The sequence below is a fragment of the Gobius niger genome (assembly GCF_951799975.1).
Source record: "Gobius niger genome assembly, chromosome: 17".
Lineage (NCBI taxonomy): Eukaryota > Metazoa > Chordata > Actinopteri > Gobiiformes > Gobiidae > Gobius > Gobius niger.
The window spans coordinates 24,214,585-24,336,480 of record NC_136868.1 but is presented as its reverse complement, the minus strand read 5'-3'; the positions used below and the strand labels follow the sequence as shown (position 1 = coordinate 24,336,480).

Here is a 121,896-nt window from a genome sequence, read left to right as displayed (position 1 = left end):
TTGCACAGTCTTTTAGCTGATGAATTTGTCTTGCAGAGAGGAAATGGGTTTAAAATGGGTTCTTTTGACAAAGCTACATATAATTCAAATTTTCTCATGGCTAATGATAAAAATGATTAAATGACTGGATTATGAAGATACATAAGCACTGTGTGATCATTATATTTGACCTAGTTTGTGAAATATTTATTTTAATTGTCGTGATGAAAAACAAATAAAATGTATAAAAATAATGTCCAGGCAGAGTAGAAAAAAAAACCCCAAATGAAATATACAGTTCATAGCATTCTCTAGACAAATTATAATAATCTATACAATTATGATTTATATTGTTTTCTTTTGGATTTGAGGCGTGTTGCCACAAGCAGTTTGGCTGTGGCACTGCTGAAGCTCAATCTTTTTAGTACAGTAAAGTAAACAAACAGTTACAGTTAGCTGTGGATCTAAAGGTCTTTGAACTGCATTTGAGACTTACAAATCCACAGATTTCCTCTTTTGAAACACTGAAGAGGCACCAAGAGCCCCCCACACCTGCAGCACAGCGGAGGCGTCACAAGAGACACTACAGGAAACAAAAAAGGAGCGAAGGAGGAAAATGAAAGATGAGAAGCAGTAGAAAGTAGGTGGCATGGTGGGAGCAGAGGGAGCTTCGCAGGACCAGCTGACCAGTGCAGGACACCACGCTCTGAAACAGGGATAAACCCAGGAGATGCTGCACCGTTTCAAAGGAGCACTGAAGGCAGCCAGCCAGGTTACCTCCAGGTTCCTCCGGTTTTGCCTACCTCCAAAAACATGCTGCTCAGGTTGGGTCACAGTGGCGGTGAACAGAACAACCCCACATCTGAACTACAAAACTGTGTTGTACAATTATATAATGACGAATAAAGCACTTACTCTACTGCAATAAACCACTGAACTTGGAGATGTTTGTAAAAGCTCCTGTTGTACTGGAGTTCACCAACATTGAAAGGTTTTCCTGCACGGTGGTACAGCGGTTCAAGCGCTCGTGCTTCACAGCTAGACGGTCCTGGTTTTGATCCCCGTTCTCCCTGTGTCTGCGTAGGTTTCCTCCGGGTACTCCGGTTTCCCCTACCAATAAAAACATGTACAATAGGCCAGAATGAATGTAGTGTGTGAGTGGTTGGCGATGGCACAGACTGGTTGCCTCGCTTCCGTCAGTCTATCTCTACTGTGCGTACAATAGTTGCTTACCAATAATGAATAATAACTATAGTAATACAGACTTATGAAGCGCAATAAAAGTGTAAGGCATTATTATTGTTATTATAACCAGTAATCTGTGCTTGGATTGTTCAAGATTGGAGACAGTGTAACGCACCCCGACTCAGAGCCTTAGGCCACTGAAAACTGCAAGGTGGACCCCCAGGCAGAGCCATCAGACCATTAGCCAAAGTGAGAGAAGATGCTAGAATGAACTACAAAGTGCTGGGGAGGCTTCTTGGATGAGAGCTGAAACGTCATTTCTACCACTAGTCTTGAAATGAAAGACAAATAAATATTGATTCTGTCAAATACACAAGAAAGATGCAGACATGAAACCATCACATCCTTTAATTATCCTCCATTTTACGTGAGGTTCTGTGTGGAGGATAGAGACGCAAAATGTAACTGAGCTACTTTAAATTATTCTCATTTTCTACATTTATTATTCTCTATTCGCAGCTAAAACAACTCTTTATAAATAGGCATAATCTTTGTATGAGGAAAAAATATATATTTACATGTCTCTCCAAATAGTCAGTAGTGCTACAATCTGTCCTATTGTGTTAGATGCAAAATACAATACGGTTAGTAAAAGTAATATAAAAATACATTTGTGCACTTCTTGTCATCACAGCAGCATAATCCTCCTCCCAGAGCTGTCAGAACAGCTGTGGTTATCTCTCCGTCTCTGTGCCCAAAAGGATGCGTCTCCTGAAGGTCAGCGAGGTTCCCATGGTGACAGCAGCACGAGCGCCGAGGCGACCAAGGTCAAAGGTACGCGCGGGGCGGCCGGCGGACGGGCACCCCCTCGGACAGCCACCTGACCGCGACAGAAGGAGCATGAAAGAGTAGAAGGCGCTCGAAGGCGAAGTGCTGGTGTCCTACCTGCGGAGGGGACGGCTGATGAGGAGGGCGGGCCCCGCGAGGGGGAGGGGCCACGTCAATTGTCCCGGGACTGAGGCCGCTGTATGGGTCACCTGCAAGGAAAAGAGAACACGCAAGGAGCTGAAAGGCTGCAGCTCGGATCTAGTATTCAGACTACGTGCAAATCAATGTCCTTTCTTTATTAGCTTTCATCAAAAAATAGCATACATTTGTAAATTCTCTCAATATATTTATGTTTTTCGGGCAGTGGGCGGAAGCCGTGGGCATTTACAAAAGAAACCATCCCCAACATAATGAGTTTGAGTCACTTGTGCTGAATGTTTCCCAGCTTTTCCACCCATCTCACGCTGCTCGTTGTACAAAGAAATCTATCTGATTCAAAGAGAAATAAAGCCGGCGGCCTTAAAAGAAAAGAAATAACAAGCAATGCAAAGCTGTACATTTGAAAATGACATATTTAAGTCCATAACAGGAGCAGAAGAATAATCACCAGTGAATTCTTGGTAGTAATCCCAAACCTGAATTAACCACAGCTTCCAGAACATCGAGTATAAGAACACACAAAAAATAATTAGAATTCCTACATCCTAAAATGTTAAAAGGAAGAGAAGAGGATCAGGATGTCCAGTGTCTAACCTATTATACTAATATGCGCCAAAATGTTGTTTGATCATCAACTTCTAACAACAAATTGATTCTACACAAACACATCCTCCACACAAGGCTTTTCCCTGCCAACAGCTTGCTTGCATAAACCAATTAAACAGTTAAAGCTAGTTAAATTACATTCCTCTCACACGCATGAGTAAACCGCTGCGTGCAACGCTACGCAGAACTTGTGGAAGTGATTTTAGCTCAGTTTTTAGTCTTTCGCCACTTTGTGCATTATTTACGACCGCTACGTTGTTGTTCGGATCTGAAAGATTTATAGTCGCGGCCCCGCCCGTGCGCCGCTTTCCACTGTCGCACCGAACAACAACAAAAAAAAACACGTATGAATATGAAACAGCAGCTGGTGTAGGTTTGCCACGGTGTTTGGGCTTTAAAGATACCCCCGCCATCACCACATCTGTGAGCTGGCAGGGCTCCAATCTCCTTGTCGGACGTCCCAGGCAAATGCATGGATTACCACCTGCATGTTCACCTTCAGCTTTGTAGGGGCCCTGTGCAAAAAAAATGCAGTTTGGGGACCGTACTTGCATAACTACAATGGATAGATTTTTAATGCCTCCTTAGACAGTTCGCAGGCATGCCTCTGTGCTTTGGACACAGCGGGGATTTTGGCTGTAAAAGTTAGGAATGACATTTGTTTCTGGAGAAAACAAAACAGAAAACTCTACTTTGTTGCTTACAAATAGGTTTAAACAAAACAATAGCAGAGGGTGGTGGTTTCTACTGCAAACACAGTGGAAAGCAAACTAAAAAAAAACATAAGATGCTAAATTAGTAATGTGGCAAAGTTATGTATAACTGTTTGGTTATGTGCTGTTATGATCAAAACAAGTTGGTGTCTGGACTTGACGGAGCATGACGGAGGTTCTTGGATAGACTAAAATCGAAACAAAACCCCACCGCCATATTGTTTTTGATAAGGGGAAAAAGTTATAAACACAGTTAAAAGCTTCAAAAACGTAACTTAAAATATAGACAATGTAAAGTTCAGGCAAAGCAAGTATCCAGGCAAACATAAAGTCCTAATAAGTGTCAGCAGGGGGTGACTGGGTGTCCCTCATCCTTATATTCTCCGGTACAGTGAGAAAAAAAACTCAAAAACCCGGCGGGAGAAAAGAGAAACCTCAGGGAGAGTATTTACACGATCCAAGTATAGCTACACAAAGTTAAAGATGTGGATTTTCTAAGTGGTTAAAAAGGGGAACTATATTGTACGGCGTAATAACACTATAGGAGCACTTCGACGCAAGCACAGTAATATATGTATTTTGTTTCATGTTTACTTTGCGCGGACGTCGAAGTGCTCCTAAGGTGGTATTATATAGTTCCCCTTTTTATCCACTTAGAAAATCCACATGTTAAATTTTGTGTAACTATACTTTGATCGTGTAACTACTCACGTAACCGTATTTAAATAAATAAAAACATGGAAGAACTTGGTCGCTTCTAACTTCACCCCCGTTTGGCTATGAGAGGCTAAATGCTAACAACATCTTTGGTCTTTTGACTGAGCGCACGTGTAAAGATCATCAACTCGTCGAAGCTCAGGTAAGAACATATCTAAGTATGGAAAAACAGTGGCCTGTTCCTTTAAAAGAGTTCTTTTTTTTTTACTGTAGAGCTTGACAATACGCTAACATTATCCAGGGAGATGACCTGCTCAGATATACTCTCTCAGGTTTTCAGGGCCTAGTATAATAACCTCGGTTTTATCAGGGTTAAGGAGGTAATTCACAGACATTCAGGCCTTCATGGCTTTTATGCAGGAACGAAGCCTATCTAATGTATCCGTCTGACCTGGTTTCATTTGGTTCAGCTGTGGGCCCCTGCTTGTGGATGCGGGGCCCTCCGCGAGTGCACAGTTTGCTCAGACTTAGGAGCGGCTCTGATGTTCGCACACAGTAACAGGCGCACACACACCTGGGCAGGCAGAAATTTGATTCTGTCTCCTACAATAGATATAATAGACATTGTCCCCAAGCACAATAGACAAAGAGCGTCTTTCAGCAGCTGAGGAATGAGGTGAGTTTGGCCTCATGATTCAGAAAGTAGAAAGAACAGTGAGCGACTGTATACCCAGACGATAATGTTTATTTATGTATGAGGACTTCAAGCACATTGTCGGATAATCTCCTGTCAAGGAAGAAAAGAAGGTATTTTTGGTGTTTTGGCTGTGTTGCCTCAAACTCCAAGAAGGACTGAAAGGAAAAAAAAAAAGTATGCACCTCTGCTGTGTTGAGTTTTGACAAATAGCTGTGACACTGGAGAGACAGGGTGCATTTTTGTGTTTTGTGTGCGGCAAGTTTCAAATTGAACGGAAGACTGGTATTGTATCTGCTAAGGAGTGGTTATAATAGGAATGAATGTACCTCCTAAATTGAAAAATATGACCAGAATATTTTAAATCTATTGTCAAGTTCCTAGCACAGTTTTGATGCAAAACAACGTATTTCTGTGCTGAACATGCTTGGAGTGAAAAGTATGTTGTCAAAAGTTGGTGAACATGTAGCAATCTAAATATAGAGCATCAGGGCCCAACCAATATTTGGGAATTTTGCAATATCGTAGAATCATCGCGGTGAAAACCGGTCAAGTTTGTACACCTACTGTATTTTATATATTTAATGTTTTCTGGTACGTATAATTTCAGAACCATAAGAGATAGAGACTTGCTCCCTCCCTCTAAAGTTCCTAATAAACATGAATGTCCTGAATAAATCAGCCATATGCCCTTCATACAGCGCCCCCTGCCGTCACAGTTGAAAACTGACACCTTTGGAAGCATCATACACAGGATATAGACGAGACATTAAAAAAAAAAAAATGGTAAAAAAAATTGCCCAAAAATATCAGCAGTGCATGTCGGCCTTAGAAAAACCCACATCGATCGACCTCTATTAGAAATATTGCTAAATGTTTCTATGATTGAAACCTTTAAAATAATAATAAATGTTTAACTATAGGCTATTTGAAAGATAAAAAAAAAACATAAAATTAAATCACTTAAAAAAGTATATAAGCCATATATAGCATATATACCGGCTAACAGCCATGCCAACCCCTTCATATCGGTATCGGACCCCAAAAATCCATATTGGTCGGGGCCTAGTTAGAATCAAAGTTCCCAAGACCTGGCAGTATCATTTAGCAGGCCTGCTGTGTGACAATGGAAAGCTGTGTCTTTGCGCGCCCTAAAATCTGGGTGGACAGTAAACCTGCGTCTCTCTCTTGCCCTGAGGCGAGTATGTCTCTAAGCAACAGCCCGGAACATGTCACATATGGCAGATTGTTTGGAAATATGAGCAGACACACGCGGAGCCCGGCGTGAGTGATGAGAGGTGTCACCGGTCCCGCTCATGGGGGGCCCTAACCTTTCTGTGCAGAGGGATGAGACCGCGGGTGCGTTAATAAGAATACAGGAGTGACATTTGAAGAATCCTGCCGGTGATCGTATCTCTCCAGATTGGCGCTCAGGGCACCTCAGCCAAATCCTTCTACCTTAGTCCGGCATGGGAACGTATGACACAGTAATAGCTCAGTTTGTGCCAAGACTAGCTAAACTGACATAGGGACGCGCTGCTGAAAACAGACAAGCCAGGCATGCATCATCCACTTCCCCCCCAAAAAATAAATGTGGAGCCGTCCCTATCCAATAGCAATATGAATGTTCCTGTAAAATAATAAGGAAAAATGAAATGTAACCCAATGGAAATGTTCACCCAAGGGTGACACTAAGCTCCCTGAGCAGGTGGGCCAGGGCTATAAATCAGAGCCAGAGTGAGTCTCGGGAAACAGAGAAGCTGCCAAGTCTGCCACATCTGTTTCCTCACACCAACATGAACACTGCAGAAACAGTTGGGAATGTTTAGCTGCTAAATTTCCAAAAAACATAACACACAATAAAGGAGACAAATTTCTTATTTTTTCACTTCAGTAAAAGACATAATAACTCTAGGCATAAAAGGATTTTGAAAACCAGACTTGGCAAAGAGGGACATAACACATTATTCACAAAGGTACTATTGATATTGAGGTGACAGTGGCGATAATCCACTTATCGTCCAATAACTGAAAGACAAACAATGTATTTTTAGGCTCAATATTTAATGAAGAATTAAGTAGCTTTTTTACATTAATAAATCCTTTTCGTAGTCTCTCTGGGGGTAATACAAGTGTTGATGGGATGATTGGGGTGTCTTTTATCTCCCCCTGGTGTCTCTGTCCAGAAAACCACCCCTGCAACTTTCCCTACACCGACCCGGAGGCGCAATACACACAAATGGAATCACGAAGAAGAAGCTGGCTAACGGCAATTGGATGTACAATATCCCTCTCTCCCTTTGTCTTTTCTGTCAGCGTAGTATTTACTCTCACGGACACGTAATGAGTAAAAAAAACACATGCTACGACACCTGCACTCTCGGGGCATGAGTTACTTAGTTCTGCTTTAAGGTCAGTACATTTACTAAAAATTGTCTTTATTTTTTATCCTATTTTTGTTACAATTGAACAATTTAACCCGCGTAACTTTGTGTTTCATTGAGTTTTGTATTAATTGCAAATCGTTTTGTCAGTGGCATCAAGTGGTCCTTGATAATATTGTGTATCGCAATATCCAGCCTCAATATATCGAACTTCAAATTTTGCTACCGTGACAGGGCTGAAGGTTGGTGTTTAAATCCTCCTTTCCAAAGTACGAAAAAGTTTGTGTATATTAGGTTAAACCTATTCTCAAAGCTCACTGGTTGTTAAAAGAATACTGGCCTACAATGTCTTGCAGTGAATATCTGCATCAAAAACACTGACAAATATTGAAACGTGCTTCCAAACGACTTCCAAGGAGGATGTTTCACCCCATGTCTTTCTCTGTTGCTGCTTGTGAATGAAAGCAACAATGAATGGCTGTCTGAGTGTGCGTCAGCGCATGACTGTCTGACCCCGCCTAAAGCCCAAAGTTGTTGTTCGGATCAGCTCATGCCACCCACAGCCTCGAACAGGAAAACACAGACGACGATAAAAGAATGTTTTGCCATTACGAATCTGCAAAGCCATAATTCACACCTGTCTCTACCTGCTGTAAAACTCTTTGATCCCCCCCCCCCCCCCCAAAAAAAAAAGAAAAAGAAAAATCCGGGCAATCCCTGTCAAGCATTCCCCTTAGTCTTCACCACAAAACCCCATCGACAACGCACAACATGTCTCCCAAAACATTAGCATAACCACATACAGGACTGAACCACACGAGCTATGCTTTGATCCAACAGACCTTCATGCGACGATCATTTGTGGCGTCTTGCATATAAATGAGCGTACACACCACATTTGTTGTACGCCATTATGTCCGCCTTTGCTGCTTACGGGATGCCAGGATGCGTGCCCTGGAAGTTTGGTGAAGCGCCTTAATGGTGGTATCTTTTATCGGATGCCACTCGACGACCGTGCGCAACTGTCAATTTGGCGCCCAATTATACCACATCTTGTAAGAGCCCCTTTTCAAATTGGTATGTGCCCAGCAGACGTTTAGAGTCCGGTGCACGGAGAGGCGCACATGACAAGGGGTGACCTTGAAGAGTGTCTCGCAGTGGTGGAGTGTGTAGGTGTGTGTAAATGTATCCCCAGTATTTCCAGCTGAATCAGTAATGAGCATTTCATTACTTGAGCCGCAGTTCCCCCTGGGAGGAAACACAGACGCACAGACACACGGGGGGGGGAGAGAGACGGCGAGGCAGGAAGGAGGTGTGCTGTTCACAATATGATTTCAGTCAAATTAAAAGCAGCAATAACTGGAAATGAAAACGTGAGTGATTAAAGATAGAGGTGCTATTTGGACATGGTTTTTGGCAGAACCATAGGGGAAAACTATTTTGGGGGAAAAAAATATGTAATTGCTATCTTTAGGCAACTATTTTCTGCCAAATAGCTTTGCAATTTATGTTTTAAAATCAAGATTAAAGCTAAGCATACTCTCACCGTATCCAGCAGTAATATTTGAACTGTTCTGTTGAACTATTTCAAAACCACTTTACTCAACGCTTTTGTACAGAACCCCATGTCAACACATTGATATTTGGTTTTCTGCAGGCATTTCTATTTCTCAGACTTAATCATTGTGATTGTTGAAATAATCTCTCGTAGCACTGCAAAAGGCTTCTGAGTAACCATTAAGCTATGAAACTGAGGCAGGTACAACTACCGTTACACGATACCAGAAATGTATTGGGACAAAAGTCTAGGTACTGCTGGTATCGAAAAAATAGAAAAGCAGGTACCTAAAAAATGTCAAATTTTTTCAAGGCAAAGTTTTGATGCCAAGTATAAGGTCCAGGGATCTTATACTAAAAAATGTATTTTGTGGAATTACTTAGCATTATTGTTAAACAAATATATGGGTAGCGCTAAAAGGTATTGTTCAGGTACCGGTATTATAAACCAAGTATCGTTTTAAAACCGGTATCTACATTTTTTTATACAATACCCAGTCCAAGTTACACCACACCAGAGTAAACAAAATGGAAGATTTACTTAAAACTCTAATTGTTACATCTTTTGGCCAATTTCCCAGGTTGTGTTCGATATTCATACGGAGGCAGGAGCGTGAACTGTTTGCCACAACTAAGAACTATTGTTAAAACTGTTTTTTCTTTGTTTTTTTCTCGTGTAAGATACTGTAAATACTGCATATTTAGGACCGTTTTGTTTCCGCTGCTCTGTACTGACCTGCGCTGTGTAGGTGGATGTGATTGATGACCGGAGCTTATTCATATCAGTCTTATGGGACCGCCAATTATGGAACAGCACCCTGAACAATTTAAGTTATGAGACTGAAAATATAATAACCATTGTCATTCTATACTCACTACCTCTAATGTTTAAACTAGCGAAAATCATAGAACAAGTCCTCAAAAGAAAGCACTGCTAATGAATTTCCCTATGGGGACAATAGAGTACACCTTAACCATAACCTAGTTTCTGTGCCTCGACAAATGTATTGGAGTGAACCAACAAAACACCGTTAACAGATTTGTTCTGCCTTCAGTAAACAGTTTATCAATTCAATAAATGTTTGGAAGTTGTTGTTTCGCGCCTCGAAGCTCCAGTACTGTATATGGCACTGTAGCGCACCATTGTGTAGCGCCTTAAGCTGTTTTCGGATGGCCATAAAAGCTATTAATACTTGCACATTGGATGGAGAAGCACCTTTTACAAGGACGTGCTCCGTGAGGTTAAACATAGCCTAGAGATCCAGAAGAAGGAAACGCGCTGAAGGCTGCAGAGTGAATAGTCCAGGGAGTGCCTTAGATTAGAGCAGCTTGAATGCATAAACACAGGCGAGAGCTTAGGTGAGCATTTACTCATTTAAATAAAATCAGTTTTCGGCAGCAGGAGGCTTAGCCAAAGCAGCAAAAGAGAAACAGGAAAGGTCATGGGTAAGAATAACAACTTAGTACTGAGAGCCAACACTTTCACAGGTGAGGTTTTTCCAGATTGGCATCGACAAACCATGAGGGGTCAGACAAGCCGAGTGTGGATTTACAGACAGGCACCTGATGGGCACTCCTGTATGTGCAGCACATTGAGTCAAGAATTATGTAAAGACAAGAAGAAGACAGACATTGTGTAGTACTAGTCAAAACCGGTAACATTTCTAGGATTCTTCTGGAGAGAGCGGGCAGGTGTGGCGATGTGAAGGCGGTCAGTCAGTTGAGTTGATGAAGCGGGCGGCGGAGTTTTGAACCAGCAGGAAGTCCGTTAGGGAGGAGGGTGGCAGTGTGGAGCTGGGTTGGCTGGAGATGTAGAGCTGGATATCATCTGTGTAGCAGTAAAAGTGAATGTGATGTTTTCTTAAAAATGTGCCCAAGAGGGAGAAGACCATGAACAGCAAGGGGTCAAGGACTGAACCCTGAGGAACACTCGAAGTGATGGGGAAACGCAGTGGCGTGCCCGTGGGATTTCAGTCAAGGCCTTCTGTAGCAAACTAGGTTCACTCACTAAAACGCATGTAAATAGAAAGGCGTATGGATGAAACAGGTTTTTATGTGGCATTTGTACACCACATGATATATCAACAAAGCAAATCAAAGCAGCAGTGCCTCCAGACCCAAACTAAACCTTCGGGAAAGCTAATGATATACAAGACGCAACACATGACAGGCGGAGACGAGTGCATTATAACGTGGAAACAGGCGGCTGTTTTTATGAGATGTCTTAAATTAATAAATCCATTTTGCCTCGTTTGAGACCTTTGTTTATCCGGTTTAGTTGAGCTGGCACTTCTGATTGGCTGGAGCTGGAACATGGATCTTGTTCATGTGCAGGTACATTAGCGCGTTTTCCAGGCAAGGACAACAGTCACCTTATTCCGGAAGTTCGCGTGGGCGCCACCATGAATTGTGCCCGCCCCTTTTCTCCTATCAGTTAACATGGGACCAGAGACGTCCAGATAAAATAAATTACTACACGAAAGCAAAGTCGTTTTTGTCGGCGCTGAGAAACAGTGCAGTGTTGACTAGTTGGTGTAAATCAGGGGTCCTCAAACTATGGCCCGCGGGCCAAATCCGGCCAGCGAGGTGATTTAATCCAGTCCCCGACTTGTAGAGCACAAATCCCTGAGTATGTCAAAAAAAAAAAGTAAGTCTCTAGCCCATTCCTGTGCGAAGTTAGGATATTTTAACTAAATAACCAGTTTACTCATTCCAGCCAGTAGGGGGCAATTTGAATAAACAAAAAAATGTCCAGCAGAGGGCACTTACATAAGAGATCAGAATATAAACAGATTATAGCCACGTGGTAAATGAAGCTTAACACCACAGAGTGTGAAGAGAATGAATAATGACAACAGTACTTTGAGAAACTTGTGACACAGGCTTGTAAAGCACAATACAAGTGAAATAAGTTATTACTTTGGTCACATTACATACTGATGTTTTATTTGAAAATAAAAATAAATGGAAATTAAAACAAAGTGTGAAGACTTGATTACTATTTTTGCAAACCACTACAGTGAAAAAAATATTTGCCTGAATCAAGTGTTGATCTTGTGGACATAGTAGTGGGGACGACTGTGCCAGGCGAGTAGTCTCTACTTCACAATGAGGCATTTTGGTTTAAGTCATGCAATCCTATGTTATAGCCAACCAGGTCCGGCCCCCCATCAAAGTCAGGAACAATAATGTGGCCCCCAGAGAAAAAAGTCTGAGGAACCCTGGTGTAAATGAACATTGGACATTTTACACAAATCAAACGACTAAACATCAGATTTTAGCTCTCCGTTTAAATGAACGGGCTTCGCACTCGACCGGAAGTGTCAATACAACGGAAGTGCCGAGACAAGGCAAAAAGAGGAAAAAGGGGCGGGGCATAATACAGTAAGTCAAATTTTGATTGGCTGATAATTCTGTCAGTCACGCTGGCTGTCAATCATGTGTGTGATCTGACAACACAGGAGCAGCTGAATCTGTAGCAGGATCAAAGGTGGAGCAGTAGAAGGTAATTTCCTACTCAAAAATGTCCTTAAACACCTCAATAATACCAATATAAGCAACTCATCTGTACATTATATAATTATCAAATATACTTTGAAGACATTTTACCCTTTTTTTAAATTAATTTGGTCAGGGCTAGCAGAGAAGGCCATGCTGGCCCCGATGGCCCACCACAGGGGAAACGGTGTGAAGTGAAAGGCTTCAGTAATGTAATGTTAGTCTATGGGCAGTGTTTGATAATCCCCTCTAAAATGGTGGATATTTATATTGACGTTCATGTTATAACATTTAATCCCAATGTCTCTTAATTACATTTTATATAGCATTCATTGGCAGGAAACATTTGTTTTCGGTAACCATTACAAATGGTATAGTAGGTCTGGCTATATCATAAAGAGTCTGTGGATATCAATGTACAGCATTTACAGCCAGCTCGACTCCTGAACCTGGCTGTGAAAGTGATGAACTGAACACAGTGTGAGAGAGATTCCTTAATAAGGCACTTCCAGAGTGCAGGGATGTGTCATTTTGAAAACCAATCCTTATTAACTACCACTCACCGCTGTGTGCTCAGCTCAAACCCACTACGTCGTCCACTTAACAAACCTATAGTCAACTCAGAGCACAGTGAAGTAGATTTACAGAGCAGTGGGAATCTAGGGCAGTGAGGCTTCATTTGCTCTCATACTCTGATGACACACAATCTATACATGAAGCAGCTAAAACTGCCTTAATGGAAACTACTGGGGTTTAAAATGTCGTGCAACTCAAACATAGCACACAATCAAGACAAGTCAAGTTCCAGAAAAGTTTGTTCATAAACTCCAATAACATTATTCCCAAAATGAATAGTGCATAAAAGTATGTTAGACTTTTGAGAAAGGAAATAACAAACAGACAACACAGAAAGGAAAAAAAAATCAATACATCTATTAGGGTTGTATCCATCCCACACCCTTTTTCTTTACATCCCTCATTATGTTCTCACAAGAGCAACAGCCTCCTGCCATCGCCCTTCTGTCCACACAGCCATAAATACTGTATATGGGAGAGACTCAGCATGTGTGCGCCATCACTTATACATTCTCTTTGGTTCTCTCACCCACTGTTACCTCCTACTGTCTTCTTCTTCACCTTGTGAGTAGGCCCTGGGACTGATACGGGCATCATCAATGCGCCCAGAGAGGTGTGAACGCTACACAGGTCATAAATAAACCACAGAAACAAGGACAGCGCGGGAGCTGCTATAGGATCGCTCAGCGGTGTTCATCGATGCAGGTTAGACGCAGAGTCATAGCGGGTATCGAAAGCAAAAAAAGAGTAAACGCTTCTTGGGCACAGTGAGCTCAAGCTGGCTCTTATTTCTCAGTGTGCTTGCCAGTTTATAAAGACAACAAAAACAAAAAAACAATATGGTTGCTGCGTCCATGTGCACGCTTGCGTCATAGCTTCATCAACAATTCAAATCCCTCTGGCCTTGTCTTATAGCGATCGTGAAGTGATATACATACAATCAGCTTTCAACAAACGTAGAGCCTAGAGTAAAAAAAAAAAAAAAAAGGCTTGAGTAGAGACAGAGTAGAAGGACCTGCTAATGAATGCTTGGATTAGTATCTCGGGATCGCCACTGCGCTTTTAAGTGCACACCTATTATGTAAATACGCTCACATAAACACACTGCCCTCCAGCAAACCAGGCTACAGTAAAAAAAAAAAAAAGGCGCCAACTGGGAAAACATAGCAGCGTTGAGAATAGCCCGACTGTGGTGTACATCCACTACACGAGCGGCACAAGGAAAAAGCAGTTGAATTTCATTGCACCGTTCAGTCTCATCCTATAAGAAGTTTTATGGCGGCCGCAGATCAGAAGCCCGGTCTGACTTTTTTATTGTTCTTCTGGCTCCCTTTAACAACGGCGGATGCTTACGAATGCAGATCAAACTGTCCTGAGGCGTGAGGGGTAGCGCACTCTGGGAAGCGCTGGCCTTTCCCTTTAAGACGGAATAACTTCGAAAGGCTTTGCGGATCTGGCCCTTGGGGAGGTGGTGGGGCGGGAGAGGCGGGGAGGGGGTGATGGAGCGGAGATACACAGAAGCGAGTAATAAATGTTCCTACACAGTTTACTGTCATGCTGTGGGTCAGATATTTATAGCGGACAGTGGCGTAGTAATGTTCGAAATTCTATTTAGTTAAAAAAAGTGTTCCCAAACATCCCGCTGTGTGAAGAAGAGTCACTGCAATAAGACACTCGCTGACAATGCCCTAGCAACAACTTAGGACATGTGGCTTTAGGTCAATTGAACTGACACACTGAAAACTTCCATCCACTATTAATATTACATTCATTTCACAAATTGTATTCATTGAACATTGATCATGGCCACATAGTTTCAGTTTTATGCCTACTGTAAAATAAAGGTGAAATATAGAGTAAAAATACAGTAGCCTTCTGAATAATGTATCTTCCAAAAGCCATGCAGATTCAAAATGCAAAAAATAACCAGCTTCACCGAGCACAATGTGTAACCTAAGCCATCCGTTACATAAATGTAAAAAAAAACATTTGCAAAATGATGCCCCAGAGAGATGACACCGCACCTCATCTGTTTTGTTCTCTCTATCTCTCACACTGAGTCCCAGGGGACAATGGACCACCTGGTTACCATGGATACAGGGACAGAATGCCCCAGCATAGCCACATTCTCTCACACACAGTCAAATGACCTTTAGCGCAGAATATAAGTATGACCAAATGTATATCTACAGAGGAGAGTGTGCATAACGAGTTATTATGACTCATGAAAGAATGACGGTGATAAAAGGATTTGCTATATGATACAGAGAGACCAGGAGGAGACCGGGAGGAGAACAGAAGAGGTGTGTTTACATTTACATTATTGACGTTACCGGACCTGGATATGTCTGGGGAGACACAGAGAGAGAGAGAGGGACCAAGGCTGATAGAAAAGAAAAAAAAAGGAAGGATTGTGCTGGTTCCACAAGAGCAAATCAATCAGTTTAATCTTGGTGAGTTGGAGAGAGGAGCGAGGAGAGAAATGACAGAGTGAAAAGACAAAGGAGCAGAAGATGAGAGGCATTAATACTGAACCTCCTGCAGATTAATAATTTGGTAGCACATGCAGTTGTTGCAGCTGGACATAGATTGAACTTTATAGGCAGACTCAGCAGCAAAAAGGCTTCAGGTTCAATCCCCTGGCATTCTCCCCAGGTGTACTGTCCAACACACTTTCTATACGTTTTTTTAGCTTTTAATATCAATCAATCTTTCAGTGATTGGAATACTGTATTTCAATTATTTGATGGCTTTCAGTAACAGCCATTTCTGCCACAACAGCATCAGATCTTATGGCTTGGGACGGACACTGGGAGCACGTTGGCTGTGACAAACATTATTCCAATTCCTTTCCACCAGCTGTCTTTCTCTTTGTTCAATACGACCTAATTATACAGCGCAAATATATCTTATTTGTGTCTTGTCTCAAAACGCGTCGTTATAAATGGTTCAATGACAAATTGAATTGTCTGAACAAACGGAATACAGCAATCAATTAGCATTAATCTAATGTGCCATACTGGATTCAAAGCATTGTCTCTAATGTCTAAAAATGGCATAGAGCTAACTTAAGCTTGCATAATGAGATGCTAAACCTTTCCTTTGCTCTGACGTCTGAATGAACTTCCTTTTATGTGTCTGAAGTCATAGACACTGCGCCCATGACAGAAATCTTTACTATCGGTTGATTTACCTATATATTTAAAAGGTGGCTTGAAGTTATTCCGTTTCTGGCAGATGTGGCCCCCTCCAACCTCTCATTTTTGATCCGTTTCACTTTTCGTGGTTCGATAAAAACAGAAATGCCATGAGAGTTACTTAGAAGAAAATGTCTCTTTGACGACAGTGAACTAGGTGTGCTAAAAATGAGCAGCCAATGAGTTCCTTTACAGACTTGAAGCAGCTGTATTTCCACTTTGGTGATGAGTTGTTTCATGGTTGTTTCACAGCGACAAAACACCCCGGACTTCTTGGTAATGCAGGAAATGATCAAAATGCTCAAATACATACCGTAAACTACACCATATATTACACTGTATGTGAAAATGCTGCTGATTTGGCAACAAAACAAAGCTATATCATTATTTATTAACCTGCGGGTGTTTTATTCACCGGCTACAGCGAGCAAACTAATGAAGCCGAGGCACCAAAAGTCCAAATCACTCAAAAGTAAATGGCCTGTTCGTCTTCTCGGGGTCTGATTTGTGAGGCTGGTACCGCTTCGCCTTTTCAGCTTCAATGCATCAGGGCCTTGTTGATATGCATAAGGGCGGCCAGCGACATGGAGAAAATCCCCTTTGTCACTCTTTATTCTGATCTCTGCTTCAGAAATTCATTGCCGGCTCAAAAGACGGCGCGCGCCACCGGATCGCTAAATCATAACTAGCTATTTTCTCTGCAAATGGCCAACGTGCCAGTTTGCAGCCCAGCGGGAGGTGCTTGTTTCACAGATCTGGCATATCAAGGTTAGAAGAAAGGCCGTGACGAATGCTCCTACGGCTCCCTTACTTTTCACACTGGTTCATGGTCTGTATAGGTAGATAAAGACAGAAAAAAAAAAACTGTGCACCACAATTTAAAACGATGCAGAATGATCAGCAAGGACCTAAGTTAAACAAGTGGGCGTTGCATTGTCACATATAAATCAATAGTCATAAGGTTAAAGCAATACTTAGCAACTTGTTAACCATAAAAATCCTTTCCGTAGTCCCTCTGGGGGTAATACAAGTGTTAATGGGATGATTGGGGTGTCTTTCATCTCCCCCTAGTGTCTCTGGCCAGAAAACCATGCTTGTAACTTGACTGCCACCGGGTCGGAGGCCCCAATACACACTAATAGAATCACGAAGAAGAAGTTAACATGCTAACGGGCAAAGCTAGCTGCGTGCTAGCGCCACTTAAACAGTATTTACAGCTAAGTTTGAGTGAAAAAAATGATCTCCATTGTGTAATTGGATGTACAATATCCCTCGCTCCCTTTGTCTTTTCTGTCAACGTAGTATTTACTCTCATGGACAATTAATAAGTAAAAAAAAATGCAACATGCTACAACACCTGTGGCGCCTATGGCCTCTAGGGCGCACGAGTTACTTAGTACTGCTTTAATTGGTGTCAGAATGTTTTTTATTCCAAACCACCAAAGTGGCCCATTGAAGAACCACAGCTGTTGAGCCACGTTCTATAATGAATACGCCGCTGTCTGCAAATGGAGAGGAGTCACGTTAAAAGCTACAATTTCAGGCGTGCCCTTGCTCCACAGCGTCCCGTCCCGAGGGATTTGAACTGCTGTCCTTTGATCGTCATCGGTCACATGACCTCTGCCAGTGAAGCTTTGATGCAGAAGAAACAGCAGCGCCTGACTAAAAATACCACCCCACTAAAGTAAGAACAACTCAGACGACAAAACTTCTACCCGGTTTTCCGTTTCCATTCGGCTAAACTAACAGGAAGATGGGACGAGGCAGTCATCAGTCAGGCGCCCCGATGTATTGACGTGACCGTGGGGTTAGCGTTGCCATGACACTTATTGACTTGTTTTCAGTGACATCACTTGAAGGGAACAGCGATGATGAAGCAACATAAACACATTCATGGCCTGAGCACACATAAAGAAACACACACACAAAAATAACAAAAAGCTCATTGTAAAAAGAGATGGGGATGAATACAGTTTGCAACTGCTAGCCTATACATTTAAAGTAATTTATGTATATGTGTATTGACACAAATCAGAGCAGGGACAGCTCTTTTTTAATATATAAAACAAATAAAATAAAAGTAAACATGTTTTTTTAGTAAGTCAGTTCACTCTGTGTCAGATGTGCAATGCTTCAGACATTGTAGACAAGAACCTCCATGACGTGACACGAAATCTATCTATATTCACAAAGCACGGGGTGTCATGGAAAACACCACCCTAGTAGACACCTATAGAGGACCTTTTATTGCACGTGGCATCCATTAATTGTCATGAGTTATTGCAGCTAAACATAGACAGGACAGTGGAGAGTTTCTAGCTGTGGGATATAGGGCACATCTATGCTTTCCATATCATCAACAATGGGGGGAACATGAGCAGCTCTCATGACATCCAGAGGTCAAAAATCACAAGACTATTATAGATATGCTGGACAAATTAGACTGACAATTTAGAAACAGGGGTCCTATCCAGCAATATGCTAGTACATTAATCACCTTTTAAAATACAGGAAAAAGCCCGGGCAGACGGAGGTGGATAGCCCCGGGGCTGTGGTGGTCCCTGCATCTCAGTGACACCCATTTATTATGCATAAAGATTATGAATAAGTCAGGAGATGAATAAATGATTCGAGTTTCCTTCTTTTTGGGGTGACCTGGTAGATTTGAAGTAACAGTCTGAAATACCGAGGTCAGCAGATAAAGAAGAAAAGAGAGGAATGAAAGGTTGATCTTATCGTCCTTCCCATTAATCTGCTTTAACTTTATACCACCAATAATATACATAGTAAAAGACAGATAGATTAAAAACTCCAAATACTAGTTACATAACTATCTGCCTTTTCACTCTAACTGTGAACATGATCTCATTTGAGAATATTCACATTTTGGGTATATACTATTCTTATGTGCTTCTCAGGAGGGTGTCAGAGGGTGTTTGTGTTGCTTCTGATGCAGGTGTGTTGGTCTGACTCACCACTGTCCTGTGCTCCAGATCCTTCACAGCCATCCTCATCATCACAGTCTCCGCTGCCTCCCTCCCCTCTCTCTGCATGCTCGGTGGGTGTACTGCCTTCTTCAGATTCTTCCTCCCTCCTGCTGGTCTTCATGGTCCAGCCGAGCCCTGCTATCAGCTCCTAGACGCAACAAAAAAACCCGTAAAATATGGAAAATTAGTACCAATAGCAACTAGAAATGCAATGGCTGCGCCATTGCGATTGACTGCGGAATTGCGGGAAGCGAATGCAGAAATTGCATAAACTGTTTAAATTGCATAAATTGCTTAATTTGCATAATCCAATTTGCATAAACTGTATAAACTGCATAAAGTGGTCAAATGCATGAATGGGTTAATTTGCATAAATTATGTAAATCTTTAAAATTCATAAATCCTAAATGGCATAAACTCTTAAGTTGCATAAACGGTTTAAAATGCATAAAGTGGTTAATTTGCATTAATTGTTAATATTGCATAAACTTTTATATTCCATAAACTGGTCAAACTGTTGAAATGGCCTCAGTGCTTGATTGGCAGAAGCACAAACGGCTGAAAGGCCTGGAGTCTCCCCCATTGGCTGGATTCCCCCATACACACCAATGCAAAAATGTCAAACTCTCGTATAAAAAAACTGGAAAACTGCAGAAGGCCAATTTTTTCTCAAAACCCACAAGTTGCATAAACTGAACATGCACAAAGTGCAGAAATTGCATAAAATGCAGAAAAAAGTGCAGAAAAGCATGGATTTGCGGCAGCCCCATTATAAGTCAATGGGAAAAATCTCCAACATTTTTGCCGATTGCGGAAAAACCGTAAATAGCAGAAGTCCCAAAAGTAATAGCACCCTTCTCCTCAACATGCGGAACGTTTTGATGCATAACTTGCATAAATTGCACAAAGCATGAAGGTGCTGAAAGCTCTAGAAAATCGGGAAAAAGATGGAAGAGGAATAATAATAAAGAACATGAAAACCAATAATTGACTGCGGAAGAATTCCGCAGTCAATCAATTAGTTATTGGTTTAGTCAAATAGTAATCAATAATTCATTCTTATTCATTTCTGTGCATGTCTTAAATGGGAAATACAAGCATTCATTTATATAACAGCAGGCCAACAAATCAATGGTGCCATGATAAATGCTAGAACAGATCTGATGATGGTCTATGGACTTTAAGAACTCAAAATACACTTCCAAGTTCTATCTATTACATAACAAAAGTCAGGAGACAGATAAGTGTCAAAGTACAGCCGTAGATCAAGAAACAATCAAATGATTACGTGCAATAAAATGTGCACTTAAGAAGAGAGATGGCTATCACAGAAGAAAGAGTAAAAACTTATAACCAATACAGCCCTGAGATCTGCATTTACAAAGCAGTTTGTCACAGAAAGTACTTTACAGCTGATTGGACACACATAACAGTCATGAGTTATTGCAGCTAAAGATAGACATGGATGTAGCTACTTTCACAGCTGCTGAGGAAATGGCATTCCAATAAAGAAATGTTTGCAGGTCGATGTTTATTTTTGTATAACTGTGGTATGTTGAAGATGAGAGAACAATGTAACAATAAATAACTTTAAAAACATGGATGTAACACTTAAGCTGGCCTAAATAAAGGACCCATCTAGGCCAGGAATGAAATAAAATTGGATCAGCCTATTTGTCATTATCACTAATTTCCCCAGTGACTAGCCACAGTAACACACTGGCCCATTGTACACAACATAACACTGGACAGGCTTCTATATCTGGTGTTCTTAATAAGTATATTAGGTATTCAATTATGTACATCTAGTCTAGAATGTCCCATACTGTACATAAAGTATTTACTGCAAGATTTCCCCACTTTTATATCCAAATCCCTTAGTTATTGTTTAGTTACAATTAAAAACACATCTTCTGAACATACTGTATTATCATCAGTGCCATTGTTTTGTGCACAAACGAACATATGACAATAATATATATATATATCTATATATAGATATATAGATATATATAGATATTATATAATAAGAGAGAGCCTGCACAGGTCACAGTGCAGGCAAAGGCTAATTGAGGTCGCTCTATTTATGTTGAATCCATATCATATACTGCTCACTTAACTCACAGTGTGGTTGTAGGGGCATGTAACTTAATGCAGACCCAGTGGTTTGACACACAGGATTATACACAATCTGCAGGTACTTTTTGTTTCCGTTAATGAAGTGATATTCTCTGGGCGCGATAAAAACAAACTGTTGGGTTTCCACAGTGACAGGGACTTATAATTGGTACATCGTATGATAAATGTGCACCTGGGATGGTTAGATACCGTGGGTAATATAAAGTCCTGCCGAGAATATAGATAAGGTACAAAGTCTAAAATAAGAAAGAAAATGTACAGATACTAAATTTCATTCCGTTTCTCGAAAGATTACATGAAAGAAATAGAACTAAGCTTATGCTATAACAGTGATTTATGGCTGACTAAAAATGAGCATTAGCACACAAAACAAGCCTCTTTTTCCCAAAGGAATTTTAATGGTTACATAGAATTGTTGTTATCAATAATGTGTGTTCTTCTGCAGCTGTACCATATGGCTGGGGTGAGGTATACAATTCAATACCCATTTGTTTAAACATTGTATTTTTTCGCAAATCAAAAGCCTGTGCAATATATAAGCTCATTTGCAGCTTTCCCCTGGCACCATCCTCTACTATAAAGTTTTCAGTATAACGAAGGATATAGGAAATCCCTTCATACTTTGGGCACAATTCGTACAGCAAAATCAGAGCTCAGATAACCCGGCGACTGTGACAATGTGTCCAAAGGGACTAGAAACAGAACAGACTGTAGTGATTCACACATGACACTGGATAAACCCCAGTGAAGAATCCCTCCACAATCTCATATAGAAACAGATTATTATTATTATAATATTTTTTTTATGACAATTAGTTCGAGCTCGAAAGTAGCAGAGGTGAGACTTTCACAAATGGATTTTCGAAAGCGAAGAGGAATGACCTCATTAATAACAGGCAAAATTAGAAAGTTTGAAAGTTACAAATGAACAACCCCAGTAAACAAACCATTAATAACATTGGACAGGAAAGAGTAAGGGGTGTTCCAGTCACTTACATGGACCAACATTAATTAAACCTAAATGGATCTAATTGACAATCGTCTTCTCGGATTATTATGGGAGGAAATAAACAATCCTCTTTGAAAAAAAAAAAAAAAAAATCACATCTTCACTTGTGGACAATGCAGTGAAGCAGTTGTAGATCACCTTTATATTACAGGTTGTTGATTAGCATCGTGTTCTACCCACTTTAAACGGCTGTTGTGCCCTTGGAGGAGAAAGCCGACTTACTACAATAAAATGCTGTGACCAATACTTCCCGTTTTGAATATGATCAGTATATGGTATTGTAATTTTCACTCTGGAGCTTAACATTATCTGACAGTCTCCTTGTTAATTTGAGCCCACTCCAGCTCCTATATGTGGTGTGGTGGTTTCCTAATTAAGTCCTTGGGCATGCTGTCACCTGCCTCCCCCGTAAAATCCCGATGATAAGTGTTGGGACTACTGACCTTTTCTATTACAGGGCACACCACGGCGGGCTGATTAGAGCGCCCCGTGATTGGTTGACCATGTACATACAGATCTTAATTGCCAGGATATGCAAGTGGCAGCGCTGATACAAAGCCATTAGAGAACAGTGCGCGTCTTTGGTCTAACCGCAGCATCATCAAACAGAATCGAAGAGTGAAGGATAAGAGAGCGTATATGATTAGATCGGGAGGTTCACGGACCCCTACAAAATGGCTGATGAGTTGTTTAAAATTCTAAGGATGTCCCTGTGTTTTTTTTTTTTAATATACAGTATGTAGCCTCGCCTTTAATCTGTGCTGGGGAGGAAATGGGGCATCTGACAGCCACGAATGATAATTAATAAATGGGGCACATTAATGTGTTTGATGCAGATGAATGGCTCTACAATGAAAAACCGGGCCCATGACCTGGCAATATTGTGTATCATATAAACTCTAATGTGAATAAATGTTGGTTGGTTAAGTAACCGAGAAGAAAAAATCTCTCAGGTTATATTTTAGTGCAGGAAATTTAGCATGGCGCTCATGTTCGCAGGTGTTAGTGTCAAAAAGACCATTTGTAAGAACTCGTATCATTCACAGGCCGTGACCAAAGCCTGGCATTTCCACCTAATCTTCCACTTTTAACACATTTTTAGGGTTTTTCCATCTTTCCATCCTCAGTGTCTCAATATGTCACTACAGAGCATTACACAGTTACAGCAAAGTGTATCTCTGTTTGTTTGGGAAAGAAATATAATAATGCATTTACATTGGCAGATATAACAGCCTTAAAAAAAGTAGCTGTCTGAATATTATTAGTCAAACGTCATGCCAAAATGGTCAGCCATTTTGTTGGTAAGTGACAACAACAGTATTTATTTATAGAAAGTGATGCCACAGCTAGGCCACTGTTGGAAATTTGGTCCCTCATTTGGAAAAGAATTTGGTATATTAGGCTTTTTGCATGTAATGTTTGGTAGTCTCAAACACATTTTTATCACCTTCTTAACCTTTGCTGGTTAGAAAATGCAATATGGATATGAAACAGCTGCAACAAAAATATCCAGTAGTGGCACTTCCTGATGTTCAAGCAATCTCCTCATTAGCCCCTCCCAAACACCCTCCTCTTGCTCCCCTTTGCTGCACAGCTGTTTCAATAAAGACAAGAAAACAGGCCCGTGTGGCTGTGGTGAAAGGATTAAGTTTAGCAAGAGATGGAGAGGTGAGGAAAGCCTTCCCTTGATACATAGGACCTGAGGAGGAGCTTTTTAAAGAGCCTCCATGGTGCTGTGAATAGCCTCTGGAGAAGATTCAGTGATTACTCAAAAAGATGCAAGTGGATCCTAAGTAATACAGTTCTGTCTGGGTAGGTTTTTGATGAGAGAACATGGTGAAATCCGCTAAAAGAATTTGATGTGGTTATAACAACACGGGCCCTGTTAATTTGTGTGCATTTGTGTTAGCCCCGTGTTTGTGCTAGCATTGTACCTTATTAGCATCTGTTTGTGTGCATGTTATCAAGACCGGACACGGGCTACACTGTTCATTAAATCAAGGACTAATGCATAGGTTACACAGAATTAATGGGCCTGAGAAAGTAAATCTCATACATAAACGATTTACATGGCCGCTGCGTGCTGCTGGGTGGGAGCGCTTGTGGATATGATGTGGGGAATGCTGAACGGGCATTTCCTTCATCTAAACATGATTAATGGACACGCCACCAAAATTAGACAGAGCGCAAAACAAGCTGCTACAGCAGAAAGCAAAGCATGTCTGCTCTTAAGCCTGTTTTTGTTCATGCAATTGTTTACATACTAATCATACTACTTATTGTGATGCAATTAATCTGTATAATAAACATGTGAAATGGTATTGCACAAAGGACAGTGCTTTGCAAAGACAGGGAACAAACTACTTTTCATAAAAGTACAAATGGACTTAGAGAAACCTGGCCGCCTATTGTCAATCAATCAATCAATCAATCAATCAATCAATCAATCAATCAATCAATCAATCAATCAATCAATCAATCAATCAATCAATCAATCAATCAACCAACCAACCAACCAACCAACCAACCAACCAACCAACCAACCAACCAACCAACCAACCAACCAACCAACCAATCAATCAATCAATCAATCAATCAATCAATCAATCAATCAATCAATCAATCAATCAATCAATCAATCAATCAATCAATCAAGGTTTATTTCTATAGCACTTTACAACTGCACTTGGCAGACCAAAGTGCTTTTCAGAAACAGAATAGAATAACATCAACAGTAAATGACGTAAAATGCTACTACTAATTACTAAGTATTTTAAAAAATTGCACTTTGATTAAACTTCCTATTATTCCATAAGCTTTCCGAAAACCGCCATTAGAACTTTAAACAGTTCTAACAAAAAGACATGCACAACTAAAACACCAATCAAATTAAGTCATCAAAAAAGTGTATTAATTCGGGCAATGCCTATAAGTCAACATGTCAGCTGAGAACATCAAAGTAAATGTATTAGCTAAAAAGCTAAATCCATCCACTGACAGGTAAGGACATAAAACAGAGGAGGGAACCACATACAATATATTCGCATAGGGACCACAGGTTGAAATACAATGGATACAATGGCACTGACAGAAAAGTCACACGGCAAAGAAAGAAGATGCTAAGGCTACCTTTGAAATTGATAGGACAAAGAATAGGCAAATTAGAAAAGCACTTAATGTTTAAGTCAGAAATGTAACTGCTGTAGCTCTGAAGCCATCCATTTAACATAATGCACAATCTACATGTTATTCAACCAGACGCAATCATGTACTTTCAGTTTAAAAAAATAATTGTCTGGGCGCCAAATGTTGGATTGTAATCTTGCAGTTTGTTGACAGTATTATCAAGAACATATGAGCTTTGCCGAGCAGAAACGCCATATGCCTCGCTGCAGTCTTCTTCTCCTGTTTGTTAGCTGTCTCCCGCACAGTATGCATTTCTCCTCTGGCTTCCTGTTTGCCTAGTGGCCTGTCTGACTGTTCAGCTGACAGCTCTCACTGCATTCTAAGCAACACCCACAGCATGGTCGTCATCACAAATAATGACTCAGATCTAGCAATGAGCTTGATTTATAATATTCTCTTAGAGAATTATCATAGTGTTCCGAAACATGCACCCATGATTATATTTTACAATGCATTTAACTCCAGCGTAAATCCCGGTTTATGTTGAATGCATACATTCTTATTGCACGCGATTGATTATCAGCGCCTGTTCGGAGTGCTGACATTTTCGTTTATTGGATGGAGCACTTCACACACTGAGTGATAGCAGATGATGGGAAGCTGCAAAGAGGAGAGAGCACTAGACTCCCAGAAACGCAAAGTGACAGCACAATTCCCAACATCTTGCTGTCAACACAAAAAATAATCTAACAATACAATGAAATAGATGATGTCAGAATGTGTAAGCATACATTTTTATACTGTGTTTGTACCTATGAGCAAAACAATAGTAACCTGTGATGTATGGAGTCCATGAAGGATCCAAAGTGTCATGGAGTGTCCAAAAAATATAATGTAAATAAAACAAGCTTTGTTATAAGATGTGTAAAATTGGAATAGAGTACAACAGTGTAAGTTAACTTAAAGGCACACTGTGTAATATTTTGGACTATACTGTTGTCATCAGTACAAACCCTGCTCCTAATGACCAGCTCAACACAGAAAATGCTATTAGTACAGTGGGTTATCAAAGAATGGATTTGGATGAGAACCTAACCCTTTCAAAGCTGAAATTTTACTGACTTTAGTCACATCTCCATGGAGACGAGCTGGAGACGCACCCACTCCTGGTAAAGTTACAGTCATGAGCTGATTTTCAACTTTAAAAAAAAATAAACTTAATTCCCTCTCAAAAGTACTGGTCATCACGACTTGCATTAATATCTGTTTGTGAATTCATTCAATTAGGAATGTTTTTTTTTACATTTGGCCAGCTGGCTGCTTCCTCATACCTGTGTCAGCTGCTCCAGTCTGTGTTTGGCCCCCTTCAGGACAGAGTCAGAGTTGCGGACAGTCATCTCCGGGTTCTCCCTCTGGGCTTTTACGCTGCTGCCAACCACTCGACCTGCGTAGCTGCACAAAGACACAACAAGACACATATAGTTCAGTACTCGGTGTCCCAGATAGGCGCGTAGTGCTCTCCTGCCCTACTTTACCCACAGCTACTACACGGAGTAATAACCTTACAAAATCACTCTACATATCAAGATGCCGTTTCAATTAACCTTCTTAAGGAACATGATTATCCAATAAAAGAATGTGCATGGGTCATCTTTTAGCTTGAAGACATTCTTTTAACAAAAAAAGTTGTTCAATGGAGCCTGTATTTCCTCCCTTGGGTGTTCAGGCTTCTGTGAATTGGTGGCTTTAAATTTGCCAAAAGAGAATCATGGTGAGAGTTTACAGAACTGGTTTTGCAATGGAAGTAATGACCGTGATGACATGTTTTGACACAAGGTCTGTGAAAACACACGGCATGCAAATAAAGTGCAAGGGTGGATCTTTAATAAGACGGGCATGGACAAAAAAAAAAAAAAACACTGCGTCATTTTGAACAACTTTCCAAACCAAACCAGTAAGCTCAACAGTCATCGCTGCAACTGACGTACCGCCCTGTCCCCACCCTGTTCTACAACGACCAACAAAAACAAGTCTACTGCAGCAGCATGTAGACTGGGGGAGAAGACTGTGGGAGTCAGTGATGCGTGGTGGATGCGAACCAAACCACCAAAAACCTACTTTAGTGATGCCAAGTGATGATGCAGCAAAGCGCGAGGGCTGGAGCCATGACAGTCTGCAGTGAGATCCCGGCAGTAACTCTCTGATGTAAAAGTCGAGCAATAAATCCTGTCTAATGCGCGTTTTGTTCCCGCTCAGATTAACTCTTAATGCAGGGGGGAAAGTAATAAAAGTTAGTAAAGGTTTATAAAATATTCATCAAATATTCTAGCCTGAGGATGAGGTTCTGTCGGCTCTACACTTACATCATGTTCCAGTGTCTCTGAAAAATGTGTGTCTCTGTTTACCAATGGACGGAGAGGCTCATTTCATATTAAATAGAATTATACATTGTACATGTTTGTGTCTGGATAAAAATAATAATTTGTTAAACAGCGGACTTTGCTTGTAGTTCATTTGTGGGTGTGGTTTATCATGCATGTTCCCAAATCATAACAAAAAGAAAGAGTGATCTTTAAGGAGGGAAAGCTCAAGCTGAATTGAAAGTTATCTTATCAAAAAGTAATCCAAATCCTAGGTTTATTTGATGGTGAGAGATTTCCGTAAATGTGCCAGTATTATTGTCTTTTTTAAAATGTCTAATCCTTTTCATTTCACTTTTTTTTAATGGACCAAGAGTCCAGAATAAAATGTTGTTGAATTGAATTAGCTATGGAGGTAGTTTTCAAGCGTTGTCCTGGGCGAGGTTTTATAGCAACAGCAATTAGAAAAGTTCATACTTGAATGTTTGTACTGAGTTTGAGCCAAGGCTGTGTCAAAATACATCTCCATGGAAACTAGGATTGCAGTAAAAAGACTGTAAAGTATGGATGAGTGTAGAAAATTGAAAATGAGTGGAGTAAAATTTCCCAAAAGACAAAAATAAAATGAGAAAAGTGAGGTTGTCTGCCCTGGATTTTCACAGCTCGGTTTGCGATGTGGATTGTCGTTTGCCTAGCGGTCCTGTCGGTTGGCGATATCAAAGATCTTTACTTATTTGGCCTCTTGCTAAGATAAGATAAGATAAGATAAGATAAGATACGATAAGATAAGATAAGATAAGATAAGATAAGATAAGATAAGATAAGATAAGATAAGATAAACCTTCATTGATCTCACAAAGGAGAAATTCACTTGTTACAGTCGGCGTTCAAGAAGATTTAATAAGAGATTTAATAAGAAGAGTTAATAAAGTGCAGCTGATACAGAGATTATTGCACATGTTATTTTACAGTCTTATTGTACAGTCTGACAGCAGTGGGGATGAAGGCTTTGCGGTAGCGCTCCGTCCTGCACTGAGGGTGTCTCAGTCTGCCACTGAAAGAGCTGCTCAGCTCCTCTACAGTCCCGTGCAGTGGGTGGGAGGTGTTGTCCATGATGGAGGTGAGCTTGGCTAACACCCTCCTGTCCCTCACCTCCTCCACAGAGTCCAGTGGGCAGCCCAGGACGGAGCTGGCCCTCCAGACCAGCTTGTTTAGTCTGTTCTTGTCCCGCTCTGTGCTGCTCGGGGCCCAGCACACGGCAGCGTAGTGGAGAGCAGAGGCCACCACAGAGTCATAAAAGGTCCTGAGCAGAGGCCTGCTCACTCCGAACGACCTCAGTCTCCTCAGAAGGTGGAGGCGACTTTGGCCCTTCTTGTACAGGGAGTTGGTGTTGTGGGACCAGTCCAGTTTATTGTTGAGGTGAACACCCAGGTACTTGAAACTGTCCACCTCCTCAATGTCCTCCCCAACAGGGTAACAGGGTACCTGCTTATTGGATTAGACGCTGTCCTGGATAATCGGAAATTTGGAAAGACAGCCGATTGCGATTTGACCCCGCTGCTGTCCGTTGAAATTAACAAGCACTTTGGAGCAGGGAGTGACTGAGTGGTGGAATGACACCGGAAAGTAAAGCACAACAAAGATGGACTGTTGTATTCAACCTGGCAGCTCACTGTGGAGACGGACAATAGGTGGACTATATTTGGGGAGGAAAAGGGATGAACTGTGATGGAACCTCTTATCTCTCCCTTGCAGTCAACACTTTCCTTTCAAGACCAAGCCACAGGGCTAAACCAGATACGGACTGAGCTCTCTGGGTCATATTTTGCATAACACTGACTTTCAGGATTGTAAACAACTGCACCCCCCCCCCCCCCCCCCCCCCCCCCCCCCCTAACCACGCCCCCGTCGTTCTGCGTCTGCCTCAGCACGTTTCCTCAGCCCCATCCGCCAGTCAATGGCCGGTCGTCCTTCCTGTCCCTAAGAAAAAAATCCAACACCTGCCCTGGTGTGCTGTGTATTTCCCATGTCTTGATATTTTTATGTATGTGCTTTGCTTTAACTTAACCTGTTTGTAATTTCGCATATCTTCTTTTGTATGGCGCATTGAGTTGCCTTGTGTACAAAATGCACGGTAAATAAAGTTGCCTTGCCTTGCCATTTCCTTATTGGACACCGACAGGAAGTGACATAGCAGAAGGTGAACATTTTAAAACTGTTGCCGTGCAGGGAAATGGGTCAAACTGCTATGGAACTTTACCTTTACATACAGACAGCATCTCGTCATAGAAGGGGGCGTGGCCTCGCCAAGGGGCGAAAATAGAATCTTTTGGGAAACATCATTTTTCACTCTTTTTAGCCATTTTTTGGTGGAATATGAACTTATTTATCACATACAAATAAAGTCCAGTGTAAATCAGGTCCATATGGATGTTTATTCACAGCAGATTGTTCAGTAGAGGCAAAAAAACAGCAGTTATAGCTAGCGCTATCTAGCGTTAGCATTAGCACGATGCTAACATGTAGCATTCTCCGTTGTTTATGTATTTATGGGCTGTTGAACCACTTTGCTCCTCCTCATGTCTTTATATCTTTATTTAGTAGAAAACTATATTCATAATTCAGCGTTTGTTAAAATAGTTTTTGAATAATTAGAGAAAGTTTAGATTTTTCTCCCCCTTAACTTTTTTCAAACATGGTCAAATCTGTATCTATCTTGTCACTTTCCGTCAGCAGCTTAATAATTCAATTAAAGGGGCTGGATGCAAGTTGGCCATTTTATACTCACTACTGCCACCTCAGGCCATATGTGTAACTGCACCTTCTATATTAAGCTCGTGCATGACGGCAATTCGGGCCGAAGTAACACCTTTCTGAGTGACAGTGCAGGATTTTAGAGGCAGTTGTGGCAGGTCTGGGCTCATTCTACACATTAGGACATGGCTGGAACATGTAGGGGGAGGAAAATACTTAATTTTAACATTTTTAAACTCCCTATAGTCCCTTTAAAAATAACTTTTCTGCCCAACATTTCTTTAATATTCTTAAAATGGCTGCTTCACTGAAATACAATGATAATTATGCAACTGATGAGCTTGCATGAGCTTATGTTATCCATCTCAATAAGTCATATTTTCAAAAACATTAAAGCCTGCCTTATGCACTTTAAAGCATAAAATTCAGCCTGGAAATCCTCCTGTCAGCCCACAGCACTTGTTCTCTCTAATCACCCGCTATGTAGTGCACTCCCTCTGCCCCTTTGCACGCAAACCCATCTCCACCGCAGCAGCAGAACCAGCCGCCTCAGTCTCAACACATCCTTCACCGCATCTCTACCTGTGCAAACTGAAGCGCCAAAGATTTTGCTATTCATGAGCAAACAAACAAAAACAGAATGCCACTATTACAAATCAACATTTTGGAACATGAGTTTTAGTAGAATACAGGAAGGCACAGATAGAGAGAGGGGAGAATAATAAAAACAAAAATTTGCTCAATTAAAAACCACAGTCTGAGCCTCAGGGGGAAATCCCTGGATTCCTTCGACTCCAGCGCAGATTTCAAGGATCAGTGACAGCGGTAAGAAAAACACTGCCGTCACAGATCTGGCAACACATCACACTCGCATAGTCTGGCAAACGGGCTGCTTTCTTTGCCATCATTACGGTTGGGAATTTTCTCCGAGAGACAATAACCCAATTGTAGCTTTCGGTAACTCCTCAAAGACGCCAACTTCCACCACACGACAATGTTGACGGTTACATCTGACTAAGACACATTTTGACGGTTTCAGATTGCAATACATTTATTAGTGTAGTTAATCATAGAACTGATGGAAAATTTATGAGAGCAGTCATGAGAGAAGATTATAGCAATTATGGTTGCATTTTGTTGTTTTAAGAGTTATGAGTAACAGGGTGACAGAGGGGGTAAGGACACATAAAAGCATCGTAGCTCGCAATGCTCGACGAAATGTGAAAATAAGATTTACTTTGTAGACCTTATTTAATATTGATTGATTGATTAAGATTAAGGTGTGCCGTATCTATTCTGATGAGGAAATTTGTTTTCAACTAATGAGTGGCGAGACCATTTTCACTACATTTTTGGATCATTTTTTTATAGTCAACCTTATAATCAATGCTTGAATCAGCAGAACCGTAAAATGGAACACTGATCTTTTAGGTTAATTACACTAAAACATGGCCAAAATGAAAACAGTTCTTATCATAAGCCTAAATTAACATTTTTATTAGGGTCACCGCTGGGGTCCAGAAGCTTGAAAAAGATCAGCACTGTTTTAATTTATTTATAGTCTTAGTCTTTGGATGAAAATGTCACTTGTAATAGAGATTTAGTGAAATGATTTAGTCTAGTTTTTAGATGACTAAAACTAAAAGGTATTAAGTTGGCATATTTAAACACAAAACATTCATGGACTTTCTCCTTCACGGGCTGTATGCTTTTAGTTCCTGCTTTCTTTTTTCAGTTTTTATTAGTAAATGGAAATATCTGGAGGTTTAGTCCCAGTTTTAGTCAACATTTACTTTTTTTCTTTTCTTTTTTAAACAATAACTGATCCCAAGCTCCATACTGCTACTGCTAATCATAACACAAGAAGAAGCTTTATCAGGTCATGTCTGTTTGAGCTTGTGTCACTGTATTGGAAGGAACATAGAAGCAGACTGGCAGCCAGGATTTAGTGAATAAACAATGCACCGAATTGTACAGCAAGACTAGACTAGAAAAGCAATATAATACTGAAACATTGGAGTGACAACTAGGCTATTACTCACCCACCTATTAAATAAGCTTTAGCTAAAATAAATAAGATATTAAAGAATAATCAGCATGAATGAGTCATAATCATGCCATATCCAGACAGATATTGCTGGCAGCATGGATTAATAATTAGTCAAACAGCATTGTCACCACCGTTGTTTTATTCCTCTATAATCCTGTTGTGCGAGAGCAGAATGTGCTCGTCATATGTGCTATTGGAACCCTTACACTAAATGCAGAGTGTTGTATTGTGGACACATACATCTGCATAAGAATGAGATCTCGCCGAGCGTGGGTGAAATTCAAACGGCATACTTCTCTTCGTGCAGTTGGTCGAACAAAACAACATCTAAATAACTTTTTTCCACCTTAGTCAACAAACGCAACACTTGGAGGCTTTTAGAATTTGCAAACCAGCAGAGTGAGACTAATAAGCACACAAGGGCAATGACAAATTGAAAGTAGAAGTGGCCATTGGGAGTCAGATGTGAAAATGAAATACTGGAGAATATTTCTAATTTGCAGCTGGTTTTGCTGTATGTCTTTCTTTCAATAGTTTACACCAGATGCCATTCCTGCCTAGTGTATAAGCTACCCCTCAATAGATTCAAGCTTATTGGTTAGTGAACGTGGCTACATAGACATAAATAAGCATATATGGCCAAATATGTCTCAGTGGTTAGGGCATCTGTTGTTCAATGGTTCAAATCCTGGCTCTGACAGGTGCACATTATTGTCCTGGGGCCAGGCGCCTCATCCACTCTGAAGTTGCCAATGAATGAATGTGGTGTGAGAGTCAGTGATTTGTGGAGGTGGTGGTGGTGGTGATGGCTATTCTTCCATCGATCTACCCCAGGGCAGCTTTGGCTAGTATGGAGCTAACCAACCACAAGAGAACAATGCATAAGATTGTAAAGCAACGACTGGAAATACGAATAATGTACGATGTAGATGCACTCTGTCACTGCATCGAACAGATCAGTTTGTGGATGTAACTTTCTCCAACTAAACTTAAACAAAACTGAGATCATTGTGTTTTGGCCCACAGACACAAAGAGATGTGTTTTCAGTCACCTTGAGTCTCTCTCTCTAAACCAAAAAATCAGGTTAGAAATCTAGGAGTAATCATGGTCTCAGGCCTGAGCTTAAACAGCCACATCAAAGCAATAACATCAGCAGCTTAAACCATCTGAAAAACACAGGAATGGTGTCAAAACCAGACCTATCCATGCACTTGTCTCCAGCAGGTTAGACCACTATAACGGCTGCTCACTTGAGACAGCTGCAGAACATCCAAAACGTCCTGACACGGAGCAGGAAATACGACCATATTAGTCCAGTGCTCTGGTCTCTGCACTGGCTTCCTGTCACTCAGAGCATAGAATTTAAAACAGCTCTGCCTGTGTACAAGTCTTTTCATCTTAGCACCGAAGTACATCTCTGACATGTTAGAGCCGTATGAACCATTTAAGGCCTTGAGAACTTCCCAGAGTCAATAATAAACACGGTGAGGCAACGTTGGAGAGTGCTTATCTCATTCGCAAACACCCTTCCTCCACATATCCAAAAGTATTCTGTGTTTGAGTTTTATCAAAATGCTTTACACATCCGTTTTCACTTCAAGGATTTTTGAGGTCACCCTAAATCATTTCTGTTGAGTTGCCTGTCAAATCTTCTCATCTGAGCTATAAATCACAATGTGCCAAGTCGGTGCATGGAAGGCCTTAACCTGTGCATCCATCCCAGTGTGTACGAGCTGTCAGCCCCGCAGAGGAGCTATGGGTCAGGTGACAGCGCGCGGTATCATCAAAGCAACAACATGACACTCGAAAAGGTGCGACTGCGAGCGGCGGGCTTCTAAAGACGGAAAACGATCGTGGAGGTAAATCAGACTTGTTGCCGCGGTCGTCCTTGGTTACGGACGGATAATGTGATTTTTGTCTCGTCGCCCGCAGCAAGCGTCGAAGGCATCTGTTACCGATTCACACCTTTACACAGTCACGGTGAATGCAATGACTCTACATAGATAGCAATCAGATCTGAGGGGCGCTTGTAATTATGAGAGTCACAACCTCAATCGTAAAGGGAGCTCCATTTCTGTCAGCTTATCTGCGCTGCTCAGCAGACTAGACCCGGGGCAACCACACTGGCTCCTGACACGCCGCGGTTTAGGTTTACATATTGTTCCCTCCACTTAGACAATATGAACACAGAAGAAAAGTTGAAGATGTCTTGTAATCATATTTGTCACATTGGAAATTGGGTTCTTTCTTTCTTTCTATTTTTAAAGCTTTGTTATAAAATAGAAGTGTGTCTGACCACTATATGCAGCAGCTTCATTTCCCCTTTAGACTAACATAATTATTTTAAGTATAATCAAATCATGTTAGGTTGTCAAAGTGAAGAAAATATTCCAGCCATGGATTTCACAGCATTTGGGGAATAGTTTATTATTGTGTGCAGCCAGACATCATTAGATCATCATCATCATCATCATCAGTATGTTTGGTTGGTGAGCTTATGTGAGAAATGGTAAGGTGCTGCTCTCTACTGGAGGACGCCTGCAATTGCAAAACTCAGAGGGAAGATGGGACAGAAGTTCTGAAGATTTCGATTGTGGGACTTGATTTTTAGCTCTATATTAAAGGAGCCTGACATTTTTTTTATTTTTGTAGGGTAAAATTATTTTTGCCCTATAAAAGTATGTTGAAAAGGTAATGAATTGTGAAAAAATTATCCTGATACATAAAGTTTGTTGATGTTTGTATAGTCAAACCAAATAGTCAATATGTGACTAAAAGGGGATTACCTTTTCCATCAAATAATGACTCCGACTGTGTAAATACCAATTTTGTCACATTTTGACTAAAAGAGGTTGAAAATCAGGTATAGTCCATTTAATAACATAAAAATCTAAATATCATCTATAACAGAGCACAGTGCAGTCTATGTCAAACTTGGTGGTTATAAAATATCTTAAAGACTAAACTAAATGTACTCCTTTCAGCACATGGAAAGAAACTGAGGCGAGCTACTGTATATTGGTGGGTCTTTGTGTGTGCTGTTATTTAGGGATACTGATCATCTTTTAAGACAGTTTCCTCATTGCTTTCCCATTGGTTTTGCGAAACTATTTCTCACTCATTCTGTTCTCCGGTCCCATTATGTACCAACTTGTGATCTATCGCTTAAAGAGTGCGCTAAACTATCTCTTCATCGCGGTGTTTTTACGGCCTCGTCCTCTTTTGTCCCGCGCGCTCGGGCATTACGAAGTGAAGTGGGTCAGAGGGCGGTGGTTCAGACAGGAGGGTGGACGAACTGGGCGAGGGAAGATGTAAAGAGGTCAGAGAGGCACACACTGGCTACGCTCCAGCTCTGCGCAAAACGAATTCCGAATGCACTACATCCAACAGGGAAACGTTTTGACGCCTGGATGGTCTACAGATTAAGGAAGCTTTCAGACATTTTTATAATTTTAGTATATAATAGTTTTTTTCAGTCTGATGCAAAAATAATAAATGATGGGGCCTGTTGCATGTTGCTAATGAACCTTCTCCATCTCTTTTACTTTCACTTTGATGGACAGATCAGCTCATGATTGTAACTACTTGTGCAGACCGACAGGTATGACATCTCTTCTCGGCGTCAGTTTGTGTTTGGGTGCAGGAAAGTTTCTGTTTGCCCATTTGCTTGTTGCCACTTAAAGCTGCCAGTGAAATCACCATAATAAAGACGTTGGAAATGAACCCTCTAACCTTCAGAACCCTGCCCCCAGTCCTCCATGCGCTGGGATTCACACAGCGCGCACACACAATCTCATTCCATTGCCATTGCGTAACAAACTTTTGTCCGAAAACCTTCGACTGGATTTGTTTTATGTATCTTACCTTTCAACAACATCTTGGCCACTCCAGCAAGTGTGCTGCTCCACCTCCATCTCACTTTCACAGAGCATCTCTGGGAGCTCCGAAAAGAACCATTGGTAGCGCTGAATGGAGCTCTCAAACTCCCTGAAGGAAGGGAGAAAGGAATGGAAGAATAATAAGGAACAGCTAATAGCACTGATTCACTAATATTACAGTTTTACTAAAGGTGCATGGAAAACACTTTATTTTGCACTATCCTTAATAAATTGTTCCTGTCAAATTTAATACAATGTAATGTGCGCTGTGACAATGTGTAATAACTCGTACCTTTGGGTTACATACAGATGGAAAAATATGTATTTGTAATTTTGTTAAGTTATGTAGTTATGTAGTACATACACATTATTCCATTGTGTATGTACTACATAGGTACAGGTTATTACTCAAGCAGATTAGATTGTACTAAATTTAGTTTGGTACAACGTATCAAGGTGCAAAAAAAAAGTGCAAGTTTGGGAGATATTACTTGATGATTTATGCAAGAATTTATTTCAGTGGTTGAGCAAAATTCCCTATAGAGCTTGCCCTGCAGACGTACAGTTGTAATTGAAAGTTTACGTACCCTGTTAGAATTTTTGATTTTTTTGACTATTTTTCAGAGAACATGAAAGATAATACAATGTGTTTGTTATTTTTAAATCATAATGAAAAAAGAAAGCACCAAAAATGTTTCACCATAAATGGCTCCACACAACCACTAACTATGAATGAAAAAAAAAAAGTTTGTGTTATCCTCCATATTCTTTGAAAAATGGTCAAAAAAATCGTGAAAGATTCTGCCAGGGTATGTAAACTTTCAAGCACAACAGTACATTATGATATAAAAGAAACGTTATAGGCAAAATCCTGCATGTTACCGATTGAAATGCATTTGTCAAACAACATAGTGCCATGGAACAACTCTGTTAAAGCTGCACCGCCTAAATTATCCCGTTTTCAAACCATGAAAGTCAGAGGGAGTTGAGTAAAATCTCTTGAGCTGCTGCCCAAACTCATTTCTAGCTCTCACTGACCTGCTCACCCATTACAATTGAACTGAGCGGACCGGACCGGTATACGATATTGACACTAATCATTTTATAAAAGCTGCATTTACAACATTTATTTCACCTACTAAGAGAATAAATGTATTACACGGGCCGCAACTACTGTGGAACTGATGTCAACCTCTCACACACTACAGGTACATCATAATTGTCTCAGCCTTCTGCATTTTAAACTCTGTATTGGTTTACAATTATACCTACAGGGTTATGCCTCGTGGTATGATTCTCAGTAACTGTTATAGTGACAAGCATTTAGAGCTGAGGCTCCACTTAGACCCGACACCGGCATGAAATGTATTCTCAGTGACGGGGACACAGATGGCTGCTTTTATTGCCAAGGATAAAACATGTTGAAAAACAGTCTACCTGCTTTTCTTGCATCAAATCCAGTGTGCATACCTACAGACTACATGAAATGTGCATCGACGTAAATATGTTAGTAAGGCCAATGTTACAAGCTGGCTATTTGGGATCTGTAGAAGATAATAAAAACCTGGAGCGCAAAAGAAGATAAAACAAACCTGGAGAGTTTCTTCAGACTGCGACTTTTGTCCCCTTTAGAGCCTTTGAGAGGAAGTGACCTGTCAGGACAAAGTCAAACAAACGCTGAGTTCAAGTCATTGACCTGCTGAGGAGACCTATTAATATTTTATGGCAACCATAACAATTTGCACTGCATTTTGAAGCATGGCTGAGAGGGCGTATTGGAATAGCTGCATGTTATTCTTAGCAGTAATGCACACACCTGCGGCTGAGCGGCTGAGGACGATAATGTGTGCTGTCAAGTGGAGAGAGGAGTAAGGAAGATGTTTCTGAGGTTTCTGGTTTCACCGGGGTCACAGGGGTTGCTGTGTGGACATCTGAGCGACTTGTTCTTGTCACTACTGGGGCAGCTGCATGCGGACCACACACCTTTTCTACCTGAGAAACAAGACAAAGGAGATCCAGTACTTATCTAGCTCAAAATCATTAGGCCACATAGGCTGTAGCATTGTTTTGATACGTTTCTGCTCTGTCACAAGATTTATTTCCATCTGGTGTTGCGTTCATATTTCACCAAGATGTTGTATAAATGATGGAATATTTGGACCACTGTGCAAAGCCTTTTCCAGCAAACACAGGTGTTGAGGTCTGGATTTTGTGTCAGCCAACCCTCGTGTCTCAAGCAGGTTTCTGAAAAAAAGTCTTTCATAATTTGAGTGCAACAAATCCAAGCGAATGGCGATATCATCATAGCTAGATTTACCTGGTCAATCAGAGTATTCAGGGAGTCTGCTGACCTCACTCTTTGGCCACATAATGTTGCTGGACATAGACCTGGCAATTCAGTGTATATCCTATAATAGTTTTGAGCATGTTCTGACCAAGCAAAAATCAGAAATCTATCATAATAATACATCACCAAGGCATTGCAATGTAAACCATGCACATTCTGCTCTTTGTTATTCACTTCTAAAGTAAATAGTAATATAATGCCATAGTTGGCCGTGAACTGCAAAAGGTTTCTCATTATCATTTGAGATCGCGTTTAACCATTGTGTGTGATGAATAAGACAAGAGCAAATAAAATCAATGAAGTGGCGTTTCCTTATGAAGCACAATTAGCAGTGTGCATTTGTTTACCTCTTAGGAATCTACTCCACTAAGTCCACACAGTGTCCTCCTAAAATTGGAGCCCTTCTGTGTTTCTTCCTCCAGTAGTGTGTGCCTGCGTCTATGTGTTTGTGTGCTATCTGTTTGTTCAGAGATTAGCCACAGAAAGTTTCTCATCACTCCGAACCAAGCTGCATTCTGGGTATTGGTTGTCCCGCCAACCACCGCCTTTGTCTGGCAGCAGATCTGTATTCAGGCTCACATACACACTCATGCGGACTAAATAGACTGAATGGGAAACCCAGGATTCTCTGAAAAATCGGGCTGGTCCTTCAGGGAATATAAAATTTGAGTGAGACCTGAGTGTCATGCCAAGTGTGGCCATTAGAATCCTATGTTGCCACTGGGGGGAAAAACAGCATTTTGATTTTTTTTTTAATTACTTTATTTAAAATAATGTAGTAGTTTATTGTCCCTGTCATATAAATAACAATGAAATTAGAGCTGTAGTTCCCAAAGATGGGTCCAGGTCCCCTGGGGGGATCTTAGAGGCACTGTAGAGGGGCCCTGAAGCTTGATTAAACAAAAACACAGAGAGGGGGAAAAAAATATTGAGATGACCGTTTGTTGTATTTATTTATTACTTTAAATCAGTGTGTAGTCTATAATATTTGTTCTTGTAAATGTAGTACATCAAAAGTACTTGAAAAAAAAAAGTGAAAAGATATTAAATACTGTTTTGAATAAAGTGAATTACTATTATTGGGAGGCATTTCTGTTATTCAAATTAAACTGTGAAACTTATAAAGACTCATCACATGCAAAGTGAGATATGCCTTTATTTGATATAATTTAGATTATTATGGCTCAGCTTGTAAAAACCCCAAATTAAAAATCTCATAATATTACAATGTTTTGAAAATGGACTGTAAGCCATAAATGGAGATAAGTATTTATGTTTATCTCAGGTTCAGGAGCAGGACCACACCTCCCTACGCCCCTTCCGGCCACCGGCCTATTTAAGCCCCCCATATGCTAACCTCGTCCTCTCGTTCATGGTTTCCGGCCCCATCCTCCCTCCCTTTTACTAATGTTCTTCTTTTCCTTCAGGTATGGGGACGCGAGCCCGGGAGCCTACCTCACCCGAAGCCCCAGAACGTCATTTATCACGTGTTTATCAATAAACGTTTGTGTACAGCGTATCTGAGCTAGTGGTCCTTATGAGTGAATCATCAAAATTATAACAAACAAAGGCTTGACATACATGTGTCAATTTGCATGTAATGAGTCTATATTATATATTAGTTTTACATTTTAAGTTGAATTACAGAAATAAATGAACTTTTGAACGATATTCTTTTCACCTGGGGCAAAAACTACCACTGCATCTGTGTGCACCGCCCTCTTGTTTCTATATATACAGTAAGATACCTGTTTCTTGGTCAACAAAAATATAAAATAGAAAGTTGTAATAGGCCAAACTTTTTCATAGGTTCTTATTGTTACTTGTTACTTCAGTACATAAGTTATTCATGGAGGAGTTTGCGTTATTCCCCAACAGTGAATAATATAGTACTGGTGTATTGTAAGTGAGTGTGCTTACCGTCGCTGTAATGTGTGGTCCATGTAACTGTGCGTGCAGTATGGCGTCATTCACTTGGTTTCGAACTGCTAACAGGGCCAGTTCCATGCTGTTCTGGTTACTGCTGGTTGCCAGTGTTGATGCTAACCGCTGGAGTAACACCACCAGACTGTTCCAGGGCCCACCGAGTTCTGACACACCAACCTACAGAAGAACAAACAAAACTTGAGACACATACATGAAATACATGAACGGAAAAGCATGAGCAGCAAGACACATATGTTGACCAAACCCCAAAGTTTCACAAAACACATGTGTTTCCAAAGACATCACGCATAGTTCCGGCCACCATTTTGAATACCGAAGAAGAATTATGCTGTACTACAACATGTAACAATATCTCTACTGAGACAGTGGCATTTTTATGTACTTGTAATCACTACTCAAGAAAAAAACAGCAAAAACTCAGCCCCAGAGAGCGCACGTTTATGTGATATAACCAGCAAATGTGGCACAGAAGTAGCAGCTCTGTCTGTCGAGCTACAGCAGGATTTACTAAAGATCTGCTTCACTCCTCAGACTAAATTAACACATCAAAGTGGACACAAAAAATCTTTTTCTGTGATTTTTGCAGTTTGTCATGTCAACAGAATCTCAGTCTGAGTCAGTGTTTAAGCTGCTCAAGACGTTAGCATGCTACCGGTTAGCAACTGTCAACTATTGACAGTTGATTCAATCAACTGTCAACGGCTTCAACACATGTGTGGCTAACATCTATGAACAGTGAGGAAATACTACAGTAACAGCTTGAAGCTATATGCTAACCGGTAGCATGCTAACATCTTTAGCAACTTAAACACGGACTCAATGGTTTCTTCACATAAACGAGCGCTCTCTGGGGTTATCTTCTTGAGCAATGATTACGAGTAAATAAAAATGGCACTGTCAGTTGTCTTTCATTTATATCCTGAGTAGAGATATTGTTGTATGTTGTAGTACTGCATAATTCTACTTCGGTATTCAAAATGGCTGCCATAACTACAAGTCACATGACAGAAAGGCATGTATTGACCAAGCACAATTTTATTTATAACTGGAAGGTGACGATAACAGTATGACAAAAGGTCTTCAAAAGTTTTGACTAAGCTCGTTTAAAAATGTGTGAATCCATTAAATGTGAGTTTTTTGTTATTGGATGCTTACTAAAACTTGCACTTACCAAGCATCCTCTCATCACGTTGACACATAGTCCAGTGCATGGTCTGATCAACGTCAAGCCCCTACAGTGCGAACAATAATGCATCTTCACCAAGCTCCGGCCACACTCTCTGCTCAGAGTTGCCTTTTCAGTTGCATTGATCACCTCTCCAGCCAGTTTCAACAGCCGGCTGAGCGCCCGACCCAAGCCGAGGGCACGGGAGAGGCTGTTGACCAGAAGGCGAGGGTGAGGTCCAAAAGGGCTGACGTCCTGCCGCGTCAGTCTCAAGCAATCATCGTGACCACTGTGAACGGACGAACTAAAGTGCTGAGAGTTGGGGCCGAAGCCGGGGTTGAGAACGCGGCGATAGACCAAGGGGAATAAATCGTCGTAAAACCGATTCACCACTTTCTCCAGTGACAGAGCTGTATCTCCTGAAAGGTGTAGTTTAATGGCGTTGAACAGCTGGAGCACAAGGGGCCGACAGTCCAAAGCCAGGGCCGAGTAGGCGCTGTCGAACAGAGTGCTGGTCAGGTTCGACGTAAAGGAGACCAGCGACTCAAAAGTCTCTAAAACAAGGAAACATAGAAAACAATGATGATATGGAAGACAAAACAAAGACAAATAAACATCATGAACGACATACAGATCTTACAAAAGGTGCAAATTTCACAACTACCCACGGTGTCAACAAAGCCCATTAAAACCACACTATCATAGTAGAACCGGCTATTTAGTGACTATTAAGTCCCTTAAAGTGGTTTTACGGCGATATGCCAGGTTCACATTCATCCTCTACTGCAGTGCGTCTGTCCTCGTGGGCTTAATCAGTCTATGGAAGAGTTTTGCTCTATTCATGAGGGCAATAAAGGAACCTCCCAGCGATGTATATGCGAGCCACCTTACTCATCACATTTCCTAATGACAGAAAAGACCCACAACGTCGTGACGCGAATGGATTAACTTAGTAAGTTTGACATATAGCTAAGTAGTAATGCTATTTGTAACCGATACGTCTATTTACTTAATACAACAACTGTTTTTTATTTATTTATTGGTTTAGGAAGGGCCACCAGTTCTTTTTCTCTTCCCAGTAACACTGGGTCCCCGTTTCTTACAGAATTCTTTTAAAACATCGATTTTCAACGCTCAATATATTCAATATCTGTGTCACACTCGGTCATGTTAACTGTTTGGGATACGATCTGGGTAGTCCTGACCTTTAACCTGGACCAGCATGCTTTGTGCTCGGTGAGATGCCGAATCCGCTTAATGGCTGCATGTAACGTCTTTGCCAAAGCGGTTCAAATTATGAAAATGAACATGAACCTTGCCAGAAAGTTATGTGCATCAACTGTTGTGACTGTTTACGATATAAAACCAGTAAATTGGTTGATTAGGTATGATATACCGGTAGGTCGGTTTTCTGTAGCCAATAAATGGTTGAATAATATTTATTGATTTTGTAATCTAGTGTGACCCAAAGATAGAATGAAAATTATGCAAACAAGAGTGGCCCGTCAACTGACCTTGAGCTTATGTTGTTCTAATGCGTATGAACAAAAATAGCTCCTAACTTAATTGATGTGAGGGATCATTTTCACTGCTGTTAACTATAGACAGGTGATTATGAGAGGCCCTTCCTTGAGGTCCTGCTCTCTTTGGACTCAGACCGTGGATGTGTTTTCAAGATATAGAAATTTCCATTAATTCAGCCAGACTAATACATTCTGGTTTGAGTCGCAGTTGTTTAACTATGTTTTATAAAACCATCTTAATCAAAGTCTTACAATGGCACTGTTGTTCTAAAGTTGTCCCCCAGGTCAATTTCTTATTTTACTCAACTGAGCCCGTTTGTTATATACGAGACTTTGAACTTGATGGTGGTGACCCGGGAGAACAGGCAGGGCACTGACAGAGAAGCATCAGGTGACAATGTAGGGAGCGCTTTGTCATGTGATTAGCTCTTTGCTCTGTATGATTGGATGACAGCTGCACAGTAGTGAAGAGGGCAGTGGAGTCAGTGCCTGCAGACATGTATTCCCACACACACACACTCTTCAGTGCCCTCAGGCGTGTAAATAGACCCGCACTGCCACCACTCCAGGCATGTCGTAGTTTCTCTAGAGGGTCATAATCACAGGCTCGCTAGAGAATCAGACCAGCTGTTGCACCTCATCACATGTGTTTACCATTCATTATATTAATTCAATGCCAAAACATACCACATATCTCACCCACAACCTTCAGCAAGAGATAGTAAGACGGCGATTGTATTTTTGGTGAAGCTTAATGATACACAATAAAAACTTCATTGGAAGCATCAGACTCTGAATGGTTTGGTCTGATTTGTTTTGACCTCATTCAACTCGTCTTTGTCCAACTCGTCCACAAATAAGCGAGTCAAATAAGTAGAGAGACATATGGTGAAAAAGAACAGAAATGGACATAAAAACATATTTGTCGTGTCTGTCGGCTGGGTTTCATCAACTTGAGCCCTCTCATCATCTGCACACTCCGCTGTATCCACACTCCTCACGCACATTTGCACAAACACATGCACATATAACGGAGACTGGTGAATGGCGCTGAGAGACAAGTGGACAAGCAGTGTATTCTTCCCCCTATTCAGCGCACAACCTTAGAGACCGGCTGTTGCCCACAGCAACAACGCTTTTCCGCAGATACGTAGTGAATGTAAACATTCTTCGTCTCTATCCCTCTGTGGTTGGACATGAACAAAACCTGATTATTGCAGTGACAGCGGCAGGCAGACAGAAGGCAGAGTTGTAACTGAGAATTTTCCTGGTCCCTCACAACTCAGAGACTCAATTGAACATCAGTTGTATGTTTGGCGAGCCATTGCGGCGCCTCACAAAATAAATTAGTCTCACACATTATATCCTGACACAAATGAGCTATTTCTTGATGAACCTACAATGTTTGACAGACAAGAGCAGCCCCAGCACTTGACAAATCTCAGCAGCAAATAATCACCACAGCAATTAAAGTTCATAAACTGTCAGTAACACTATGCATCGTTTCATCAGTGATTCTGTCTTTGTTGTATGGTAACAGTGAGTAAGTTCACAATATGTTAAATATGTCTGAACAGCTCTCCTCTCTTCACTTATTCTCTCATAGGCTGTCTCCTTAATAATGCCTGACCTTGGTAGGCCTTGATGTTTCCTCCGATCAGGTACTTGAGCTCAAAGCTGTAGGACCTCATCTTCTGCTGTGTCTCACTGCGGACCGCCGTCATGTAGTTGTCCTCCATTTTACTGGAGCAGCAGCTGGGCCCCGAATGGACACACACGCGCAGAGAGTCATCTGCAGCACAAGGGTCAGAAGAATTCTTATTGATCTGTATTCATTGCTTTCATCTACGTATATGCAATAAATGAAGTGCTTGTTAAATTAGACAAAAGATAATCTAGTTATAATTAAAAAAACGTTTTGTCACACTTTATGTCGAACTGATGTTAAATTAAATTTGACAGATTTGCAAATTAATTCTCCTTCATTGTTTTATGTAATTTCTAGTCACAATGTTTCAAATAAATTACACATTATAGACACAGTGCTCAATTGTTCAGCATAAGACAACGGGTCTACTTCATATAGACATACAGTCATTTGTATTTGTCTGACTTGTATGTAGTGAGACGACTAGAAACTGGCTTACTATTTTTAAGTCCATAAGATCAGAACTGTCCTGAGTGACCAATTTCAGGGAAAAATAGCGAAAAAACAAAGCAAAAACATTTGTCTACAATTATGCTCGGCTCACAGTCTTTTGCTTGGTAAAAATCCAGAGTGGGCAAATGACTCACAGCAAGCAGTGGCAATATTAGAATGCCTGAACCTATTTTGGTTACAATGGAGGACTCTCTGAATTGTCATTGAGCACATGCAAACATTATAAAGATATAACAGGCACATGCTGCACCTGTGCATGTGTTACATGCAAGTCTGTCACTAAGTGCTTTGCTTAGTTAGCCTGTTTGAACAATGAACAAAGCTGTTCAAAAACCACATGCTCTTTATCAAATTAAAGTCAGCTCTGTAATGTAAATGTCATATTTCAAAACATTATTTGTTGCGATGATTCTTTTCATATGTTTAAGTGAGGAAGAGGAACAGTTTTCTTTTCACCATCCGATTGCTACTGTACTACTACTGCTATTAATTATTATTATTATTATTATTATTATTATTATTATTATTATTATTATTATTATTATTACAATCAGTATTATTAGTCTAGTACTAGTCTTTGCATTTAGCATGATAATCAGTCAAATATCTATTATTGTTATTTCAAACAGACTAGAAGTGATAGTGTCTAAGGAGAGGAAAGCGGTGCCATGGCACTGTTAGCAAATTGAATAACCTTATGATTTGTTGAACACATTTTGCCATCTTGCCGTGAGTGAGATAAAGTTAGTTGAGGGCTTGGTTTATAAATATCACTGTGTTATTACCTGCTCTCGCTCTATCTGGCACAAGCTCCACGGGACCTATTTGGCGCATCATGTAGGCTCTCTTCACCTCATGACAGCTGTCTGCCCCGGTCGATCTACTGGCATTGGCCGCCTCCGGTACGAGCGCAAACGCGATCCAAATCACCCAAAAGAGATCCACGACTCGTAAATCTGTTCGGGACATCGCAACATGTCAGTGAAAAGAAAGAGAGGAAGCCAGAGATAGATAGAAACTAAAGAGAAGATGGTTTGAACTCAGAAGTGAAGCTCAAATGTGCACCGCAAACTTCCAGTCCAGTGTGAACTCGGGTACCGCTCCAGCGCCCGCGCCCTCCCCCTCCCGTCCATCTCCTTTTCTCTCCGTTTATGCCATCATTGCCACGTGATTCATAACTCAGATGCCATGCTGGAGTTTACCATACATAAATGATTTAGCATATTTGTCACATTTAATGAACACTTTTATAAACAGACACTAGCACGACGACCACCTTAACTCTTCTGTTCTTTTTGACTTTCTCATGAGAGTACATTTTACAATGAGGTTTTATGAAGAAATTACATAACACTTTCTCTTTGTGTGTAGTGACTGCAATGAATGTAAAGACAAAGTGTGAACGCGACCTAACGCACATAGCTTCACTATCAAAAGTAATAGTTTCGGTCTTCAGATTTACTGTCAGCACCCTTGTAGTGTTTCTATATATAATGCAATGATTTTCTCCAATTTGCAACACATAAACACTGGTGTACAATTTAATAAAAAGCAGATTTCACAGTACAAAAACATAATTTTATATGCAACAACTTTTCAATTGTTTCAAAAGTTCACTTTTGTCATAGATGTGATCCATGTCACAGGCAGTTCATTCAATGTTCATGACTAGATCTGACCAGGACCAGTTATTCAATTGAAGGCCTGAGGAATCTTTCTCCATAGACCTCCACAAAGACAGTTTTTAATCCAGCGCTGCTCCCACTGTTTCATAGCATTCGATTTGTTGGGAGATCGAAGCATTGTCACACAACCACATCTATAAAAGAAAACAAAGTTACAGAGTGATTGAACCCTGGGAGCACAAGCAAAGATTGGGATGAATCCTGAATAATCAAACACAGGTAGAAAGCTCACCTAGTGCAAGCCTTACTCTCCTCTGTGGGGCACACTCCCATGTGAATACAGCGAAGGTTATCCATCTTTTGGGCACTCGGGCTCCTGTAAACGCAACAGAGTTTTCTTTACAGTCAGTCTAACTAGGTGCACACATTCAGCAGGGAATTCTAGATTCTAGATGCTTAAACTGTATTTTATATTGTGAATGGACTCTTAAGTAAGAATGCTTATTGAACACTGTATAAACCTGCTAAATCTCTGCTCTGTGCAACACATTTGCTGTGCAATGTACCAAACGAATAAATAAATAATAAATAAAAGAGACTTTTTGATTGGGTTGGCCACAGGGGGCATTCACTTATGCTAGAGTAGCACCAGGACCAGTCTTTAAGGTTCTAATACTTGCATTGATTTCATCATTCTGGTAAACTTCGAGGCATACATTTTTTCTTAAAAGCTTTAGCTTGTAAAGCTACATTATAAACATTAAATAATATAAAAGGATGCATTGAAAAGCAAACTGATACAAGTCAGCGAATATGTATGTATGCTTGCTTACTTAGTAAAGACCTCCAGTGGGGTTGTAGATCCCTGTCCTGGCAGCGAAGAGAGCTTTCCAAACTGCAGTCTGAGTGGATGTTTACCCTGCAGCTTCCCAATAACACCGTCATTCACTGGTAGCCAGTCCATTGGTGGCACAAGCAGCTGACTGGGCAGCAGGCAGCACTCATCAATCAAGCTCTCATCGGGATCCTGTGGAGGCGCATCTTCTCGACCTAAAGGGACATTAACTTTAAAGACAGTACCAACCTTTACAATTCAATTTTCTTAAGAATCACTAGAGGTTTCTTACAGCAGAGCCACAATTTGGTCAGGAGCCTAAATAGTAGCTGTAAACTGTCCTGGTTGTCAGATGTAGCTGTGAAAGTGGGCAGACAGCTGGTCTTTAGTAAACCCCAAATGCGAATCATGACCAGCATCTCTCGTAACATCCCCAAAGAAGCACCATCCCGCATAAAACCAAAGCCAGGGCGCACCATGGAACCCTGTGGTCAGAGGAAAGAGAGAAACTGCTTTATGTGATAATATTTTATGTAATTTATAGTTAAAATAGTTTAAAAAAAAACATTTTTGTATTTGTCATTTTCTTATTTCTTTATTTCTTTTTAAATCATACCTGGTTTGGCAAGTTGGCTAACAGGTAGAGAACAAAATCTCCCACCCACTGAATGAGCTGCTGCAGTGACTGAAGATGGGGGCCATCCAATACAAAATCTTGTGTATTCAGGTTAATCATCACCTTGTCAATATCTATAAAGAGAAAAATCCAGTCACTAGCTACGATGCAAAAAAGGTCACCTTTAAAAAAACACATTGTAGGTGAAATTGCTTTCTACCTATGTCTGTGTTCTTAGCACATATCTCAGTAAGGCGGTCCCCTGGGCTTTTGTCAGGCGAGTTAAGCACATGTGGTCTCAGCAGGGATTTTAAGGTTGCACTGATGGCTATGAGGAGCAGTTTGGCGTGGAAGTCGCAGGCTCGTGCTGCTGTGGCACTGGACAGTTTGCACAGAGATGCTTTCACTGCCACAATACGAGTAGCCAGAACCTGCAGCAGACAGCAACATCACTCGTTTGAATAAGGGAAGAAGTGGGTGAACATATTTTTTCTTTTATTTTAAAGTTTCTAACCTGTTGCAAAGCCTGGTTCTGCCTCATATACTCCTCGTGTAGCTTCTCCACCAAATTGTGGACCATAGAGGGTTGAACATGTAACAGGACATCCCACCAGTCATAACCGGTTACCATGCAGTATTCCAGGAGGAACAGGAGGTGGCGTAGTGTTGTGTTCATGTCAAGCACCTGTCCCATGGAAGGTGATACCCTCAACATGTGTAGCTGTGAACATATTGTAAAATACAAAAGAGTAAATCAAAACACACAAAAAACTTTCTAAGTTCAGTTTAAAAAGTCAGGGTGCAATGGGGCAACTTAAGCATATATAGTTTTGATGAACTACATTTTTTCTCTCCATTCATTCCCCATATCTGGTTAGCCACTATTGTACAACGTTTAAACTCCTAATATACATTTTTCAAAAATCTATGGGGAAAATGAATGGGGAATATCTTCCTTCCAAGTGACCCGACACAGTTTGAACATAATTGTCATAGGATTGGCCTCACTTTGCCATGGTTGTCAATTCCTGCCAATGCAAGAGATGTCCAAGAAAACTGAATAGCTTTGAAGTGGATGGCTGGTCCGCCGGTTCGTTGCCGTTTGATGGCAGACTCCTCTCCGGACCTCTGTCCCGGGCCCGAGGAAGAGGACGAGCCGTAGAACACGCACATGGTATGAAGAGACATTCGGTGGAGGATCTGAATACTGCCATCATGGAAGGCCAGAGCCAAACCTTAAGATAGACGATAAGTTGAAGTATTTTATTTATTTATTTTAATCGTCACTTAGCTGCTGGTTTCCATCTTACCAAATCCTGGGCAGAACTTTGCATCTGTGGTGGAGTTGGAAATAGGCAGTTTGGGGAGAGCAATAGCGGATACTCTATCCAAATCATTGGTGGTTGTCAGTATACGCCATTTGAGGATTGTTGGCTGTTTTTCACCCACTGCATACAGATCAAAGCCATAAACAAAATGCAAATGATATGAATAAACAAATTGCATAGCTAGTCATAAACATCGCATTATATTGAGAGACATGCAACATATCTTTAGGTTTAGTACGAATGCAGATCAGATGCTACAAGACTCAACATAAAATGGGAGAATAGCGTAAAATGTATTCCTACCGACGGGAGATCGATGCTGAAAGATGTTGTTGACTGGAAGGCCTTCTTTCCTCAGAGACCAACATTCTACAATGCTGCCAGTCTGATTGGACGCACACAGCAGGACCTACGCAAGTACACAGTTGACTACATTTATCAATAAAGCAAGTCTAGTTGTATTCATGGCTTTACCTGTTCTGAGTTTTCTCTGGTCAAAAATTTAAGGTGTGTAACAGCTGGGTATTTATCTCTTCTGAGCGGGTCAGTTGTGCAGCGGAGAAACAGAGAAGGCAGGAGTTCTGTGTCAATGCGACATTTTTCACTGACAACACTGACCACCACCTAAAAAAGGAACAAAACGATATTACAAAATAAATGCTTTTGTGCTGCACTTATTCATTCTGATCAAGTGAACAGATCTTTAACTCATTGACTGCCAGCCACTTTCAAATCAGAGAGCTCCCCACTGCCAGAGGTTTTTCAGGATTTTGACTGTTTTTTGAAGACCCACAGAAAATGTAGGTCTAGGTCTATGTCAACACGAAACCCATCAAAAGAAAGATTAGACTCTCTTCTTTCATCTAAAAAAGCTTGTTTGTACCTCTTTCCACTCTTTTGTAATCATCCGTAGAAAATAGGTGAAATCACCCAAAATGCTGTTTTCTGACCAAAAAGCTGAGAGTAATGCTGCCACCTAGTGACTCAATAAAAGAACTTGTAGTTCTTTTTTTGAGTCACTAGGTGGCAGCATTAGGCAGCACAACTAAGATTTTAACATCAGACATGCTCAAGGCTTGGCTGCAGCTGTTCCCATTGAAAAACCTAATTGATGGATTTCAATTGAGGTCTATACACGTCATTGGCAGTCAGTGAGTTAAGTAAACAGCTTTTCTTATACAAAATTAAATGTAAGTATGGACACTGAACCAATTTAGTAACATAATAGGTATGATGCAATATTTGGAGATGGTCGAGCCAGACTACAGCATAATAAACGGTTAAAACATGGGCCATCTAGATGATAGATTGCTTTGTCTCTCACCTTGTAGAACTGTACAGGAGAGGAGCTGCTGCCATCTGTAGCTGCCACCACAATATTGCCACCTCCAGTGAAAGCAATGTCAGCGAGGGCCACACGTCCCCTCAGTCGACATAAACTCTCACTAGCTGTCAGCAGTGTGCCTCCCGGCTTCAGCAGAGACACCGTGACCAAACCACTCACTGTCACAGCTAACCACCCCTCCATGGGTTTTCCTCCGAACAGAGTCAGCGATGGAGAAAACTTTACCCGGGAAAACTTCTCACCAAAGTTTGTTGAACTAGACTAAAGAAAAAAACGACAAGGGAAGGTCAATTAAAAAGCCCAAGCTTCAGTAATAACATGTTATAATGTGTTTGAATGTTTCGAACCATTTCCACGTGCAATGCTAGCTTGACACCATTGTGCAGCCAGCTAAGGGCTATAATGGGGTCACCATCCACTGAGCTGGACAGATAGCTCTCCCAACTGTTGACGAGATGATCGGACATAGACCAGCATTTAATCTGACCGTCGCCATCGGCAGAGAGTAGCTTCGATCCTTGAACACACAAACAAATGTAATACTTTAGGTCTTTCTATTAGAACCTACACTGATTATTGATTACAACAAAGCACAATAAACAAAAGATGCTATAAAATAAGAATTTAATACAAATATTCAGTGAATTATTGAATACATTACTACAATGTATTCTGTCGATCATAATCACAATGCATGCGGATTATTGCATTAACTACTTAACTTAACTTGAATGTTTTTAATTGATTATCATTGAGATAACAGACACCATTGTGATGTAGTCTCACCTGATTGGTCCCACTCTAAGCATGAGATAACCTCTGTGTGTCCCGAATTGATGGAGTAAACATCCCAGGGATGCTCGGTGTCAATGATGTGGATCATGTGGCTGACATCTGTAACACATTGTCACGTTTAGAAACAACTTTCTCAGTAATGCGCCTGAATGCAAATGTTCAGAGTTTGTTCACCTTTTTCCTCATCGTCATTCTTTAGGTCTGTCGTGAATGCCACAAGATTCCTGCAAGACCAGGAGCACACCAGAGGGATGGAAGGACAGTGGGTGCTCTTTGGACGTTTTTCCCATTCACATACATAAGCCAGCTCCATGTTTTTCACCAATACGGGGCCTCACCTGAAAATGTTGTGATAGAACTGATGTCAGATCTGCTCCAAGATTTCCCACACATTGCCCAGTGCGTAATTAGTGGAGTAACATTGTTCTCACTGACCTAATTCAATACCGATCTTTTATTAAATTAAAATTCATAGTGCCATCAGATCAAGATTGTTGTAATATTAGGCATTGCTAGTAGTATGTGCGGACCAATTCTCCAGCATTTAATTTAGGAGCAGCTGGCACAGAACGAAGTGGGTGCAATAATTGCTGGCCTACTTTAAGCAAACTTCTGTTAAAATGTGTGAAAACTGGATTTACCTTCAATCAAATTCTAGCTATAAAAGCGAATTTGATGTTCAAAACAAATCCACTCAGTTCTTTCAGCTGAACAATATCCTAGGACCCCACGGCAACTTTGCTGTCTCTCTATATTCCATGTATTTATTACAGAAACAAAGAAGTAAACTGTGGCATAAAAAATATTTTAAAGATATTTAACTTTTTTTTTTACTTCTTTAGTTTTCGTAAAAATATACCTTTTCGGTTATACCAGTTTTTATTTAGTTTTCGGGTTATATTTTTATCGGGCATTTGTGTGGGAGGCTATGGGTTGTCAACGCGGAACTTCCTACCTTCAAATTAGTTTTTAACTTTCGACACAAATTGGTGGGTACACCAGCCCGCATTATAATGCTTGTGGCAAACAGCCCTTTATTTTTTTCTGGGTCGATAATTTTATTAAATGGTGAGCGTAGATAAATGTGGATATAGCCAGTATTTTTACTCACAAACTTAAACATTGACATTCGAATCTGCGAGAGGAAGCGGCAAGCCAGTATTACTTGATGGGGCAGAATGTTGTTTTCGGCCCTGTAGTTCCACTGCTCGACACCGATCAGTCGCCTTCGTTCCTCTGAACCAAAACAGAAAGTTATTAATGGATTTTAATTAGGTCGACTTTCGATGAGTGCAGTTGATGTACACTTGCATAAAGCTCCTGGTCTATGAAATGTCAAGTAATATTGCTGGTACTGGACCAGTCTGATATTTCTGCTTGCTAGCCTAGCCACCCAGTCAATGCTAATCCGTATCGCTGTTGCGTTTGAGTCTGCTCCCCCTGCCTTGTTCAAACATAATGAGGAAGCAAAATAGGAGGATGGTTATGCACTTAAAAACCGGTAAGATAACTGTCAGTCACGTCCATATCAAATTACGTTGAAATGTTGGTGGAAGTCGTTTGGGTGCTGTTAACTTGCTGGGCCTGATAAAAGTAGTTTAGTATCTGCAATCTTACCATCAATATGAGGAATATAACCATGTGGCTAATTTTGTCGAAGACAGTGCTTCCCTGTAACATATGCAGTTTGGCAAGTTTTTTTAATTCTTGTTTAGCTTTTTCACTGTAGAGTATAACACATTTCGTGAGATGAATGAACATGGGTTTTATTTACATTTTTTGTTGCAAGTTAAATTCGTTTTTGTTTGTTATATTTAGGCGCAGTATTTAATTTACACATTTCAGCCAGTAATGTGTCCCTATGTACAGTATCAGCATTTATTTGTACCTCTTATCTTCTGAGTTTTGCAACTTCCGCTGTGCACCATTATAGATTTCTATTGCATCTACTGTAGGTATTTGACCTAAAAACCTCTGAACCCATGTTATTTCATAATGAATATGGAGAAATGCTAAGGTAATGAGTTGTTTTTGTGTTTTAGTCCTGTGATCAATCATCTCTATCCTGGACTGCAGAGGATACTGATCATTCACACAACCTTCACTGCAGCTATGCTGACCTAGGAGAGCGCAGAAGCCTTTCTGTGCAGCGTGACCTGAGCTGACTGACCGTGATTCCTCCCAAACCCCAGTCCTGTGTGCGAGAGGCCATGTCTGACAACCCCCCCAACAACAACAATGTCCCGCTCAACAATAACAACAACCGCATGCGGAACCCCAACATCAACCAAAACCCACTCATCAATGTTCGTGACCGCCTCTTTCATGCCCTCTTCTTCAAGATGGCGGTTACATACGCCAGACTGTTTCCTCCGTCCTTCAGGAGGGTGTTCGAGTTCTTCGTACTTCTCAAGGTAATACTCAAGGTTCTGATTTGCACAAGTATACTTTTGATCCAGATATAATGCACTTTATCAGGACTATATCACCACTTATTGTTGAATAGCATGACTTCCACAGAAAAGTAGAAATCTGAAAAGTGGGCAGTTCTGTCCCTGGTATTTGTTGTTTTTAAAAAAAAAAAAAAAGCACACATAATGGATGTGGTAAATGTAGAAAATTGTGGCTCAGCAACACTTCTTTGAAGGTTTGAGGCCAATACCATGTTGCTCCATTGGATTAGTAGTCATACATTCAGGCTTTTCTCCCTTATCTCTCCCTTGAGATTGTGAGCGACTGCAGGAGCAAAAGTGTGGCTATGGCTGCTTAAGATTTTACATTGAGTTTTTATCTCAATTGTAGCTTGGACCAGTGTTTTTGGGGGGGTTTGGCTTGGCTGGTTCTTTTTTGGTGATGCAATATAGCTAATGACACCCGATACAAATTTCATGCTAAAAGATGTTTGGGAATACAGATGGAAACGGGCACTTTTGCTATAAATCCAACATATTTCCACAACGATTGTTACAGATAAGTTTAAGTTATACTGGATTCATCTCTATAGAGAAATTAGTTCTCTGCATTTGACCCATCCTCAGTGTCGCATGGGGCGAACTGTAGGAGCAGTGAGCTGCCAGCATGGGCCGGCGCTTGGGGACCCATCTCCATGATGTGGAGCCAAACTCCACACAGAAAGGCCCCGTCTGGGTGGGAATTGAACCCGGGACCTTCGAGCTGTGAGGCATGAGCACTAACCGCTGCGCCACCGTGCCTTTTCTCTTGAAACAGTAATAGATAAATGCAAGATAGGAGTTGGTAACCAGTATTTAATTGTGTGTTTGATTTGGAAGAAATCTGAACTGTAACCTAGTAATTTTGGTTTACTATTCCACTGTAATTAACTAACCATGCCTCAAAATATGCATGTTAAGAGTGAACTTCAATAAATACTGTATGTCATCACCACATTTAACACGACAGGATTATGTGAATTATAATAACTGTCAAACGTTTTTCTTAATGAGAAATTAGTAATTGTTTTTCACACACAGGCACTCTTTGTCCTATTCATCCTTGCCTACATACACATTGCCTTCTCGCGTTCACCAATCAACTGCCTGGAGGAGGTGAGGGAGCGCTGGCCTCGGGACGGCATCCTTCGAGTGGAGATCCAGAGAAACTCCACCAGAGCTGCAGTCTTTCTGCAGTACTACGACGCAGGCTTCCAGGAGGAGCTTGAGGTAGAGGATGCTGGAGGAGGGGCAAGCGTGGCTGGGCTCAGTCTTGCAGCGCTTCAGGAGGAAGAGGATGAGGAGGAGGAGATGACTGTGGAAATGTTTGATAATAGCTCTGTGCACGTAAGTACTTTGATGTTGGATGTAGCAATTTTGGTAGTTTGCAGAATGTATTGACGTCTCACTCTCAGAGATATTTTTATTATACTTTCATAAAAATGTCCTAAAGGGAGAGCTCCATTAAAAGTTGAGCTACATTCTTTTTGAATGTGACGCCTGCCTTGACACTTTTTCTTTTTTCTTTTTTTTACTAATTGTCATTTTTTCCCATTTGTTCTGAATGAATCCCTGGATGCTTGTCTTTTTGTCGACAGATTTCCTTTTGATAACGTTTCCCTTTTTCTTAACAATAATGTATACCAATGTTGGGCTGGTAACATTTCTTTGAAGATGATTCCCATTTTTATGATTTGAATGATTTTAGTTTGAGCTGGACCTTGAGCCTCGCCTAAAGCCTTCTCTGGTTGGTGGAGCTGTGGGGGCAGGAGGAGGGCCATCAGTGAACGAGAGCCAGGACGTCTCCTTCAGCCCAACCACTAAAGGTATGCAGCCGCTGAAGGACTCTGTGTCTGAGCTGGAGATGCTAACCAGAGCAGGTAAACCCTCCTCCTCTCAGAGCTTCCATCTCTGAGTTCTACTGGACTCTCCCGTCTTTTGGTTCATTTGATGCATGTGATTTTTATCTTTTGTGTGTAGCCTTATTTGTCTTTGTCATGTATGTGTTTCATACAGTCTGGCCTCAGGAAGAGTACATAGTGGAATACTCTTTGGAGTATGGATTTTTGCGTCTATCGCAGAGCACCAGACAAAGGCTTAATATCCCTGTGATGGTTGTCACACTTGGTAAGAAACTGATTCAACACAACTCTGGTCACATGATTTGATGTTTCCATCTGACAGTTGTCTGTTTCATCTTAGATCCCATGAAGGATGAATGTTTTGGTGATGGCTTTAGCCGCTTCTTGTTGGATGAGTTTTTAGGTTATGATGACATCCTGATGTCTAGTGTCAAAGCCTTAGCAGAAAATGAGGAAAACAAAGGTAAGAGATGGGGAGGCACAGTTCAAATTAAGCCCAAGGGCAGGGAGAGAGTAAGAGAGTAATCAAATTGCTTTGCAGGATTCTTGAGAAATGTGGTTTCTGGCGAACATTACCGCTTTGTCAGCATGTGGATGGCAAGAACATCATACCTTGCCGCTTTTGTCATCATGGTGATCTTTGTACGTTAAAGAGTTTATATTCAATATCCTCATTATTTAATTCAATGATGTTACACAACTTTGGTATTTTAACCTGTTATAACTTTTGTCTACATTTTCAGACTCTGTCTGTGTCTATGCTGCTCAGATACTCGCATCATCAAATATTTGTTTTCATCGGTTAGTATCCTTTTATCACTTTACATCAATGTTTAGACATAGAAAATTTTACTTGAGGACAGCAAACCTCTTAAATTCTTCGCATCTCTACTAACATACAATTCTGTCTTTATCAGTGGACCTTCTTCAGATGTTAGAGATGAACATGACCATTGCTTTCCCAGCGGCCCCTTTGCTCACAGTCATTCTTGCTCTTGTTGGTATGTTCAAAACATAAAGTCTTTCCCAGGGTCGTAATAATGAATTGTTTTTAACAGTAAATGTGATTGTCATCCTCAGGAATGGAGGCCATCATGTCTGAGTTCTTTAATGACACAACAACTGCTTTTTATATCATCCTCATTGTCTGGTTAGCTGACCAGTATGATGCTATCTGCTGTCACACTAACACAAGTAAACGCCATTGGCTGAGGTTTGTACGCAATCATTTATTAATCTGGGCTCTTTCTTTTTTTTACCAGAGTTTGCATAATTAAAAAAATGCATATGTTTTGCAGGTTCTTCTATTTGTACCACTTTGCCTTTTATGCTTATCACTATCGCTTTAACGGGCAGTACAGCAGCCTGGCATTGGTCACATCCTGGCTCTTTATCCAGGTAAGCACAGTTAATGTGGACATAATACAGTATTGACTTAACAGTGTTTTGTCCATCTACTTTTACATACTGTATATGACGTCACTGTGGATAAAGCTTCTGACCCATTGTTCACAGCACTCCATGATCTACTTCTTCCACCATTATGAGCTTCCTGCCATCCTACAACAAATCCGTATCCAAGAGATGCTGCTTCAGAACCAACAGGCGGGTCAGAACAACCCCACAGCCCTGCAGGATGGTGCTACTGCGGCTGCAGCACAGCCGGGACCTCCTGCGGAAACCCTGCCACCCTCACCCTCTGCTCCCATCCCCGAGCCCCAAGCTCAGAATGACATTCCTGCCCCCTCCTCTGCCCCAACCGCCGCTGAGCCCACGGCCGCGTCGGAAGATGTCCGCTCAGAGCTCAACTGGGTGGCACAAACGGCAGCCATCATTACAGAAGCTTTGTCCAGCTCGGCTCAGCAAGGAACTACTGTGCACTATAGGGTCAGTGAAGGCGGGTCCTCATCCAGCACAGGAGCAAGTGTGACTTTAGGAACAAGAGAGATTAACATGGAAGTGTGGGAAGTGGCAACTCAAAGAGGTGAAACGGAAACCAATACAGTTGGACTAACAGTAAACGATGAAAGTGTAGCAACTGACGCTACATCCACAGCCACTTCCCCATCCAGTCCTTTATTTGTTAGACCAGCGAAGGAAGAAGGAGCAGCCTCTGGAGTGAGCCCCACACCTCTGCAAATAGACTCTGCCATTTCACAGACGTCAGGGACAGACTGGGACTCCAGAGCTGAACACAACTCCTCTACTGGCCCTTCATGAGACCCTCTGACATGAGCTTACTTCTTAGAGTCTGTGCCTCAGTAAGATAATCAGAGGGTTCAAAAGTCGATTACCTTTTTTGGGGGATTAATTCTCATTTTTAACAAAATCCAAAGTGAGAACATAGGGTGTCTTATGGTTGGTCTAATGCGGATAAAAAGACTAAAATCATAACTAGACCACTTTAAATCGATAAAAGGTTTGTTGTTGCATCACCGGTGGTCTGTTCTCTCCACCAGATTCCAGCCAGTACGTTTTGTGATGGGATTCAGAAATATCCATCAGCTGCTTGCCTTGCTGGAATTGACTGCAATATATAAAGCATCACCTCTGATGGTGATCATTTAGTTGCTGGTTGGGATCATTTTACTTTGATTAATCCTCTGTAAGTTAATAAAACACATGTGAATGTGGATATTAAGAGACTAATTGGTGTGTTTTCTACCTATCTGAAAGAGTGAAGCACAAGGAAAAAAAGGTTATTTTCATTTAACTTTTTTTTTTTTTTTTACATAGTATGAGAACAGATTTACAGACCAAGCAGTTTTGGCCAGGACCCATAGTTGAAGATTGATGCCCTGTGTCTTCAAATGCCTTATGAATAATTCTCAAATTAACTGTACAATGCACATATGCTTAAACATGCCCAACTCATTTTGCTGGCTCCTGTGAGAGGTGTTTGTGTCCTTTTGCAGAGTTGGAAAGTTGTCTATTAATAATTCAAACCCGAACTTTCTCCCAATCTAAACACTGTGGATGTAAGGATGTGTTTTTGTTGCCTGATTCTGGGGAGTGTGGTAACAAACGTTGCTGATGCACACTCTTTGAAAAATATTTCTTTGTGCCTCTGCTAAAAGATCATAGCTTAGTGCTTGATCTTAAACTCATCAAAAATGTATTTAATGGTTCAGTAAAGTTGGCTCCCAGCAGCTGTCTGCCCGAACCCTGCCTCTGTCTGAATAATTGAATTCTCTTGTTCTGGATTACCTGTTCATTTGTTCATTTAACTGAGAGGCCCATTAGCTCCGGGCTTATTGCAGAAGCTACTCTACCTGGTTATTTCCATTACAAATATTGACAATATTGCATACAAAGCCACAAACGCGCGCGCGCACATGGGAGTAGCGAGAGAGAGAGAAAATTACCAGCGCCATCTAGTGCCCGAATCATAGACTGTAAAAATAATGCTCAACTTTTTTTTATTTTTTTTTATTAACTTCTTTTACATTACATCTTGAGCAGTAGTATACAAGGAGTAAAACCATATATTAAAACAGAAAGTAAAGAATACAGACAGAAAAATAATGCTCAACCAAACAGCCCGCCCACATTCCGTGACGTACAGCTCCGGTCATGGCGTCACGGGGCGGGGCGGGTTTGGGGTGATTTCCGCTGCGGAAGCTGCATGTAAACAAAGCGCATAGCGGCTACAGGTCCGAGACGGGCTCTCAATTTTAAGTTGCACGCGCAGAATTTTCAACTCATAAATGAGCCCATGCCGGGTGACACATGAGAGCACACTTGAACTGAACTAAAGCCGCCAGGATGTCGATGGAGGATCCGTTCTTCGTCGTCAAAGGGTGAGCACTGTGAACAAAGCTAATGCTAAAGTGAAGCTAACTTGGATGGATGCTAGCTGCTGCAACGTAAACATAAACATTACGCTTTGATGCCCCGCGACTTTCTAATTTATTGAGAACAAATACTTCTACTACACGTCTCCTAGCTGCATCCTACAAATATAACTGAGCTTGCTTAATGGCAGTAACCTAAAACTGGTGTGATTTTGACTGGCCGATGTTTATCTGTGTAGAGAAGTGCAGAAGGCTGTAAATGCTGCCCAGAGCCTCCACCAGAGATGGAGCGAGCTGCTACAGGAGGGTGGCGGTGCCTCCAAGGAGGAGATGGACTGGACCACAAACGAGCTGAGGAACAGCCTGCGTTCAATTGAGTGGGATTTGGAGGACCTTGACGAGACGATCAATATCCTTTAACAATGGGTGGAGGCGTCGAGCTGTCATTATTGTCTGTGATTGTGATCATGAGCCCTCAATCTTGGTTTGCATCCTTTACCACTTTTAAACGTATTGTTGAGTCTAATCCAAAGAAGTTTAATTTGGATGCTGCTGAGCTGTCAAAGAGGAAAGCGTTCATAACTAACACTAGAGAGACTGTAAAGGTAGGCGCACTGTTTCCCTTTCCCATCTGAAAAAAAGTTTTGTATTTACTGTTGTTTTACTTCAGGAAATGAAGGAGCAGATGTCGAGTCCTGCTGCTGTGTCTCTGGACAAAAAGAATAAGCAGGTAATTCATAATTAAAGCAAACTAATTCAATTTATTAAAGTTCATCTACAAACTTTGATGTGCATCTTTTATGTGTCAACTGAACAAGTGACACATAATGGAATTGAATATTATATTTCAAGCAATATAAACATCAATATCCAGTGTAAAAAAACAAATGCAGAGACAAAGATACTTTAATAAATTAAAATCTTTTGTTTGGACTTCCTTACTTCCTTTGCTCCTATAATTGGCAAAAAAAAATAAACAACATGTTAGCTTCAGAAGGAGTGGAAAGAAGACAAACTTATTTACTGCCACCCCTACTCATATATTTAAATAATATGGTTACTACAATACAACGGTCCTTAGTTCTTGGTGTCTTATAGTAGTAAAACAATTGTGTTGGTTAAATTATGCACATGAAATGCAACAATACATTACATTAAGTCAACAAACACAATATGCAACACTTTTCTAAGAAGTGTATAATTTTTCACTTCCTATACCCAATGTATTACCATGTTAGTAATGAAGTAGTAGTGTCCCTCACTAATATAAAACGTGCAACACTTTTCTTTCTTTTTAATTGTTTGTCTTGTCCTTTTATTTATTTTTTATGTACCACGAGTGCAAAGATAAAATGGAATAAGGTATATACAGTATATATTGTATAATTGTGTAAAATGGCTTTCTACACACTTACTGAAACAGAACACTAATACATTTAAACCGACAAGGTGGGTAATCCTTCATTGATTGTTCAGCTAGCCCTTTGATTGGTGCGCAAATGCCCTCTATTCAGTTGCAAATGCCCTCTATTCAGTTGCACTCTTTGTATCCTTGTATGTGTTTTGTATATTACTGTCATAAAGCTGTCATCATTTCTTTTTCTGTTTAGGCTTTGCTGGGAGAGCGTGGTGCTCAAGGTCCTATCTGGCAGCCCGGACCGGATAAATATACCCGTTTGGATCGACAGCTACAAAATGCCAACTCTAATTTTATTGAGGAACAGCAGACCCAGCAACAGGTACGATCACGCATCAGTTCAGTGGCCAAGACAAATTCATTGATCCATATCAGGTGTTCTGAGGTGTAAGTGCATGAATGCAAATGTCCTTTAACTTTAACCCTTTTTAACCTACACTACTCAAAACACCCTGAATATGTGTCATCAGTTGGACTTGGGCCTTGACTGTATTTGTACAAATATCTGAGAAAGCAACTAGATTTTAAAACATTTGTCTTTCTGCCATTAGCTGATCGCAGGACAACAGGATGAGCAGCTGGAGCTTGTGTCTGGTACTATTGGTGTGTTAAAGAATATGTCTGAGCGGATCGGCATGGAGCTGGACGAGCAATCTGTGTAAGGCTGCCTTATATGTAATACTTCTACTACATATACACATGGTTCTGGTTGTGCCTTTGACCGCTGATTCTTCTTTTTCAGTATGTTGGATGACTTCGGCCACGAAATGGACCACACTCAATCCAGACTTGACAATGTAATGAAGAAACTGGCTAAAGTCTCCCACATGACCAGCGGTAATTATCCCAGCCACAAATTCACAGAAAGTAACCACTTAAATAAACTGAAATAAACGGTGTCTCTTTAGATCGCAGGCAGTGGTGTGCTATCGGCGTTTTGCTGGCGATCCTCTTCGTTGTCATCATCCTCTTTACAGTCCTTTGATTGAGGGATGGTTCCGTCAACACAAACATGTCTTAATCCTGTGTCTACACTCCAGCTTTGTGACTGATCGATCGCCTTCAACCATTTTACAATATCTGTGCAGGTCGTGTTGCTGATGCTGATGACCACAATCTGTGAAATGATAAGGTTTTAGTAGAAAGTTCAAGAGCGGGTCACCTGAATTTCAATATAAAAAAACTTAAGATCTATGAGAGTTTATTAAGTTTGACATCTTTATGTATAAAAAATAATAATGAATGAATTTATGAGGAGGCAGGTTATTGCCCTCTGCTGTTATAGCCCGGTAAATAACTTCACTACCTGTTATATTTTATATTATACATCGGCGACAAACTCTTGAATTAAGTTTTGCCCCGCCCCAAATAATTTTCTTTTTTTTCTTCATCTTCCAGTTGAGTAATACATTTCCAGTTTGAATATTTGTTACAAAATGTAATAAGTATGACCATGTGCGATCACCTTCAATCATCTCCTTCCTGTTTACAACTAGTATGAGACACTTTTTTATATGAAATCACTTGTTTCATCATAATTAGTGACTAAACCTTGTTCTGTCCAGTCCCGTCATTGGCTTATGAAGCTATCATGGAGCAGCTGTGTTTTTCTCCAAGTAATAATAGTTCAAATTGAACATTTAAGCACGTCCAATGTGTGTGTGCTGTGGCGCCTGGACATGGGTTCGTCTGAGTAAGAAAAAGTTTTGGGGTTTTTTGGAGCTCAAAACATGTGTGACCCATTAGAAAGGTCATCAGGGTGAACATTGTGTTTGGTGTTGATGTTTTTTTTTTTTTTTTTTTCCGTTTTGTTTGTAAGGGCTTTATACATTTTTCAACAAACTAATTTTAAGTTGAGCTAACCAGTAAAACCCATTTTATGGAGCTATTTAGTTTTAGGTTGTAATCGTTAGACTTTTGTTTGGAAAGATTCTAGAACACTACGATATTGGAAGTTTACATTTTATTTAACTGACTGAACGTCTACTGCTGTGATGTTATGTTGATGGTCGAAGGCTTTCTCTGCTGCTGAGCAAATATTATTGAAAGCCATACTTCCTGTGACTGTTTGGCTTTAAAAGCTTTTATTTTCTTTTGTTTGTCTGTTGCAGCTACTATATGCATGGTCCTGTTTCATATCATACAACGGTACACAGGGCAACATTCTGACATTATTTTGATCTACCTTATTATCCTGTTATTCGTTTAAATGGTCTTATTGTTAACTATCATTTTACTACAATGTGTATCTGACAAATCAAACCAATATCAAGCCCTAATACCAACAATAATAATGATTTGTAATATTTATACTTTTTTTTGCTTCAAATAAGTATTACTGCCTAAGGGCAGAAGGTAAACCTGTGTGTTCAGGAAACATTCACAAGTATTGACAGTGTTTAACAGAAGATGCTTAAGTGACTGAGTCCATGTGTTATTTCAATTGTCATATGAATTTGATCCTGTAAACTGAAAAGCAACAATTACATCTGTATTCATTTTATTTTTTTGAGGCATTAATACTGACTAGAGGTTTAATTTAAAACTTTAGGACTGTACTATTAACTTTTCTAATTAATCTTTACTTTGTTTTAACAGTTATACTTGCTTTATAAGTTAACCACGGTTAACATTATTATGTGTTTAACAGGTTATGGACCACTACACCTGTAAATAATACTAATGCAGTTCAGGAAACCACTTTGTTTCTGTTTTCAAATCATAACAGAATAAAATGAAGCTGTGTTATTGATCAGAGATCAATAAAGGTCATGGAAGAAACATCTGTAATTCTGAGCCATTATTTCTTTACATTTTTAAGAAGTGGGGTTTGAACTATGTACATAGACCAAACAAAATAACTGAGCTGAAACATAATGTTTTATCTGTTCTTTATTCTGACTTGGCTTAATTATAAATAGTAATAAATACATCAAAACATTAGAACTTTAGAAATGGGAAGAATACTGCAGAGGTTTATGTAAATCATAACTCAAGACACATGTGTGGCAGGCAAATAATAAATATTCACAATAAACAGCAGGTGTTGGCTGACGCTGAAGCTGACGCTAATGTCAGGAGCTTCATCGTGCTGGAGCCTTCCTCTGTCTGAGCACTCGCACTGTTACTGTGCTGCTGTGGGTCAGCAGATGGGTGACCTGGTCCAGGCTGAGACATGCAACCTTCTCTTCATTCACCTCCAGGATCTCGTCTCCCACTGCCAACAGCCCGGCATAGAGCTTCTCTGTGCTGCTGTCCACCATGTTCTCCACATACACTCCTAGACCACACCAAACATTATTATCTCCAGACAGGCAGCATTAACGCATTAAAGAGTCAGTCAGCAGTACCTGAGTCAGACCGTCCTTTCCCTCGGCTGATGATGAAGCCATAAGTGTGGCTCTTGGGTCGACTGAGCTCCAAAAGCAGAGTTCCGTCAGAGTCGACCTGGAGAATGCGACCAACAGAACGCATAGAGCTTGGACAGCTCACATCTTCCACACTGAGGCACCGCTGCAAGACACTGAGACACATGCAGTGAACACACTGTAGACTCCACACCAACAAGAGTGTGAGATTTAAACTGAACAGTTACCTCTGAGCCGCTGGTTTGTAGTTTTCAGAGCGATCTTTTTTCTTTTGCTCCGTCACAAAGTTCTGTAGAGAGGCTGACTTTCTTAGCTTTGCAAAAGGTGACCCCTGCATTGCAATAAATAAACAAGACTGAAATAAGCTTGGCCCATCTATAACAACAATAATATTCTACATTCTTGACTTAATTGATTCTGTTGTTTCATAACACATGCATTCTAACAACTTTTGACATGAACTGATTGTGGTTCTCTACACACCATTGTAAGAGACTGAACAGAGGGCGTTTTCTTCAGAAGGCCGTAGGGTTTTGTGGGACCGGGTGGCTCTGTCTCTGGAGGAGAGGGCCGTGAGCTGGTTCTGTCCAGACTGCTGGTCCTCCTGCGACCTAACCTGACCGAGGAGAAGAGACGGCGCAGGGACATTCGAGAGCCCTCCACCCTGAGACACAGACGAAACAAGAGACACTGTCAACTACTGGCATGATTCAATTGTCACTGATTTTTATATAATATAATGGATTTCTGTATTGCTCGCTGTAGCACATTATTACGAAGCACTTTATCAATTCTTGTACATCCATGCCCCCATGTCTTTCTGGCACAAATTTGAAAAATTTGAAAAGCCTCTTCTGAAAAGAGGCTTTTCAAAAGCTGAAAACCCTAATCTTAAGTGGCAGCAAAGTATTTTGCCCCCATAACATAATCATTACAAACTGTAATGATTAAAACTAAGTGAAACTGTAATACTGAATGTTTTGGAAGCACTCACGGCTCCAGAGGTGAGTGATGCTCCAATTTTATAGGCTCTTTAGACTTTCCATTCGAGTTAGTTGCAGAAAGGGTTTGACTCTCCACTGTCAACAAAAAATACAATATTACTGAATTCAGCCTATTTGCAGAAAAATAACGAGTTGGGAAGATATTTCACTGACCTGGAGACAAAGAGGAAACTGAAGAGGTTTTCAACTTGGCATCCAGGCTGCTCTCTCGTGCGTGTCCCTGAGTTTGGAGCGGACTTGGGGGCGTCTTTTCCACTGATGCCCCATGCTCATTGGGGTTCTCAGTCGGGTCAAAGTTCTGGCACTTTTGGTCTTTGGCTTTGCTCGTTTTCTGATTGCGTTTTCTGTGTGTCCTTGCGTCATGATGCTTGCCGTTGTGCGCTGGCGTTGGGGGTGAAGGAGAGAAAATGGAAGAGGAGTTGACTTTATGAGCAGATTGTGCTGCTGTGGGAAGTAGAGTCTGCTCGGGGGCATATGGGTTGATGGGCAGGTCTGAGTTGGGCGTGGCCTGTTTATGGTATCCATTACGATTCATGTAATTGGTCCGTCTCCCTGTGTTCGAAGCCCTCCTCTGCTCCACCTGCTCCCCGCTTTCTCCTCCGTCACTGTCGCTGTATGTAACCACACCAATGTAGGTCTCTTTGATCGGCTCCGTGCGCAGGCTGATGACCGGTCTAGCAGGCGGGATTGGGTACGAAATTTGGCCCTGACTGTATAGCGGTGGGGTCGGGTGGAGTTGCAGACGCACCCCTAAGTGAGCATTGTGCTGGCTGTCAACACCATGACCTGCTTTATGTCGACCATTGACGTACTGCAACACATCGGGCTTGGATACCAAAATGTCCTGCCCTCGCTGCCCCGCCCTCCGCTTCTGCCGCTCCAGGTAACGGGACTCCGCCTCCTTCTCGGTTTCATCTTCGAAGCGGAGCCGGCGGTTTGGGGACGATTCAGACCGGCGCCTCGTGGACCTGCCAGCTGTTTGGATGTGTCCAGGCAGAGAGTTGACCTGAGCAACTGCGCAGTGCCTGACCCCCGACCTGCAACAGACAAAACTGTGGCATTCAAACACAAACCACAAGAGCTCGCAACAACATCAAAATCACAACAGCCACAATTACTGTATATACGAGCAATATATTCTGCTAAGTAATATATTCTGCTATTCGTTTCAGTTTAAACCATTATACACCTGTTTTGAAATGCATATAATTCTTGCATTAGTTCATAGCTCACTTCTCTCTAAGGTTAATTTCAGCTGGGGGAGTTTAACGTCTTAATCCCCAATGGAACCGAGTGCATTTTCTCCAGTTTGGCTTTACCCAAAACCTTAAAAAAACGCAGCAAAAAAGTGACAAAAACAAGGCGACAACATGACAAAAAAGCAATGAAAAAAAAAGGCAATTAAAAAGCCACAACAAAAAAAAGCAACAAAAAATGACAAAAACATGACAAAAAAGCCACAAAAAACTGATACATCAATCAAAATGATGATGAAAACAAAAAGTGGAAAAAAAAAGAGAAATGAATAACTGACAAAAGCGCTTCAAAAATGTGACAAAAACGGGGCGACAATGTGACAACAAAGTTATGATCACTTTTGTAGGTCTTAGCTTTCAAATGAGGCATTACACTGTTGCTCTCCTATTGAGAAGCTTTAAGATTTGGGTAATACCCAATGGCCAATATTAAAACAATTCACATTCATTCTCTGGGGCAATTCAGAGTCGCCAGCAGTTTTCCAACAGCTTAAAGGAAATCCCATCATTCCTAGATTTCACAGCTATTATTAGTATACTGTTGACACCATTAATTCCAAGAGATGGCCTATACTTAGTGAGATCTACTAAATGTAGAGTTCCCATTCACTGTGCCCTGCATGACTGCATCTGACAAAGCAGTGGATAAGGCCTGACAGCGCTCCACAGGTGGAGCACATGTGACGGGAGTGTGTGGTGTAGAGTTGACGGAGCAGCACACCTGTGACAAGTCGCTATGCACATTTTTGACTCTCGGGATAGACCTGGACCAGTGAACTGGTGAAATAGTAAAGAATCTATTTTTTAACAAGAAAGCAGCATAAAAAGTAAATAAAACAATTCTGGAACATTATTGTTGTTATCTAATTAAGCATTATTTGAAAAAACAACAACATTTCAAACAGGTTCCACGAGGCATCAATAGATGATGTAGATATCCAACTATAGCTCTACATGCAACTAGGAATAGCCATCCACCGACATTATGAGAGTGAAACTAGTATTGTAGCAAAATGTGTGAAGACCAAAGTAAAAAGCAGATTTTAAATAATGGATAATACACAATTCAGTCTTGTGGGCAGCTCTAACAGGAGATCAACCTGTTGAATTTCAGTCCAAGTTTGTCCGTCACACAGGACAGTAAAGGAGTAAGCAGGTACTCACAGGGAGCGCGTGTCGGGGGCCAGCAGGTTGTGGTCGGCTCTCAGGGGTTCGGGCCGACGCTTCATACGAGCGCCGTCCGCACACTGCTGCTGCCGCGGCAACCGATCGCACACAAAGGGTCTGACACACACACCGGCGGCGGCGCGGGACAGGGGCGGGGGGTGGGGGAGGGTAGGGGCTGACGTCCGCTCACTCCATTGGCGCGTGGGACAGAGGGACAAGAGGAAGGAGGATTAGACGGAGCAGCTAGTCAGGACTAATTAACCTGACGAGAACCGACACAGACTGTTTACATCAGCACTGTGGTGAGGACGGGTGTGTGTCACATTGGGGTGTGTGTTTAAAAAAAAAATGCTGATATAAGCTTTTTTTTTTTTTCTTCCTTCATTGTTTTGAATATCGTAGCTTTTCATTGTTTGACAACATATGCTCAAAATGATAGATGGACAGTTTAGAGGTACAAAATATGCTTCGAGAAATGCAGAGCCAAAACAAATGATATTCCTTGTGGCAGCAGGATTTGAAAGGGTTACTGTGGATTTATATAATCCTGCAATTCTTGCAGCAAAAAAAGAAAAAAGAATTAGTAAATCATTCATACCCATGGACTTTTTTCATAAGGTTTTCTCATCTTTTCATCTTAGACATTATCATTGCTGATATAAAATGTTGACTTGCCGACAGATAAGTCAGACAACTCAGATAAAACGATGTTTGGAAATAAAGTGTGAGACTGTGGTTTCATCATATCACAACATTTCAAAATATATCAACTCCATTTTGAAACTGGTAGTTTGAGGTATGATTCGGTGAGATCATGAGGATACTTGCACATTTTCATCACATGAACAGTTACCTGAGTAGGCTTCCATTTTGCTGGTCCTCTGAATCCGAAACCTCAAAATCAGAACCTGGGCCAAAAGAAGGAGCGATATTTTACAAATGCATCGATCCATAATATTCAGTTTCAGCCAGTAAAACCAGGGGACAGGGGCAGAGCCTCGGGCTATATATAGCCCCTGTCTGTAATGAGTCAGAGGGAACAGTCTCCAAGGTTTAGTACAATTTGTAGAAGTATAACTAAATTTGAATTGAGAATTAAAATGTTTCTGTAGGTTCTCACAGTGCAAGAGTTATCCATAGTATGACTGAGAACGGAAGCACTTTGTAGAGCTCCAGTAAAATATTTTTGATTGGGAATATACTATTGAGGAAACGTTTTCAATAAATGAATAATAATGAGCCTGACAGGACTGTAACCTCGGCTTACACTTCTATTGCACTTCACAAGCCTGAGTTACAAGTCTTTGCTACACTGTTGTCATTATTCATTAACTCAGCACTCAGTGGTGGTAAGCTACTATTGTAGCCACAACCGCCCAGGGGCAGACTGTGCATTTAATATGTGATTGTAATGCGTTGTTTATATCCTGATCTCTTCTTATGCGGAATTCTTTCCTTTCTTTATTTAAGCTGCTCCCTAGTGGCTGGAGTGAGTGTTCTGGTTATTGCTTTAAACTTCATAACTCCGCACAGGAATGGGCTAGAGGCTTACTTTTTTGACATAGGATTTGTAAGTCAGGGGCCGAATTGAATCATCTCGCAGGCCGGATTTGGCGCGTGGGCTGTCTATTGGAGACCCCTGTTGTAGACACTTCCCCATACTTGTTATAGCTGTATAAGTTGACAATTCTGCTGAATTTGCAAATGACATCTGATGCAACCTTTCCTCATGAATGCGATGGAAAGGTTGCACCCCCCACCACCTTCAAATTATAAACAAATTTAAAAAAAAAAGAAGCTTTCTCCTGGATTTCCCTAAATATACAAAACAATACAGTTTCCATTGTTCAGGACTATGTACCTGTGTGCCCTGATTGTCCGACTGCTGCAGGCGATTTCAGAAGGTGCTGAAGGAGGCTGCGGTTCAACTCTACTCTCTGAGTGAGCGACAGGACATTGCTCCTCTCCAGCTCCACCTCCTGAAGCCTCGTGACAACATACTGAACTTCACTTTCAGCAGAACCCTCAGAAGGGGCAAAGGTCACACTGTCAAGGTCACTCTGGGAGCTGAACTCTGGCAGGTCTTCATCACTGCTGCCTGTGAAGGAGCCGTCGGTGTGTGGGTCCGAAACATGCGAGCTGCTAGACCTCATGTTGGAATGACTGGGGTCAGGATTGAGGCCAGATTATTTACCTACAAAGAACAGGAAATATTTAGTGTTGTACTCAAACAAATGAAATGAAAATAATCCTTTGTACATCTAACATCCACAAATGACAGGAAGTGCACAGTTGGCTAATCTTGAAGCTGGGCATTTCTAGGCAGCATTCATGGCCAACATTCCTCAGGAGCTGCACTGGGCATTCACTCCTCGAGCCCCTGGGTATAATAACTTCACTTTGACCCTAATCCTGTATTTTAGAAAATATGCTGTTCTGGCCACTTAATTTACACCTAAGGGCTTACGGGCCAGTTTGTTTACATAATTGGAACTATAAATGCTGACAACAATAGTGTCCATTCACACCTCAGCTATTAGCACATATGACCTGGCACACACTTATCTCAATTAGCAGGTGATGCTCAGCCGCAGCAGGAGACTATGGGGACCTGGTTCAATCAACACCGTTATTAAACTTTAAATACCTGATGTGTAAAATTTTAATGTTTTCATAGATAGCCTGCCAAACTAAGCCGCAACAAATCAAAAACATACGGAGGAGATTACATGCTGCTATGTAGGTCAGAGAGATAGAGTTACTGCCTCAAAATATGAGCTTTGTCGACCAAAACTATGAAAATCACTTTGGCGATTGGGACACTTGGGAGTAACAGCCCAACTGCAAACCTCCACTCATATTTCAGCTTATCAACACTGACCCTCCCCAGTCTTCAAATGCCTGAAATATTTTGTAATCCAGACAGCTGTCTCCTCCTCGGTCCTTCAAGCACAAGCTTATATGTTATCCACGAGAGACACGTGGCATGTGAATAATGTAATTAAGAAAAAAAACTATAACTAAATACAATGAGTTCATCAGGATCGTGCATGAATATTGTCATTAAAAGTGTGTCGGGTTTGCAGTCTCCGTCTGTGCCTATCCTGCATAATGACCTGTAAACTGAATGCTGTTGCTTGGTCTAATTTACTTTGTACAGCAGCAAGAGTGAATCAAAAAGACCCACCTGGATCAAGCAAGTCCCGGCCTCGTCACTCTGTCCATTTCTGTGGCTGTCTCTACCTCTCTCTCCCTGTACTTCTGCAGGTTTTGAACCTCTTGGTCGCTCTAGGAGACGCCCACAGCTGCTTCTGACTGGCTGCTCACCAATCCATCCCTCCATGGCTGGAGCTGCTGTTGGCGGAGGCTATAATTCTGCCCTCCCCGTGGGCAGAGTCTGCAGCAGGGCAGAGGAAGTGTTTGTGTTGGATGATATGGTATTTCCTTTGTTAATACTGCAGCTGCCCCCGTCTGTACTGAGTCAGAGGGAAAAGTCTCCAAGGTTTAGCACAATTTTTAGAAGTATAACTAAAGCTAAGGCAGGGCGTGTGTTTAGTGAAAAAAAGTTTGATCCTGTTAGGTCTGTTTTCAAAAGTAACTCTTTGCTTCAGGCTGGTGGCAGGCAAGTTAAGTCACATTAAATCGAAGCCAAGGTTATAATATTATCCTGTTAATTTTCCCCCAAGCCAAGCCTGAGCTTCTAAATGCTTACTGTGTAATAAAACTATTGTTTCCCAACCAGGGGCCCCTATACATGTATGATGTATATGAATATGTAATTATGCATAAACTTTAGGTATCATTGCAAAAGTTAGTCTATGAGATATACAGTGGGGAAAAAAAGTATTTGGTCAGTTTCACATAGACATTGTATTGGATTTTGGCCAATACTTTGTACAGTACTGTACAGTCTGAAAAAGCTATAACAACTGAACTTTATTTTAACTAACTAACAAACCAACACATTATGCAAACACATATGTAGGCCTTTACCTTGATAAAAGCATCATCTAACATACTTACCTACAGTCTCTGGAAAAATCCATGGTTAGCTGCGCAAAAACAGGGGGGAAAGTTTTTAGCTTGTAGTCTGCAACATTGCACACAGACACATCACAGCACAGGCAGCTCGTGCCTACAGCTCCCAGCATCACGCACTACAAACCGGAAATGACGTAGAGGCCCGAGCCACTGTCGCCGGTCTGGTGTGCCGCGTGCTGTTTTGTTGTGTGTCAGAGCCAACATGGCGGCTCCCTTGGAGGTGGTGGTGAGCAGTGACTCGAGCTCACAGCTGTGGAACTGCACGGTGTTTGACCTGCACAGCGGCTCCAGCCTGCTGTCCTACCGCGGAGGGAACAGCTCTGCCCGGACTCTCACGGTGCTCAACGGGGAGTACCTCCTGTCTGCGCAGCTGGGCAAGAACTTCATCAACGTGTGGGAGATCCAGAGAAAGGTACCGATACAGCAGCTTCACTAATGGCGAAAGCTTTTATCATTCACATCTCTGCCTTGTTTTTGTGCATACATCTTCCTGTATATCACGTTATTTAAATGTAGTGCGTAGAGTCAGAACATGCGCTGCAACTAGCTATTAACAACGTGGGTAAATGCACAGGCCCATTGCAGGGCTGTGATGCTATTACTGCACTAAAATGTATGCTTTTGCCCAACATGACGAGTGTAATGTGCTGTCTTCTTTCTCCAGGATCCACAGCAGCAGAAGATCGTGTGTCCAGGGGTGGTGACCTGCCTGACAGCCTCTCCAAATGGGCTGTTCCTTGCTACAGGAGTTGCTGAAGCCATTTACCTATGGGAGGTAAGTGAGCTCTAGATGTGACAAATATTGTTCTGTGAATGTTCTTTTCTATTCAGTTGTGTTTGTCCCTAGGGCTGTGTGCAATTCATTATATTCAATTTCAATTCAATTTAACTTTATTACGGACTCGAGGTCCAAAAAGACAGAGTGACATCACAAACAAACAACACCAAAAATACAAACAAATACACAGTCACTTTAAAAAGACAGCTATACCAGTGCCTCTACATTCTCGACTGATAGCGAATGGCACTACAGGTGACATCAACCATTGAACCAATTACTGTATTTACCTATTCAAACCCCATATAAAACGGTACATAAGTGTCCGCAGTGTAGCTTGCAGCGTGTTTATTCCAGCAGTCCAACATCTCACTCGCACGGCACTGGTCCATCTCGGCCTCCTAAGAAGCACACACAGAGCGTCATTATAGGCCACCTGCAGCCTTTGCAAAGTACCTGGCTTTTTAACACCACCTCACTAGATAGGGTATACAAATTGGACATGTCATTTATCCAATATCGATAACAAATAGTGGATAGTAATGACAACAAGGAAGTGGCAAGATGGCAGATTATAAAGTCCAATATGACTATAATATGAAATCGGACATTCACTGATAATGACAAAAATGAAAATTGTTATGATAAATAACAATAACTACTAATCACATTTATTACATTTTTTTTTAATTAGCATGCTGTGTTAATGATATGAAATGGTAAAACCTCCTTGTTTGCCAGTGCTGCAATAGTCTGTTGATCCTATGTTGACAATTGTAACAACAGTAGGATAAAACTTAACTCACAAATACATATAGGAATATAATTGTGTACTGACACTGATATAGAACACTCAGAAAGGATTGTACTTTGTTTATTTAATGTAAATGTAAAAGTAATGTATAACTGTAGCATCATGAATTGCAAATGTAATATATATGAACAAGGGGTCGGCACTTATAAGCTTTTGCTTCAGTCGACTCCCTTTGAGCTTCCATTAACTGTATGATTGTAAAACTCTGGAGAAAGAGAAAATGTTAATTGCTCAAATAAACTACACAAACAAACAAACAAACAAATACCTTTGTTGTAGTTCGACCAGAGGTGTGCTGTGTACAGTATGATTTGAACAACATTATTTTCATTTTGTCTGTACAAAAAACAAATTTACTAACCAAATATTGATCTAATTGTGATTTAAATGGTCAATCTCAATTACAGAAAGTGGCATAGCACTTTTAATTTGACAATGCTATGGGAGTAGCGGGTTATTGTTTGGAGCAGAGTTTGAATTTTAGGAATGAATGTTTTTTTATGTTAAATTGAACATTCATTTGTTTTTGTTGTTTTAGCTGAGGTTTCTTTACAAAAAATGATATCATGAACCTTATTGTAGTAAAGTTTGTGATCAATCCATATGAGCTTTATCTACTTTTTTGCCATATCACCTAGGCATATTGCTTCTGTTAATTTTGAATTGTTCATTTAATCAATGATTTAATAGGTCTCTACTGGAAAGCTGATGGCCGTCCTCACTCGGCACTACCAGGACGTCACTTGTCTAAAGTTTACAGATGACAGCAGCCACTTCGTCTCAGGAGGAAGAGATAACCTGGCTCTAGTGTGGAGCTTGTCCAGGTATGCTCCGCTTATTCACATTCTGGACCACCAAAAAAACAGAATTAGTTTTGATGATGTTGCTTATTCTGTGTTATTTTTTGATTGTGTGATTTGTTGAAGATGGGGGAAATAATGAAAATGCAACATAGTGTTGTTTTGTTTAGAAAGTTCTTTATAATGGCCAGTAGAGGGAGCTTTTAGACAGTGTAAGTTATGCTGTGTAGGTTTGTGTTCCTCTCCTGTGAGACATCTGTCAGTTGTCTGTGATCGATGTCGAAGCACCAATGAGGCATTTGTTATCAAGTGTAGCTTCACCACATCTCATTGGGACATGTTACACACTGCTTTTTACCGGTTACATTAGCATTTTTTGTCAAGATGAATGCCCTTTCAGTGCATAAACAAGGTTGCTTAAACTTCTGTGACGTATGAGATTATTCATTTGTGCTTTTTCAGCCCATGGCAATTATATTATGGAACTAGAATTAGGATGAATCGCTAAAGACATTGTGTTCAGAGACTGCTTACACTGAAGTCTTGGTCATGTTTTGGCACATCAGTCTCCCTTGGGTGTGTTTAAAATCCCTCTGATATAAATCCGCCTGCTTTTTATCGATGGCAGCTGATAAAGTTGTAAGATACAGTGTGTTTGCCAGTACGAGCACGCAGAGTGCATTGCAGTATCGGTGTGATAGATTGGGCGATGGACTTTGCCAAAATTGCCACTTTTAGCTGTATTAGAAAAACTGTAGCTGTTCTTGTACTGCCTCGAGTGATATTTGGTAACTTTTTTTTACTGCCCAGGACTGAATGAATGTTGGGATAAATTGTTGTGTTCTCAAAAGAACTAACAGAGGACTGAAACACTTGAGCGCCTTGACTGTTTTTCTTAGAACATTGTTGCTAACGTAAATTAAAGCAGTAAAAGTAACTTGTTTACCTCAATAAATTCTTTTCGTAGTCCCTCTGGGGCTAATACAAGTGTTGATGGGATGATTTTGGGGTCTTTCATCTCCCCCTCGTGTCTCTGGCCAGAAAACCACACTTGCAACCTTCCTGCCTCCGGGTTGGAGTCACCAATACACGCTAATGGAATCACGAAGAAGAAGCCAACAGGCAAATGGGCAAAGCTAACTGCGGGCTAGCGCCACTTAAAGAGTATTCACATTTGAGTAAAAAAATGTGTAATTGAATGTACAATATCTTTTCTGTCAGCGTAGTATTTACTTAATTAATGAGTAAAAAGCGCAACATGCTACGACACCTGCAGTGGCGCTTATGGCCTCTAGGGGCATTAGTGGCCTTGTGTGCGAAATGCGCGGTATAAATAAAGTTGCTTTGCCCTGCCTTGAATTGCCTTACTTAGTACTACTTTAACAGTTGTTTTTTTCAATACCTTGTTATGCTTCCCAAAGTGGGATCCGGGGCCCCCTAGAGGGCCTCAGAGGCATTACAGGGGGGCCTCTAAAGTTTATCTACAAAACAAGCACATTGGGGGAAAAAAATATTTTGAAATTTATATTTGCCAAAATGTACTACTTTAAAACCATTTTAATCTCACTACTCGTTACTAATTGTTATTTTATAGGTAAAAATTGAATAGCTAAAATGATGACTAATGTTTTTTAATAAAGTAAATTTTTATCATTAGGATTTTCGCATTAATAGGGGGGCCGCGAAGTGAGAAAGGCTGCTGTACATGATTTGGGAAATTTAATCTGATTTACCCAAAGGTGAGCTACGGTGTTGAAATCTCTATCAAGCATAAACATATCTTGCAGCCGTTTGCCAATGTGTTTTGTTTTTGTATCAATTAATAATAATTGTTGTTGCTTGGATTGTATATTTATGATTTGTGGAGCAGGGTTGCGCAATTTTTTTACTATCCAAATTGCACGAAGCCAAGATATCGCAAAATCACTAAGGTTTTCTGTGTAAGTGTTATATAATATTTGCTAACGCTGCCTAAACCAAAACGCATGCAACTTCAAAATGTTTTATTCATGATTTTTCTAATATAGCCTTTTTTGCTTCAAAATTAAGTAATTATAAAACTTAGAAATAATTTGCTGAAACTGAAAATGTAATGAAAGGGTTTAATGAGATTGAAATATGCATTCATTAAGCTACAAAGTTGCTTAGGAAAGTCCACGTTATTGCCTTTCTGACCTGTCGTGTTACCCATCTTTATAGGCATTCTTATCCTATTTGTGGAATGTGACTCCCCAAAATCTCCTGGGACAACTGTGAGCCGAGTCAATTAGGGATATTTGTCTCATAGCTTGAGGTGCGTGCATCTGTTTTTGTAGCTCGCGATAACTTGAAAGCGCCACTTCATTATTATTCCGCCGGTTTTGTACATCTTCATTTGTTTATTTCCGCGTTGAGTCAGAGATGCATCAGAACTAGTCTTCTGTCATTAAAGCATGAAAAAAACACAGGCGGCTGGCAGGCAGTCGGAGAAGATCCAGATTCGGAAAAGCCCCCCCAGGCTGAATCCGGCTCCTTCTCTGAGCTGCACCTGGCACCCAGCGCACTTGTGGAGGAAGCTGATTGGCTCGGATCTTGCCTCTCTCCCCGACGAAATGGAGACAGAAAAACCAGGCCACTCAACACCCGCATCCCCCAAAATCCAGTTGCATAAAGTTACTCCATGACCTCTGACCGCAGGAACAATAATAAAGTTGTGACGCCGATTCAGCCGAAGGGGGCTTTAGTTCAAACGCTATGTAAAATCACGCCCAGGGCTTAAAAAATGAGCGAGATCCCTTCCATCGCTGAGATATAAAAGCGCTCTTAGATTCTCAAGAGTCGTGTGGGCTTCAGTCCTCTGATGTGGTGACGTCAGGAAAAAGGCGCGGAGGATTGTGGGAAACCTGAGTGGAATGTTAAACGCGCTCTTCTCGGGTTTGTCAGATGGACGTGTGTCTGAAAGCCGGAGTCAGTAATAAAACATGTTTCTGCTGCAACATGCCGTTTGAACAGCCCTCATCTGCTTCTGTGCCGTTCATCTGTGTGCTCGCGCTGTTTGGGCATTTTGATCATTTTTTAACAAATGTTAGATTACCAAAGATGATCCATTTATTCTTAACTTTGATTCATGTCTGAGGGAGCTGAATCATACTAAGAAACTAGTTCAGATTTGGCGAGCGAACCGTAGTTACTGTCAAAAGAGTTTACTTGAATAAATAATGCTTTTTTTTCAAGTGGTCTCTTCTTTGCGCTTGCAGTATTTCCACATTTTCTGCTTCCCCAATCCCCTCAAAGAGAAAATGAAAAAGAGAACCTTATGTCTTCTTGTGAACTTGTTTTTTGATTAGTCTTTTGCTCTTTTATCCCACTCAACAAGTTATCGACAGATGTTGAATAAAGAAACTCTTGAGACTCTTGTGTTTATTGTAAATGTTTTGATCTTTTTCAGTGTGATTCAGCTGGATTCAAACCATGTGCCCGAGCCTCGTCACGTCCTCTCCCGTCACTCTCTGCCAATCACAGACCTGCACTGTGGCCTCATGGGACCACAGGCCCGAGTGGCCACCGCCTCATTGGACCAGACGGTGAAGGTAACCTGCACTCGTGTTTTATCTAAAAGTCAAAACATTTTTCTGAGTTGGAACTTGGAAGATGCACAAATCCTACTGATATTATTACCTGCTTCAGGAAGATGGCGGAAAATCAGTTTGGTTTATTTGTTTTTCAAATTACAGCTTTTTTTGGTGAAATTTTGCCCCTGTTATGATCTTACCTGATCTTATCTGTCCTACTCCAGGGAGTTACAGAAATGCAAGAGAAATGCCCAACATTGTCGTTGACTTTTTCTTTTATTAACCCTTAAAAATTAGTGACAGCTTTAAAGGTCCGGGAGCGTTTTTTGTCTTAATTCACACATGTCTGTGTAATCATCATTAATCCTGCTCTCTGAACAGCTGCTCCGCCCTCTCCTGGTAAACGACTGACTTGTGCCCATTTGACGTATTTTACGTCAGATTGTAAAACCAGAAAGTGTCTGTAATATAATGACTTACGGCCTGATTTTAATTTATAAAACAGCTTTTTCATTATTTCTGTTGTCAGAAAGAAAAGAAGAAAAAAAACCTTACCTAGCAATAAGAAAAATATGGCAAAAATGCGCGTTTGGCTACGATGGCTGCAGGACTCAGGACTGTTCCCCTTCCTTCCACTCGCCAGAAGTTGAAATTTCTCTCCGTGATCCTGCGACTAACCAGCCAGAATATGTTTGTCACTTCACCGATGGATGCTTGCGAACATTGGACTGAACCAAAGTGGATTAACTTATAACCAGCGCTATAAAAACACCCGATGGAGGGGCCATTGGTTAACACACACGTAAAAAAAAGTGATATTTTAATATTACCTACAACCTATGGTTTGCTTTGGAGTAGGTGAACGTCAAATCTTTAATGGTTCTCTGTTAAATGCTCATAATGATTAATATCCAGACTTTCCAAGATTAATTGATCTCTGACACAAACCAAGTAAAAATGCCATCAAGTGTCCTTTAAAAAATATGACCATAAAGAAATATTGTAGTGGAATATGCCCCTCATCTAAAATTCTAACTATCATATTCTAGTGAGTTAACTCAATCTTTTAAAACTCCATGTTTTGTGCATTATGCAGCAGCTGTAAAGACCATTGGGCACTGGTACACAGTATAATCTTTTAATTAGTTATTAACACCCTCCCTTACTCAAATCTGATGAATTGTGCAGTGGTGCGGTAGATCAAGAGACATCTTTTGTGGTGCTTAACAGAATAATTTGTCATATCGTGTTTCTGCAGGGAACATCCACTCAACCTTTTGCGTATTTATTTGAAACATTGTTGTTCCCTGCTCATACTTTGCTAAATCAGTCATTTTACCATGTCAGACAAGTGATGCTGAATGACCTGTAAATACCCATGTTTGATCGTGGGGTTCTTTCAAGCAAACCTGGAGTGCTCATGAATCAGCCGCTTGTTTATTTGTGTGAAGGACATCCAAATGGAACGGATCTGACGGGGAGGATTACCTTGGCGGCAACATTTCACATCTATCATGGGGCAGAACAAAACACTGGGGGAATTAGCAAAGCATCGGAGGTGGCATTATCGGCTGTTAATATTGCTGTTGAGTCATCTGCGTCGCAACTGCCGCTTTTATGTTAATCCAGAGTGACACTTTCAGATGATAAACAACACATTTACAGTATTTTCTCCAACGCACCATTCCCATAGCTTTAGAAGCCGTATCGTTATGATTTCATAGACAGTTGATGTAAGTCGACTTGATCTAGTTTAGGGCTGCAAAAGGGGCTGTCAAATTATTGCTATCTCAGTTTTAATTGGCTTAATATCGACATCGCAAGAAGCCACATTATTGCAAAATCACTAAGGTCTTCCATCTGACTGCGGTAAATACACTTTTGGCTAATGCAGGCAGGCTATAACTTCTGAGGAAACATTTTTAGCCCTAAACTAGTGTGATGCTGATATTTTTTTTTTGTGCATTTTATAATTATTCATTATTGCTTAATTTATTTATGCCTTCCTGTCCTAAAATATAGTCACGTAAGAGATCATTTAATTATTAATACATCTAACCCCAAGGAATGTAGTTTCCAATAACGTCGTCCCAAGAGGAACACAGCATGCAACATTAGTATGTGCATTGTAAAATATAGAAATGTTAACACATTTATATATTTTTAAAAAATACAAAGACCTTGTATGTAGCATGTATGGAATGTGCAGAATCACATGGGACTGGGCTGTTTTCTATTGACATGTGAATGAGATGGATATCAATGACAGTTGCCAGGAGTATTCAAAATTACATTGGATATAGTTGGAAAAGTCAGTGTGAAATATGTGAAGAACGGAGCTGGTGCTTAAAGTGTGTAAAAAGACAGGTCTCCTAGCAACGTCTACAACTTTGCATAATTTATAGGGCTGGGACGATGCACTTTTGTTACGATCCGATACGTATCACGATACTCGGGGGATAATCCGATGCGTTTTGCGATACAGTAAAGTCATTTTGATAAGTAAAGTTTGTTTTAAAATGTGTGAAAAGAAAAGTCATGTGTCCAAAGATAAACCAAATGCCATTTCACATTTATTAAAGGGGCTATGCAGAGTTTTTTTTTTTTTTTTTTCCTCCCCCTACATGCTCCAGCCATGTCCTAATGTGTAGAATGAGCCCAGACTTATCCACCACAACTGCCTCTAAAATCCTGCACTGTCACTCGAAAAGTTTTTACTGCGGGTCCGAAGTGCCGTCATGCACAAGCTTAGCATAAACTGCAGTTATGCGTAAGACCTGAGGTGGCAGTAGCGAGTATTAAATGACCAACTTGCATCTAGTCTCTTTAAAGGAACAGTTTTGACATACTGAGTCTTTGTGCGTGCCCATGGAAGAGCTTTTTCGCTTCTAACCTCACCCCGTTTGGAGCTATAGGAATACATTGGGAGAGGCCAAATGTAAAACGACCAAACATCTTTGGTCCTTTTGCCTGACTGAGCGCACTCACAAAGACCAGACAGGTACGCATCAACTCGTCTAAGCTCAGCTAAGAACATATCAATCTCAGTATGTAAAAATGGTGGCCTTTTCCTTTAAGTGTTAAGATTGAAAGTGCATGAACACAAAATGTAACAAAGTGCTGTGTGACTGGAAAACAAAGGAGTTGACGAGATGACGAAGGGGGATAAAAATGCCTCCAAACACAAGTATTGAAAGTACTGTGATACTTCATAAATTATCGCAATACTTAGTATTGCACCAAAAGTATTGTGATCCGATCCAATATTTTGTCCCAGCCCTAATAATTTATTGGATTTTGGGGAAATGTATTGAAAAAATTAAGTCAACACACTCTGCTCGCTTGCTTGTAAAACTCTGTGTTTTAGTCAACTCTACTGTTATTAAAAAAGGCAGATAGTTTTACTGATGCTGTGACACTTTTTGTTAGACATGAGCTGCAATCGTAGCGATATACAGTAAATAAGTGCCCCTGCATTTCTCAACCAGGACGTGAATAAACTTTGCAGGGGTTTCAAAGTTAAATGTGATCCTGTAAGTAAATGCAACAATGTTTTATCCCAAGAATAAAAAGCAACACAAAGCTATAAGATCTTTCAAAACCGAAACATGCCCTCGGATTCCTCTGGGTTTATGTTCCCGTATACAGTATGTCGGACAAATAAACATACAGCCGCTCTGATAATCGGCATCGCTTATCCGTTCATCTCCTGTAGATATCATTGTGCACGTCGCGCTGTTTGTCTCTCTAGTAAAGAAAGCGTCTCACTTTGAACCGGCTCATCTCCCCTGTGCACCGTCACACCGCGCTGTAATATTTATGAGTTTATAACACGACAGACAGAGACCTTCAGCGGCGATCTGTCAACGCATCACAACAGCTCCACATAGAGAACAGAACACGGGAAATGCAAGACGAGGACAGACCGTGAAACTGCTCGTAACCTATGTGAACAGTATAGCTCGCGCCTATATAGGAGAAAGATATGTTTTGCGGATTGGTATTCAGAAAGTTTTCAGACTTCTCAATTATTTTCTATTGTAGCAGCGCAGGAGTTTTATTGTGTAGAATATATAGCCCTGTTTTTATTTTGTATTAGAAACCTTCGGCCCAACTTGCTGTATAAGCTTTAAGTGGAAGTTTTTTTTTCCTTCTCAATGTCTTTGGTGGAAGTGAGTAGGAAGCCATTTGAGAAAACTTCCTGGACTTTTTCTTTTTGATGTAGATCTCTGTCAAGCATTTTCTGTTTCACTGCCTCTGTTTGTTTCCGTTATTGTGAGTCAGAGTCCTGAATACATTTTGGCTAAACTGAATACAGTTCCCAACTTTACCTAGTTGCTATAACGCTAATGACTTGACCATCCCCCCGACCGCTGAACTTCCAGTTGCTGGACTTACTAATGTCCCAATTCAAATTCAATGTTTTTATTGGACATTATTATAAACTGTCACATCGCCCTAAAGATGGAGGTATGGGGTAACGGATAAACTTAAGTGTGTGCTGTTGAAGGTTTGAGGTCGGAGAGATGCGCCGAGACACTAACGAGCTGCCGGTTGTCTTCGAAAGTCGGTTTTATTTTATTTTATAATGAGGGTTTTGTTGGGAACTTTGTGAATAAAATCGAGTTGCGGATTAAAGGGGAAGGTGGGACAGATGGAGAGATGGAAGTTTTTTTGTTTTTTTTTTGTCTTCCTGATAAGTCCGCCCAGAGACTCTCGGGGGAATTGGGAAGCCGCCACTCCTGTCTCGCGCCTGATTGGTCCATTGCCCCTGCAGAGATGACCGGGACAGCTACAGACGTTTTTATCAAAAGCATGTTCATATCCAGGTCACTGCTAGTTCACTTCAGACTGCACCACGCTTCTCTTGTACTTTGACATGATGTGTTGCATGAATAACAACCCGCTGTGCTCCGGTGAATATGAGAATAGCAGTGACAGATTTCACTAAATACATTTATGCTACTGACAGCGATGAAGTTTTAATTTCAACAAAAAAAGGAAATAAGACACAGGCTGACTTGAATAGGGCAACAAGTTATATCATACTTGAATTTTTGCTGTAAACTGAATCTTAATTTTAAAAACAAATCTACTCACACTCAACTTTCAAAACTCAAAAATAAATCACAGCTATATAGTTTATAATATTGAAATTCTATCCATTTGTTTTTTTTTGGACTAGCAGAAGCAGCAGCAGCAGCAGCGGCAGCAGTAGTGCCTTCTGGCTTTTCTGACCAAGTTTCCGTTCCACAGAGTTTTGCTCCTCGCCTCAGGTCCAAGCAAACCCATGCGTGACTTTACAAAGGAATAAACATGTTTACTGTTTGGTAGGAGTTGACTTCTGTTTTGGAGCAGCATCAAGGGGTTTATGAAGGCAGCAAACACATGTTTATCATTCAGAGCAGTCCACATTAATTAACATCAGTCCATCAAGTTAATGTGCCAGATTTAGCCAATAGTCAAACTGTACTTCACAAAGCAAGGCATCTAAAAGCAAAGCTACTTTGTACATTATGTTCAGCGAGTGCAATGAGATTATTATTGGATTTTGTATGTGTTAAATAGTAATTATGCATTACACTTCGCGCCTTTCAAGATTCCCAAAGCTCTTTTCATTGTAGTCGTAAGCTACTGTTGGAGCCACAGCTGACCTGGGGCCTGGAGTAGTCAGGAATGTGGTTGCCAGTCTGTGCTATTGGCCTCTCTAACTCAAACACACTATATTCAAGTGTCTTATGCAAAACTCGTCACCCACCACCATACATACATATATTATGTACGATACGGTTTGTGTCCGAAGATCTATGGTAAAAGCATCGGTATTTTGAGGTATAAATAATGGGGTCATCAGACAGTACTGTTTCTACTCAGTCAACAAATAATAGTTGTTGTTTTTTTTACATTCTTATTATGTTAAAGGTGCAAGTTTTTGCAAGTTGGTCATTTTATGCTCACTACTGCTACCTCACGTCTTAGGCGTAACTGCAGGTTCTATGCTCTTGCATTTGCCTGGCTCTGCCATACTCTTCCCTGTCCATTCCACGCAGGGAAGTTAGTCTGATCACGGAGCAATTGGAGCAGTTTGAAAGGGTGGGCCTAACGTGCACAGATTGCCAGTGAAATAAACCAATTAGCAATTAGCGGACGTGACGACAGCTGTTGTCCAATTCGCAAAATATGAACTGAATATAAACTCGCGCTGAGAACGCGGAGGCAAAATCCTCGACTACTTCATCCATGATTAGTCTTGGCTGATGTTAATGTTGAACTAACAACATAGTGGTGCTGCAGCGAGTGACATAACCTTGTCAATTCTCTGTGACGGTCGTGATTGGTTCGGCCTTAGCCGCCAATCAGCAACTTGTTTACTGTGTATGGCCACACCCACCTTCTTTCACGCAGAAAGAAGTGGGTGTGGTTTATCAGGCTACTCTTGCATGACGGCAGTTCGGACCTGAATGAACAACTTTTTGAGTGACAGTGCAGGATTTTAGAGGCAGTTGTGATGAATAGGTCTGGGCTCATTCTAGACCTTAGGACATTGCTGGAACATGTAGGGGAGTAAAATACTTAATTTTAACATGTTTTAAACTCTGTATAGTCCCTTTTAAGTAACATATTTCACTTTGTGGATATACATGGCATTTCTTTAGGCCAATGAGAAATACTGTCTCTTAATAATGTCTATCGTGATATTGCACACCGGTATTGCACGTTTCTCCCGTATCGTGCAGCCCTAGCACAAGGCCACAAGTAGCTCAATTAATTATGAATCAGAGGACAGAGGCTGAAATATCTTTAAGAGATGGCAAACAAACTTTACAATGATTAGGCTGTATCAGTATTGACCCTGACTTAATATTCTCCCATTATACGAGAGGGAAAATGCCAAAAGTAAGTGTATTTTCTGAGATGGGATTCTTTCAGTCTCAGTTCTTTTTTATATTTTAATGCTCCAGACATGTGCCTTTGTGAATGAATCGTGATGTTGCAAATCTCATTTCATTGCAGTTATTAGAGAAATTGCTTTTATACATTCTACCAAAATGCTGAGGACTGGTGCCTTATTCTCCTGTATGTCTTTGCGGTAGATGAGGCTGTTTAAATGGACTGGACGGCTCCTCAAGACAGTTAGTAACACATATTTTAATTATTAAATATTTATTACAAGTTAATTAGAAATGGAAGGAGTGTCACTTTATCCCTACTGTCTGTTGGGCGTGTCCTCAGATCAGTTTTTAATTTGTTAAAACCCAGTCGGACATAAATCAAAAGGAGGGTCTTGTTCGTGACGGCCCAGAGTTAGACACTGCTAAAAAGAACTGAGCCGTCCCTTTAAATCACCCCCTTTAAGTGAGTCTGCAACAGAAACCCTTTTCCGCTCTGCAGTGTTGGCTCTGTTCATTTGGACACAGGTCAGGGGGCACCTGGCACTGAATCGGAGTTGCATTTTGTCACCAGCTTTTTACCACTCGCTCCTAAAACCCTCTCTTTCCAGCCGTTATGTTGGAAAAGCTGAAGCTGCTCTTTAGGTATAATGGAATAACAATGATTCCCACAGAGTAATGTCTTGGCTCTCACTGATGCTTATGGCTTATGTTTTTTACCCTTTTACAGTAAAAAAAAAAAAAAAAGCACCTCTGGGAGTTCAGTAAATACGATAAAAACGATTGCATTTTTTTTTTTTTTTTCATGTAATGGTTTAATAATTGCATAGATGGAATTTGCAAATAGTCTTGACAAATTGTATTTTACATTATCCACAAAACACTCTTTTAAAGTAACTTGTATAACCGTACATTCATTGCTTTCTTACCATTGATACAGTGGTATGCAAAAGTTTGGGCACCCCTTTAACTTTTCGACATTTTGCCATGCTATGGACCATAAACATAAATTATCCCAGCTTTATACTTCTCAATAACTTTATCCCGGACCTGTCTGGTGTGTTCTTAGACTTCCTGATGCTTCTGCTCTCCAACCGTCTCTTAACAGACCTCTGAGACCATCACAGAGCAGCTGTATTTGAACTGACAGTAGATTACACACAGGTAGATTCTATTTAGTCATTGGGTCAACATGTGAGCATTCAGAAATCATCAGGCAACTTCTGAAGGCAGTTGGTTGCACTAAAAGGAAAGGGTGCCTATCCTTTTGCACATCCCACTTTTCAGTTTTATATTTATTTAAAAAAAAATCAAAATCATGTATAAGTTTCATTTCACTTCACGACTGTGTGTCACTTAGTGTGTGTCTTTCATATACAATTTCAGCTAAATATATTTATGTTTATGGTCCATAGTATGGCATAATGTCAAAAAGTTAAAGGGACGCCCAAACCTTTGCATACCACTGTATACTGTTTTCATGCTGTGCTCACTGCGTTTCCAATGTGCTACAGCTACACATAAACCTTGAACTAGATCTTGATGTTACAGTTCCATTAATTATTTTTCTAATGTGCTCTTAATGATACCATTATGCGTGTGAATGTGATGTTTTGCATCTTTATAAGCATTTGTAAATAAAACTCTATGTAATACAGTCATGGCTAAATCTCATTCATATCGCCAATTCTGCAAAGCAAGGTGACCTCAGCACGACAGTTCGATGATCAATTTTTCAAAGAACAAAATGACCAAACACGAGAGAGACCTATGAAACGGTTTGATTAAAAATCAATGACGAATTGTGCTGCTATTAATCTTACTGTCATTGTGGTGTTCAGTTGTTGTAATTTGTCTTTTCTATTAATCAAGTTGAATTTTGTTGATGATTTAACCTGCAAATACACAGGGCTCGACAGTCCTTTCACCGGAATGCACACTCTGATCCCAGATGAATACCATTGATTAATTTAAGGTTACAGATTTTAGCCATATTTTCACGTATAGTGTTTTCTGACAAACAAACAAAAACACACTTTAGTTTGTAATTATTATCTAACTAATTGTTAGCTGATAAAGGCCTGTTGTGCCTTTAACACTTTCCTGTCTAAATGATCACATTTACATTGCGCTTTCCCTATATTCGGCATTCAAACTCTTACATTAAAGCTACACCGTGTAACATTTTGCCTCCAACATAGAATAAAATACAAGCATGTTTTATTACAGATATTCTTATAGGTAAAAAATAAACACCAAAAAAAGATGTGTTTGCTGTGACCTGACTAACTTTATTGGGAGCGGAGACGTCTCCAGCTCGTCTCGCCAAATGTGAGGTTTAAAAAGGTTAAATTGGTCCTTATCCAAATCCATTCGATACAGCAAACATAGCCATTTCTGTGTCAAGCTGGTCATTAGGGGCATGTTTAGCTGGAAACAGCATCATCCAAAATGTTGCGCAGTGTGCCTTTAAGGAGCCATTCACCATTCGCACAGCAGTGTGCACAGACACTGGCGGGTCAAGTCTCTTGCTTTTTAACCTGACAATATATTTCCTCCTGTTCGTTCCCTCCAGGTGTGGGAGCTGTCCTCTGGGGAGATGCTGCTGTCCATCCTCTTCGATGTTGCCATCATGTCCGTGACCCTTGACCCCGCTGAGTACTTTCTGTTTTGTGGCGGTACAGACGGCAACATTTTCCAGGTGTCTCTGTGTAGCCAGGTGAGACTCACAAACTTTCTAGTCACTATTTAAGTGTATGGCATGACTTCCCGAGAGTGTTTTGAGTTATATTCTTCCACCTTATTTGCTTTTCACAATGTGGCACTTGTGGCTCATTGAGTCACATCATAATTCCTCATCAGTTTGTGGTCCTTGGATGTAACATGTTAAGGGATCCCAAGTTTGATCTTGTTACTGCAGGATTGACACAGTGAGTATTAATTAGCCGGATGAGGGTAAGTCTTTCTGAGAAGATTCCTCTGTATCATAGTCTTTAGTCAGCAGCATAGTTTTCCCTCTTTCTCTCTCTCTGCTGTTTCTTTTTCATTGCAGATTAGCATGTTGGAGCTTAGCACTGTACTAATCCCCCAAACAAACGTCTTTGATAAACACTGCCTTTCGATCCATTCTCTCCTCTAAAGCTACTGATACTGTCTACGGTCTCAAAGCTGCTGCTCTCGCCTAACGTGAACTATGGAATTTACCGGCTTGTGTTTACATAACTAAATATTTCACCATTTGCACGAGTTAACCAGTAATGTAGTTGTCAGGAACCTCAGTTTGTTGAGCATTTGCACACGGATCCAAAGGTCTGATCCTGTCAACACATTCCTTTAGTGCAGTGCATTACTTTGGCCCTCTTCCGATGTCGTGAACTATTATTTATGATAATTTTGCAATTATACTGCTTTGTGGTCCTATATACAGTATTTGAAATATTCCCTGGCACTTCACTCTGAATCCATTTTCCTACTCTGTAAATGCCATTTCTCTTCCAACTGTAAGAAGTGTGACATTGTCAGGATGTGACACATTCATGTGTTTCTCACTTTGCATTTGGCATTTCATTATGAGGCCCTAAGCCTTCCCGACTCACAAAGAGAGTTCATTATAAAAGTGGGCTTATTCTGAACTGTTACAACTGCTCACGAGGGAGAGTAGGAGGAGGAGATGACAGTTTAAAGGTGCAGTCACTCGCAGTCAGGTCTTGGTTCTTCCTCCCTTGAATCTTTCCCAAGCCCCGAAATCAAAGATGGCCAAACATATTGTTTTTTCTGTCCCCTGCGGCATGTTCACAATAGCCTTGGCCCCCCACTGTCCTGTCTCAACCACTGCTCCCTACTGTGCTCTCCCCACTAATGGTCTTACAGACAATAGACCGAAGTGCTACCGTTTTAGATTTTTGACATTTCAAAAATGATTTAACTTAAAAAAAAATACACATGCTATGCTCCTTTTTGGAAACTCTGAAGCCTCGTTTAATCATAAGCCACTGTTTTGTCTGTTGGCCATGTGTGTGTCATCCACACATTGCATCTTTTTGATATTTCATATGTGAGAGTGGAGGCTCCCCTTAGGCAATAATGCAAGTTAAAGCTTGATTTTAGACTTTTTGGGAATATCATAGTTTATTCTGACAAGTAAGACCAAGTGCATCAAAGCTGATCTAAGAATTTGCAATTCTTGCTCATGAAATGATAATTGCGAAATAATATGAATGACTCCATTTGACTTTTGGCAAGCTTACATCGGCGTATCTGTGTCATACACAGCTAAACACAGTACCAGCAATAATAAGTTGCTGGTCCAAATCATATAAATGTCAAGTCTGTTAATTGGTGAAGTTTTCAAGCGTTTATAAAACATATTACAGACAAAAACTTGGTCTCACATCATCACAACATCCTGGACATTTTAGAGATTTATGTCTTAAAGCAACTCAAAGCATTTCCGGCCTTCATGCGAGTCTTAAAACATCCTGACATAAATAAAAATATTCCCATCCATCTGTCTTTTCCTCTCGAGGATGTTTTTTGCTGTCGCTGTCAGATTACTCAACGTGGCTCTCTTCTCACCTTTTTAAGAGTTCAAGCCTTTTCTACCTGAAGAGACGCTTGTTTTTCATTCACCAGTTTAAACCCGATTCAAAGTGTAATGAAGCGGAGTTGATCCCGCGGCAGCTTCCAGGGGCTCTGCGCCTGTGACGAGTTTATCAATGAACAGTCTAGCGGCAACAACAAGCCAGAGGTCGCTACGAGTCACTGCATCATTACCACTGTCGCTGTCACAGAGCTGATGGACACAACACATTTAACTGCACTGTAGTCTTGAATTTGAATCCGCTTTCCTCGGCGCCACCTGGTTACACTGATTGATGCAGCGTTTAGTGATTTATTCCTTCTAAACATCAGTCATTGTGCAAGGCCAAAGTGGCAAACAAGCGGGGGCAGAGTGCCACTTGGATGTTTATGCGACCCATGTTTTGCATACGCTCATTCATCATGATTTCAGATTCATCACAAGGAGTGGAATAAGGATTTTTCGGTCTCGGCACTCTAACTATTCTGGAAGTTGACTGATTGTGTATATAGCTGCATTTAACCTGTGGTTTTTATCATTTGTGTCGGCTCAACTGAGGAACTTCTTCTGCCACCGTCTCAAGACCCACTTTGCATCAAAGCTCGCCATCAATACAAATATTCAGTAACCTAAGAGGTACAGGATTACACAGTCAACATGTGTAAGCAATGGCCGCTGGTTGCACTGCTTTATGACCGCGACGCAATGGGGCCGACATTACCCGCCATTGCTGTAGTACCTCCATATGTGGGCGGCAAAACAAGCTAGTTTTCCATTAGATAGCATTGCACTTTACATACGATTTAAGCAAATGTTGATTATATCCTGATATCAATTTTTTGGAACTTTATACAGCTAGATATTGCTCCAGAAATAACTCTGGGTTTGTTACAATTAAAGAGACCAGGCTGGTTTGCGTTAGCATTAGAGCTAATGGTTCAGGGGCGGTTACAATCGAACATCACACGAGAGCCGAGTCTAGAGTGAAGATCCCGCCCTTTTGCCCTTTTTAGGAACATGCTCCATCAGAGCAGGGTAGGAGGAGTCTTTAAATCCGCCAGATTTCCCTTTCGAACGTTGTCATTGTGGTAAACGAGGAGGAGGGAGTGAAGAGAAGGAGTCTATTATTATTATGTCTATGTGTGTAATAGGTGGGAGGGTGCCTAAAAATGTCAAAGTGTTTTGCTTTAGTGAAACAGACGTGGCTTTGGGTGTAATAAAAACACCTTGAACCATGAGTGACCTTGAAATCCACATTTTCAAGTTTAATGCATTATCAATAGCCAGAAAGCATTAAAATGATAAAAGTTGTACAGCAATGAAAGAGTAAACATTGCACAGTATTGTTAGGATCACTCAAGGAGAAGTGAAGGGTGGCTATTGTCAGATGAACACCCTTCACAAGTCCAAACTTTGAACTTGTCAATCACTGCAGCCTTCCTTTGCTGGTCACCATTCTGCATATTAATCTTGATTCCAATGAGATTCATAGGGTCTGATTAAATGTAATATTCTTGTTCTTACCAGACCCGTGTTCGCTTTCATTCATACCTTTTCCACGTTTCCCAGGTGTTTGATTCTGCCCCTAGCGATACGTAAACAGTGTATAACATTGCATCGGTCAGGGATACACAAGCTCTTTGGCGGTTCCAGACTCGTTCACGCCGGCAGACCTGCTGATGTAACCAAATCTATAATTGATGCAATTAAGGGAATCGATCAAAGCGTTTAAGGCCGGCAGCAGGCCAGAGCAGGAGGAAAGGCAGAGGCGCTGTCGGGGCAGGAGATAGTGGAGCCGCAGACTAATGAAGCTGGCGGCGGTTAAAGTGTTGGACCTCTGTGTGTTTCAGATGCTCAGCCGGGACAAGCAGTTTCAGAGCGGAGACAACGGCAACCAGGTGTTTAAAGGACACAGGTGAGACTCCGAGTTGCACAAGTGATGAAATTCTGGTTAATCAATTTGTTCATGTGTTTTTGAGCAATTTGTTGATAACAGGGTGTCTGCGGATCCTGAAAGAAGTAAAAGTGGCTAAATCATTTTGACCAGCATTAGCATTTCCCCTTTGTACCCCTGGCATTAGGGATAAACTGCAGTAGCATCAGTGCCTCTTGCATTACTAACCCCTTAAAGGCTAATCCAATGCTCACGCTTTTCGGTTGCTGTAAAGTAATATGAATAGTCAAGCTGTTACATAACATAATTAGCTTTTTTGTTGTTGCTTATTTTGCAACGTTAAAAGTGTTCCTTACCACTAGGTTTGCTGCACTCACGCTCCTGTTACACCTTGAATGTTTAAAGTTCAAAATCAAGTTCAAAGGCTTACAATATTTCGAGAGGGTCTTAAATGTGTCTTTCATTCCCCCTCTGTTCAATTTTTATTTCATCTGCAATCTAATGTGCAGTATGACCTTTCTTTCTAATTTGTGCAATTTGCATAGCTGTAAAATATTAGGTGTGTCCAGAAAGTAATGAGTGTCATGTAATTACTGAACATTGGTTTCATCCAATTATCATCATGGAAAAGATGCAGCATGACTGGATGATTTTTGTTCAATTTTGTACACTTTCCGTGATGGTGATCAAGTGGAATGACATTTACAGCCCATGTAGCTCTTCGGACACGACCACAGTGATCCCCTTTTTAAATGGGGAGAAATTACACTGTGATTATTGGACGGATTGACTAAAATAAGAAAAAGTAATATTTTGAAGTAACCAATAATTGCGACTTCCGTTCTATTTTCATTTAGCCTTTTGGTTCTTTAACCTCTTAACCTCCACCTTAACCTCTTAACCTCCGCCTTAACCAAGCACACACTGCCTCTAGGCCAGTGTAATTTTAAAGCTAAGACCTACAAAACCGATCTAAGATTTGTCCTCTCGTCATCGCTGCGTTGTAGCTTTGTGGACACCTTTTGTGGCTTTTTTGCGTTTTAGTTTTTTTGCATTTTTTGTTTATTCATTTATTTTTTTACACTGTTTAGCCATGTTTTTGACACTTGTGATGCTTTTTTTTTGATGATTTTGTCCTGTTTTTTTGTATCCTGTAACTTTTGACCAAAGCAATTTCTGGACCACAATCATGAACGTTGTCTCCCACTGCAGAAATCTGGTGACTTGCCTCTCAGTGTCGATGGATGGGACACTCCTCCTGTCAGGATCCCATGATGAAACAGCTCGACTTTGGGACATTCAAAGCAAACAGAGCATCCGCTGCCTCACGCACAAAGGTACACACCCACTCACTCACATTACGTCTGCTCTGCCGCTGGGAAATCCATTTGAACAGAGTATGTCGACCATAAAAACCCCAAAGCTTATTGACTGTAAAACATTCCTCCTTAAACAATAAAAGGCTTTTACCTCAGAACTACACAAGGAACTCCCACACGTCCTTTCATAGTTGACGCCCCCAAGCACCTCAAAATACATTCTACCAGGAAAACCCCGACCTTTTATAGCTCTTTGCTGTAAACAAGATTATAGCAAAAAGCCGAGGAACAATGTCAGATTTCTGTTCGCTTTCAGAAAAATGATCTAATTACGATTTATCTGAGTAATAAAGATTCAATTTACAATTTAAACATAAAAATCAAGATTTAGTCCATGTTCCTCGTAGCTTTAAAGGAATAGGCCACCGTTTTTACATACTAAAATATGTTCTTACCTCACTTTAGACGTGTTAATATATCCCCGTCTGGTCTTTGTCCGTGCGCTCTGCCAGGCAAACGGAGCACATACGCAGCCTCTCCCATATGTCATATAGCTCCAAAAAAGCTCACGATAGAAGCTACCAAGCTCTTCCACGTGTTCCCTATTTAAATAAAGTTACGTGAAGTGTTTTCATGCGAAGTATATTTACACAGAAATGTAACATGTCGATTTTATAAGCAAATAAAAAGGGGGACTATATTGTGAGGCGTAATGATACGAGGAGTAAAACGTCCGCGCAGTAACTCCTAAAGGTTATTGACGGAAGTGAGCGGGGGAAGTCTTTCGGAGTTACTGCGCGGACGCTGTGCTCCTCGTATCATTACGCCTCACAATATAGTCCCCCTTTTTATTAGCTTATAAAATCGACATGTTACATTTCTGTGTAAATATACTTCGCATGAAAACACTTCACGTAACTTTATTTAAATAGGGAACACGTGGAAGAGCTTGGTAGCTTCTATCGTGAGCTTTTTTGGAGCTATATGACATGTGGGAGAGGCTGCGTATGTGCTCCGTTTGCCTGGCAGAGCGCACGGACAAAGACCAGACGGGGATATATTAACACGTCTAAAGTGAGGTAAGAACATATCTTAGTATGTAAAAACGGTGGCCTATTCCTTTAACATTTATGAGAATACCATATTTTTCTGACCATAAGTCGCACCAGCCTTGGCAACTATCTGGGCATGGAGGTGTAACTGCACCGTTGACAAGCCTCTCCCGGCAGCATGTTGTTCAAGCTCTCATTTGCAAACTCGTTCCTCTAGCTGTAGCCATGTAGCTTTTAGCCCGTGATTAACTTTTTTTATTTTCTTCATTAGAGTAAGAGCTTTTTGCCAGTCCCTCACAAGTTTCTTGCTCATTCCAAACTTTATTTTTTTTATTTTTTATTTTATTTTCAATAGTACGGTAAGTACGTGCTTTATTTGTAATTGTTAAAGAGTAGCAGATAGTGGTACACAAGCCTAGAGCGCCCTCTAGCGGTTGTCAGTGTGAAAATAACACAACGTTAAATTATATATTTTGATATGTAAGTCGCACCTGAGTATAGGTCGCACCCCCAGCAAAAATATGAAAAAAGTGTGACTTATAGTCCGGAAGATACGGTACACTTGATGCATTTCACAACATTTCCATATAGCTCTTTATAGATACCATCTTGTCTTAATCCTGAACTCTTTTGAGTAGAATATTTACAGCAAGAGACTCTTCTCCATAACTATAAAATTCTTCGTACTGCCTTGAATGTAAGCGTTCTAAAGTTATCCTCAAAGTCATCTCTGCTGTGATTGGTCACCAAAGTGTTTAAAATGCTTGCCATCACTCTCCCTTATGTGTTCAGACTCCTCAAGTAAAAGTCAATCAATAAACAATGGACTACATTAAGCTCATCCATTCCTCCTCACTGAGCAGCTGTTGTCTTGCTCATTTATGTTCCCGCCTCTATACTTTATCATATTGCGTCTATTTTTGGACATCTGACTAAGCAGACTTGTTTCTTGGCCTCTGTCTCGACGGAGGTAAAGGGGGTGTTCCCTTTTTTTTAGCAGTCGCTACTTTATTAATGATGCTCTGAGGCGCTGACCCTGATGGAGCTTTTTACTTGCTCTCATTCATAATAAGTGATTCTGCCGCGGCTGACAAGAACACGCAGAAGAAACGCCCCGCGGTGATCATGAGTGGCACTTTGTAATTAAACAAATCCTCTCTGTGCCGGCCGTGCTCCGAAGGCGATCGCACACTTCAAACGGGCTGTCAGGAGATGATAATCCCTCCTTTGGCCGGACCGTGGAGTGGTGGTCAGCCCCCGCCCACTAGACATTTACAGACATTTCTCCTGCAACTGCTGGTGTTGAATGAGAACCACTGTGGCAGAAAAGGCCCTCATCATCAGTGACTGTGGCACTTCCAAACCAAAACCAAATTTGTTGCAGCCACAGCAATTCAGCTGTCCTGGAATTCAAGAAGATATTGACCCGAGATGAAAGGAATTTTGCAATGGGCGGGTATTAAGCAAAATCAACATTTTAGAGCTTTGTGTTATGTGAATGTTGTTCCAATCCCTCCACACGTGGAGCTGGGGTTTTTAGACATTCATGAATGTTTGAGAATTTTCTTTATATTTCCTCCAAAAAATCAAAGTGTTGTGACTAATTTAGTTTTCCCTACACGACTCAAACCAATTTTCACTGTCACACCTGGAAAAAAGCGTAGTTTATTTCAATAAAGGTGCACAAGTATTTGTTTCACATTTTATTGATTTATCAAATGGTATGAAATACAGCGTTAGAGATGGAAAAGAGTAACTTAGCTGAACATTATTTTTCTCTACAACAAGTGCAGCCTCAGCAGAAAGTCAGAAGCGGTTTAATAGTTTGTTTTCATTTGGACTCTACTTTGTTTAAGTCAGTGTTCTATCACTGTCCAATAGTAGTCAATCAAAAAGCAGCAAAGTTAGCAAACTTCGAACTTCCAACCGATGATTAATGTGCTCCTGCTAAGAACTGTAGCGAAGTTCTGATTGGAGGAGAAAGGTGTTTAAATTGTATTGTTGCTTTGTATCCTCACTCTGACGGAGAGGTTAGCCCATCAACCTCTGTGGGTTAGCGCACTTGCCTCAAAGCAAAAAGGACCTGGGTTTGATGGCCCTATCCACATGAAACAAAATCTGGCATAAAGGTCAACGTCTTCTCCATCTGCACAAATGGCTTAGATTAAATTATTTTCTCCTGAAGGTATCCAAAAGGGAATCAAAACCTTGCCGTTCCCGTGAGGAATGGAGCCCTAACCCCTACTCCCTCACACGTAATATTGTGAAGCTGTAAAGTGACCATAGTTGTAAAGTGACCATATTGTTTTGTCTTACAAAAGCAGTCTTTCTCCCATAGAGTTGTACTGGCACCTGACATTATTGTTATGTCATCATGCGAGTGTCCACAGTCCGATGTGATCTTGTGTATTCAGTAACATGCACTGTTCCAACACACATACTAAAAACGGATTATAACATAAGATCAAACTCAGTTTGTAAATTCTACAACACGTACGATCTATACAGTGAATGTAAGTCTCTTCATTCTCAAACCCTTTGTAATGATTACATGTTATTATATAGTAGCTATACAGTGTCCACTTCTTTGTGGGTTATCTCTGGCCTGTTCAGCGACATGCATGTTTTTGATGTATTGGAGTCTCTAAAAATGTTCCAAGTGAATGGGAGATTATGGCTGTCTGTCAGGTATGCTTTACGCGTCGGATTTGAGGATCAAACATGGGTCACATTTGCATAACCACAAATTTAATCACACAATTATAATTTCAGGAGGAAAAAAAATCTGTTCCGATGCCAATGTTCTTTTACTGGAAAACAGCTTTTTTATGACGCCATCAGACAAGCCAGAAATGGCATAAAACTGTGGTGAATTGCTGTTTAAACACATGCTAAATTGGACTGTCTGAAGCAGAGTCATGGGTTATTTAGCTTTTCTAAATGGGTCACTACCAAATTGAGTTTGAGAAACACTGCCTCAGAGAAAGTACCAAAAAGGTAGTGCACTATATAATCAATTGGATGTTGCTAATGATTAAACTTGTTTGGCAATAACTTTGAGAGAAGCCTTCATTGTCTTGTATGCCGTTGGCGTCTCACACGGTTTCATTTCACTCAGCAGCACAGTGGTCCATTGGGATTGCGCATCAGACATTCTTGTGTGGATGTTGCGACTCGCCGCCTGATCAGTTAGAGTTTTGCTCCCGAAAACAATTAATTTAACTCTGTGCTTTAGGAAAATGTAATTAAACGAGGATCACAGCTTCTTGGAGAGCTACTGGCCAACTCGGAGGGACCACTTTAAAGTTAATGTAATCAGGGAGACTTCCTCTTTTTGTGATTTCAAAGCCGTTACAACAACAGCAGGATCTGGGGCCTTCTACAGAGACGGCATACAGAAACAGATTTCAACTGGTGAGTTCAGACAGAGTTCACCACAGAGGTACACCAAGGTGGAAATGCAAAAAGATATGAATCTGTTCCACTCTGAAATCTGCAACTGTGTGCTCCTGTCTCCTCGAGGCTGCTGACTTTTCGATGTATGAAATCTCCTGGACCATTATTAAGTATCAACGGCCTGTCAGCGCCGTCGTTCAGCTGCGGGCGTCAGAGCGAGACCTCTCCACTCTACAACCAGCTCCGACACAGCCCAAACAACCCCTCCATCTCAGAAATCATTACCACAAACTGACTGACAGCCCAGAGGCGAGACGCTGCATTTAAAACGACGATGACACCCGAAGGCAACAGGACAGCCAACAAGGACACCTGAAGGCAACATGTCATTTTCTACAAAGGCTCTTATCGTACAAGCAGAAGCACTGCTAAGTGATGATAAACCTCCCGAAATGAGTTCATCCCCAAGCGTATTCATGAAGGGTTCATTTAAAAAGAAAGATAACTTGTTATATTAATGTTATGGATGACGTAGGCTTTACTTTTTTGTTTGATTAGTAGCTTGCGGGCACTCGCCAACGCTCTTTGAAATGTAACCTTTTGTCTATAGAATGTTCCCATGTTCCTATTTTGTGCTATGTTGACATCATAAATCCCCCAAAATAGAAAAAAACAAGGCACTGTCTGGTGAAAAATAATGAAATGCGTTCATTATGATGTCTAAATGGACAAACATAGCCCCAACTCGTTTCAGCCTAAAAGGTCTTCATCAGGGGAAGAAAAAAAATCACAAATTCCAATATGGAAAATATAATATAATATAATATAGTAAATTAATGTAAATGTTTACATTTTTGAACTCAATAAAATCACTCTAGGCTCCCGCATTTAGCACACTGAGTGAACAGAACTGAAATGGATAACGATCAAAAACTTGTAAAAAGTCACAAAATCTGGACATGTCGTATATTATTGCGTTTCTTTTCTTTCTTTTTTTAGTCAGTGGGGCGTGGTGTTGCATAGCAAACACCTGTAAAGCCAACACTTCTCTCTCGCTCTCTCTCGCGTGTTTGACAAAGCAGAGCGGCTTCCCATGGAAAGATCGAAACAGTTGAGATTCTTAACATTTCTGAGTTTTTAAATGGTTAAAATTGGTCCAAGTATGGCAAGTAAACATCTGGGTTAAGTCTTCAATCCGAGAACCAGGCTGTTTAAAGGGTTTAGATGCAAGTTCGTGATTTTATACTCACTACTGCCACCTCAGGTCATATGTGTAACTACAGCTTCTATATTAAGAGTTAGTGCCTGTCGAGGAGAGGAGGAGAGAGGAGTTAATCAGAAAGGAGAGTGTTTCATAAAAGACATATTATCTCTGTTTCTAGAAAAAAAATCTGTGATTTTTATCAAAACTAGCCTTTAGCTTAGATTATCAGGAACTGAGGCACGTAGAATTAAACAGTTTTCACCTACGGAGAGCTTGAGAGCATGTGTCCATAGCTATAACATAGAATATGCGGTGGTGCAACAAATATCATGAAAAATGGTCTGGATTGTTGGCACTCAACAGCTAAATCCCCAAAACAGCGCAGCACTCAATGCGTTAACAATGGCAAAAAAGAAAGAAAAAGATGATACATTTTATAGGCGTCCATAGCTGTGTTTTTTTTTTTTTTGTGTGATTAGAACTACCTGCGGACCTCAGTAAAACTGAAATTACCCTTGTGTGTACCTTTTTCCTTCGAATGACGAACAGAGGATGACGGACGGATAACACTAAATGACAACAATCCTTTTGATTTGTGTTGTGCTATATGACTGTCTTTGGCAAGGTTTGTTTGTGCTTTGCAGTAGCGACAAAAGCCGCTTCTTATCACATGCCACGACAAACGGCATCTACATTGTGTGTCTGGGATTTTTCTATTCTCATAAAACAGCAATAGCTTTTCTCTTTAAATCCATTCGCTCTGATGCAGCCTCTTGTAAACTTTGCCACAAACACATCCAAACTGTACATCCATGATCCAAATCAGAACTTTCTCTTATAAACTTTTTAAATGGATTAAAAAAAAGGCATCTGTTTCCCTCACTAGATTTCAAGCACAGGTTTCAAAACACCACCATGTTAATTTATGTGGTACTAGAATTTCCAATTTCTCACAGACATAGAACCTTAGAGGGTTTCCATACATTTTACCTTTTACCTGAGGTCCCTAAGTAATTCTAGTCCCGTGTGAATGCAGTTTTAAATTGTGTGTCAAGCCTATCCTGCCCATTTTGTGATAAGCGTTAGTGTAGTTTTGGTGCGTTGCCTCCTCGGCCCACATGTACGTAAATGTTTAGGTCTTATCTCCTGCTAGCTTCTCCCTCTGAAGTGGGTTGGCAGCACGTCAGCCTCTAGCACGCTGATGTATGGCGCTTGGACCACTTTTGGACCATTAGTGTAATTCTTGCGGCTTCTGCCAAGCACCCAATCAATATTTGTAATTGAGTGGGAGATAATTAGCCAGTTTCTATTACCACAACAAGGTAAAAATCTGCTCAGAGTTTAGGAACACACCTGAGCTTTACATTACATGACACGGACCGGTTTAGGATGTGCAATATGCAAAATCATGTGTCATATCAAACGGGGGGAAAACTTTTTGTCCTGAGAAAACTACACTTTCTCCATCTAAACTGGCAGTTCATGAAAGTTTGATTGATTGTCTTGGGGCTTATTAGTTGTATGGCACCTCTTTTGACTTCCAATAGATTTACATTTTTCAGACTTGGCAGCTGTGGCAGTGTAATTTTCAGCGTCTGAGTGGCCGTGTTTGATTTAAATCTTCTTTTAAAAGCTTGAGTAGGACTTTTTTCAAATTTGGCAACTTGACATAAGGTATTTGATGAATGAGATCCCGCAAAACAATGCACTTCCCGTAGTGTTATGACGACTGAAGTGAGCAACGCATTCTCCTCTTCAAGGCTCGTGTTTGTAGATTACCTTACAATTTGTGTAATTGGGGGAAATTTGTGAAATTGCTTGATGTTGGAAGTAAATATCAGAAATTCCTACAAATGACAGCACTGTGGTGGTTGTTGTGATGCACAGGTGGGTAAAGTGCCAAGTGGCCAAAATATTTTGTAAAAGTTACATTATTTTTTGGTACAGATTTGCTCACAGTGAACGGAGTAACTACTGTATTTTCCGGACTATAAGTCGCACTTCTTTTCATAGTTTGGCAGGGGGTGCGACTTATATATAAAAATATACATTTTCACATGTATGTTATTTTCACACTGACAGCCGCTAGAGGGCGCTCTAGACTTGTGTACCAGTATCTGCTACGCCTGTACCACTGATAAATATAAATATAACAAAAAAAGGCAAACAAGCTGGCAAAAAGTGGAGATTTCTTTTAATGCAATGAAGAACACAAAAAACTAAAAAAAAAGCTAACTGCAGGCTAGAAGCTAGATGGCCACAGCTAGAGGGATGAGTTTGCATTGGGTGCTTGAACAGCGTGCTGCCGGGAGAGGCTTGTCAACGGTGCAGTTACGCCTCCATGCGCAGGTAGTTGCCGAGGCTGGTGCGACTTATACTCCGGAGCGACTTGCATATGTTTTTTTCACCATTACGCATTTTTTGGCTGGTGCGACTCATATTCCGCAGTGACTTGTAGTCCGTACAATACGGTATTATGTATGAAATATCAAAAATGAAATTAAGGTGAAATAAAAACTGTTACTCTACAAGTACAATTTTTATAGTTAATGAGTAAATATACTGCCCACTTCTATTGTTAGGTCTTTCTCATGTGGTGTGGTCAGTATATCAGAAGAGTCAAGAATCAATGGTGGACCTGTTAAGTTGATAATATTTGCTAAAGTAAAAAAGTGGTTTTGATAGAAAGTTATCTGAATATACAGTACATTACAAGGTCGCAGAAAAGATTCCGACATGTTTTAGAGCATTATCTTTTGAGATGAGACTGAGATACGAAACCACTAAAGAATCACATACATTTCAGAAAATATTCAGAGCAAACAGGATTAGCGCAATATATATATATGAAGACCCCGATGGAGAGGGTATATTGTTTGGAATGGACCTTTTTGTGCTTAAATGATTGCAAGTGATGCGATTTGATAATTGAAACATTTTAAGTTGCGATTTTGATTGATCGATTTGATCGATCAATCAAAATCAGCCCGTTTTCAAAGTGTTTTTCTTTGGCTTCCCACACAATTAATTGAATAAAGAGCTATAGTTTTCTGGCCAAAAATTTGCAAAGTCACCAAACTCATAAACTCAATGTGGCTTCCGAGTGGATCTTAACGGTCAGTAAATACTCCATTGGCTGTTGGTTCATTTCTAATAAAGTTTTATGTCACACGATTGGTTTATTTGGTCATTTCCACCTCGGTGACTTTAAAAATGGTCCATAAACATTTTTGTGTCTTGAGATCTGAATCAAAACACATTGATTGAACCGGCTTGGCCACATCTGAAGCGTCTTGTTATCGATCAGACATGAGCAGTGCTGTCAGACTGGGACATCGCGGCAGGACAATGATCTGACGGGTCGGGTTAATTGTTCCCTTCGCTCAGCATCTCATCCCTGTCTTTTTGAATTATTCATCCCCTGTCGTCTTGGTGACCTGCGCAGCGGTTCATTCACCCGTTGAGATGTTAATGGAGGGGTGTGTCCTTGTCCTCCTTGTCAGTTTGTCATGGCGAGTTTACACCCCGTCTGCAAGTGACTGTTAACGAGCGGGGAGTTTGGCAGGTCAGAGATTTTTGGTAAAAGGACGGCGTGACACACGAGCAGGACATCCGCGCGACCTGAGAGTTCCAAGAAACTCAGTGGAATGTCTAATCTGCAGAGCTAATGTTGATTTTTAATGAGCTCTTTTTAAGGACACATCACTCGGGCGGCTGCTCCGAAGTCTCCTTTTTGGGGAACATTAACCACCTGTGAGCACACCTGTCGGCTTTCATCAAGCAGTAAAAGCAATTATGGCACTATGAAAATATCCGTAATATCCTGAAACCATAGAATAATGATGAACTGTCTGCTGAATGCTAAAGATTACCATTAGGCTGCGTGTTTTAGCTGTTACTTGTATCATTTGTCAAAACCATTTAAGCAACCATGCTGTGGCACTTTATGTTTAACAACAGCAATCCACATTATAACAGGAAGTCAATGATATATTGTATAGTGTGTTGCCACTAACTGCCAAATGTAAGTCATGTTTGTGCTCTTCAAGGAACAGGCCACCGTTTTTCCATGCTGAGATATGTTCTTGCCTGAGCCTGAGACGAGTTGATGCGTACCTGTCTGGTCTTTGTGTGTGCGCTCAGTCACGCAAAACGACCAAAGATGTGGTTAGCATTTGGCCTCTCCCAGTATATTCCTGTAGCTCCAAACGGGGTGAAGTTAGAGGCGACGAGCTCTTCCACGGGCACGCACAAAGACCAGGTGCGTATCAACTCGTCTAAGCGCAGGGAAGAACATACCAGTATGGAAAAACGGTGGCCTGTTCCTTTAAATAAGCAGCAATTTGACCCAATTGAGAATTTGGCCTGCAGGTCAGTTGAATACATTGTTACCATAATGTTTCTCATTGCCTTTGTTTTTGTGCGTTATGTTTTATGGACATGGAGTGGACATGGCAATGGCGGTTCCCCTCTGCAGCGTTGAAACCGCCATCTAAAGATTCCAGCGCTGACATTTTTTGAACGTCCTCTGTTCTAAAAATAGCCCACTGATATTGTTTGGTCCAATCAGTTTGTCATTTGTGTTTTGCCACACTGCACGAGAACGCGCACCAACAAATCTGATTACAAACCCCCAAATAGTTCTTCCACAGTAATAGCCCCATAAAGGACAGAAATACAATTAGATGGCAGAAGACGGCCTGTTTTCAGCTTAATGTCGTCCTGCATGGGACAAACCGGCTGTGGGAAAATCTTCATCTTACTGAACAGTAGGGGAGAGTATTCTGCCGCTTAATGGTATGCTCTGTGCTCCTTTCTTACATTACACTGTCATCTGGGTTTACTGAATGGGAAAATTCTTCAAAAGAGGCATTTTACTTCTTCAAAGGCGACAATTTATACCCACACAGATTTGATCCACATTTACATGAGTCAGAGGAATCTTAGCGGCCCTCAAAGAAAAGCACTGTACGGCTTTGTGAATTTTAAGCGCCGCTCCACCGAGATTAGCAGCAGGTGGTGTCAATCCCTTTTACAAGAACCCTTTAGGGCTGCCAAAACTCGCTGCCCTCCTTGTGACAGAGGGCACAGTGGACAGTAGCGGTGATGGGATACCAACAGATCCCTGCCATAGTGCGAACTCTAATAATCTGCTCGCCTTGTTTGCTTCCGTCGCGCGTTCCCAGCTGAGCCAAAGCCGCTCACGTTTTTCTTCTGCATGGCTCGCTCTCCTAATCGGTTTCTGTTTGATTTCTGCCCACACAGCAACTCTATTATTTTCAAACGGTTGGGTCACATTTCAGAGAGGATTTAGTTCGTTTTAGAGTTGACCTTGGGGCTTTGATAAGACCTGAAATGGACTTAACCCCGGTGACCCCAAGCCAACTTTGACAATAACTTCCCTTGCAACATAATGTGCCATTTTGCCGGTAAATAATCCAATATTTGTATGTGATTTGAATGTAGAGTGTGACAGCGCAAACAGTCCCCCAATCCCACGTGGTTTTGTCACAGACACAGACGTGGTAATTGATTTTGGAGGTAATCTGTAGGAATTTAATATGAAAAATCCCCAGACAGGAAGTGAGTGGCAGCAGGCCGAGTCAGCATTGGGATTGCAAGGAACTCAGCGTTATGATATCCATTATTCAGGCTTTTAAAAACACTGTGATACACACAAATGTACAGTTTCTCCAACCCTTTAGAAGGCGCTGATGACCTTGTTTTGGTGTTGCGAATTTCCCTAAAGGGGCCAAATTAGTAGCCCAGGTGCTGCTAGGTTGGAAATAATTTTGTTGCGTTTGTGTATTGTAGAATTTGGAGCCTGTAATGAAGGAATTGTGTCATGGGGCCAATATATGATACTGAACACAGCAGCCAGAAGAGGCGATCTGCATATCTACTATACATACACTTTTGCATTGATGTTTAAAAAAAATAGCAAATGGGAGATACTGATTTAGCCCTAATTTCTAAGGATATCAGCATTACCTATAACTACAGTAGTTAATTTGAGCATAGAGCGTATTTGAAAGTCAGCCATGTTGTTTTTGAGTCCTTGGACAAGACACCTAAGCATCCTTGGCCCCAGTGTCTGCCTACACCGGTCTGAATATGTGAGTAAGTTGTTGATGTGAAGTGTTTTGAATGCTTAATGCAATAGTAATAGAAATATAATGTTGTTCCAGTTGTCCTTTGAAGTCTGTTTTCCTCGAGTTCTTCTGGACTCGACCCTTAAGTTGTCCCCAACTGATCAGCCGCCTTCTGACGCCCAGTGCATCTGGTTTATGCTAATGTTGCTAACATCCACCCCGAGCTAATGACAACAAGGGCGCACTTGGATTTCTAATTGAAACGCGCTAATTGTATCATAATTCATTACATTGTTCACACAGTCACATTGTCCGGGTGAATAATATAAGTTATTAACAGTTAATTAGATGATTTGTATTTGCATCACTGTCACTAAAGCTTATGACTTGACAACTAGGACACAGTAACTCAGAATAAACTACTTTCCCAGCTCAGTGCTCCAACCTCTGAGGACAAATGGAACATCTTTCGAGCCTGGAAGGAGCTGAAGCACATGGGGGGCATTTGTTTTTATGGAACAGGGGATGTGACAGTAAAGGCTTTTTAACTTTAAATCATCAGAGCCTCTTGTCTGCTTTTACCCATCTGGCAGACCATATCTCTTATTCCAGCTGCAATGAAGCACGGTCAGAAAGTAACTTCAGCACAATATTGGGAACTTCAGGTCAAAGTAAAAAATTGTGCGCCAGTTGAATGGGAGTGGGGACCGAAGGTTGTGGTAAATCTCCTCCTACACGTCAGGTTCTCCTCTTCGATATTTTGGCTGGTGTTGGCGTGAAATGAGGCTGGCAGAGCGTCGTCTCGTCAGCCCGCTCCTCGGCTGCTGATTTACTGATTGAAGACGGCGTTCTCCTCCGCGCCCCGGCTTTGTGTGTTCGCTCTGATAAGCTGCACATCAGGATTTGTTTTTTTTCTTGGTCAAAGAATAGGATTGCTTTTTTTTTTTTTTTACAAAGAGATTGGAGTAGAGGTTGGTAGATTAAAGCTGCAGGTCTTGGGTAGCTGTAAGAGATTAGGAGGTTATTGCTGTGTAGGATTCTGCACACTACAGCAGGATCTGAGCGCGCTGACCAGGCATGGGTCAAATTAGGCTTCATTTGCTCCACATGAGATCATTCGAAAACTCACAGGGCTATTTGTGCCATTTGCTCTACGCTTGTTGTGACACAAATAAACTCAACTTTCTTCTCCAGCTTCTAATTTTGTCTCTATTGTGTACGCCCTTGGAAGACTGCAGTAGATCTTAAGAAGCAAATGTCGAATGACAGCTGTTTCCACTTCAAGTTGCTGTTTTATGGCCTCAGTGTTAATTAAACCACTGCTAAGAATAGACAGTTGATGTTATCTTATCAACACAATCTTGCATATGACAATTATAATTACCAGAAAGACAAGATATCCATAGCGTAATTTGGAAAAGTATTACCCAGCCTTCAGACTTCAACGTGCACATTTCAACTTCATCTATGAGAGTTATGTTAACACAAGGGAAGGGGACTTTTACTAAATCAACATCGTAATGTTCTGCGTCGTCTTGTTGTTGTTTTGATGATAAAACCGGATTGATAGAGGATCAAATGGCTAATCAGACAGTTGAAAAGAAACAAAGCCAAACACAGAAGCGCATCGAAATCTGAAACCTTAATCAAAGGGAAAAGCCTTTGGGAGCTGGTCAGGCTTTGCAACTGTTGGATCAGAGTCAGATAGCGATTGATTGAACATTGATCAGAACGTATTGATGGAGTGATAATGAGTTGGCTTTTCTCGAGTGGAAACTCAACATCTCTGCCTCAACTTAATCTCCCAGTGAAACAAATTATTTCTCCTCTGACAACTTAAGAGGTTTTCACAAGACAAGCCCCTTAAATTCAATTTGTTGGGAGTGTGGCTCAGCAGCACAGTTTCACACGGCAGAGAGGAAAGAGGTCGTCCAGCTTTGTGTTGGCTGTCAGCAGGGATTTTAGTGTGAATATAAATAAGATCAACCGGAGCATCAGGAGTCATGTTGGAGTCACCCTGGTTAGCACGAGCAGGAAAACGGAGGGTTGGAGAAGTTCTGACATATCTTTATTTAGAGGTAGATAGATCGCAAGATAAAACATTCAGGAAACTGGTTATGCTTTACCCCAAATGACCCACTTTGAGAAACAAGACAGTCGAGAACTCATAACTTTTACAGCCTAATGGATTGTCTTACTGCCTATGGGTGTCATTAATTTTTTGTATCACAAGCTCACCTGGCCACTGCAATTTGAGACCACAAAAACATTGTACTGACCTCCACGGGATACCTTTTCTTGTGCAAGTTTGCACTTAGCTGTAACCGCGGTGAAGCTCATGAAAAACCTAAAAACAAGTTGCGAAAGTTGTACGTGGAATTTGAGATACTCTTCTTGTGTATCGATTGTCTATCTTTGAACAATATTTTCCCAAAGCCGCCTCAAAGCCATTGTGAGCCAGAACAAGTAGACATCGAACGCACTGGGATTATTAGCTTTCCAGTGTCCAGCTCAGAAGAGACGTTTCCTTCTACTTTCTTTATTTATCCTCTGTTCACCTTTTGACCTTCACTGCTTCTCAAGTCCACTACTTATTTCCAAACTGCCGCCGCAAATCACAGGGAAGCCAAGCCGAGGCTGAAGTCGTTTTAATAATTTACCAATGGATCCGGCCAGAAGAGGTGTTTTTAAAAGAAAAAGGCATGAAGATGTTCTCATCTTGTAGTTTATCGTGCTCTGCTCTGTGCTCTTCTGTACTTCACAGAGCTGTGTGTTCTGTCCGTTTCAATCAGACCGAGAGCTTAATTCAAAACTTGCACACAAAAAATCAGATTGGATGATTCAGATGTTTCACTTGGATTCTCTTTTTTCTTTATGATTTTAACAAGAGACTAGATTTCTGTTTGGAAACTGCTTAATCTTTCATAGCCTGCCTTTTTTGGTTGCAAGTTCACACCAGTAATCCCATATGACCTGGAAGCTGCTAAAACCGAATTGGCCCTTGGCTTATTCCTTTGTACAATCAACACGAGTTTATTGACTTGAAAAGCTCCGATTGCAGGGGAATGACATTTGTCGGCACAAGGATGATGATACATAGAGGAACCCATCTTGAAGAAAAATCATAATTGAAGATAAATTTTTTTATCCCATCATTTCAGATCCTTGATTGCAATGGTGAAATAGTTAGTTCATGCTTGCAACATTTGTGTGAGTGATTCAACTTTTGAAAGATATCAGCGCTCACAGCAGGCCCCAGGTTCTAACCCCTGTGGGGAAAGTCTCTACCTGCACATAGATGCTGTATGGTACTGGGCCGATGGGGAATTTTAAGCAGCCACTATTGAACCATTTGCCAGCAGGAAAGGGTTATCCTCAGCGGACAGGAGTCAGCAGACCACGCTCACTTGAAAGGGAAAGCACTCCCATTGAGGATTCTGAGGTCTACATTTTGGCCTAGAAAAGACTGCCAGTTTGAGAGAGAAGTGATAGAGGTTGTCATCGGGGAAACCCAGGGACCGAGATTAAACACAAGAGGTGGATTTAGCAAAAAATCTCTCTGACCTCACTGGGTTAATAGTCCACAGGTAATTATCCATTTGGGCCACTGCTGGGACTCAAAAGGAGCTCACAAGACTTTCTATTTTCTGTTTGATATGGAATGCTCCAAGTTATTTATAGAGTTTTGTGTTCAAGACGCTCATATTGCAATAATCTAAGTTAAACCATTGCATGTAGAAAAAATGCCTCTACCTGAGTTTCCATGAGCAGTTTTTGCCGGGTTTGTGTTTGGCAGTAAGCATGAGGGGCTGTTTTCTCAATGGTCTGAAATATATTGAGTATCTTATTGGTGCATAGCAATGAGGAACTGTTGATGACAGTATTTGTAATGTATTGTGCGGTCCACTGATTTTATGCATCTGGTTTAAAGCCGGGATAAAACGGCGTCCAACTGTGCTCCCAAAATTGCAATCTGATGTTGTTTGGATTGCAGAAGAATTAATTCAGTTGAAGTTAAGTCTCCAAGGCCTGAGCTCACTTGAATAGAATGGAAATCCAGGTGGAATGTGTCATGGCTTTAGCAGTCTACATGTCTGCTGCTTCGGAGAAAGGCGGCGGGCGCATCCAAGCCGAGCGTCGGCAGGAGTGGCACTAATGCGAGCCCCTTGTAGTGTCTGCGAAATGGGCACCGCTCCGGATTGTGTTCAGGTGCCTCCAATAAAACCCCACCTGCATTTGAATGAGCATTGATTAGCATTAGCCAAAGTGGTTCCTCTCTAAACATGCCCCATGCTGTTGTTTACAGTAGCTGCCATTAAGCACTGCAGCTTCTTAAAAGGTCCACATCACTTCGCTGACATTTATCTGGGACTGTTGTCTTCTTTATGGAAAATGATGTAAGGATCTAATACTAATGTTACATGATTAATTATGAAAATAACAATTACAGTTCTTATTGGTCTATCTGAACTGGTCAATATCGCAGCAGCTGACTTTGTATACTACCTACACAGCGTATGAGTCGGGTTGTTTCCGCATTCCATGTTTAATTTTTTCTGAATAAGAACCCATCGATGGAAGCACTGCTGTTCATCGCATCATAGCTAACATACTGACTGTGGAGACTGGAAGATCTAAAATAGAAACTATTAATCAACCGAAAAAGCAAAGGCTTATCGAATCAGATTGGAAAAAATTGTATTGGAATGACAGTACTTTTGTGTGATTGCACAACCTGCTGCCAATTGTAAGAGCCAGGACTCACAATGGTATGTGCACTGCAGCCTTACCCCTTTCTAATTCAACACTGCTGCTCATCAGACCTGAAAACTCTTTGGTCTGAGGTTGTTGTTTTTTTTAATAAGGTTTTTATGTTTTGGAGTGAGACTTTGCAGTCAACACATGAATTGTTAGTCTCTTGAGATCTGACTTGTGATACCAACTTGGCCCGATAGGTTCCCTGGCCCCTGGAATTCCCTCTAACCCAGGTTGTCTCCAAGACAGGCAGACAGATGGGGTGCATCCCTGCGTTTGGAGTCTGGCCCGTGGCACCGCTCTGATGTTGAAACCACAGCAGGCAGGTGTCAGGAGTTTAGTGGCTTATTTAAACTGAACACCTGAGACATAGAGGAGCCGGGGACACTTAATGTGAGAGGATGTCCATCTGCCCGCTGGCCCTCAGTCAACGGAGGAAGCGGGCAACGCGGGACGCAGATATACAGGCTGTTTGTGCATCACTGACAGTAATGGACCAATAAAGGATCAGCTGTCAGGTTCAAAAGTTGAAGTGCAGCGTGCCTCTGTCCCGTAAAGGAATAAAAGTGAGGTGAGGTCTACAGTTATTTTTAACTCTGATGACAGAACATTATTTATATTGTAAACGTTTCAGTGGGTGCACGTCCTCAAACTGCCATTTTAATAAAGACACACTGCGTCTATATGAATCCTTGTAAACAATGGCAGAGTCTGCGGCAGCGGTTTAGACTCAGCTGGGCTGTTTTCAAACTGTGGTCTGGTTAGTGCTTCTCATCCCCGCGCTCCTGCTCTGCCCTGTTATGTCTGTTATGAAATATAAAAGCACAAAAAGCGCCCAAAGCAAATGGTGAAAAGACCAGAGCATAGCCGCTCTTAAAGGAAAGCTATTCTCTGTGGTGTCGCTACACTTGCGCTATTCATTTTCATTATCAAGGCTTGTGCTATGCAATAGTTAGTCGATGATTAAGAGGTTATATAAGGGCAGTTTTTTAGTTGCTAATCTGTAACTCTGTATTATGGGCTTGTGGATTTTAACTGCAAGAAAAACATGGTTATATTAAACAGTATTTTGTAATATATACCAGCATACTCTATTATAGTCATGTGAAAAGGTTAGAACAAACTTGACTATAAATTATTTGATTTGGACGGTATTGCTGAACATGACTAATCATGATGAACATGATTACTGCTACTATTATTACTACAATTCAATAACAATTGCATACGTCATTGTTTATTTCATTATTTGTATTTGTGCTAACAATATTGTGTCACGGGTCAATCCGGTCAATCCATTGCTTTAGTATAACATAAAATGAAAGTTTGTCCTGGGAGAATTGGGATGTCATTGGGCTGAAATGACTTCATATTGACATTTTCTCTGAAGGCTGTGATTGGTAGGTCAAACCACCATCCCAAATCCAGCCTGAATCTCCATGAGCAGTGACAGATTACCAGGTTAAACAGGTTTGAATTCTTCTGAGGATTGCCAGTCCCGGTGCTGCAGCTCTGCTCTGGCGCAGCTCATTTCCCCCTCTTTTTCAGGTTATTTCGGGTTACAAATTGAAGAGTTTCCTCTCACTTTGATCTGTTGGCTGCCTTCAGGCTCCCACTCTGCTCCGTCCTCATCCTCATTCAGCCCCGATGTCATAAATCAGCTGATCAGCTTGTTCGTGTGTAGCTACACGACGCCGGCGAGGGGCCATTTTTACGCCACAAAATCAAAATAATACAAGTCCAACATTTGTTTCGCCACCATCTTGTTTGTTGGAGAATGGCCCTATTGTTTTCGGGTCAGGTAATTGCACCGTTGCCCTTTGTTCTATGTGGCTTTCTAAACCACTTAGTCATGCCTCCCATCATTTCTAATTTCAGGTCCAGTGACGAATGCGGTGATCATGCTGGCCCCTGCAAACATGTTCCTGCCCGACAGCCGGCCCACGCTGCCTCTGCCACGCTTCAGCCGCCATGTGTACGGCACCGAGGGAGACATCAGCGAGTCAGGGGAGCTGTGCGTGCGCCTGGGTCTCTACACACAGGTATAAGCGAGAGGCAACCAGCGGAGACTAAATGCACCAATACAGACAAAAAACAAAGAAAAGTAGCGGGGAATAACCCAACCTGTTCAATCACACTTCATCATCCATTGTGCTTACGTCTGAATCTGCTCATCTAATGATATTGTTCTACCTCCAGAGAAATGCTTTGTCTGGCAGGCATGGTAACTCTACAAGCTACCTATCTGAAAAGGGCTTTGGTAACTTGTAGATAACTGAGCTATAGATTCAGTTCAGTTCAGTCCAATTCATTTATCCCACGTGGGGCAATTCCTTGAGCGCAGAAAACATACATTATAAAACAGCCACACAAACCACATACAAACAAGCAAGTGGAGCTCACACATAGATACAATCTGTCTGAACAACAGGCAAGAGACAACCTCAAATTAAAGAGAGTTCATGAGTCGTATAGCCTCGCGGATAAAATATTTCTTATAGCGGTTCCTGTTACCGCATGGCAAGGCATAATGCCGTTCTGAAGCAACAATGAAAATTCACCATGTAGGACATGCTCTGGAGAAGCAAGAAATGTCTTGGCTTTCCTAGAGATCTGCTGGTCACAGAAAGCAGACAGGTCCCTTAACTGAACTCGATTCAGACTATTTTTGCCTGTGAGTGAAAGATTTTTAAACCAGCAGATAAAAGGCTCTCGATAAATGCTTCATAGAACTATATAAGAATTGTGGGACAGACCGAGAAAGAACTTACTTTGCATAAAAGGTCAATTCTTTGCTGACCGCACTTCACAAGAGCAGCCGTGTTCACATCAAGTTTTAACCTATCATCAAAGAACATGCCAAGATATTTGTAAGAAGCCACAATTTCCACACTTTCATTGTGTACAACACTCTCAGACACAGGGACCTTTTTCCTTCGGAAATCAAACATAATTTCTTTTGTCTTAGCGACATTCAAGTCCAAGACGTTTATGTAGCACCAAGAAATGAACTGAGTGAGGGTGTCTCCATGACCTGAGTCAAGCGAAGACAGAACACACCTTTGTGGTGAACCAGTGGATATAGTTACAACCTCAGACAAATGGCCATTTACAAAAACTCTTTGCTTCCTGTTAAAAAGTCACAAATCCATCGCACCAGTTGGTGTGGAATATTTAAGTAATTTAAAAGTCTTTCAATTAAAAGATGATTTGTGTGTATGTGTATTTGATTGTTTTGCTAATTTGATAATGTGGTTGTTGTTTTAGGAAGAGGATGAGACATACCTACAGAAAGCAGCTAAGCTCAATTCTTTAATGAACGCTGTCACAGACAAGGTAGGTTCGCAGTCTTTATTGATCAGTCTTACCTGTTGTAGATTCCTTTGATTCATGTAAGGCCCTTTGTTCCAGTCGGTGTTCGGCGACGGTGAGAACACAAAGGTGCGAGTGGCCGAGTTGGAGGAGGAGGTGCAGACTCTGAAGAAAGTCAACAAAGATCTGTACGACTTCTCCACACAACTACTCTCCAAACCTACATAAATCTACAACATCTTCAATGACACGCGCAGCCACATTAACACACACGTAACTGTTTGTATGTACAGTGTAAGTGAATGCAGCATTGAAACAGTTCAAATGTTTGTTACCTCTTTTTGATATGAAATAAAATGTCCTTGTTTTCATCTTTGGTTTAATGTGATTGGATGGGAGAGATGTGACTTCAATAGCAATGCTTCGAAGTCTAGTATTGGCTGTGATTTACAGTTGGACCTCTTCCGCTGCCCATTGTAATAAAGACAATGGCTGCTGAAACATAACCGTTAAGAGAGGGGATTACTTTTGCTTTGGACGTAGAGGGACCATTAGATTTGGAGAAAGTGGATACAAAGCACATTTCCTCAGGCTTTGAGTTTAAAGAGAACCTGATCCTAAAGCTGGGTTTGTGATCTCAATTAACCTTAACAGATTTAACTGTCAAAGCTGCAGGAAAACTCTCAGTTAAAATCAGGCACTTCTTAAAAACTAAACCCGCTAATGTGATTGGAATATTTCTGGGCAGATACACTGTAACATTGCATTTTCTTCCTTAAACCTGCAATCACAACCACTTAAAACCACAGTGGCATGAGGGACTTTTAACATTTTGAATAAACAAATAAATATACAAACCAAAAAACGCTCATATTTCACAAAGTCTATAGAAAATGATTGCAGAACCAAGTGTACGATTTGTGCTGCCTGTTGGCTGAACACCTGCAGCGTTAAAAGTTGCCATTATGCAAATTAAATCCATCATCGTGGTTACAGTAAATACTGTAGTTGCACAAGTTCTCAAAAGCTTCCATGTCTGTGTTTTGATGCTCTTGAATGGCTGTAGTGTCTAGTCTATAATCTTCATTGAGCAGAGCGGCACAGATGGTATATGAATAAATAATCAAGAGGACTGTAATCCAAATAAAATAAAACGTTCAAACTCATTATAAATATTAAACATGGGATTAATCTCACATCAAACATAATAGCATCATAAATGCCCCATGCTGTGTGCTCTGATACAAAACACAATGCTGTATTTACTTTTGGAATTTGTACAAATAAATGTTTTCAGCCAGTCGTCCAAAATATTCTGATCAGAGGGGGACTTAAAATTTAGTCCCAGATTTAACTTGTTCCTAACATTTTCAGATAAAGAGGAAAACGTCTGAAATGGAATAGGCACAAGTGAATTATTGCACGTATCCAAATAGATGCTCTTATAAATATCTGCAGTCTACTAGTCAAATGCTGGCTTTACTCTCACTGTATGTGCCCCTTTGTCCGGTGGGACTCCTTAAAATTTCAACACCACCCCTACCTTATATTCCCTTATTCAAGCAGGAATTCAACCAGTCCGACTGACATTTCGGAATCTCCTTTTCAGCTGTGAGGTGTGAATTCTACTACTGTGCGCTGCCGGCAAAATCTAAGAGGAAACATCAGGTCTATTCTCATTCATGAACCAAGAGTGCGAGGCCTATATGGCCAAATGTATGGGATTAATGTTTTTCTGTCTCATCGATCTGTCTTGATCGATCACCATCACCTCTGCATGTACCTCAAATCAATTGAGACAGAGGCACAAAGAAAATGGCAAATGGGTGAACTGTGTCGAAAGTACAGAAATAACAGACCAATTAATTTAGACGGACGACTTGTAGTTGCAAATATGGTGACAGAAGCTTTTTTTCCTGCACTCACGCGGGGCAAAAAACACCTTGCCATTATGGAAATAGTTCAAATTTCCTATCTTACTAAACAAAAACATAATAATCATCATGTCAGAGAAGTAAACTATAGGGGACTTGCAGACACACAGGGGAGTAATGCTTTTAATTTGGAGTTGGTTAATTACTTTAAAATGAAAGGGGCAAGAGGAAATATGGGCCAAAGAACCGTTTCACTTGGCCAAGCTTTACATCAACATAAACCACAAAATGTCATGGGACTATGGGGTATGGGGAGTATGTTATACCTCGTGAAACAACAAACTCAAATGCAACATACTGCAAGATGGAGCTTCAAAGACAAATGGCTGTCGTAAATTTCAAATACTCTCCCGGCACTTAATATAGTTGTCAGTGTTTGAGAAGACATGACTGCCTCCCTCCTCTCTCTCACTCAGCTGCTCCTCTGAGCCCAGCCGAGCAGCAGATAAGCCCCTCCGGTGGGACGCAGGTCTGTCCTGTGGAGCTGCTCTCGTGGGCTGTTCACATCTGCCCGGGGGCATCTGGACCTCCACAGTGTGAGCCCAAGGGTGCGCTTATCGCCAGTGCCTCTGAGTGGAGCAGGAGAGGGGCGCGGGCAGCAGGGCGATTACGAGCTCCTCCCAGGCCGCCATGCTTCAGAGAAAACACATGACAGCTGGCAACTTCTCAATCTGGAATGAGCAGATACTATACTGCCCACTATTGATTTAGACTCTGTTAGCAAATATGAGCAGGCTGCTAGTCAAATGCTGGCTCCACTCTGACTGTATGTGCCACTGTGGCTGGTTTGTTTCTATCATGCTTGATTTAGTACTTATGTCATGTTTTTTTCCCCCGGCTATATATTATTCTGTAGTCGTTATAATCATGATAAGAAGGTGACCAAATAGGCCCCATACCTGATTATTATTAATTTATTTTTACAAAAAAAAAGGAAAACGGAAGTGCATCATTTTTAAATAATTTGTTTAGCCTAGATAACACGTTATTAACATCATTGCAGTGGCCACACTCTGGTTGTGATATTGTGTGCTTCCTGTTCTGCTATTTTGATATTTTCACAAATGAAAAAAAACAACAACAGCAAAAACAAATCAAGTTTGTAGGGTCTTGGAGTAAATTTTGTCAGTCGAAAACTTGTAGGGGAGAGTGGGGTAAGATGAGCACTTTTTGCTTTGGTGGTTGTTGTTTTAATATTTACTGACATTTTAGAATGTTTTCTAGTTATCTGCATCTTTAAAAATCGTCTGGGATATTTGGTTTAAAGGGGCTACATGGAGATTAAAAATGTTAAAATTATGAAATAAATATTATTCATTATATCATAATATAATAAATATGTTTCTGCGCCACCGGTCGGCACAGTGGCGCAGTGGTTAGCGCCTCCGCTGCACAGCTAGAAGGTCCCGGGTTCGATTCCCACTAGGATGGGGCCTTTCTGTGTGGAGTTTTCATGTTCTCCCCGTGTCTGCGTAGGTTTCCTGCGGGTACTCTGGTTTCCCCTCCCACTAAAAACATGTGCAATAGGTGAATCCTCCAGCCAGGTGATTCTGACCATCAGCCTGGCTCCACATCATGGAGATGGGTCCCCGGGCGCGGCACTGCCGTCGACCACTGCTCCTTACAGGTTGCCCCAGCGGCATCAAAGGACAAATTTCCCTACGGAGACAATAAAATATACAAAGAAACATCATATTGCAATGACCGCAATTTTAGTGAGTTATATTAGTTTAGCTGTTCATATTCCAGTTCTCTTTCTCGAAATGTTCATGCTCCATGTGTTTAAAATGTTGGTTTGAGTCTCGAGTTTAAAGAATAAGATAAGATCAGACTTCATTGATCTCACAATGGAGAACTTCACTTGTTACATCACTAGCTAATCAAGTTAGCAGGTTTATCCAAAATCGTATAGCTCTAGTAGTTAATCATGCACTAAATAGTTTTGTCTGCTTGGAACAGCAAACGCTCAAGCTCAAAAACAAACAAAGCAAAAAAACGGTTGGCTAAATCCTGCACTGCCAGAGCTGGCGCCGGTGGGAAAAGCTCATTCCTCCAAACATCTGCCTGTAAACCCTGCTCATATAATTGACTTCCCTATATGAGCAGATGTGTAATATCTCAACATAAAACAAGTATGACTGCCGAAGATCAGAAAAAACACATCAGTAAAAGCATTTAAGTTTAAGGGCTGCAAATAAGGCTATCTTAAACAAAGTGTTGCTAATACTGTGGGAGTAGAAAGGAAAATGTACATGGCTACATTTTGACTTCAGAAGAGACTTTGTAGAGAACCGCCTTTAATGGTGTGCTCCTGTATCCCCTCTAAATCTACCTGGCTGCTCTTTGGCCTGTTGGACCATTGTGCACTGTGCTATCAGATGAACAGGTCTGGCTTTGTACTCTCTACTTGACGCTCGGCTATCAGTCTGAAGCTCCTTATCCGCTGTAGCACAAACCTTTATCACAAAGTCCAGGCTCCAACCCAATAAAAGTCCACTTTACACAAGAAAAGGCCATTGCTGTACTACAGTCTCCTTCAAGGTTATCATGAGAAGGGATCACACATCATTTCATCTTTGCCCCCCAAAAAAACTGTTGACGACTTTATTTTACATCAAAACGAAGATGTGAGGAAGATGATTATTCTTCCAAATTTGGAACGTTTTTTTGGACACACACAGGGAATTTGATTAGATTAATCCCTGTTTAAAAGTAGATTTTGTATGCAAGCCAATTAGCTAGTTTGCAGAGCAGAAATAAATATGTTGCCAGAAGCGCAAACACTGACTTATAAGAGACTCAGATATGAATTGGTTTATGAATATGTGCCAGCATCACAACGCTGACTGTTAAGGAGGTTTAAAATGAATGATAAAAGGAGGATGAGTCCAACATCGGAGGAGATGGTTTGACCCTCTTGGCTTGCCTTAACCTGCTCAGTGACTTTGACATCCCACACTGTTCCACTGGGAATATCCAATTTGACAACGTCACCTCTCAGTCAGAGCCCAACAATAACAGCAGTCAAGGTTATAGAAGGCAGAGCATTGGGATTCAGAGGTGTCATTGGTATGCTGTGGGGGACAAGGGATAGTCGATATCCCAGACGTGATCTCTAAATGACCTGTGAACTTTAAATGAATGTGGACCATTTTCCCACATACATATGCAACAACATCACAACTCTTTCCTTAAGTTACACTGGGTGATTTAAACTTTACTTAAAGGTCAAATCATTGTTTTGCTTGGACTGTCATAGCTCCAAAGGCCAGCGCTGTGACCAGTGTTAAGCTACAGAATTGTATTGTGTGTGTTTCAGTCAAATCTCCAGAGTTCAATTATTTTCACTGATCAAACCATAAACAAAATAAATAAAGGATGTTGCTTGAATTTATTTTATTTTCTCCAAGTGTTGTCAGAGGCAATAATCTGATGATTTCAGGGGTGTGTGTGCTGATGGTGGGGCGGGGCGCTCTGCCAACTAAATCGTACAGGAAACACTGCCACTTATATTCTTCCTGCTGCTCCCGTGCACGGGGTGGCCCAGGAGAATCCAGAACGTTGAATGAGAGCTGGGAGAAACTGCAAAGTTGTAATCATACTTTTGTTTTACACACTTCACTCTGATTGGTTAACTTCACCTGTCACTCACTCAGACCCTGAGAGACGCTGACCAATAGGGGCAGAAACCGGTGTCTGAGCATGAAACTACAGTTTAAATCAGATCTAATCAGCAGATCTAAATCATACACCTCTACAGACTGACTCAATGATACTGTAATATTGCACACACACTGAATATACATCTGGTGTAGCTTTTCTTTGTATTGGCTCTGCATCTAAAACACAGTCTACTTGAAACCATAGTGGTCTGACATGCCGATGATGATGAGAAACTTTTAATCTTATGCTGCAGTTTACTGTATATGTGTATGTGTGGGTTATTACCCTCTTTATTCCCATTCATTCCCATATAGTCCTATTCATGTCCATGCATTTTCTAAAAAGAGCTTTACAGCACAGTTATTTAAAGGGACTATACAGAGTTTAAAAATGTTAAAATTAAGTATTTTCCTCCCCCTACATGTTCCATGACCTAATGTGTAAAATGAGCTCAGACCTTTTCACCACAACTGCCTCTAAAATCCTTTAATGTCACTCAAAAAGGTGTTAATTCGGGTCCGAATTTCCGTGACGCACGAGCTTAATGTAGAAGGTGCAGTTACACGTATGACCTGAGGTGGCAGTAGTGAGTATAAAATGGCCATCTAGCCCCTTTAAGTATGTTTACTGCCTCTAGAGGTGGTCATAAAATTACTTTGGAGACACCTTTGTACTCCTTCAGTGATGGAGTCACACCAGCAGCAATAAGCTCCCATCAATTTCCTGTGCAGGCCGATGCTTTGAGGCGACCAGTGGCAGTCCTAAAGGAGAGCGTCCCAACACCAGACCGGAGGAGATACAGGTTGACCTGGGCCTAAACCGTTGAACTGAAGAAACAACCTAGATGCTGCTGAGACGACAGCCAGCCACAGGACAAGGTACACACCCCGCACCCTGGTTTCCCACACAATGAGAGAGTAGCTAACACATCTATGGCAAACTGAGGCCCTCTCACACCCTGTGTCACGGGGTGTTCCCTCACGCCCTGTCCCACACTGCCCTATCACACGCTGTCCCATTTAGCTCTGACCGTAACGCCCTGTCATGTCACGCTGTGTCCCATTTTGCATCGCTCTGCAACGTCATGTCCCATCCCATGATGTCCCATGACCGTCACATCCTGTCATCTCAAATCTACAGCTGAGCTCAGAATTGCAAATTAAACCGTCGTTAAATTGAGTGCACCTATACCGATACCTCATGCTATCACCTCTGTCCTGTCGCCCTCCTGTATCGGGGTGCTCTCCTCAGGGCTGCTGCTTGTTGCCTCAAAGTGCCGTCCAGCAGAGGTAATGACTGGGAGCTGATCGCTGCTGGTGTGAGTCTGCAGTAAGAGCTCAGAATAAATGGAAGGAACATTGCTTAAACTGCCGTCACTAAGAATAGAGAACGGATAAGGTTCAAAGATTACCCAAACGTGCACGAGTGGCTACAAGTGTGTTTTTTCAACGAGGGAACATTGTAACATGGTAAAAAAAAAAAAATCTCTAGTCTATCATAAGTGATAGTGATATTCTTATCTGAGTTTTTTCTTAAAGCCATTTCTTCCCAGAGTGTATTGTTATATAAAAAAAAAAACTTGTAAGACTAGGAAAAAAAATGCATAGACTGTATATAGGGTCAAACACATGGCATCAGCGGCATTCATTGGAACTGTAGCCGTTTCAGATGCGCTTCCAGCGGCCCAACCAGCGAAGTCATTTAAAAATTCATGACTTTTTCAGTTTGATGTGAAAACTATGTGGATTCCCATAATGCAAAGTGGCAGCTGTCATTTAGAGTAGAGGCAGTGGAACTAACACCTAAAAATGCACAAGTACGGCCCATGACAGTTCTCACTCTCAGCATGAAAACAGTTGGACTTTTCCACGACGTCTCCCTTGTGTTTCTAGTTTGACTTCCACACCGTCGGCTTCACAAATTTCCTCCCAGCGGAATTTTTAAGGACCAGCATTGCATAAACTCGTGCGTGCCAGAAGCCGGGAGTCTCTCTGGGAAAATGTCTTATGTCAGAGAGTGCGGCATGCTGGGTAATGAGGCTGCTAAGGAGGAGGAGAAGGAGGAAGGAGACTCGACCTGGCAGCCGCTGTCATGAATACTGGTGTGAAAATAAGCATCAAAACAAATCCGGCGAGGAAATGGGAATTTGGCTGGGAAGGGGAAAATACAGGAATATTCAGTGAATGCTGTTCTATCTACAAACAAACTCAAAGTAGTGGTGTCGCATAACTTTGTGTTGTAAGGGTGCTGGGCTAGCACTAAAGACTAAAATAGTAAATTTAAATCTACAACGCACGTTTGATCTATGGAGAAAAAATCATGCCCAATGGAAAAAGGAAAACTGTAAACACTGTTGTCAGTCATGTCATTATCCAGTAGATCTGCCAATGTTTCACCCAGCTGTCTATCATTGGTGGCTCTGCGGCCATATAGAATGTGTATGTTTATAATATGTTTTTCACTTTTGAAAGACCACAACCCCCTCCAGAGCTCGTCCGTCTATTTTTTTTTCTTGCTAACACCTTAAAGAGGGGTATTATGCGTTTTTCAGTCACATAGCACCAGTCTATATCACACTACAATCATGACCAAACCATCTGTCGGTCTGTAAATGCAGTAAATTAGAATAACTGCCTTGTATAAAATTGCTCTCTCAAAATGGCTGTAGCGAATGTCTTGAAATAGGCCTCTGTCTCTTTAAGAACCTCTGAGCCTTTCCGACACGCCCCCTCCACACACTGTCTGTGGCATCAGTGGGGAGGGGGTTCTACTGAGGAGCAGTGGTTGGTTACTCGGCTGGTGACGAAAGCTCGGAGGCATCTCCAGGAGGTGGGGGCGTTCCTAGGAGGACTCAGGCAAACCTATCCCTAAAATGGCTGCCATCAGAGTTTTTACAGATGACTCAAAAATACGTGAATGTGCCAAGGCAACACTTCAGGCATGTTTTTAATGAGGGAGTGACATAATAACATGATGTAAAGCTTGAAAAAGTCCATTTTGCATAATACCCCCCCTTTAACCTCCCACCTGAATCGAGCACAGAGACGAAAACACGCTTCAAAAATGTGATAAAAAACGGCGACCATGCGACAAACTTTTTTTGCATGTCCGAGCTTTCAAATGAGGTGTTTCACTGGCCCAGCTCTCCAGTCGAGAAGCTTTTAGATTTAGATTTCGAGTTAAAGTGGTGGCAATATGCTCGCTATATCTCCCCAAAGAAGGGAACGATCTGGCTGTGCCGTATGGCTCTATCTAATTTCCCATATAGAATCTTGCTAGAGCTTGCTGGTGGTCTTCCAATTATTTTATGTTTTATGATATTTTGTCGTAAAGTTCTAATTTTAAGAAGAAAGGTTCACAGGCGTATGCTCTACAATAGGAAGAATCAGAGTTCCAATTTGTAAGGATCTAACTCGGTCTCACTCAATGGCCTTATGGATGCTGCACTGTATGGCCTATCAGTGTAAGGGTTGCACACAA

The 121,896-nt window shown here is 41.1% G+C and overlaps 6 protein-coding genes and 1 long non-coding RNA gene across 8 annotated transcripts; 3 read left to right on the top strand and 4 right to left on the bottom strand.

The window, feature by feature from the left end:
- Positions 1-1,366: 1,366 nt before the first annotated feature.
- LOC306977320 (glypican-5-like) lies at positions 1,367-46,588 on the bottom strand. Its single transcript, XM_079575603.1, has 11 exons — positions 46,266-46,588; positions 44,950-45,111; positions 41,803-42,350; positions 40,605-40,787; positions 38,154-38,329; positions 37,930-37,989; positions 36,324-36,446; positions 26,626-26,746; positions 19,009-19,168; positions 2,110-2,201; positions 1,367-2,044 (listed from the first exon to the last, which is right to left on the bottom strand). The coding sequence occupies exons 1-11, from the start codon at positions 46,447-46,449 to the stop codon at positions 1,943-1,945; spliced, it is 1,911 nt and encodes a 636-aa protein (XP_079431729.1). The 5' UTR covers positions 46,450-46,588; the 3' UTR covers positions 1,367-1,942.
- A 562-nt stretch (positions 46,589-47,150) lies between these two features.
- On the bottom strand, positions 47,151-52,754 carry med16 (mediator complex subunit 16). The gene is made up of 16 exons (XM_079574826.1): positions 52,666-52,754; positions 52,199-52,362; positions 52,016-52,123; positions 51,577-51,746; positions 51,209-51,490; positions 50,359-50,508; positions 50,188-50,293; positions 49,867-50,004; positions 49,565-49,791; positions 49,071-49,277; positions 48,777-48,987; positions 48,557-48,690; positions 48,233-48,425; positions 47,939-48,155; positions 47,398-47,481; positions 47,151-47,299 (listed from the first exon to the last, which is right to left on the bottom strand). The coding sequence occupies exons 2-16, from the start codon at positions 52,335-52,337 to the stop codon at positions 47,173-47,175; spliced, it is 2,493 nt and encodes an 830-aa protein (XP_079430952.1). The 5' UTR covers positions 52,338-52,362; positions 52,666-52,754; the 3' UTR covers positions 47,151-47,172.
- Positions 52,755-53,203: 449 nt separating this feature from the next.
- On the top strand, positions 53,204-59,477 carry tmem259 (transmembrane protein 259). Of its 2 annotated transcripts, none has more exons than XM_079575221.1 (12): positions 53,204-53,525; positions 54,067-54,438; positions 55,516-55,821; positions 56,183-56,300; positions 56,491-56,601; positions 56,677-56,799; positions 56,878-56,978; positions 57,080-57,137; positions 57,254-57,337; positions 57,417-57,549; positions 57,635-57,734; positions 57,852-59,477. In XM_079575221.1, exons 2-12 carry the CDS (start codon positions 54,235-54,237, stop codon positions 58,554-58,556), a joined length of 2,043 nt encoding a protein of 680 aa, XP_079431347.1. In that variant the 5' UTR covers positions 53,204-53,525; positions 54,067-54,234; the 3' UTR covers positions 58,557-59,477. The 2 variants fall into 2 exon arrangements, with proteins under 2 accessions (XP_079431347.1, XP_079431346.1); XM_079575220.1 differs by having other exon boundaries at positions 56,183-56,354.
- Positions 59,478-59,921: 444 nt separating this feature from the next.
- stx6 (syntaxin 6) lies at positions 59,922-62,916 on the top strand. Its single transcript, XM_079574733.1, is given in 8 exon segments — positions 59,922-60,136; positions 60,370-60,548; positions 60,551-60,735; positions 60,801-60,860; positions 61,741-61,869; positions 62,099-62,205; positions 62,290-62,384; positions 62,456-62,916. Coding segments are annotated over 8 exon segments (867 nt in total). The 5' UTR covers positions 59,922-60,101; the 3' UTR covers positions 62,533-62,916.
- Positions 62,917-64,485: 1,569 nt separating this feature from the next.
- On the bottom strand, positions 64,486-68,527 carry LOC306976510 (uncharacterized protein). Its single transcript, XM_079574448.1, has 7 exons — positions 68,340-68,527; positions 66,073-66,956; positions 65,910-65,994; positions 65,399-65,579; positions 65,143-65,246; positions 64,898-65,070; positions 64,486-64,827 (listed from the first exon to the last, which is right to left on the bottom strand). The coding sequence occupies exons 1-7, from the start codon at positions 68,402-68,404 to the stop codon at positions 64,631-64,633; spliced, it is 1,689 nt and encodes a 562-aa protein (XP_079430574.1). The 5' UTR covers positions 68,405-68,527; the 3' UTR covers positions 64,486-64,630.
- Positions 68,528-70,207: 1,680 nt separating this feature from the next.
- LOC306977099 lies at positions 70,208-72,491 on the bottom strand. Its single transcript, XR_013793803.1, has 3 exons — positions 72,366-72,491; positions 71,530-71,739; positions 70,208-70,536 (listed from the first exon to the last, which is right to left on the bottom strand). It is a non-coding gene; the product is annotated as an uncharacterized lncRNA (long non-coding RNA).
- A 37-nt stretch (positions 72,492-72,528) lies between these two features.
- On the top strand, positions 72,529-113,166 carry wdr18 (WD repeat domain 18). The gene is made up of 10 exons (XM_079575613.1): positions 72,529-72,795; positions 73,048-73,158; positions 74,666-74,799; positions 78,203-78,344; positions 87,792-87,935; positions 91,646-91,710; positions 92,902-93,026; positions 111,386-111,549; positions 112,775-112,843; positions 112,919-113,166. The coding sequence occupies exons 1-10, from the start codon at positions 72,586-72,588 to the stop codon at positions 113,045-113,047; spliced, it is 1,293 nt and encodes a 430-aa protein (XP_079431739.1). The 5' UTR covers positions 72,529-72,585; the 3' UTR covers positions 113,048-113,166.
- Positions 113,167-121,896: the final 8,730 nt, after the last annotated feature.

Coding starts and splice junctions, on each gene's coding strand:
- med16 (XM_079574826.1), bottom strand. CDS start 52,337: ATGGAGCTGGCTTATGTATGTGAATGGGAAAAACGTCCAAAGAGCACC. Junction 52,124..52,198: donor GAATGACGATGAGGAAAAAG/GTGAACAAACTC, acceptor AATGTGTTACAG/ATGTCAGCCACATGATCCAC. Junction 51,491..51,576: donor TAGCATTGCACGTGGAAATG/GTTCGAAACATT, acceptor TTTTTTCTTTAG/TCTAGTTCAACAAACTTTGG.
- LOC306977320 (XM_079575603.1), bottom strand. CDS start 46,449: ATGTCCCGAACAGATTTACGAGTCGTGGATCTCTTTTGGGTGATTTGG. Junction 37,990..38,153: donor CCTCAGCCGCTCAGCCGCAG/GTGTGTGCATTA, acceptor TTGTCCTGACAG/GTCACTTCCTCTCAAAGGCT. Junction 26,747..36,323: donor GGCCAAGATGTTGTTGAAAG/GTAAGATACATA, acceptor GTCTTTGTGCAG/CTACGCAGGTCGAGTGGTTG.
- wdr18 (XM_079575613.1), top strand. CDS start 72,586: ATGGCGGCTCCCTTGGAGGTGGTGGTGAGCAGTGACTCGAGCTCACAG. Junction 73,159..74,665: donor AAGCCATTTACCTATGGGAG/GTAAGTGAGCTC, acceptor ATGATTTAATAG/GTCTCTACTGGAAAGCTGAT. Junction 111,550..112,774: donor GCCTGGGTCTCTACACACAG/GTATAAGCGAGA, acceptor TTGTTGTTTTAG/GAAGAGGATGAGACATACCT.
- tmem259 (XM_079575220.1), top strand. CDS start 54,235: ATGTCTGACAACCCCCCCAACAACAACAATGTCCCGCTCAACAATAAC. Junction 55,822..56,182: donor TTGATAATAGCTCTGTGCAC/GTAAGTACTTTG, acceptor GAATGATTTTAG/TTTGAGCTGGACCTTGAGCC. Junction 56,979..57,079: donor TTGTCATCATGGTGATCTTT/GTACGTTAAAGA, acceptor CTACATTTTCAG/ACTCTGTCTGTGTCTATGCT.
- LOC306976510 (XM_079574448.1), bottom strand. CDS start 68,404: ATGAAGCGTCGGCCCGAACCCCTGAGAGCCGACCACAACCTGCTGGCC. Junction 65,580..65,909: donor CATCACTCACCTCTGGAGCC/GTGAGTGCTTCC, acceptor TCTGTGTCTCAG/GGTGGAGGGCTCTCGAATGT. Junction 65,247..65,398: donor CTGTTCAGTCTCTTACAATG/GTGTGTAGAGAA, acceptor ATTGCAATGCAG/GGGTCACCTTTTGCAAAGCT.